The sequence below is a fragment of the Esox lucius genome, chromosome 1, assembly GCF_011004845.1.
Source record: "Esox lucius isolate fEsoLuc1 chromosome 1, fEsoLuc1.pri, whole genome shotgun sequence".
Classification (NCBI taxonomy): Eukaryota; Metazoa; Chordata; class Actinopteri; order Esociformes; family Esocidae; genus Esox; species Esox lucius.
Genome location: NC_047569.1, coordinates 33,325,177 through 33,467,498, shown reverse-complemented (window position 1 = coordinate 33,467,498; position 142,322 = coordinate 33,325,177). Strand labels below are relative to the sequence as shown.

At 43.3% G+C, this 142,322-nt stretch overlaps 2 protein-coding genes and 3 long non-coding RNA genes across 5 annotated transcripts; 1 reads left to right on the top strand and 4 right to left on the bottom strand.

Moving 5' to 3' along the window:
- Window positions 1–19,983: 19,983 nt before the first annotated feature.
- bmp16 (bone morphogenetic protein 16) lies at window positions 19,984–29,540 on the bottom strand. Its single transcript, XM_010872647.5, has 3 exons — window positions 28,639–29,540; window positions 23,298–23,635; window positions 19,984–22,806 (listed from the first exon to the last, which is right to left on the bottom strand). Exons 2-3 carry the CDS (start codon window positions 23,626–23,628, stop codon window positions 21,749–21,751), a joined length of 1,389 nt encoding a protein of 462 aa, XP_010870949.2. The 5' UTR covers window positions 23,629–23,635; window positions 28,639–29,540; the 3' UTR covers window positions 19,984–21,748.
- Window positions 29,541–48,582: 19,042 nt separating this feature from the next.
- On the bottom strand, window positions 48,583–49,712 carry gemin7 (gem (nuclear organelle) associated protein 7). The gene is given in 2 exon segments (NM_001310927.1): window positions 48,583–49,369; window positions 49,577–49,712. A coding segment is annotated over 1 exon segment (387 nt). The 5' UTR covers window positions 49,351–49,369; window positions 49,577–49,712; the 3' UTR covers window positions 48,583–48,963.
- Window positions 49,713–65,700: 15,988 nt separating this feature from the next.
- LOC105012069 lies at window positions 65,701–111,267 on the top strand. Its single transcript, XR_003781797.2, has 5 exons — window positions 65,701–65,746; window positions 79,082–79,243; window positions 109,432–109,572; window positions 109,782–109,874; window positions 110,139–111,267. It is a non-coding gene; the product is annotated as an uncharacterized LOC105012069 (long non-coding RNA).
- A 66-nt stretch (window positions 111,268–111,333) lies between these two features.
- LOC109615762 lies at window positions 111,334–115,322 on the bottom strand. Its single transcript, XR_002196760.3, has 4 exons — window positions 113,676–115,322; window positions 113,492–113,583; window positions 112,400–112,508; window positions 111,334–112,145 (listed from the first exon to the last, which is right to left on the bottom strand). It is a non-coding gene; the product is annotated as an uncharacterized LOC109615762 (long non-coding RNA).
- Window positions 115,323–117,815: 2,493 nt separating this feature from the next.
- On the bottom strand, window positions 117,816–119,529 carry LOC117593795. The gene is made up of 3 exons (XR_004575249.1): window positions 119,375–119,529; window positions 118,011–118,726; window positions 117,816–117,921 (listed from the first exon to the last, which is right to left on the bottom strand). It is a non-coding gene; the product is annotated as an uncharacterized LOC117593795 (long non-coding RNA).
- Between the last annotated feature and the right edge of the window lie 22,793 nt (window positions 119,530–142,322).

Here is a 142,322-nt window from a genome sequence, read left to right as displayed (position 1 = left end):
AAGGTGATTCATGGACCATTGGTGAATTTACGCAGTATTTACACTAAGATAATCGCGGCAAATAAGTCCATGTTCGAGAAAGCTTTAGATTCTCTACCCTACGGGCTGAATGCGGCCTATAACATGAGGCGAATTCCTCTACTCAGACGTCGCTAACGCTAGACATCCTCAGCGTCTACACCATACGTATGTAATAGCAATATTTCAGTCTATGACAGTAGATGCCTTGAATAATGCATGAGAAATCTGAGCAGGGGAACGCAAAAATAATGTGCTTTTAGCTCAACAATCTGTTATTTTTTTGGTTTTCTCTAAAGAAAACTTAGAGTGAAGCAGAAATTAACGTCCATACAGGCTGCACATGACTGAACTGATTGGTTTCGATGGCCTTTTAACAGGTAATTTTCTCAATCAGTTTCATACAACTGCAGTTTACTTCGTACTCTTATGTCCCTTTGTCTAAAGTCTATGGTAACCGAGAAGCGACGGTGAGAAGAACTAAAGACTAGGCGCTTGATTTAAATCTTCTAGCCCTGAAAGTAAACGCGAATGGACATTTCGTTAACTACTCAAACATTTATCAGTTTCGGCATCGAGGAGGCGAAGAGTACCGAAGATGAAACTGGAAAAACGTGTCCATCATTTGTAGGTTCCACTCAACACCATTTGTTCTATTTTGTTAACAGTGCAATGTAATATGCAGCCTATTGCAGAATGGCTAGGCTTAGGTAAGGACCATTATGATGTACAGGAACTACATTCAATTTTGAATTTTTAGTACCAGTTACAAGAAACGAAAGCTTTACAACAAGGTTGGGTACTAGGCTAAAATGTTCTCTTGTTTCTGGCCGACGAACTTGCTGAATGGACAGGATAAAACCGTAGCAATTAGACTATAACGCCACCTATCCGCCCTAAAATAAATGGCAAGTGTACTGTATTGTCATAAAAGCAATCCTTATACATTATCAGGTGTGTATTTTCTTTATCTTGATGTGTACACAATATCCAAGTACACAGGCAATTGAATGTCAAACATTTCCCGGATTTCTGATTTATTTTCAAATACAAATATCCGTAGTTTGGGATTTTGACCATACTGTTGGTCGAATGGTTGTGTGTTAACCACTCTTAAACAGTAGATGGCAGTATGTTCTTGAGCTGTGCTCCTGCTGGTTTAATGTCTAGTTTTTCAGAAGATATTGTATTTGGATTTCGCATGTTTCATAGAAATGAGATGAATACAACCGTCCAATCTTTGAATTGAATGAGTACATTTTTTTTTTTAAAGTAATTACATTTCTATTTATTTAATCCTACGCAATGGAATAAATCCCGACAGATAACCTTTGGAAAACGGCATTTTAATTAAGCAATTAACGGTGGAAATGCACTTAGCAATATGTTAAAGACACTATAAACACATACTCCACTCCTGGCTTTATTTACCACCCAGTCCATTTTCTGTGTACAAATTAAATACGGCCACCTTCATGTAACCTTCAATGGAATGTATTTCTGAAGTGCTCCAAGGTCACCCCTCAGAGCTTTATTGTGGTGATGACTCACATTCTTGGCTACCAACAAGAGGTACTGGACCCAACACACACAACAGTAATGGAAGGGGTTCTGCCATGTATTGTCTAATGTCTACCATGTGGGATGTAGAGAATTGGACACCCCCTTGTCTTTTTGCTGAATATCTACTGTAGATAGTTAATTCTTAAACAGAATACCAGAGCAGTGTTAATATTGTCATGGCCTTCTCAAATGGTCTGGCTGGTGTTGACCCACATTAGAAGTTCAGTGGATTTGTCTCCTGTGCATAAACACTGCCTGACATGCCGTGCGTGACCCCCTGCTTTTATAGGAGGACTGAAAACAGTAACCAGGCCGCTCTAATGTGTTTGGGATTCCAGATTAATGCTAAGAACAAGGATTTAATTTACAACTGGCGCCCTGAGACAGAACAAGACGGGAAACTGAGACCTCCCACTGGTGGACAAAGTAAATATTTTAACATCAAATTGGAAGCACTTGCAGAAGCATGTTTTCTGAAGTCATTTCTGGATTTTCTCTATTTCCTCTGCAATCATTAATGGGTTGCTTTGTCACTGCCAATCTCCTGGTTGCCAGTTTGAGGAAAACCAATTGTATACGCTGTGCGTTTCCCTTTCCCTGAAAGAAAAAAGGCAGAGGGAACAGAGAGAGTAAAAGAGAAAGACCGAAAGGAAGCGAGGCTGGTTTTGAGTAAAAGTTCAGATTCAATTTAAACACGGCATTGGGCCAATGGCTGCACCACGGGGAGACAATTTAAGAAATGACCTTCCCAGTGGTCGTCCTTGGCCATATAGGATCTTATTCAGTTCCACCTCTCATCCCTTTGGCCAGTGGGGGATAGGGGAGGACTCACCAGCTGTCAGAGACAGGCGGCAAACTACAGATGCTCCTGGACTTCCTGTTAGGTGAGTGAGTGTATGTAAAGTCAAGCCAGCAGTTGCGCTGTGCAAAGGTCCCAACACAATTTATTTGCACTCTGCAGAGAATAGATTGGCGTGTGGGACCAACTCGGTTTTCATGATGTTGGATGTCACAGACATTTTTCTTGTTTGTCTCCCACGAGAGCAGTCCTCAGGACAAGGATGGGAGGCTCTCTAGATGTTTTGGTAACAGTGGGATGGTCACCATAAGGCCTTTGTGGTGATGAATGAGCAGAGTCGGACGAGAGACTAGTTCAAAGGTTGCGGGCGATAGGCGACTTGTGAAAACCACATGAGGGTCATCATGTTCTGTCTGGAGGGCTTTCTGGAGAACTCCAAAGAGTAGGAGTTGATTACGCCAGCGCTCAAACTCTCACCAACAACTTATCCTGTGCTACCTGTGGTCTTTTGCCCTGAGGAAAACAATGACGTCAGCTTATTCAGGCACACCTGACATCCCAAACAGCCACGTGCCAGTCTTCAGTGTGTGGCTGTGGCTTAGACAGGTGCACTGCAGAGAGCAGTAGCATGATTTGCCTGAGTGCATAACTTCCATTGATGGCGGTCAGTCAGGTGGGGGCTCTCCGTCCCGGGTTGCTCGTAAATCCCAGAACGTGGGGACTAGGAGGACTGTGCTGTTACTTTGACTCATGCTTTTTTCCTCTCCTCTGCTTTATGGAGATGTCAGGCGAGGATCGGAGGAGGTCGCTCTGCGTCCCGGGGAAGGAATCAATCTCCGAAATAAACCAAATCCAAGAGTCAATCTCTGATCTGTTTCACACACGCTAGGAAGTGCTGCTGGCGGAATCAAGGGCCACCACATAGAGTCTTAAAAGGAATTACCCTCACATTAAATGAACAAGCCTTTAAAGGTTTTAGAGCCCTATTAGCAATGGCTTTCTTTATGGACCACATTTAAAAACCATGTTTCCCTCTTTTGCATATTTACAGACGATTATGATAAAAAAAATATATATATGGTAGCCATAACAACCAAACAGGGAGTGATCCTCACTTGTTTTTAATAATCTGTGGAAATCACTGTTACATTTTCCATAGACTGATGAGTCAGTAATAATACTAGCCTGAGTGGATAGACTATGGCATCCCACATTGGTATGTGTCTCTCTCAGAGTTGCTTGATCCTGTCAGGCCTTACTGGTCCCCATCTTACAAATCTCTGGGGTGTCCATATCCTGGTCCTGGTGCCCCAAATTGGGACACAGCACTGACACACTTCAATTAATCCTAATAATATTGAGCATTTCATTTGAGTGCTAGAGCAAAACAAAACTGTGCACTAGGACTGGAAATAGTGCCCCTTATAAGTGGTAACAGAGCTTCTCTGATCACTGCTAATGACTGATTTACCATGGCTTCTTTTCCTGCAAATGACTGGTTTACCATGGCTTCTTTCACTGCTAATGACTGGTTTACCATGGCTTCTTTCACTGCTAATGACTGGTTTACCATGGCTTCTTTCACTGCTAATGACATGGCTTCTTTCACTGCTAATGACTGGTTTACCATGGCTTCTTTCACCGCTAATGGCTGGTTTACCATGGCTTCTTTCACTGCTAATGACTGGTTTACCATGGCTTCTTTCACCGCTAATGGCTGGTTTACCATGGCTTCTTTCACTGCTAATGACTGGTTTACCATGGCTTCTTTCACTGATAATGACTGGTTTACCATGGCTTCTTTCACTGCTAATGACATGGCTTCTTTCACTGCTAATGACTGGTTTACCATGGCTTCTTTCACTGCTAATGACTAGTTTACCATGGCTTCTTTCACTGCTAATGACTGGTTTACCATGGCTTCTGTCACTGCTAATGACTGGCTTACCATGGCTTCTTTCACTGCTAATTTCTGGTTTACCATGGGTTCTGTCACTGCTAATGACTGGTTTACCATGGCTTCTTTCACTGCTAATGACTGGTTTACCATGGCTTCTGTCACTGCTAATGACTGGCTTACCATGGCTTCTTTCACTGCTAATGACTGGTTTACCATGGCTTCTTTCACTGCTAATTTCTGGTTTACCATGGCTTCTGTCACTGCTAATGACTGATTTACCATGGCTTCTGTCACTGCTAATGATGGGTTTACCATGGCTTCTGTCACTGCTAATGATGGGTTTACCATGGCTTCTGTCACTGCTAATGACTGGCTTTTGACACTTAGTGGAGCTGCAGCCCAAACCCATTGAACATGGTTGTATTGTTTTAATGTTCAAATCTTACCTAGACAACTACTTTGCATAAATACTCCTCACATTAAAAAAGAAACGACTTATAGATACTGTATATGCACAATATTTAAATCTAGCTTAATGTTCCCAACCAAATCAAATCAGTGTACTTCTTCCAAAAAAGATGGAGAATGGGTTACACAATTGATTCCTAAAAACTCACTGAGCCATGGGAAGTAACTTTAACTGCAGTCTTTAACTACACACAAACGCATACTAAATAATGCACTGTAAACTATCTACTGTAAACTGTCAAGAATAAACTCAGACCAATGTATGCACAACATGAATGCACAACCAGACTAAAATACACACCTATTTATACTTGCTATCACACACACATGCAATCACACACTTACTAATAAACACACACACACACAGTCACGTACGCTTGCACATAAACACACAGAAAATACAGACATGAATGCTAACACACTAGACACAGATCCTGGCTGTAAGACGTGAAGCGTTCTAGTTCCCAGGCCTTGATGTCAAGGCCAACTCCCTTTCACAGGGCTCCGGTCCCTCCAACGCACCACTGGGATGTTCAGCTCGAGAACCTGGAGAACCGTACAGAGTATGAATGAAAATGAAATACGGCGGAGGAATGAGAAACACAGAGGTTTGACATTATTTAAGGTGTTTTGCTAGTCTGGTGTCTCACGTCCTCGGCTTGGAGGACGGCTGCTGGCTCTGGCCGCGGCGTGTCGCTGCTCGGGACGCCGCACTGCTTCCTGAAGAACTTGGAAGGTCAGTTCTAATAGTGCAGAGGTCATTAACTCAGATTGTCTTGCGTGGTGCCACTCATGCAGAACTGCCATGAGTTTGTTTAGTGTTCCAAGCTGAAAAGACGAGCGGTCTTGTTCTGGAGAACGTGATATCTATATTTGTGTTCTGTCTCCAGAGCTGGTCTTTCCTGTGCAACCTATTTCTGGATCCTCTCTGTTTTTGGGGAGGCAGGAGAGAGGAAGCCCTGGTCGGGCACGTTAGCTTCAGGGACAGCCGGCGGTGACGCTTCCCCTCTTCTCGGGTCTTAAGCCAGGTCTGATGGCTACCACATGTCCTCCCGGTTTCACAATCAAAAGAGGTTTTCTCTTTAAACATTAGGGCGGGCCCTGGGAGATATAAAACCAGGCCAGGATTTGATCTGTCACTGAGCACCTGTGTGTGGGGAGTGACGAGGAGCAGGAAGAAAGCACTCCTGACTTCTAATGGTGTTCCACTGCCACGTCACCACGGGGAAAACAGGGTTAGTGAAAGACTGTGATATGCCATCCATCCATCAATTCAAAATGTATTTATTTCTTACATTAAGAGCAGGTGTAGATTAACAGTGAAATGCTTTTCAACAGAAATGTTATTGTTAAGTAAATACAAAAAAATAGTAACAAAAAGGCATACTGTATATACTCACAAAAAGTTAGGAGTAAACAAAACGGCCCAAAATTGTTTCTGCAGAAGCTCTACAGATGATCTACTATCAGTAGAATGTTAACTAACTATATACTAACTCCAATCTTAATGTTTATTCTAACAACAGCCAACAACAACTGCAGATAACTTAACTTTAGCAAACAACAACAAATGCAGAAAAAACCTCAGCCAACAACAACTGCAGATAACAGTAACCTTTTAATAAATATTTGGCATCCTTTTTATTTCTTATGGCTTTGGGGTAGAAGCTGCGCCAGGTCTCGTCAATCGACTTGAGACAATGCCATCTTTCACGTGGTAGAAAAGAGAACAGTCAATTGCTTGGGTGACTGGAGTCATTGATTATTTTATGGGGTTTCTCTGCTACCACTTGAAGTCTTGATCGGCACCCATTAGAGGATCTGGTGATCGAGGATGTTGTAGTGGCCATACTAAAGGTTTGATGCAGCCTGTGAGTGGTGCAGCTGTAGAACTTTCAACGTCTGAGAGCCGACACCGCATCTTTTCAGCCTCCTTAGGGAAATGAAAACCTGGCGTGCTTTCTTCACAACTGTCTAGTCAGTAGTGGGCCATTTATTGGTGCACATTGGAGATGTGGACACAGAGTAATTCCCCACCAGCTCCTCGTAAGCCCTGTTAATGTGGATGACGTACAGGAGGGGACATAGCAGGCACACCTGAAAACCCCTGTTTTGAGGTGGAGCATAGTGGTTGCATTGTTGCCCACACTCGCCACCTCGACGCCGCCCGTCATAAATCCCGGGACGCAGTTGCAGCGGGAGGTGTTCAACCTGGGGGCTTACGAATGTTAACCTGGATACAAGGTTCACTCTCAGGCCTGGTTTGATGTCACATGTCTCCCAAGTGAGCAAAGAAAGCATTCAGCCCTTCTTGTAGGCTCGCTGGGCAGCTATGCTGGGCAGCTAGTGGCTGGTTATCCCTTCGTAGTCTGTGATAGTTTACAAATCCTCCCGCGTCCGACCGGCGTAGTATGATGTGACCTTGGTCCCGTATTGAAGCTTTGCCTCTTCGACGGCTCAGGCGCGGGACGTCATAGCTGGTCTACCTGATGCGTGTCCGTATGGTCGCCACGGCGCTGACGTCCTCAGGGCTCATGCTGGTATAGACAGTGAGGGTTGTGGTGAACCGTCCACCCGGCCTCCCGTCCCTCCGTCCCTCCTGTGCTAAGACCTCTGTCCATTCCAAGCTTTTACTCCGCCATCTGTTTTCCCTCTCTAGACCTTCTTCATTTCTCTCTCTGTCCATAACTCTTTGCGTTTCTCTCTCACACCCCACGTCTATATCCTTCGTTTCTCAAGAGTGGAGATTTCTTTGTTGTCTCCTGCGCGCGCGCACACACACACACACATGCACACACACACACACACATACAAAATGTATATTCATTTCCGTCTGACTGTGATGTCCTCTGAAGGGTTTTCTCTTCCAAGCGTTCTCACTTCCCTGAAAATCATGTCTAGGGAGCCAGGATACGACCATTATGTCTTTTTGTATCCGATTCCCGTCTTAATCAATTTCTCTTTCCAACCGATTCCTGTCCCATTCCTTCTCTCTTTCCGTCTGATTCCCTTCCCAATTCCATTATTATTCAAAATAAAAAATCAGGGTCAGGGAAGTGAACTTTGAAATTCCCCATACATCCTGGTGAATGTTTTTTAAGTAGTAGTGACCTTGAGATTCTGTTATGGAATAGCTATTTTTCTAACCTCTTCCTTACATACACTATCCCCTTGTTCCCAGGTCATCTTATCTGGCTCACCTCTAATACACTAAACATATTAGTCTATTTCACAGCTGGAAGTTTCTGGGAATTTGTTAGATATGATTACTTAGACAGGAATCAAATAAAAGGGTCTAATGAAATTTGATTCAACCACAAACCACCCTTGTGCTGCCAATCACAATAATTCCGGATGTTTTTCTGCATTAAAACGTGGCCTGGCTCCAAAAGTAACATCCAAACTATGTTTTAAAATGTGTTTTCTTAAGTTTAGATTTATAATATTTTTATAAATTATGTGTGTCACTGGTTTGCACATTGACACCAGAAAGCTGGAATTGGAAGTAGATAGGAAATCTGAATATTACAGCTACATTTTTAACCCTCTTATTTTTCTGCCTTCCCCTATTTGGTCATACCCATTGTATCTACAGATCAGTCTTATTGCAACAACCTCTAGTGAATTTGGGAGAGTTGAACGTTGCAGCAGTGTTTCCTTAATGGCAGTCTTTGAGATCCAATTAAATTCTTCAGGGCAGTGCTTCCAACCAGGAAGTCATGTGGGTGAACGTGTGAGGGCTTGTGGGTGAACGTGTGAGGGTTTGTGGGTGAACTGTGTGAGGGCTTGTGGGTGAACGTGTGAGGGCTTGTGGGTGAACGTGTGAGGGTTTGTGAGTGAACGTGTGAGGGTTTGTGAGTGAACGTGTGAGGGCTTGTGGGTGAACGTGTGAGGGATTCTGGGTGAACTTGTGAGGGTTTCTGGGTGAACGTGTGAGATTCCCATCAAGAATATATTTGAGTTAATAAAATGTCCACATGCTTTCCAGCCTCTCGTCAGCCAACGGACATTCAAGGCCTACACACGGTTTGTCAGCTTGATGCTTAAGAAAACGCTCCACCTGGGACACCGTGACCACAAAGCTCCATTGAGGGTGAGCCCAGATTTTCACAGGTGGTCCAGAACAGGGGTTCACTAAGAAGGGAACGAGGAGGGAAATGGGGGACATACATGTCTGTGGAACTGATTTGGTTCTGTGCTCGACTGTTTCCATTCCCCATCTGCCTTCACATAAGAGAGGTTCTCTGCGCGTCGTATGCCTGCTCCTCTTCGGTTGTTCTCTTCCTCCTCTCCCTGTTGTCCCTATCCACATTCGCTTCTATACCCTCCTCCCTTTCCTGTCTGACTACACCTGGGGCATGTGTAGATCCCTCCCTGACAGTCAATTATCTAAAATAAACTGCAGGAGGCCCCCGCTGATGATACAGCCCAATGTCTTTTTCTTGTCTGCTTGTGTGTGATGGCGCAATTGTGTTTCTGATTGTGTGTGTGTGTGTGTGTGTTTGTGTGTATTTAAAAGAGATAGCCTAGAGTTCCAGGAAGGAAGATGCTCTAGTCTAGAATATTCTCCCAGGGTTGTTTTTGTCATTCTGGCTACGCACAGAATTCTTATTCATATTATTCTGGTGTTTGGCTCAGGCCAAAACAGGATGCTGGGACGAATGGCAGTGGTTGTTGTATGCACATTCACTGTTGGACTTTATGTTCTGACTGTCCATCTGGGGTTGTTGCCGGGTCGAGACAGTACTTCAGATGGTGTCGGTCCCAATACGAGCAGCCGTGAAAGTAACAGTGTATGTACGGGTCACCAGCATATCTATGAAATTGGTTTGGAATGCATCAGTACATGTGACTAGCATCTCAATTGGATGTCACTTGCTCAGAGTAATAGTTTAAACAGGGTGGGGGGTCGTTAGGAATGGTACAAATGGATGGGACTGTGTTCTGTTTATGGCCCCAGTTGCAATCAGCTAAAATATTGCAGCGAAATGCATGGTTCTTGGGCATCTCCTCTTAATTCATATTCTATCTTCAGCATGTCTTTGTGTACACATGTAGTAGCCTCGTGTTGATGACGAATCATCCTCCTTGGTTATGAGAGGTTGGAAAAAGCTTTTGAGGTTGGTTGTTTTGTTGTTTTCTTGCCATTGCTAACCACATTCTGGCCCTGTTTCACTCTGCAATGAAACATAACTCCAACACTTATTAAACGGAAACCGTGTAATACTGTTTTTGTCAATCGCGCGCCAGGTGCCTGTTATGTGAAACAAGAGCAATCTGGTCAAAGTGCTCTGTTATAACTCTCATTGTTAGTGGAGGTTTGTCCACAGCCAAGGAGCGTTTTTGGATGAAACGCAAGCTGAGGTTGTGGGGCTTCCTCCCAGTTAAGCACTGAATCATCCAGTTTTTTAGGTATATGGTGGCTAGTCTGCTACATATCAGGAAAGTGGAGACGCGTGGTTGATTAAGGTGACCCCATTTTTGTTCTGAAAATATCTATACTCTGTGGGATCAAATCAACATGAAAAAAGTTTATTTTCAAGAAGTATAATTAATTCTCCACATTTTCTTAGCTTACATCAAGTAGCACCTATATATGTTAGCCAATGCTTTATGAATCACTTTTGGCCATGGACATGTTTATCCACCAGCTAAAACTCCTCACCGATCAAACCTGACCTGAACAATGTGGGAGCAGGTATATACATCCATTCTACATTTTGATTCTGATTAGACTGAAGCGTCTGATTACTGAAATGTCCCTGTGTAACGCAATTAACTGTAATTGCTCCCGGGTTATTGATATAAATTAGGACGTGTTTCTTGGTTATACTTGCCTGGTAATATAACACAAAGCATTATTTGTGTCAATCATTCATGTCCTTGCTGCTGTCTCCTCATTCCGATGAGGAAGGGGACAGCAAGAGCAAAGGCTGTAAGTACGGCAGCCAGCAGACCGGAGACACAGGATGCTGCACATTTCCGAGAACTAGTTTGGCGTGGGGAGTTGGCCTGGGCAGCAGAGCTAGCTAGCACACCTCAGTTAGCATCGCGACTCCATTGACGATATACTACATTAGCGTTAGCTGTTAACGCCTGCGTTAGCTCTCCACCTCCCAGCAGAGTCTCAGCTCAGCGCCTCTGCCTCAGCCAGAGTAATTAAGCGCTGGCCGGCCCAACGCTGGTGATGAGAGGGAATACATCAGCCTCCCCGTTGCTTTGTCTTCAAGCTGTTCCCACCCTTTCTCCCTCAGAGCCGTAGCACACCGGCGCTGGGAACCAGGCCGTAATTAACGGGAAGGGAATGGGGCAGGCCTATTCCAAGCCTGGCCCACGCCTTCCCCAGGGCTGGCGTGAATGTTTCCCTTGGCACCCTTTCCCACCAGGATGGATGATTTTTTGGGGAGGGTGTTTAGTGAAATACATTAAAAACAAGTCTCTAGACCTCTGCCACTGCCCCCAAGGCAGGGGGGCACGTGTTGATGGTTTAAGACCCCATCAACACGTTCACCTGCGTTTGACCCACATGGTAGTATGAGCCAGGCACGTTTTCTTCTTCTTTAACAAGGTGGTGGTTACTGATGAGCGTGGTGTTTAGGAGGAATGATTGCCGGAGCAGATTGTTAGATCACGCTATCAGGCGTTAATTGTACCTACCATGAGTTTAGCCTGTATGGTAACCCGAGTAACTATAGAGCAATGTTCTCCCCCCTACACACGTATGTTATCCCAATGATACACCGTTAACACACACGCACCGTGGAGATGGATGAGTAGGGGAGGGGCCGAGTCAAAACAAACACCAAGAAACAGAGCAGAGAAACCATAGTGAAATGGGATGAGGTGGTGGAGAATGTAGGGAGGTAGGTCCAGGGAAGGGGGGAGGAAAGAGAATGTGAGATCGGGCCCAGATCTGTCGGGAAGCGGTAGCTTAGGCCGGACGAATTCACAGATGTTTTAAAGTGCTAATCTAATCTCTATGCCAGGCCTTTCCCCTCCACGCTCCCTTCCCTCAGTTTTTTTCTTCATTCTCGACTTTTTTTTTAAACTAGCAGGGCCGAAGCCCATAGTTAATGTTTCTCAGGAGCACCATGTACTGCACAGGAGATCCACTGTAGTTACTCATGCGCCTGTTATCGGCCCCTGTTTCTCAGGCTTAGTTTGTTAAACACATGTGCAAATGCAATGCGGGGAGATATGGCTGAAAAAAGGAGATCCTCACACATCCTCACACGGGCAAATACGAAATAAGTCAGGACGGAAGGGCTTGTTCTGTAATGTCACCCCCGGTGACCATTCATCACATTCAATGAACTCAAATGTTTTACTCAAGCAGTGGTTTTATTTTTTTTTTTGTGCTTTTCCTCGTCTTGCTTACCCAGATTTTGGTTATCAAAATGTTACAGTTATGCTCCCTGTGAAGAGCCTAGGGGATCTTACCATGCCGTAATAAAACATTAGATATGTTTTAGGACATACTATACTTTTTGACTGCTGACTTCCTCTTTTGTCCCGTCCCTCTCCCTCTCTTGTCTTGTCTCTCCATTCCTCCTCCTTCTTTCTCTTCTTCCCCACATCTCTCCCTTTCCTTGCTTCAACCTCTTGCCAAGAAGGAGGATAATCTGTGTAATACAGTAGCAACACTGAAATATAGTGACAGCTCCCTCCAACTCAACGGATGTACATGTTGAGATGGAAAACCTAACCCAGTGGTTTCATCCAGACCTGCTAGACAGGAAACAAGGAAGTGCTATCAGCACCGTTCACTAATGGAGCAATAATACTAACATATTAAGTGCCCTGCTATGCTGAAACGTGAGGCGTACGGTACTGCAGACAGACTTGATAAACACCACAATTACATCTATTAAATTCAGGCGTGGAAAAACAAGCACGTTCACTGAATGAATCAAAAGGAGCAGCTGAACACAGAGGCTTTGTTTGTTTGTGCTGTTGCTGGGCTCTGGCTGTTAGGAGGCCCGGTCTGGGTAGCACCACTGCCGGCCCCCCATCCCTGCACCCTGTCCACGTAGCACGTTGGATGTGAAAGTCATAAAATACATTCTATGATGATTCTATCCTGGCAACAACCCCCAAACACCCCTCCGAACCGCCACTACCCCTTGCTTCTGCCCCCCCCCCCCCACCTTTCCTCCCTGGGCTTCAGAACATCTGGAGAAGAGTGACATCCTCCAAGTAAACAGACCAACAGCTGTTCACCACCGGCTCCTCTTTCTTGCTCGCCTTTTCTGGCTCCTCTCTCTTGCTCTTTCTATCTCTGTCTTTCTGTATGCCTGTTTGTCTCTTTCACTCTCTGCCTTTGTTCAGCACCGCACGCTCTATGAATATTGTCACACCGGGAAGCTTATTGAGGCGTGTGTGTTTGTGCCATTGTTGGATTTGTTGGAAAGTCAAGTGATTTCGACGTGGGAAAACTGAATGGGGCGGATTGTTAAGTGATTCAGTAAGTTAAGATTCGGAGTGTCTCTGTGGTTCTTCTGAAGTATCGCAATTAGGGTTGAGAGGGTTAGAAGAGGTTCAGGTCATAAGGGGACTGTCCATTTGAGAGAGCAGGGTGTGGTCTAGAAGGGTTGAAAGAATGAGGGAGTACGGAGCTCTGGAGATTGAGGTGGTGACGGGATTGAAAACATTGCCTTGATCGTCAACAACTGGCTGATTATAGGCAACACTTTGAAACGCAGTGCCTCCCCCCCCCAATGATATATGTGCCCTTAAAGCCCACTCCAAGTGTTGAAAGCAAAGTGAAAACTGACAGGGGGAAAGGATAGATGGAGGGAGGAAAGCAGGCGGAGGGAAGGACGAATGCGATTTCCTGTCGAGCGTGGACAGCAACCGCTTCGTGATACACCTGTGAAAACATCATTTTTCATCCCAGGGCTGTGGTGGGATGAGAGGAGGGGATGGGACAAATGGAGAGGGAACCGGAGTATTATGGGCCTGAGGGTACGGTGGGGGTGGGGGGGTTGGGGTGGGGGGGTGGTCATGCTTCCTTGTTCCTAAGTTGTTATCCAGCCCTGCGTTACTCTAACGGAGACAGGCAGTGGTCCCGGGGAGAAACGGGAAACCATGATTGAAGCACGAACGGAGACCACCAGCTGGTCCTATCTCACACCCACGAAACAAAAATCCGTAACTCCTGTTCACCATCACCGAAATCCCGCCCAGTCCCCCGAACCAGCCCCACCGTCTCCCATACCAACCTCACCCCCACCTGTCCGCTTCTATGCCTGGGGTGACAGATTGCCCTCAGGTCAGCCTGGCTTCAGATGAACAGAGCCTGCCTTGTATTGTGGTCCGGAAGTCCAGGTGTCGTCATTAATTTCTCATCTATTTTTATGGACGGCTTTACTGTATGACACGGCTTTATCGTACTTGTGCAGAGGATCCATAATTGAAAACCTGCTGGGCGGGCGGATCTTTCAATCGCAGATGTAAATCCATATGTTTCCAGAACCCTTTGAACAGCCGTTCAGTGACATCTCAATGACCTTAAAGACAGGAAACATATACAACCATCAGCCATAACATTATGACCACCTGCCTAATATTGTGTAGGTCCCACTTTTGCTGCCAAAACAGCCCTGACCCGTGGAGGCAGGGACTCCACTAGACCTCTAAAGGTGTGCTGTGGTATCTGGCACCAAGACGTTAGCAGCAGATCCTAAACGTCCGGTAAGTTGCGAGGTGGGGCCTCCATGGATCAGACCTGTTTGTGCAGTACATCCTACAGATGCTCAATTGGATTGAGATTTGGGGAATTTGGAGGCCAAGTCAACAACTTGAACTCGTTGTTCTGTTCGTCCAACCATTCCTGAACCATGTTTGCTTTGTGGCAGGACACATTATCCTGCTGAAAGAGGCCAATGCCATCAGGGAATACCGTTGCCATGAAAGGGTGGTACAATGCTCAGGTAGGTGGGTCCTGCCACATGAATGGCAGGACCCAAGGTTTCCCAGCAGGACATTGCCCAAAGCCTCACACTGCCTCCGCCGGCTTGCCTTATTCCCATAGTGCATCCTGGTGCCATGTGTTCTCCAGGTAAGTGACGCACACACACTCGGCCATCCACGTGATGTAAAAGACAATGTGATTAATCAGACCAGGCCACCTTCTGCCATTGCTCCATGGTCCAGTTCTGATGCTCAAGTGCCCATTGTAGGCGCTTTTGGCAGTGGACTGGGGTCAGCATGGTCACCCTGACTGGTCTGCGGCTATACAGCCCCATACACAACAAACTGCGATGCACTGTGTGTTCTGACACCTTTCTATCAGTAGCAGCATTAACTTTTTCAGCAATTTGAGCTACAGTAGCTCGTCTGTTGAATCGGACCACATGGGCCAGCCTTCCCTGCCCACGTGAATCAATGAGCCTTGGCCGTCCATGACCCTGTCGCCAGTTCACTGCTTCTCCTTCCTTGGACCACTATTGAACACCCCTCAAGGGCTTCAGTTTTGGAGATGCTCTGACCCAGTCGTTTAGCTATCACAATTTGGGGCCTTGTATATTCTACCAGAAGATCTTAGATGTGCCCCAAAGGTATCCATTTTTAAATCCAGGTTAAAAACATTCATCTTTTCACATGCCTATGACTGAGCACTTAAAATTAACCGCACTGTTTAGCCTTACAGCTTTTATAGCTTCCTATGTTTTTATCCCATTTTTATTCTATTTATATTTCCTTATGCTATGTTTTATTATTATTATGATGTTGTTTTGATGTTTTCATTTCAGTATTTGTTTTTATGCTATTGTATTTTTATATTTTTTCTTTTTCTTTGTTAAGCACATTGCTTCTATGTATGAATTGTGCTATATAAATAAACGTGCTAGCTTGTCAAATTCGCTCAGATCCTTACGCTAGCTAATTTTTCCTGCTTATAACACATCAACTTTGAGGACAGAATGTTCACTTGCTGCCTAATATCTCCCACCCACTGACAGGTGCCATGATAACGAGATGACAAGTGTCATTCACTTCACCTGTCAGTGGTCATAATGTTATGGCTTATCAGTGTACATCACTTTGGAAAATGCAATGCTTCTGCCTCCACCACTAATATTGATCCCTACTTCAGAGTTTTAAACTGATTTGAAGCATGTTTCTGACTATTTTAAAGGGTTGGTATCATGACATTTTACTCTCCCAAGTAAGAACACGGTGTGCGGAAAGATATAACTTAGTTGTACTCACGAATAATCATAGTCATTTTGTGGGGATAAAAAATGTAATGCAATGATACACTGATTTTCATATATATGTATTTCATATCTCCAAGCAACATTAGCTTGATTGAGCTGGCTAATGTTAACCACTAGCCATAATTGTGCTGTTATGTTCCCATTGTCCTGTTCCCTCAACCAAATTGGATTTTGGAAAAATAATTAAGGGAAAACGTAATCATCACAGTATATCACCAAGTCAATTAATCTGCAGTGATATCTATCTGTCCAGTTAGGAAGCATAAGCGATTGTGAATCAGTGTCACCTGTTATGGTGCAAATGAAAGTGACAACAGGTGCACTGGACAAACCCCAAAACAACAAGACAACCCCCAAAACAGGAGGTGGTGCAGGTTTTGCAGGTGGTGGCCACAAACAATTGCTCTCCTTATCTTTCCTGAGTGATTCTTCTCTACTTTTTCATTTTGCTAGTGTCCTTGTCACTACTGGTAGCATGAGGCCGTACCTGCAGCCCATTCAGGTTGCACAGGAAGTCCAGCTCCTCCAGGATGGCACATCCATACATGTAATTGCAAGAAGGTTTGCTTTATTTTGTCTCCATGTACAGTCTCAAGATCATGGAGGAGATTCCAGGAGATGGGCCATTACACGAGGAGAGCTGGACAGGGCTGTAGAAATCCCATCCAGCTACATCCACCCAGCTACATTACTGGTATTTGATTTCCATTGACCGTTTTTACATCATTTTGTTCTCAATGAATTACATAATGTACAGTAAAGATTTTGATCTTAACAAGTTTTTTCAATTGCTAACACACTATAATGACATACACAGCACAATTATGTAAACGGGCACACAGAGAGCATAAGACACAACAGTCTGACATAAAGTCACATGTTTGCCATTTCAAAACACTGCCATTCAAAATGACACTACATGTGCCACCTCAGTGGTTAACTGTTACCACTTCAGTCAGGCAGTAAGCACTATGAACAGACCACAGGTGAGCACTTTTTTTACAACAATGGAAGACGTTGCAGAGAGAGGAACAGGAAGAGGGAGAGAAGGAGAAGAGGAGGAAGAGGGAGAGGTATATATGTTGCACTGACTTGTTTGGTGAAAAAAAAATTTTCAACAGCATGTTTGTGTATCTGCTAATATTTCTGTACATGTGAACAATCTGAAGAATTTTCTACAATTTGAATTATTTTAGTATTATGGCAAATCATACTAAAGATGAGAGTGCTTTTCATTATGCCCAACAGTGTGTAGTTGGTTAGACAAAAATCTGGTAATATGAATAGAAGTGTGTGCCATTTCATGCATGATTTTGATATTGTCATATGTAGTTTTGGTTGCAGTGCTTCATTTTGCAGGATATATGAGGTATTTTGCAGTTTGTGAATTGTGTTTTAGCAATTGGAAAAAACAGCAAGCGTGTGTATGTGCATCTGCAAGCATGTGTGTGCGTGTGCGTGTGCGTGTGTGTGTGCGTGTGAATGTGCTTCTGCAAGCGTGTGTGTGTGTGTGTGTGTGTGTGTGTATGTGCATCTGCAAGCGTTTGTGTGTGTGTTGAGGCAGATATGAATCCTGGGTGGGCCGTTCAGTAGACAGACAGGAGTACAGCGGGGCGGTGGTAGTGGGGGTTAATTCTGTGTGAGTGAGTGTAGAGAGAGAAGCCTGTCAGTCAGGAGGACACACCAGAGACGGGACCTGCTCTGCCAAGGGCTGACCCCGGCCCTCCCTGCCTGTATGGCTGGTCGACCTGGCAGGTTGCCGTAGAGCGTGTGAAGCCCGGTCCTTTGTGTTAAGCCTGGGTTCTTGGTGCTAAGCCCGGGTTCAACTTCGTTTCCAACTCCACATTCATACATGGACCTCTGGGCCTACAGTGCTTCTCTGGGTCCAATCCACTGGTACCTACAAATACCCCAACGGGGTGTAGAACATTCCAGTCTCAGGCAGACTCAGGCGTTGTCATGCGGACGTTCAGTTTGTTTCTATCTGAAACTGCACAAGGCCGACTGAAAGTGGTTCTAAAAATGTTTCCCCCTCAATGCATTTTCTGTGAGGCAGAAAAAGAGCTGTGTAATGTGAGAAATGCGTACCCTCCAATTCTAGCAACGACTCCAATGATCACGGATAAATCCAGGCACATGGTTGGAGGAGGGGGCTCTGTGGCTGTGGGTCGGGGGGGCGGGGACGCCCCCGTAGAGGGGGATTTTGGGCTGAGGGAAGGTGTCTCACAGGGTTGAATGGGTCAAGGCCACTGATGCCTCACGGAGCTTCACAACACCTGACAAGATAAGCCGGCCACATCCTGTCTCCACTCCCCCCTGCCTGGGTCCATCCACCTGATGGAGCCTGAAGCACAGGCCTAACACAGCTCCTGGGAAGGGGTGAGAGAGGGGTTACGGAAGTTTGGAGAAAAGTGGAAGGGCAAGGGGTGTGTTAAGGGGGAGGCAGGAGGCAATGGAGGTGCTGGGGGGTGAGTAGTGGTGGTCAGGGTTGAGGCAGGCGATAAGAGGCGCGAGGAAAGATGTGTGAATGATGGGTAGGAAAGGGAGGAAAGAGGGCTTTCAGCCCAGTGGGGAGTTAGGAGTTAAGGAGGATACAGGCCTTCTATGGGGCAAAGGTCATCCTGCTGCCGGTGGGATGGTTTTCACTACTTACCTAAAGACTCAAACAGGAATACTGTGCATTACAAGCACACACACACACACACACACACACACACACACACCCAAGAGCAGCAGGGGCAGTGTGCCGCTGCTGACAGCTGCTGAGAGCCGATACATAAGAGCAATCTGGACAGCTCCAGGTGTAGCCCGCCAAGTCTGCAGCTTGTCTAGCCTCCCACAGGAGGGAAGGAAAAGACACCGCTCCCCAGGACGGAGCAAGGCGGCCGTGGGCTTCAGACTCCTCACCTCCCAATCATCCGCAGGAGAGACGGGGGGGGGGGGGGGGGGGGGTGGGGGGTGGAATGGTCCTTTTCAACACACACAGCACACGGGAATGCTGGGTGGAGAAAGCTGTCGAGTTGGACTGACCCCCGGCGTTCACCTCGGGAGGAACGACCCGCGGTCAAGCACGCTGACAGCTGTGAGCGCCGAGGCGCGGTAGCTCTCTGCCGTAGCATCTGGCGATCAGAAATACATGTGGACTTTATCACGGTGCCAGGGGATTGAACTGATAAGGGGGTGCGGCGGCAGTTCTGGGTGTGACGGCTGAAGATCTGGATAATGTACCGCAGCCTTAACCTCCGGTCCTCTGTTCCATGTCCATCCCGGGCCACTGTCAGTGGAACTGTCAGGACCTCTAAGGCCTGGGTCTCAGCAAGGGAACACCAGCTCCCTCTTGTCCGTAACGGATAATGTCGTCTCATTGGTCAGTCTTAAAGAGCACCAATTGAGTGACAGGGAATCTGACCAGTGGGAACATTTGACACTTTTTTTTCCTTCTGGACTGGGCTTAGTCTGTGTCTGTGAAAAAAGCCCTTTATGTTTTATTGAACAGGAAAGTGGTGATAGATAGAACCCAGACTGCAGTAGGAAACATGTGCCCCTGAGACAGTAGGTTAGACAACAGGATCACCCTGGGCCACAGGATATATCTCTGTAATGTGGGAGCAATGAGTTTTGTGCATTTACATGCTTTAAATATGCTAAGAACATAGACTGGCTAATGGCAAACAAATCCTGAAGTAAAAGTGAAGCAATCATCTGCATGAGCAGAAAAGAAACATTAATGGATACATTTGTATGAATGTTGTTATGTTGTTGCATTTAAAATCAGAATTTTCTGTCGTCAGGTTTGTTTCCTTGATAGGTCAGTGGTTATTATGTGGAAGTATCGCAGAGCTCAGGGATGATGGATGAGTTGCCCACTAGGAAGTTTCTTCTTGTGTTCATTCAAGTGGACTTTCCATGTTATGCACGCAGGTTATTCTCAGAGCAATATGTCGTCAAACTAATGCCGGAGGAAGAAACAAGGAAGTGTGGTATATTAAAAAGACAATAATGTGAATGAGAGCTGTTGCTTGGTCTCTGTTTATTACACGTATCACCACTTCTTCAGACAATGTCAAACATTTTACACTGTTGTTTAAATGCTTCCATTTAAATAGAGGGAAAAGCAACACACTGGAACCATACTCAAAATGCTCAACTCATTAGAAAACACTCGCAAAGCCCTTGTCCAAAAGGCACTGGAAATCAACTGGTCTAACATTTTTTTTTAAATTGATTTGTTTTTAAACATGCACACTGCTAGATAAGACATTTTTGGCGATGACGTCGTAGTCTTGTTACAAGGTGCCATAGAGTATTATACACAGAGCCTCGGCATGCTGTGTTTCTGCAGCTGTGTCGTCACTCTGTCAGAATGTGTACGACACAACAGGTCTCAGAGATGAATGGTAAAGCAATGCAGAGTGTGGTGCACCATGCCAACGACATAAGAAAGGTCACGATAACTGTACCAAAGCTACAGGAAGGACGGCAGGCTTTAGGGGTACTATGGTGCTGTAGGCTTGGAGAGAGCAGATTCCTTAAATATTTCCAAGATTAAATACATCACGTGTGGGGTTGCCATTTAAATACATAATGTGACTTTTAAGTTAGATTCGCCATTTAATGGAAATACTTTGATAGCAACTGTATTCAGAATTTGTCCTCGTCTCCACAAAGGAAATGTACAAATAACTTTAAATAATATTGATAATCATACAAATGACAGTACATTCAAATGATAGCATAATAATTCCTCTGTATTATTTTTGTGGTTTTAAACATCTCGTAATGGGAAGCTTGATGTGGACAATCTGTCTGTCTGTCTGAAACACACAGTTTCATCTCAGTCTGCGGGTAGTGTCTGTGAAAATCTTTCTTGATAGAAGATCATTAGCTGTCCATGGGCTATATATGTTATATAGAGGATGGTGCCGCTGATACAAAGATTATATGTTTGTGCCACAAGACAGCTTGCCCTTTACTATCGGCCACGTTTGACATTATTGTCCGTTGTACAGACGGTATGCCCTGACACAGACCCCTTCACGACATGCCAGTCTCGCTGGTCATCCGGTCCACAGACTGAAGGCATCTCCTTCGCAGATTATTGCTGGAATGAGCAGGCGAGCGCCACATCGAGCACGGAGAGACACACGGACACGGACACGTTACGGACACGTAGGGGGCTGGTGGGTGAACACTGAACAAGCACAGGACTGTCAGCGAGCGCAGTGCTATAGGTGAGGTGGGGCTAATGGGAGGAGCTGGGGCGAATGGGAGGAGCTGGGGCGAATGGGAGGAGCTGGAGCGAATGGGAGGAGTCTCTTCTCCAGCAGGCTCTCTTCTACTGGCAGAAGCATCTTCTAGCACACCCACTGGGATGAGGAAGACTTATTTTTTCTCTCTTCTCGCTCGCTCGCTCACTCCCCGTCTCTCTCTCTCTCTCTCCTTTTGGTCTCTCCTTTTGGTCTCCTCTCACTATGCGGCAGCTCTCAGCAGACTGTGCGGTCTTACCTGCATGTCCTCACTTATATCCACCACTGACAGCAGTGGTCCTCCAAAACCATGGATGTCCTAAGCAGCACTTGGTCCTGCTGCATGATTCCTTCCTCCCTCAGCCGTCCCTCCCGTCCTCCCTCTCTCTCTCTCGCTACTGGCCTCCATCAATGTCCAACTGCCCATACATCACACGGTGTTTAGACTCTGCTCATGCCCTCTTTCCCTCCCTCCCTCATCCATCTTTCCTTCCGTCCCTCTCTCTCCTCCCTCCCTCTCTTTTGTGTCCAGCTACCGGCAACCACAGCCCTCCACCACCATGTCCTGGTAGTTTTTCAGCACCACTCGGTCCTGTGGGTCCAGATAGAGCATGGCAATGGGACTGAGGGCGGTGGGGACGCAGCAGGCCCGCGGCACTGCTCCGTTCACCGAGTTCACCAGCGTCTGCACCATGGCGTGGCTGGACGAGTTCATGTGGTCAGCCAGCGGGAAACGGCACTCCCCCAGGCAGAAGAAGGCGTCGTAGCCGCTGGGCGCCACGATCCACTTGTTCCAGCCCACGTCTTTGAAATCCACGTAGAGAGGGTGGCGACGGCAGCGAGCGCGAGACAAGCGCTTCAGCTTCGCTGCGCGGCCGCCGTTGCGCTTCACTCGGCCACGCTCGTTCCAGCTGCCGCCCCAGCTGCTGGCCCTCCGGTTCCTGTCCGTGTCTCTGGCTCTGCCACGGTCCCTGCCGTTGGCCTTCCCTCTGGGCGCCTTCCTCCCGCTCAACCTCTGAGCAGAGCGAGAGGTTTTCTGGCCATTGGCGGCGAGTGGCTCCCCACGCCCGTCATGGCTGTAAGTCACCAGTAGGGGTCTCTCTCGTGCCCAGCTGTGCTCGTCCTGACCCAGAGACCTGCGTACCCTCAGATGCCCCTTCCTCTGCTCAGTCTCCCCAGTGGAGAGTGGTGCAGCGCCATGGCCAGGGCGGGTGAGGAGGGTGGTGTTACCCGCAGGGGTCACCTCCAGCAGGAAGGCCAGGCTGTCAGTCCGAGCGTGGGCCCCTCGGAAAAGCTCGGCGCTGAGGCTGAAGGCCTCCCAGGACCCGGCTGGCTTGGTGCTGGGGCCCCCGGGGAGGATTCTTGACACCAGCAGAGTGGGCTCTGAGTCCCCAGGGCCTCTGGAGAGGAACAGACTAACCCTGTGAGAGCCGGGGCCCAGAGAGGCACTGCCAGCCCGAAGGAAACGTATCTCTGCTGACACCACATGCTCATCATGGGGTATAGAGGACACGTTGAAGGAGATGAGGACCCTGTGGTTGTTGGTGGAGGTCTGCCTCTTTTCAAAGGGATGTGAGGGATCGGTAGACTCTATGAGAGAGAGAAAGTGAGAGAGAGGGTAAGACGGTTCTAAGAATAACATTCAACTGTAAAACAAAAAATGAAGATCTAAAACAAAAATCATATCCTCCGCAATGTCTCAGAGGCCCACAATGTAATCTCCCAATGTCAAATACAAGGTGCAACCCTCAACCTGGAATGTCCGACACATTCTGTGCCTTAAACAGTTAGATAAGATTTCATACCCAACATTCTAGCATCCAAAAAGAACCTCCACTTACTGTTGGTTAGCCTGTGGGTGTTATCAGATGGACAAAAGATGGTCTGGACCTGTACCCTCCTAACTGGTAGGTTGGAGAGTCAATACACAGAGACACTAGGTGTCACCGTGCTGCTGTCCTTGACACCACCTGACCAGGACGCAACCTGCAACTGGAACTACGTTCCAAAATTCTAGACCAGGGCCACGACTCTGAATAGGCTTTGTGTGTGTGAACCCAGACCCGGTTGTCAGATGTTACCTGTGTGGTGAAAGCTGCGCACGGTGTTGGCCTCCCGGACATGCTGGCTGGGGTAGCTGAAGTGTGGGTCCTGGACCAGGTGGTACTGCTGGGAGTGGAAGCGGTAGAGGTCTAGTAGGTACTGGGGGATGTGAGCCCCAGGCTGTGGGTTGGGCCGGGACTGCAGGCCCAGGCGGCTCAGCAGCAGATTCTGGATGGTCTGGGCCAGGCTTGGCTCCGTGGGGGACAACGACGGCACGCGGCCATCGGGCTCGGCGGCTTGGCCCTGGCGACCAGACGAAGCTTGAGGTAGCAGCAGGACCATCAGGACCAGGAGGTTAGCAGGGAACATGGTGGAGCTGTGGAGGAGGAAAGTAGGGAGGAGTAAATACAGGATTTCTTCCAGGAGGGAGAGGAGACCCAATGGTGTGATGTTTCCACCAATGCTCTTCGAAAGGGAACTCTACTGTTTTGACCATGACCCGAGACTGTACACTCTATATTGTTTACAAATGTAATACAATATGATATAATATAGCATGTAGTTCTGTTGGTTTGTGGTTGTTGAACTAAGCTTATTTATAAGTTTAGCTTATCACCTTACCCAGAGTAACCATCACTGGTCTATTACATTCATATACACTTCGTGATATCACAAAATAGGCAATAAGGTCCACCATATCTTATCAAGCTGAGATAACGCACATTTTTCTTATTATCATTTTCACAATGTCAGAGTGTTATTCATACTGTAGTACAATCAAACAAAACAAACAAATCTAATGTTTTGACTGCACTAAAATTATCTTACAGTACCAGTCAAAAGTTTGGACACACATTTGGTAGTAGTGTAAATAATATTAAACAAGTTCAAAGGTTTATTTGTCATTTACAATAACAAGTTATGGCAATGAAATGCTTGGGAACTTGAACAAAAAATGCAAATGTAGCAAAATTACACAGTAGTAACAACAATAAAACAATATATCCACAGTTGGTTAGGAGCATGAAAAATGGCAGCGATCCTCAATGGCGCCATCTTTATCTAGAGACAACAACCAATGCATCAGTTAGCATGTCATTCCCACAAATACTAATACTACAGGTTCTCCTCCTCCAGTCCCACTAATACTACAGGTTCTCCTCCTTCAGTCCCACATATACTACAGGTTCTCCTCCTCCCGTCTTACTAATATTGCAGGTTCTCCTCCTCCAGTCCCACTAATACAACAGGTTCTCTTCCCTCAGTCCCACTAATACTTATACTACAGGTTCTCCTCCTCCAGTCCCCTGGGTACTAACTCCTTGCCAGGTTATTATGCAGTGTTTCTGGCTTGATGTCAAGACACATCCCGCTGGAGTCCAAGTGAAGTTGTTTGCAGGATACACATGGCTGTAAAAATACCACCACTGTGTGTTCCTTATTGTTAATTTATTGCTATGTGTTGCCAAGGTCCCATCTCCTAGGAAACTCAAGCACAGGGGGATAGGAGTTATAAAGCAGAGGCTGTATCTGAGTTGTGTGGGACACATGGTGTGTGTGTGGTTTAGTGTGTGGTTGAAGGTAAATTTAGTATAACTACAGCAGGCGCTTAAATCATCAATTAACTAAAGCTTGTTGTCTTTAATAATGGAGACACATGATGCAGACAACTAATATAGCTATTGTAATGTGTGTCTCAACTGTACTGTATATCTCTATTTTAACCGTATATCTCTACTGTATATTATATAATTATTCCTCATATCATATCCACAGTTTCTCTAATGAATTGACCTACACAGTTGATTCAAACACCTATTTGGGATCGTGTTTGTAGACTTCCCTGTCAGCTGTGCGGGACAATTCCCACAAGCTGGAAGTCATACAAGTGACACTCCAGCTAGACGGGAAAATACCCCCATGTCTCTGTACAAGTGTTAATGACTGAGCCGCTAATTAGAACCTCAATGGCCTGGACACTGCCCTTTGGGGTCAGGAGGTCAGGGGTCAGGGAAGAGGTGTCTGGACATAGAAGCCTCTCTATACTAGGCTTGTAGTGGCCAAAATACGTCTTTGGCATGGAAATCACCATTTAAAGTGATTTCTACATTTTAATGTAATCAACTTGGTTTGTCTTTCAACTTCATTGGCAAATCCTTACTGATGACACGGTTGTGTCAAACCAGGTCATCAGGAAGATTTCTTTATAATTCAGTAAAGTGAGTAAACGTAAGGATCAAAATCAGCGTTTTTCTTTGAAAGAAAAACTGATGCAGAAGTAGATCTCAACACCCTTTTCTTGTTCATGGACTTAGAGTGAGGCGCACTCGTAATCTGCACTAATCTCTCCCTCCATGTCTCAATCTCTGCAGTGCACTGGCCTAGGAATCGATAAAGTCCTCCTGAGATAACAGAGGCGTTTATGACCCAATAAACACATAGCGACGCCATAATGACAGCAAATCGGGCCATATTATCAGAGTGAGCTAAACAGAGAGGTCAGAGTGTGTGTGTGTGTGCGTGTATGTGTGCGGGTGTGTGTGTACGTGTGTGTATCAAGTAAGAGTCTGGGAAAATGTTGTGAGCGTGGGACTCTGTTGGCTACCCATTAACTCTGGCTGCCCCACCCAATGTAATGTCCCTCTCCACCCCATGCCTCCACCTGAGGCAATGCTGCAGAGGACAATTAGAGATTAGAGAGCCACAACTGGACAGCCTCTCCCAGGGCCTCCTATGGATAGTAAAGAAGATTAACAACAGCCTGACCCTGCTTTCCCGGGGGTGGGGGCTCAGGACACCCCGCCCTCTACCTACATCCAGAGCACATCCAACTTCCTGTGTTTCTGTGCATAATGTCAGCTGAGAGAAAAGGCTGCAAATTTTATTTGGCCCCCTTTATCTCCCATCCTCATTTCAAACAGCCCCCCCCCCCCCCCCCCCCCCCCCCCTCTATTCGTCCAGGACAGTGTCATTTCTGCAACTGGCTGCCAGACTAATCAAGCCTTCCGGGTGTAGAGACAGTTGAGGGGAGGGGTGAGGTGACGGTGGTGCTGTCAGGCTTATTAGATGGTGTCTGACCTGTAGCGGGCGGTAGCGTGACCCCCACGCACGCACAGCTGAGGGATGTCGCCACGGTAATCAGGCAAGGGCGGCTGGCTAACTGGCCCTCTGAACTCACAGATCAAAACAAAGCAACAAACCATCTGTCTGTCTCACTCCCTTTCCCCTCTTAGTCCTTCAAGCGTCCCCCTCCTCGCCCTCACGCCCCATTCTACCTGTCCCCGCTTTTCCCACTCTGTTATCTCATGTCCATTTCCATATCAACCCACCTGCACCAGTGTTCCCTCTCTCTCCATTCTTCTCTCGTGCCCGACCACTATATTTCCCCTCCCGTCTGTCTCATCCACTCCCCCCCCCCATCTTGGTCCTGTTCCCAAGCCGGTTGAATGGTGTTTTTGCGGAAAGACTGCCGCCGGGTGTTAGTGGTGCGAGGGGGCTCAGTGTCACCGCCGGCTGATTTATCCGCGGTGGCCGTCTTTACGGCTGGTCCCTCCACTTTCCCTTCCTGTTGTTCTTCCGTTTCTTTTCACAGATTCCTTTTTCCTCCCTCCCTCTTGTCCTCAACCCTCCCCCCCAATACAAATACACAACGCGCGTATACTTTCTCCTTACATTAGAGCATGTCCTGGAAATCATATACTCAAACATCCACGAATACACACACACACACACACACACACACATACACAGACATTCACACAAGCTCACAAAACACATCCCAATGATATTTTCTTTCTCTCCCGACTTGCTGAAACCTACTCTGAGACGGACTCGGAGCCCCTTAGAACCTGGCTCATTGAGCCCACACCTCTCTGTGTGCATCCCACTCCGAAGCTCTCCGGTTACCACCGTGTTCCCTCCCCGCTTAACGTGTGAGGCCGTTGAACCCAGGAAGTAGACGCTGACGGGAGTGAAAGAGTGAACGTGTCTGTAATCACTCCGTTTTCCCGAAGCATGACAGATGAAACCATTAGAATAATATTCCAGGTAGCCTGGTCTGGTTTTATTGCAGCGTGTATTAGCACAGCACTGTAATTCATCCCAGCTGGGCCCATTAGGAGGCTAATGACACCGGCAGCCCAGACTTCAGCCCGTCGCCCTCCTCCCTCCGCAGACCGTTATGGTAATTACAACCCACAATGCTTAGCTCCATATGTAAGGACCATGCAAACCACCTGGCAGAATGAGCGCAAACATGCACAAAGAAATATAGAAGTGAGTGTAGAAGTGAATTTGGATGTGTGTGTGTGTGTTATCTTTCAATGCATAATGAGATGGACAAAAGCCAATTGAGTTTTTTTGTGCAAAGAGACATACATGGATGCACATGCACACATGCCTTCCCAAACATCACATGCGCACACACACACACACACCACACACACACACCACACACACACACCACAGACACACACGGGGTCTCATGCCAGTCTTGAGCAAAGAGCAGACAGATCCCCAAGGAGGAGTGGAATAACCCAGACACTATACAGCCACGGGGGGAACCAACACTCTCCCAGCTGGGCCAGAACATCGGCTACAGATACCCTTGTAAAGACATTAGCCAGGCGTACAACGTACAACCCAGGTAGTGATGGCCGCTGGAGTTTAATCAGCGCGCTTCAGAACTCGGCATCACTCTGTCAAATTCACCTCCAATGAGTTCAGCCAGAGATGATGCGAGGCTGCTTTCGCACACGCAGGTTCTGAGCCGTTTCCCCCCCAATAATGAGGCACCAATCACGTCTGATCTCTTTCAGGCCGGACCTGATCTCTCAGGTGGGACACCCACGTCTCACGCAGCGTCACGTTCAGACGGTCCCTGGTGGGATAATGGCACACCGCGGGGGGCGGGGGGGGGTGCGCTCGCTTAGGCACTGAAGAAGCATTGGCGGAGCCAGTGACATGAAGCACACGTGACTTTAGACGGCTCAGATGTTAGGAAACACACGTTCTGTCGGTGCTTAACTGAGGTGGTGACGACAAAAACAGAAGTGCTTTACACGGAAGCTGTGTTCACCATTAACACTAAGGGATGATTCATGCCTTGCCTCTCCTAGAGAAGTCAGTCACAGTGTGTCTTCTAAACACATATAATAGTCTGATTATTCTTGGACCCCTCGCCTACAACCGCTTGATTGAGAGAAACATAGTATGACAGCATATGCGTATTTGTGTGAGTGTGTGTGCGTGCTCGCATGTGTGCGTGTCCAGAGTGGCTAATGGCTTGAACAGTGAAATTGCCTTTGCCAGACAGAGTTGGCTTGGCATGTACATGTCTGTGAGTGCGTAAGTGTCTGTGAGTGTGTTTTTGGTACTCACGTCCAGGCGTGGTAGGAGGTGATCAGAGTCCATGGTTTATCCTTGAGCTCCAGTGTTACGAACCCTCGTCTCTCACGCTCCCTCTCCGTCAGACATGAATTGACAAAGTAGACTCTTTTATCTCTCTCTCTCCTTCTCCCCCTCTCCCCCTGTCCTCTCCCTCTCTCTCTCTCTCTCACTCAGGATAGCCTCCTTTGTACGTGGGCTGTGGGTGAGGATGCTTTAACCTCCATGGTTCTGTCCCTACACTGCTGGGCCCCCCCCCCCCGCGCTCACCCTCTCATCCTGTTGTCAGTTTCAGATAAGCTCCCACTTAAAAAATATCTACCGGCTTCCCCCTGCCTGCCTGCCTGACCTCTTCAAACAGCCAACTCCCTCTCTGTCGCTTCAGCGTCCCCGTCCTGCACAGACACACAGTGAAATGGACAGCAGTATGTTGACTGTATGAACCTGCAGAAGAAGAATTAGGCTGGAGAGTTCTCAGTAACCGGCAAATAATTCCCTCTTGTCCCCAGCTTCCTAAATGTGTCTCTCTCCCTTCCTCTCTTTCTCTGTTTCTCCTTCTCTTTTTGTCTCTCCTCCCCTTTTTCCTCTCTCTCTCTCTCTCTCACTCTCTCTCTCTCATGCTATACAGAGAGTTCAGCTGGTAAACTCAGTTTAACTCTAATGGACTTTCCTGGCCATTTACATCCTCCCTTGTTGTGATGTCACAAAGTCAGACCACCCCCACTACCAAACACACACACACACACACCCACACACACAGATAACATCACGGTGGAGCGACTGATTATATTCCATATTACTTTTACAAACTCACCCAATGATTTTCATTGACACCACTGTAATTATCAACTAACATGCTGACAGATTGCTCCCGATTACGACCAAACCTACGATGTTAGCAGATCACGGTATGAATGGATGACTCAGATGGGAGGATGAAGTCACCACAATTTAAGGATTTGATTGGATGGATTCAGATGGAAAAAAAAAGGGGTACACTCTATTTCTCCACCGCGCTGTTCAAGCAAGGTGCAACTGTCCTTCCAGTGGCAGCCATCCAATTGGTATTCATCAGACGGGGCTATGAGGAAACGTCTCTTTAAGATGCACCGTCTCACATATTAGATTTCATCTGGAGGATCACTTGCTTTCACGTCCCCCCCCCCAACCCCAAACCCCAAAGTCCCCCCCCCCAAAACCCTCTCAAACACGCACACACAACTACTCAGTTCACCAAATCTGATGAAACAATCCGGGCCACAGAAACATACACAAGCACACCTTGATGTGGGTATGTTTCTATAATAGCATCAGTCTTGGCATCTCTGGGGTCAGACAACACCAGTTTTCTAACTGAACACTAGGCCTGGAACACAGCAAGTATTTAGTTGAGAACCTGAACATAATCCACGGATCCCTTAATTGGTTTTAGTTCTTACTAAAAACAATTATAACCGTTTTAGTCTGACCTTGTAGGTGCAACGGTGTAACCAGTGAGTAGGTTACCTCATGTGTAAAAAGTGGTATGCCCGCTGGCTTAGAGAGTGTGCCCCTTCCTCCTGAGTAGCTTCTCCCAGCTTTCACTATCACTAAGGTCTTTCTCAGTCACACCGATGAAAAGTGAGCTCTGTTCTGCAGCCCATGAGGGGACACTCCTGGCTGAGGGGAGAGTTGTGCAGTTCCTCAGTCTGCTTCATATGGTCACATCAGCCAGTGGGTAGGCAAGCGTATGGACCGCTCCACACCGGAGCAGCGCTAACTAGACTTCTGCCTCCAGGTTTCCCATCCTCTGGAAAAGACGTCCGCTGTCCCCACCTCCCCCTCCAACATTCCGACGGGGGTGGAGGAACTTCTAAAGCAATACCTTAGTGCTCCATTAACCAGCCGACCGGAGTCTTCCCACCTCCATCCTCCGCTGTGTCCCTCTATCCTGTATGACTGAAGAGACGCTGGGAAAGATTAGAGTCCTCTGCCCCCGTCAACAGTCACATGATCAACTCATTTAAACGGCCAAGCTTCTCCCACAACACCTAACTAGGGACCTCACCTGTCCCAGACATGTCTCCACCAGTAACAAACTGGCCGAGGTTCAGGTGTGCAGCGGGTCCTTTGGACATGGGGACGTGCTGCTCTTTCAACGGGCCAGGTCCCGCTGTCAATTATTTGTTTACAAAATGGGACTTTTTAGCTGCGAGTAGATGTCAAATGTCTGATCACACGACTGCGGTTTTCCCTTAAACAGTCCTGTCTCAGCCCTTAGTTTTTACGCTGAAATAGTCTATGATTAGGTGCAGTCTGAGGATTACGCGATGCGCTGGGCGGACTGTACTGTAGCCCAAACTGTCACTGTAAGCTACTACTCCACCCTCAGGACGTAGAATCAGTGTCGCCAGACCACTCCGTCTGAGTTCCTAGTCTTTACGCTGCAATAGTTTGTGAGCCACGGGCCAGAATTCTATGTTGAGGTATTGTTTTTCATCTATGTGGTGCTACAGCTAATATGTCTGTTGTCCCCTTGGATCTTTGGAGGATCCTTAGGCCTTGGACCATGCCTTGGGACTTCCTGGCCTGACTCCCAGGTGATCTTGCCCAAAGTCACCATCTCTGCCCACAGCCCGCCTGGTCGTCCCTGTCCTTGTCCACCCGGGTGTGCAGCTGATCTAAAGCCACTGGACACTGCCTAAAGACATATTGACTCGCAGGTTATCTGAACAAACATATGACCCAAAAAAGTATAACGTATAACTTATAATCTTACCCGTTAAAGCAAGAAGAGGACTGGCCACCACTCAGTCTGTCTCCTCTCCTGGGCTTTGACCCCACTAGCCACTGTACATCAACTCTTGTTGTTGCTTGCTTTTTGGGGTTTAGGGTGGGTTTCTGTATAAGCACTTTTTGTGACAACTGCTGATGTAAAAATTGCTTCATATGTATATGGGATTGTGCTATATGTAGAATTATCATGGCACAAGTTAGTGTTCACCACACACACACACACACGCACACATGCACACACACACACACACGATGGCCTAATTCAATTGCAGGGAAGATGAACTTGAACACCGTTGAGTCATCTCTGTGGCAGTTACAGCAGGAGAACAGCACAGCATGGGCGTGAAAGGAAAAGCAGGCAGCGCGTCGGGGAGAGCAGTAAAGATGTATAGATTATGCTGTATATCGAGTGATCCTTGGCCTCTGCCGTAACGCGAACAGTTGAACTAGATCAGCTCAGCCTAAGCATAAATGCTTCTCAGACGATAGTGGGAGAATTTTACGAGCCATTTTATATTTGCAATAAAACCTCCAAGCAGGTGGTCCAACCCCCACGTATCATCCATGCCCAACTAAACATGTTTGCTCTGGTAACATCCTCATTAAATTTATTTGGAACCGAACACACACACAGTGCGTGACAAACACTCTTTGACGTCACAGTAAACTAATATGATAGCTCATGGTGTCCTCCGAACTGGTGCTTCCCCGCTGGTTTTCCCTCAAGACCCAAACCGAACCAGGACGACTTACTCACAACCCAATATCCGCATTGCAGTTTTGTCGGTTGCCTTAATGCTACCTGAAGCAACGCTACCTTTACATTAAATTGAGCATATATATTAGACTAGGGAACATTCGCTGCCTTTTCATTTAATATTCTTTTTAATATAATGCTTTTCATTGAATGTAAAGTTTGTTGACCAGGACAACATCACCTGAATGACCTGGCTAATCTACCCAAAAATACTGTAACTGTGAACTGGTTTCAGAGAATGTTATGTAAAAGTCTACGTTTATTTCTACTCACTTTTCACCGGGCAGCTGCTTAATTAAAACCTACTATGACGCTAATAAGGCCTAGTGGTGCATCATTATTGATGGACTAATGTTGCCTGTGTAGAACATAGATATGTGAATTGTACTACTCAGTCTTAGGTGTCCACGTTGCACAGCTGGCTTTTGGGCAACGGTTAGGAAGCTTGTGGGAGGACCATCATCTGTGTTGGAAAGGCAGCGGTCCTCGATTTAAAGCCAGACAAAGAGGAAGTGGCACTCGATATGTGTTGTGCTAACACCTAAACGTTCCATGAAAAAGTGTCGTTTTAAATATTATTGTCTTGGCAGCACCAAAAGCTTAATGCAATGTATTTTTTTTTAAATAAATTCAGAATCAAATAACATCATCCATAGTTAATTATTCAAATTAAACACATTTGAAACTGCGTGCAGTTGCTACTAGAGGGCTGAGAACTGGGATACTGGGTTTGCCTTCTGGCTGATTGATTGACACTGAAAAGGGGAGGATGATTTGTGGAGTTCTGTGTGATGGGAAGGACAGTTTGATCTTGATGTCAGAGAGTGGAGTGCGGAGGGATGAGAGATGAGGAGGAACACAGAGAAAGACTTTCATTAACAGCTCCCAGAAAGGAACACGTATACCAGAAATCACACACACAACACTCTATATGTACACACACACACACACATACATAGACAAGGAGCGGACGTTTTGTATTCCCTGGCGAGAAATTCCAAAGTACATTTTGGTAGAGATAAGATTCCATTCTCCTGAGCTCACTGTTGTGGAGACCCCCCCAACCCCCCCCCACACACACTCACACACACACACACACACATTCAAACTCACTGGCAGATTCTGAAAGGCAGTAGGTTTCCTGTCAGTGTGCCCGATCAACTGATACCTTTTCAGGAAATGCACCACAACCTGTACCAACACTTCCCTTCAGGTTACATGATGAAACTGACGTTTATTTTGTCCCTCTCTCACACACACCCCCACACACACACACACACAGACGGGCCAACATCCCAACCCTCCCTTCCCCAAGGCAAACATTCCACAGCAAATGTTGAAGACAAGGTCGCTGAACGGGTAAACGTGGACCAGGGTGTGTGTTGAAGAGTGTGTATGTGTACTGTTTGCTCTTGTTATCAAGACAATTCTTATATAAATCAATGTGTATGAGCGAAGAGATAATCACTTCTGTACATCTCTATTTCTCTCTCTCCATTTCTGAGTATCTCTTTCTGATATCTAACCCAGCACTAACCTCACTGTGAAGCACCTCCCCAACAGCACATCTCAGCTGCCTAGAGCCTGCCAGGCCATTGTACCATTAATTTCATCAAACTGCCTACGCATTTTTTTTAAATCACTTTTAATGTGTAACATACTTTCATAAACAACAGGTGTAGACTAAAAGTGAATTCTGATTCTCCAACAGGACCGGTTTTCTCCTCGCCCTCCGCTGTCACCATTTAGTGGTACGCTTGTCATCATCCCCAACGACCTACAAACCTGACACGACATCTGATATGGGAGCTGACCGAATCAGAGCATTTATTCTGTGATGTCCTAAATGTCCAATTAAGTACAAAGACAATACAAATGTTAGAGAAAAATATACAATAAGATATACAATGAATTCCCGTGGCACCGGATTAGAACGTGCTGTAGATGTTTCTGTACCCACAACCACCGCTCTGCAATGACTCACTGCTCCACAGACATCCAGCGTGGTCTGTGGGAAACCAAGGCTACGTCAGCCCTCGTTGTCCTCCATGTCCGTGGTCAACACAGTCATGAACGCAACTCTCCCGTTTGTTTATCAGAATGGGGAACAGCAAGCAGACTAGCCATAGAAATAACGGTCATTAACAGAGCTGACGGGATGAGGACGTGTTTCCATTTCTCTGTTTGGGTTAAGGGAAACGTCTCTGTTCGTGGTCGTGTGTATGTGAGCTTCTCTGTGTTTTTGGGTGCGTGTGTGTGTGTGTAAGCATGTGTTGAATGTATGTTTAGGTGTGTACGTGTTATAATAACAGGAAGCTGGTCCTGTGTGTTGATATAAATCTGTCTGGGTGACCGGCCATATGAAATAAATAAATAAGAACCCACAACCTAAAGCAGTGGAATCTCTTTTTTTTTTTTTTTTTTTAACAAAAAATAACTATAACCCAAACAGGAACACCTGCAACTCGCCCCCGAGGCAGGCCCGTTGTCACGACAACCACTCGCATTGTGTGTAAACAGTTTACAGTAGAACAGGATTGAAACAGGGGAGATGTGGAGGATTGAGATAAAAACACACACAGACAGAAAGAGAGAGAGAGAGAGAGAGAGAGAGAGAGAGAGAGAGAGAGGGAGAGGGAGAGGGAGAGTGAGTGAGAGTGTGTAGCAGGGGCACAGGTTGAACACTGGTTGGGAGGAGGAGTGGTGGGTGAATCAGGTCTGGTGGTAGAGAATGGAAAATGATCAGTTAAAAAGGCTGTGTGCCTGGGTGTCATGGATGTAGCACAAAATTCTGGGCCCTGTACATAGGCAGTCTCTGAGGGCCCCTCCCCACTTTATTCAAGATTCAAACATTTTCGAGGGCCCCTCTACACATTAGGGCCCTATATACTTGGTACCCCTTTTCCCCCCAGTCCAACGCCCCTGCTGGGTGTTAAAAGGGCTGTGTGCCTGGGTGTTAAAAGGGCTGTGTGCCTGGGTGTTAAAAGGGCTGTGTGCCTGGGTGTTAAAAGGGCTGTGTGCCTGGGTGTTAAAAGGGCTGTGTGCCTGGGTGTTAAAAGGGCTGTGTGCCTGGGTGTTAGAAGGGCTGTGTGCCTGGGTGCTAAAAGGGCTGTGTGCCTGGGTGTTAAAAGGGCTGTGTGCCTGGGTGTTAGAAGGGCTGTGTGCCTGGGTGTTAAAAGGGCTGTGTGCCTGGGTGTTAAAAGGGCTGTGTGCCTGGGTGTTAAAAGGGCTGAACAGTGTTGACCTGCATCTCTAGTGACCTGCTGCTCCTCTAGTGACCAGAATACACAAGTGCTGGTCTGGTTGCAGCGAGACTTGTGTATTCTGGTCACTAGAGGAGCAGCAGGTCACTAGAGATGCAGGTCAACACTGTTCAGACACTCCTTTCTTTACCAATCAACAGTTTACCTTACACAGTATTGGGAGAGAGTTCCTTTCTTCATGGTGATTGGTGCAGACTCACAAGTCTGTTTTGCCACATCAGAGAGGCTGTGGGGTCAGAGAGGCTGTAAGGGTCAGAGTGGCTGTAAGGGTCAGAGAGGCTGTAAGGGTCAGAGTGGCTGTGGGGTCAGAGTGGCTGTGGGGTCAGAGAGGCTGTAAGGGTCAGAGAGGCTGTAAGGGTCAGAGAGGCTGTGAGTTCAGAGAGGCTGTGAGGTCAGAGAGGCTGTAAGGGTCAGAGTGGCTGTGGGGTCAGAGAGGCTGTGGGGTCAGAGTGGCTGTGAGGTCAGAGAGGCTGTAAGGGTCAGAGTGGCTGTGGGGTCAGAGTGGCTGTGGGGTCAGAGAGGCTGTAAGGGTCAGAGAGACTGTGGGGTCAGAGTGGCTATAAGGGTCAGAGTGGCTGTAAGGGTCAGAGTGGCTGTAAGGTCAGAGAGACTGTGGGGTCAGAGAGACTGTGGGGTCAGAGAGGCTGTGGGGTCAGAGTGGCTGTAAGGGTCAGACAAGCTGTGAGGTCAGAGAGGCTGTAAGGGTCAGAGTGGCTGTGGGGTCAGAGTGTCTGTGGGGTCAGAGTGACTGTGGGGTCAGAGTGGCTGTGAGGTCAGAGAGGCTGTAAGGGTCAGAGAGGCTGTAAGAGTCAGAGAGGCTGTGGGGTCAGAGTGACTATAAGGGTTAGAGTGGCTGTAAGGGTCAGAGTGGCTGTGGGGTCAGAGAGGCTGTGGGGTCAGAGTGGCTGTAAGGGTCAGACAAGCTGTGAGGTCAGAGAGGCTGTAAGGGTCAGAGTGGCTGTGGGGTCAGAGTGGCTGTGGGGTCAGAGTGGCTGTGGGGTCAGAGAGGCTGTGGGGTCAGAGAGGCTGTGGGGTCAGTTAGACAGCCAGTTGATAAAAGTGCCCTTCAGAAAGAAATAGTATTTCTCTACCAGACCATGAAACTAAAGCTTCCTGTGATACAACATCCAAGCTCAACTCACAGGAAGAAGGGCCCACCATGTATCAGTGTGTACAGGTGTATATCCAGTGTGTGTCTATTTTGTACATGCAATTTCACTCACAGGCCTAACTCCATATGTGCAGGTTTCATAGGAGTGCAGCTCTCACAGATTTTTCTCGGTGTGGCCTCAACTTCTAAAACAAAATGCACACAGACCAAACTTAACAACCAAAAGCAAACTATTTAGGAAAATAATGAAAAGCAACACTGCCATCTACATCATGCCACCAAAACCATGGCTGGCCTTAATCTAGAGGTCACAGGGTCACCTCACAACTCTGAAATGGAACTAGAGGAGCCCCAGGCTAGGACAGGGCCACACACTGCCTTCACACTGAGGTCCTCTCAGATGGCGCAGTGGTCTAGGGTTCTTTGTGTAACACCATGCTGACCATCACAGACTAGGTTTGAGCCATTGCTCAGCCACTAGCAGATGAGTTTGGCCAGCATCCTCAACTGGGATTTTCTGGTTTTATAATCAGGTGAGGTCATCAGGTGAGTGGGTGTGCCCTCATTCACATTGACCCATTTCATTTCCTGGCTGGAAGATCTGTGTGGGGAAAAAAAAGCTCAATGACTTTCTGCCGGTGTCTTGGGTTGGGAGGGGAGTGGGGGGGTTCGCTATGGTCTACAACTCTTCTGAATACCTTAGAAGCAATGACACAGGACTGTGGATACAAATGGATGAATCAAAATTAGGATACAGAGAGTGTCGGGCAGCGGGGGGGGGGGGGCTAGGGTGGAGGAAGATGTCCTCCACTAGTTATCTAGGCTCAGTGTTTACTCAGATTCCAGCTCTAAGATAACATCTGTAAATAAGCAGCCAGAGAGACGTGCTCTGGGTCCCATCCGAAAAGGACCCCTCCCCAACAATGACAAACACACATACATATACACAACCCCCCCCCCCCCCACCTGCCTCCCTGCTATCCGATGGGCAACTAGCTTTGAGGTTGTGGTGAGAGGAGGCCCTGGGGTGGGGGTAAGATGGGAGCACTTCCTGTCAGTACGTAGCCCAGACCAAGGAACTGTGTAGGCCAGAATAAGACTGGATAGAGGAAGATTTGATCTGAGAAATGCCCTCATTCTTATGAACTTGTCCCATCCATAATAGAACTTTCCAATAAAATTAATTTTATAAAAGCCCCCATTTTCACATTCACATATTATGCAAATATCCCCAAAAACTAAGAACAAGCAGCATGACAATTAACACTTCGATATTTGTGTTTTTAAGGCAATTAACAGAGTTCCAAAGAGGCCAAATAGTTCGTACCCGAACTGCAGATGCACAGGTCAAAAAAGCTGCACTTATCAGGATAGTTGTTCAATGCCCTGAAAGCACAGCCTCTGTGGCAGGGCTGCCATCTAGAAACCACTGAATCCAAGGCCAGCGCATAAAAATGCATAACTTGGCATAAGGAGCACAAAACCTGGACACCTTAGCAACAGGGAAAAAAGTTACAAGGTCTAAGGTGTCATATTTCACCCTGTTTCCTACACCCGGATGGGTTTACATTTGGAGAAAGCCAATGGATACCTTGAGCCCTCACTATCTACTGCCACGTAATAGGCAGCCATACTGTGGGAGTATATAACAATATCTATATTCATGATTATTTTGATATTAATGACGATATATTTATTTGTATATCTAGGTCGTCATTTTTATCTTAAAATGTACTTCACAGAAACCATTAATTTTATATATACTGATATTGTTTATTTTTGTTTTGGACAGATGGCCTCACGTGTTCATGCTGTCAGGGTACAAACAATTTTCTGATGAGAAAAGTCCTTGTCTGTAGTACTTTTCGGCATATCTTGAAGACATTTCTTTCCTGCTTTAGTTGCATGTTACAGAAGTGCTAGGTCCCCACTCTGTGACAATATCTTTGTAGAAACTCCAATACCTGCGATGGTAAACTCCTTCACTAGTAGCCCTTGTGGAAACCACATTACATACAATATCTCACAAAAGTGAGTACACCCCTCAAATCTTTGATTATATCTTTTCATGTGACAACACTGAAGATATGACACATTGCTAGAATGTAAAGTAGTGAGTGTACAGCTGGTATAACAGTGTACATTTGCTGTCCCCTCAAAATAACTCAACACAGCCCTCAATGTCCAAACCGCTGGCAACAAAACTGTGTACATCCCTATGTGAAAATGGTCATACATTTCCTGTAGTTCTTGACCAGGTTTGCACACACTGCAGCAGGGATTTTGGCCCACTCCTCCATATAGACCTTCTCCAGATCCTTCAGGTTTCGGGGCTGTCGCAGGACAATACAGACCTTCAGCTCCCCCTCCAAAGATTTTCTGTTGGGTTCAGGTCTGGAGACTGGCTAGGATGGGATGGTGTTCTTAGAGTTGTACTCATCCTTTTTCCTCCAAACACAGCGAGTGGAGTTCAGACCCAAAAGCTCTATTTTTGTCTCATCAGACCACATGACCTTCTCCCATTCCTCCTCTGGATCATCCAGATGGTCATTGGCAAACTCACGCAGGACATGCGCTGGCTTGAGCAGGGGGACCTTGCGTGCGCTGCAGGATTTTAATCCATGACGGCTTAGTGTGTTACTAATGGTTTTCTTTGAGACTGTGGTCCCAGCTCTCTTCAGGTCATTGACCAGGTCCTGCCGTGTAGTTCTGGGCTGATCCCTCACCTTCCTCATGATCATTGATGCCCCACAAGATGAGATCTTGCATGGAGCCCCAGACCTAGGGAGATTGACCGTCATCTTGAACTTCCATTTTCTAATAACTGCGCCAACAGCTGTTGCCTTCTCACCAAGCTGCTTGCCTATTGTCCTGTAGCCCATCCCAGCCTTGTGCAGGTCTACAACTTTATCCCTGATTTCCTTACACAGCTCTCTGTTCTTGGCCATTGTGGAGAGGTTGGTGTCTGTTTGATTGTGTGGACAGGTGTCTTTTATACAGGTAACGGGTTCAAACAGGTGCAGTTAATGGGTATGTACTTATTGCCCTTTAGTTTTCCGCTCAGATGTTTCAAAATTGAACAATGCAAGAACACTTACTGGATGAAGCTTGCGAAAGCTTTTCATATTAGGTATGCACAAAGCAAAAATAGGATCAGGGCAAAATCAAAGATTACATGAATTATAAAAAATCTTGAAAGTGATATTTGTCACATTATCGCTCAGCCCTATTTGATATTTGTTTTGTGGGTTTCCTGTAATTTTGTCCACCAAGTGTTTTGGTGAATAGTGTAGTTAAATGCTGATTTCCTTTACAGTATTTTTTTAAAACGAGTGTACAACCATGCACAGAATAGATCCTAGTCACAGTTATGTTTCTTAGAGCTTGCATCTCTGTTTTGTTACAGTGTATTAGAAAATATTTTTCACAATCCACTTCTATGTCTAAAGCGCCATCTTCCAGGGTAGGTCATTTTGGGGCAATGCCGTATTTCAGCAAAATGTACCGCCTTGAGTGGCATGCATTGAAATGAAGTGAAAATGGACATTGTGTTTCCAAATGACATCCCCAGAACATACAGTAAGGTCCCAAAACAAAACTTTGAGGAATACTAAAATGTACCTTTGACTTCATAATGACCAAGTGGTTTTGTCATTTGCCCTTCAATGTTTTAACTCCCCATCAAACATCTAATCCCAGCCTCTCAATCTCACTCCATCTGTTCTCGTCCCTCTCTCCTCTCCCCTCCCCTCACTCCTCCTCTCTCCTCTTCCCTCACTCCTCCTCCCACTCTCCATCTCTGTTTCTCCCTGCGACAGAGTGATGAGGCAGCAGAGAGCAGACAATGTCGGGCTACCCTGGTAATTTTGGAGGGGACGGAAGTAACCGCTGTGTCCCCCCCTCCAGTCCAGACTGATGATTCACCGGCCTGCGTGATGAAGGTGGGTGACCCCAATTTGAGAGAGGGAGGAGAAGGAGAACGAGAAGAGGGGGAAGAGGAGGTGGAGACGGCAATGCCTACGTCAGTTGCTCACTAATAGGCACATGTCCTTGTCCCTGACACAAGTAAATCAAGCCTCACAGAGAAAAGGAAGGAGAAAGAAAGGGAGGGAGGAGGAGAAGAGGGACTGAACAAGACAGAGATTGAGATTGCAGTCTGGTCTGGGGAGGGGGCCGGTGGGCGAGTGCGTGTGTGAGTTAAATTATAAGCAATTAGGTCTGCCTCCTAGCCCACCATGAAAAGACATTTTTGATGATGTGAAAGAAGAGAAGAAAAAAATTGATGAGTACAGGAAGGAAAGGGAAAATAACTCTGTAGAGTATGGACTGGGGGATGAAGGTATATAACTCCACTGTAGAGTATGGACTGGGGGATGAAGGTATATAACTCCACTGTAGAGTATGGACTGGAGGATGAAAATATATAACTCCAATGTAGAGTATGGACTGGGGGATGAAGGTATATAACTCCACTGTAGAGTATGGACAGGTGGATGAAGGTATATAACCCCACTGTAGAGTATGGACTGGGGGATGAAGGTATATAACACCACTGTAGAATATGGACTGGGGGATGAAGGTATATAACTCCACTGTAGAGTATGGACTGGGGGATGAAGGTATATAACACCACTGTAGAATATGGACTGGGGGATGAAGGTATATAACTCCACTGTAGAGTATGGACTGGTGGATAAGGGGAAATGGCAACAGTAGTGTATAAATGGTGCTTTTAAGAGATTTAGTTTCTGAAAAATCTCCTGAGGGTGACTGGGAGATGAGGCGAATAAGAGGACATAACATTACAGTAGTGTCTGAATGATGGTAAATAACTACACTAGAGTAAGAAAAACTGGGGGATGAGGGGAAATAACTTGGGTAGTGTAGGAAGGAATGGGGGTGAGGGGGAGGAGCTGAGGAAGGGGGAAGGACTAAGTGCAGAGAGTGATCATCCCTTCCGTTCCTGTGGGAAACATCTGAAGGGAGGGGCACTGTTCCAATTACAGACATGGTTAACCCTAAAAAGAATGAGATTCTGCCCCCTGATTAAATAGCTTTATGAGACTGCCGCTTCGCAGTGCCAGGGCAGTTTCTCCCACAAACGACCAACTGCCTCACACCTCGGTTACAAAAACCTGATATCTTTTAAGGGCATGAAAGAATGTCTACGGCATCCCTGCTCATCGAACAGGAATGTTATTCAACATAACACAATGTTGAAAAACAAAAAGCTTGGCCTGGTGGGGTCAGGACTGGGTCCTTACCCACACAGTTCTCCAACAGGAAACCGCTTCTCAGATATTGCTTGTCTACTTCCTGTTTTTGTCTAATTAAAGGATTATTGCAGTGGTATCCTAACAGTCTGGAATGGCCTGTTTACACTGTTAGACCTGTTGCTCCCTGCAATGAGCTTTCCATTACTCTGAGGTAGGTCATGGAACGTCTCAACATCACTGTAAATATGACACACATGACCTTTCCTTTGCCTTTTAAAGATGTGTAGCTGCAACCAACATCGGATGCCTGATTTTAAGACGCGCAGGACTGGATAGAGCCACCGACATTCTTCTTATTCATAAACTTAAAATGACAGCGTGGCCTTCCTGCCCGGCTACCATTGGCTGGAGAGTGAACATCATAGTTTTTGAAGCAAACCGTCAATGAGGAAAAGTCAGGAACTCTGTTGGCGGGATGTCAGTGCCAGAGACAGTCATTAGCAGCATCTTCCTGTGTTTAGCCCAGTGGGATTGGGAGTGGGCAACTTAGTGCCAGCTAGGCTTTGATGTAGATAAACGAAGATAACTTTAATCTCACACTAATTAGTAAACCTCTTTCTTCGTGTTTTCCTGTCTAGACTGAGTACATCTGACCCCCCCCCTCCCGTCGTTCTCCCTTTAGGTAACACAGGAAGCGGTTCTCAGTCTTTACCATCACGTGTTGGATAGCACAGACAGTCAGCAACTGATGAGATCAAAGAGACTAGACAGTAAAGATCTTATGATTCAGTTCAAATAGGTAAGAAGTATTATATCCCACAGTGCATTGCAAACCCACACAGATACTACTAATCGACTGAATATCTCCGGTGAGATGTTGACATCAGGTACATAGAGAATCCTCCACACAGATATGGGTGCACCACTGCACAGCATATCCTGTAGTATCGTACGAATGAGCAGATTTGAGGCCCCCTGGCCCAGACCGCTACTTTCCTGGGTCTCTCTACTGGCACGGTCCCACGTCTGGGTCTTTATCTCGCTGGCCACTTGAGCCGGGGAGTGCCTGGCCCTCACAACAACTGGAGCCTCTCCAACATTCCCCCACCAGCCGGCCAAACAAAGCCGGGGCCCGTCGCCCGCCCGTGACTCAGTCCTCCCTCTGTGCTCCGCCGAGCATCACAATGGGGACATTCCAGTCAACACCACCCCCCCCCCCAGGAGCCACCTTCTCCCGCAAGGAGGGACCACGCGGCGGGTCGGACGGAGGGCGCTGGCAGGTTTTTTCGTAGCTGCTGCTGTTGACAGGAGCGCACAGAGAACTTAATGAAATCATAAACACACATGTAGACATCTCCATCTATTCCAGTCAGGCATCCGCCAGTTAGAGAGCAGAATCCTCCCTTGTGGGCGAGTAGCTAGGCCTAGGTAGCATTTAGCCAAGCACGTTCACCCCCTTAAATCCCCCGCTACACTACATGGTGTTGTGTGCAGTCTACGTACATAATTATGAGTGATTGGAGGTGATGACTGCTCACACTAGCAGTATGTAGATATGGTTGTCCTTGACTGGCCTCAACAATGTTCCTATGGACAACAACATTGCAGGATAGCCAGGTTGAATTTTGTCTGGGTTTATAATGTCTATAGCCTGGTAGGAGCCTTATTCACATTCACAAGAAGTATTTTCTAAATGGGGCGGTAGTTTTTACCAATTCTTGGATGCTCACTAACTACCTGGTCTTTTCGCTGTTTTTGATGGTTTCTCGTTATCTGATGAATGTTCACCTACTTGAACTGAATCATAAAATACCATTTCTCTTGCTTTGACCCTTTCAGTTGCTGACTGACTGTGCTAACCCAGTAAACAATACAGAGGAGACCTGGACACCGCTCTGAAACCGGGATGTTGTGGTTTGCTTACAATCAGGAAATGTAGATAGCCCATTTCTGACCAATGGATTGCAGAAACTCATATTAGCGGCGAGTGAGGAAACTCCAAATGTTGATGGCATATATGGCATGTGTATACAATGTTAACAGATATATACAAGTAAACAGGGCAGCTGCGTCATTTCCCTTTAAGACCAACGACAACTTAACAACACAACAGCATCAATGTAACACTGTTCGCCAGGTTTGGAGAGTGAGCAACTACAAGAATATTAACACTAAAAACAAGTCAGCACATCTAAAACATGTCTTCACGGTTAAAAGGCCGACATTGGGTTCATGTGACAGACAGGAGTTATAAGACACAGGGTTATGTGACACTAATCATTGATGTCCATGCAATTCTAATCCTTACTTATTAAACATGCGCTACCAAGTGTGCAGACACCATGCAAAATACACTTAACATTGACTGACAGTTTGTGAGCTGGACAAACACATTTTGTGAAACACGTCAAATCGCACTGCTTTTTTTATAAGGAAATAGTCAGCCTGGCGGATTTTTGTACTGGCTTTGTGCACCTGAAGGGTTTGGCCAGAACCCAGTGCCAGTAGCGTGGAACTTAGCTGTTTGAAGTTCCACTGACTCTTCAATTGGCTTTGCAAATTCCTCATTCAACGTCCAACTCATGTACAGCAAACAATGTTCAGATGCAGACTAAGTAGGGCTCCAACATGCCAAAGCTGAGGCACACCAAGTGACAATAATAGGCACACATGCCTTGTTATTGTGTTTAACCAGTATCCAGCCATATTTTAAACCTGGCCCACAACAGCAGCCGCGGCTCTCCAAAACCAACACCAAAAGGTCTGTGAAGCCATTATGAGGCATTCCTGAAATGGAAACTCAGCCAGTACATTCCCAAGAAGTAACTGGCCAAGCGTTTTATTGGGAGAATGTTTGGACAGGGTGTGATTAAAGTGGATGTGGCCATGTATTTTTGTAAGTTATCACAGACACTTGACAGGAAGTGAGAGAGGGCCACAAACAGGAAGGAGCGGAATGTGCTTCCTGTTGGCTGATGGTGTTAGACTGGACAGAGTCCCTGTACCATCATGACAGCCCCCCCAGCACACACATTTATGTTTTTCCACTGAAATCAGGGAGTAGCAGACGGCCAGGAAAGGGACATTTCCCAGTAAATAACATTGAGACAGTGTGCCCCATATGCGACGAATGAGGGGGAGCACCAAAATTCAATCCACGGCACAAAAGAAGTGATTACGGTAAGTGCCCAATCACGCACTCCTGGCTCGCAGGAGAAAGTAAACATACTTCACAAACAGCCGCGGCACAGCAGTAACATCCAACTCGGCAATCGATAACACTGCGCCGCGGCAGGATTTAACATTCAGGCCGCCTTTGCGTCGGGCTCAGCCCGGACATGAACGGCGAGGATGGGAGGGAGCAAAGCATCACCGCCGTTGCCTGGGAACATGACATTAACATTGCTCGTCCTTGAGGGGCTTCCTGATTGAATCACAAGGCCCCGATGACGTCACAGGGTTTCACTCATACTTCAGAGGGGCCGGCTATGACTCATCCTCTCATTGATGATTGTCTCCCACAAAGTGGCCCGAGATAATTCGGGCACAACAGAGGGACGGGCCGCGCTGCAAACCGACCACACAACGCCAGCCCAATAAAATGATTTATTGGAGATGCATACAAACACACCTTTTAGGGAGATTAAATATTACTGATGTCTCACCGTAATAAGGGCATTTTGCGGGGATGACAAATCCGGAACACTATTGATCACTTAACCGTTTCAATAGACAAGCCAAGGTGGCGTTGTGACTCCACACAAAGAAAGTTAGTGAAGAACGGCACTCTTAAACCCAGGTAGGTGACCGCAACAAAAACGCAGGACCTGCATACCATCTGCAGATTACCGCTGGATTTGTGAACATGCTACAAACGGGTCAATACACTATGTTAAATTAACTGTGGCTGCAATGAAGGGAAAAACAACACCAGAATGAAATGTGCAGACCAGCGATCCTACACAGTTAGTGTCAAACCAGATAGTTGCTAAACCTTTAGACACCACAGGAAGCATTTTATTCACATAAAGCTTTGAAGATCAACTTTTTATTATGACTGTTCATCAGATGTTGATGCGGTCCCTATTACACACGTTTGTAAGCAACCAATATGAACCGCATCAACATCCCAGTTACATTTTCGTCAAACCAAGCTTTGAATGTTTCTTCGAATAACAAATCCTAAGAAATAATTCTCATCCCACACTCCAAAAAAGTAGGACAACCAAATGCCACGGTATGTCTCATTTCTGTAGCCCAGTTCAAACATTTAAAGCTTTTCTACTGTCCCACATTGTTGGGTAAGTATTTTGTTAGAAACCAGAAAAAACATGAGTAGTCTTCTCCACGTCCAGGGTCCATTTGCTGTAGTAAACAAGGAAATTAAATGCTTCATTGAGATGTACATAACGATTTATACGTGGATAGCTAGCCTAATTTGTCATAACATTTTCCAAAGACTTCTGGTCAATATTATTATTCAGGAAACGTTTGGTGCCAATTAGCACAAATGTAGCCCAGGCTGTACAGGAGACTTATGAACATATTGATGATTTACAGAGATAAGTTAGCAGCGATCAATAATCAATATGCATTGCAAAGGCCCCAACATCATTCGCACTATGAATGAGTAAAGGTGGAATTTGAGCTTAAGTGCTCTACAGGCACATCTCATCTCAGGTAAAAAGTACCACCTCGTAAACCAATCATCGGATTAGAAGACAATAAGAGTGACAACTACTTCCAGCATATTAAAACAGAGAAAGCAGTGTCTCCTTCCCCAAACAACCTGATGCACCCCTGAACCTCATATTTATTGGGATGGCTTATTATTTGTCTGAGAAAAGGTGAAGTGAAGTGTTTTTGAAGTGGCTTGGTATTTTTGATGGGGTTATCATGTGACAGGAGTGCATATTCAACTACATTTGCAGCTGAAAAAAAATCTTAATTCTTTCCATTGAATGCAGTTGCGATCAACCAGGTCTACTATTTCCTCTTCTGAATTGACTCAGAAAATCAGAAGTTACTTGTCAACTATGCTGACCAGCACAATACTGGCAGGAAGGCCACATGTCAGGATCTAATCAAAAGAAAATAAATGTACACTGATGTTTCACTGCAGGGGGACCTGTGAACACATGTAATTTAGTGCAAACAACAGGCTTCAGAGAGGTCTACTAATACCTTCACGGACACTATTCATTTTAACGCATAGGGCCTCAATCAGGGGTAGACGCATTCGGTCCTGAAGGGCCAAAACTTCTGTTTTTGTTTCTACCTGCCAGTTAAAAACACTAACTGTATCTACGGTATACGTTCTAGGTCGTAGGATCTGCAATGTGACTGACCGCACAGATAGCCGTTTAGTGGAACAATAATAACAGTGTGCCCAGATGCTTTAGAGCGCTTCAACCATTCTGTTTTAGTGTCCCCCACAGGTCTGGATCCAGATATGGCAATGCCGATGCACTGTTGCGATGAGACCTGGGATGCTCGCTTGGAGCGCGGCCCTCTGAACTGGTCCTGAGGACAGCGTGTGGCAGTTTCTGAGACTGGAAGGGACGTGGGGCCCAGCAACAGCTTAGCCCTGCCCGTGAAAATATTCACAGGAGTTAGTCCAGGAGGAAAGGAAAGGATGTTTTGAGCCTTCTGAAAATCCCCCCCAGGTCTACATGACAAAAAAAATCAAATTAAAGGCAAGCAAATACATTAATTTACAAGCAGAACAACTAAATGTCAACAATTAGGTTCATTGTTACACAAACAGCAACAGATCTGGTAAAACAGCAAGACAAAACACATTGTCCTGTAATCAAGGAATAATGCCAAGACTCAGGTTCCCAAATGATTCCATTCAAATTCCACCTGCAGACATTTCCTCCTCTCTTTCCTGATGAAATGGACGGGATCGCTGAGAATCGGTTGGTAGACAAGGCCCCTGACATTTCAGAAGTTAAAGTGCTGACATCTCCCTCTGGTGGAGTTGCACCGAACTGGAGATTATAAAACATTAACAGACATATATGACATAAATCTCTAACCCCTGGCTGGATAGGTGGAATAAGATAAAACATGGCTAACTCTGGCTACAATAAACAGGATACAATGCAGTACATTTAGTGTCAGCGAGCACAACATTCTACCTCAGAGGAAGGCACTTCTAGCCTAACTGACACCAGCCTCAAAGTCCTTCTGACCTCCCTTCACCGTGAGACACGTCAGCCAGGCTAAGGCTGCAGCTCACCCCCTCACCATGGCAACTGTTACATAAAGAAAATACTGAAACAAACATTGGGTCACAGCAGCAATGCCAAATTCATGAAGTGAAAATGCAAGATGATGTTGACAAATGTTCCTTTGGCCCCGACCTGATTTTGACCCCGGACATCCTGACCTGACCCAAACTGAATGTAAACATAGAGGTGCGGGATTGTGTACATGATAACAAGGTTTGCAGAGCTGATATAAAGGTGTCGTTATACATTTCCGTGTAAACACGTGGGTGTTGTGTACAGAGCTCATATTGGGTTGGTTTACAGAAAGAAATCTTAAAAAGAATGGCTCCTTGTAAAGTGTTGTTGTGGATGACGTGTCACATGTTTTTCCTGAAAGCTGGTAGTGTGTTTAGGTGAAGAGGTTCATCAATCATGTTGTGGCACACAACAGACTTCTAAAGCATAGGCTGCTTCTTCCAAGCCCCCCCCAAATGCTTCGCAGGGATCTTGCAACAAAAAAAGGCCACACTTAAACCACTAGACTCAAAAATGAATAGGTTATATTATATCTCAGTACATTACACTTCACGAATTGTGTTTAATGAGAGAAAGTTTAATTTTTGTGTTCATGCTGCATTCAACATGAGTAGCAGCGAGCGGAAAACTATGTACAACTTTGTGATGCAGCACACACTTAATCTAACATGCTCCCCAAGAGTGACAAAGATGCACACTTCGGCAGAGAGCCAGAGTAATGGAGTCTTAGGCACAGACACTCTCAACATTCGCCATTTATCCCCTTTGGAGGTCTACAAAAAGAACACTTATCCTCAACTCCTCTAAATGCACTGGGAAAGTGAAGAAAAAAATTAGAATGATCACAATTCAAATAACAGTTCAAACCTAAATATTTTTTTTCTGATAGTGACATCAAGTGCATATCTATTTATCTGTTCAATGGCAAGTTGGTTGAAGGTAGCGTTCAAAGATCAAATGAGTATAAAATAACATCCTGGCATCTGAGCAGAGCTTCTTTCTGCACTCCGATGGGCGTCTGTAGGTCAGAAACTTGGAAGTTTAGTACGTCAATATCCGATGCTCCAAATACTGCATTTACCTTTACTCTCTCGTACATGTAGAATTGCACCTGCTTATTGGTCATGGCTATGAGCGTTCTCAGAAAACTTTCTCTCAGCATCGACCGTGCACACTGTTCTTCTCCAATCTGGACAGAATCAGTCTCTGTGTCTGTCGACGATGAAATTGTAGTTGAACATAGCGCGATGAAACGGGGTGAGTTCGGGTCAAATCCACGGCTATTTGGATCAGGTCCTCTCGGCAGACGTAACACTGACATGGGAGTTCGCATTTCGACAGTTTTTCGCTCTCTGCAACCAAAAAATGTTTACATGATGACACTGATGTTTACATGATGTACACACAGAACTAGAACTGAAAGATAACTACGGCACTTAGCTACCAACTCGTAGCTAACCCAACATGTTCGCAGCTAAATCTATGTACAACGCAGTAAAGCAAGCATTTTTCCTACAAACGGTTAAAAATCCCACAGCCATTTGTTTTTCAAAACTTACCAAATCAATTTAATCAGATTATCTTGGCAAAAAATGATAGCGTCGAAGTAGGTGACTTGGCTAAAGCAATCTTGTTTTCCCTCTGTGGAATGTAACCGGAAAATAAATGTATTTCCTCTTTGCTTCCCCGGTCCACGACACAATCTTGTCCGCTGATGCCACCTAGCGAATTAATGAGGGAACACTCACAAACTTTTGCAACCTACTGTACCGGTAGCAACCGGTAGGTACCTGAAGGGGGAACCTTCTTCTTCTTCTTCTTCTTCTTCTTCTTCTTCTTCTGTTATTTCTTCTTCTTCCTATATTTCTTACGGCGGTTGGCATCCACAATGAATGGTGCATTACCATTTACTGCCCTGGAATGTGGGCAAGAGAGGACAGACAAACGCAGAATAAACATTGTTGAATAGAATATGAGGAAAAAAGAGAGGAAAAAAAATCCACAGAGGTTTTTCAGTAACAGTCCATAGCAGATCCCTGCCCTGACTATAGAGGAGCATGAGCAGAAATACACTTTGGCCCAAAACAGAAATTATTATAGGGCTTCTACTGTGTAATCTTGGAACAACAAAAACCTTTTTTGTCCAGGACTAGGCTTAATCTTTGCTACATACTAAATGCATGCCATAATTATTAATGTATTTGGCCTGTTCTGCTGTTACTTGCTTGATAAGTAAAAATAACTTAAGAGAGGACAGTTTAATTTAAGTGTCTTTAACAATCTTTAAATTCTGTGTTGTGAACGTTAGAGACAGGATTCTACAGAGTGCCCCTTTAATACCTACATTACTCAGGGAGAGCCAGGAGACCTATTTTATAAATCAGCAGGACGCTCAGCAACCAGGAACGCTGTTATGCTACCTTAGAGAAAGAGGCCCTATCCATTAAATGGTATACGTTCTAGGTCGTAGGATCTGCAATGTGACTGACCGCACAGATAGCCGTTTAGTGGAACAATAATAACAGTGTGCCCAGATGCTTTAGAGCGCTTCAACCATTCTGTTTTAGTGTCCCCCACAGGTCTGGATCCAGATATGGCAATGCCGATGCACTGATGCGATGAGACCTGGGATGCTCGCTTGGAGCGCGGCCCTCTGAACTGGTCCTGAGGACAGCGTGTGGCAGTTTCTGAGACTGGAAGGGACGTGGGGCCCGGCAACAGCTTAGCCCTGCCCGTGACGTGAAGATAAAACATTATGAGGCAGACACATAGGAATAACCTTGTCCTCTATAAAGAAGGTGCACCGGCACAGGCTGAAGAGAATGCCAACGGGTCCTCGTGCCTCCAACGAATTCTCCCCACCAAGTTATAGTTACAGTGAGTATTGTAAGCCTCTTACATTTTGTAAGAGCCTCCTGCCAAGTTACATAGAGACATTTTATTTTTATAACAAAGGTTTTGGGCTCCAGAGCATTACTGGGATTTTAAAGGACTGTCCATTTTTTATGTCATAAAGACCCTCCTGAATCTGTATATTTAATAAGATAAAAGCACAGCTGTACTGCGTGTCTAATTTATTGTCCACCCATCCCATGCCAGGAAACAGTACTAAATCCATCACAACATATACCACCACCACCGCACATATATTCTGGTCTCAGCCTTTCTGTTCATATTTCAGTATGTTGCGTAATCAGTGACGTTACCAAGAGTCCCATGACAAGTACCGGTTCCAGCTGTATGAGTAACATCTCATTAATCGAGGAAGAGATGTAATCCTCCCGTCTATGGTCGCACATGTTTCCACTGTTTTCCTGAGCACCTCCTACTTCCTTTGGCTACTAAAAATCACTTATCCTATTGTCCTCCTGAAGAAAGGAAAACAGGTCAGAATACATGACATGGAAACGTTTTTCAACATACGTAATAGCGTGAGCCGGAGATGACCAATCCAGGGCCGGCCCAGTCCTCTTTGCAACTCTGCTTGAAAATAGTATAATTTCATCCGTGTGATATCTAAGCGTCAACCATGGCACTTGCAAAAGTTACCTTGCCACACCGACAGAGGATCTACCGACGCAGAAAAATATAAACGTAAACTTGCTACTTGTCCGTTGTATAACCCAACAACAGATGTGCTTCCCTAAATGCTGCCTGGGTTTAAACAAACATCTTATGTTTTCAGAAAGAGAAAAGCTCAACATAATAGGGACATAATATCCCCATTAATAATATTATATTATTTCCTTAAATATAATTGGGTGCAGCTCAGCTCCAGAATATCATAGAGAAGGATCAAAATATCTCTTATTCATCGGAGTCAAGCCTTTCGCAGGCATTTTAGAGCTTGTTAGATATCCCTTTTGCCCGTTTAAAAGGGAGTGTGACATCATCATGCAAATCAAGGCCTGGTTTTAACCAAACACACCAAGCCCCTTCCAGGCACAGAGGTGTTTTATCAGTGCGTCAGAAAATATTGGAATATTTGGCTATACCGACATCTGTGGACAGCATAATTGTGTCTGCCAAACATGTAGGCGTACCACTTATTTCTTTTAATAGATATACACTCATGGCCAAAAGTGTTGGCACCCCTGAAATTTGTCCTGAAAATCAAGTATTTCATTAACACATGTTTTCCTATATACATGTTTATTCCCTTTGTGTGTATTGGCCAGAATTTTGTCCAGCCCATTTTTGGGGTTTTGTGTGCAATTATGTCCTATTTGCTTTTTTCCTTATTTTTTGGTTTTGTTCCAATACACACAAAGAGAATAAACATGTGTATAGCAAAACATGTGTTAATGCAATACTTTTCTGTGAGAAATACTTGATTTTCTGGACAAATTTCAGGGGTGCCAACACTTTTGGCCATGACAGTATGCTCCAATTATATATGTAATGATATGATTATGCCCATAACAAATTTTGGTGCATGGTGCACTTATGGGAGGTCCCAATTAGGATGCAAAAGGAATTTTTGCCTTAATCCCTGTATCGGAGAGTTACAATGTTGCAATTACTTTGCAGCCAACTACCTATAGTAGGAAACCAAATTTCTTATTAAAATTAGGCCGTCTGTTATCCACATGGCACGATCCTGTAATTGTTACAGTTACAGTAAAAATAGCGCTATTATATAACATATTTAACGTGTATTTTAATATTCCTGTAGAACTGTGAAAAACTGAGATCATTTGAGTTTTAGAAGTGCTTTCATAAATGCATGTCTGGCCTCGTTTCGCTGGAGCAGTGTAAAATTTGGCTTGATGTCAATGACCGAGCCTTGCCAAATGTAGTTTATTTACATATCAAATTTGATTGTCCAACATCTGTTTCAGCATGTTTTCATTTAGTCTGTGTCTAGAGTCGCTTCTAGCTACCAAGGATAGTGGGAGTGAACTACAGAAGTGCGAATGGGATAAGGGCGGGAACTGCAGCAACGCTAGCTGGTCGCTGGGATGCCGCCAACCGCCGCGGATCAGCCAATTTTCAAGCTGGACAGAGACAGACAATTGTCAAAATGCCGCCTCAAATTCAAGCACCGCCCTAAGCGGCTACCTGACTTTGCTTAATGGGAGCCAAGGCAGCAGCTGACTCGGCGGCGGAAGCGGAGTTGTTATGGCATAGCAGTCCAGCACCTCTTGCTGCCATTTGAAGCATTTTGGGACGTTATTCATATCAACTGTCTTCGGGAAGTGTGTGGTCTCAGTTGGACATCATTCTCCATCCTCATTTTCACTCGCAATAATGTCCTGGCACAATGTTGTGTTTGTTTATTTCTAGTAATATCCCATGTTTTTCATAACTTTAAGTTGTGATGATTTTATTCAGTATTGCCAATACAGTGTTGCAATATTATTTTTTTTTATCTATTCAATTTATCTGTTCCGCATCTGGAACAGATACTGCAATACATCCGGCACAGATGTAGCGCAGATACCATTTTGTTATCTGGGAGGGCCGGTCCCGGGATTAACCATAACATTTGTCACAATACTTCCCAAACCATCATGGGAAGCAACATCAAGGACGAAGCTGCCTCCACAGTTTTGATTTACTGTACATTGAACTTTAGCCCAGTTTCTGAGCTGATGTACTGAATGACTCACTGAAGGAGACCTAGTGTGCGGTCATTCAACAGCCTGCATGTTCTCTGACTCCGTGGGAGAGGCATTCAAAAGTCTCTGCAACTTTTCCTCATCCTGCTGTGTCTCAATCTGACAAATAGTCCATTCAAATCAGCTCCTGAAGAGCATCTTGCTCATGTGCAGCTATTTCTTGGTCTGTCAAAGTAGTGCAGCAGCGGCCTGCTAACAAGCTAGGAGTTAGGTACGAAACAGAGTATAAGTGCAGAGACCAACAGATTAGTGTCATAACAATTGTTCTGATCATACATTATTGCTTTCACCCCTTTATACCCCTCCTTGTCAGCCCCCAAAAATATTATCTTGAATGCTATAAGATGCATACAAACACAAGTCGTCATACTAATCGGAACCCAAGATAGAACCCTACATTGTCATGGCAACTGTGACAACTGCGACCTCTGCTGGTTCACCTCCCCCTGCAGTGGGCGGGCCCCAGCGGTCGACGTCACCGGCCTTCTGACACCACCGTCTCATCATACATTTCACCTGTGTCTCGTTTAGTGCACCTGTTCCTCATCATCGCTGTTTCCCCCGGTATATATGTTCCCTCTGCTCCCCCTGTCTTTGTGTGTGATTGTCTCTGACGACTAAAGAGCTGTGCGACGCTTCGTCACCTGTATATACATATCTTGTATTGGTTCGTGAGGATACCATTAAAAAGATCCTTCCACCACGCCTTCTCCTGCTCCTCCTTGTCCAAACCCCGAAGCCGTGACAGAATCACACACCAAGACGACAAACAAGGATATGGAGCAACAAGGAGCCACAGGCGAGACCGGTGTTGCGGAGGTGGTAAAAGTACATTCAACCTTACTGGCCAGCCTAGGCGCCGCGATGGACACTGTGTTGAAAGCGGTGCAGCGCCTAGAGCTGAGCCAGTGGAACCCCGCAGCACCGGCCGTCTCTCCACCTCCCCAAGCCGCATCGCCCAGCATGGGAGCGATGCCCATTCCGCTGCCCAGGGCCTATGACGGGGCGGCGGACCGCTGCCAGGGTTTCCTGCTACAACTGGACATCGCGCTCCAGGCGATGCATCCTGCGCCGACCGAAGCCCAGAAGATCTCTTCACTCGTCTCCTGCCTGTCTGGGAAAGCCCTGGAGTGGGCCACCGCCGTTTGGAACATCGAGCAGCCCACCCAGGGCAGCTACGCCGAGTTCACCCGCCGCTTCCGAGTCGTGTTTGACCATCCTCACGAAGGGAGAGAGGCGGGTGAACGACTGTTCCACTTACGGCAGGAGACGAGATCGGCGCAGGAGTTCGCTCTGGAGTTCCGGACCCTGGCAGCGGGATCGGGGTGGAACGAGCGGGCTCAGATCGACCACTACCGGTGTAGCCTTCGCGAGGACGTCCGGAGGGAGCTGGCTTGTCGAGACGTGTCCCTCTCCTTTGACCAACTGGCGGACATGTCCATCCGTCTCGACAACCTGCTAGCTGCCCGAGGACGTCCCGGAAGAGGCCCGCCCGTTCCACCCTGCCAACCAGACGCCGCCGTCCCCATGGACCTGGGGACGGCTGCGCTGTCGGGCAGGTGTAGGGGAGGAGAGGTGCGGAGTGCCTCCAAGAGGAAACAAGGCCGTACAACCACGCCGCACCGCACCTCCCTCCCCGAGTCAAGAGGTGACAGGCAGGGCACTTCCGCATCACCCCAGGTAGCACATGCACATTCACCACTAACCTCTTCCCTCTCCATGTGCACTGTCCCTGTTAGGTTCCCCGGCTTTCCGCGGCTCTCCCGGTGTAAGGCGCTGGTAGACTCAGGCGCAGCCGGAAATTTCATGGATAAGTCTTTTGCCCTGCGGTCACGCATACCCCTCCAGGCCCTCGACACCCCCCCTGCCCGTGAGAGCTCTAGACAGCCGGCCACTAGGGTCAGGTCTGGTCACGAGTTGCACTGTTCCCCTCCTCCTGGTTACCGACAACCGACACAGTGAAACCATATCCTTTCACATAATCGACTCACCCACATTCCCAATAGTTTTAGGTTTCCCCTGGTTATCCCTACACGACCCCGTCATCTCCTGGTCTAGTCGACGTCTGTCGGGGTGGTCGCGGAAGTGCCAGGGTAGGTGTTTGGGTGTTTCCGTTGGCTCGACCTCGGTGGAGAGTCCAGACAGTGCGCCCGCCGTGCCCATTCCCCCCGAATACAGGGACTTGGCTACGGTTTTCTCCAAAGCCAAGGCTGCTGTGTTGCCACCACACCGGCTGGGGGATTGTGCGATAGACCTCGTTGACGGAGCCGCACTCCCGAAGGGTCACGTGTATCCACTGTCTCGCACCGAAACGGAGACTATGAACGCCTACGTTACGGAAGCGTTGGAACAGGGATACATTAGGCCCTCCAAGTCACAGGTCTCCTCGAGTTTCTTTTTTGTGAAAAAGAAGGACGGTGGTTTGCGCCCGTGCATCGATTACCGGGCGCTGAACAAGATCACCATTCCGTTCCGCTACCCTCTCCCTTTGATCTCTGCGGAGGTGGAGAGGATGCACGGGGCCCGCTTTTTCACTAAATTAGACCTCAGGAGTGCCTATAACCTGGTGCGTATCCGGGAAGGAGACGAGTGGAAAACCGCTTTTAGTACCACATCTGGCCATTACGAGTATTTAGTGATGCCGTACGGGTTGATGAATGCTCCTTCAGTCTTCCAGTCCTTCGTCAACGACGTATTCCGGGACTTGTTGTGCGAAGGAGTGGTAGTGTATATTGATGACATCTTGATATTCACTGCTACCCGCGCCAAACATGTCTCGTTAGTGCGCAGAGTGCTGGCTCGACTGCTGGAGCATGACCTGTACGTGAAAGCCGAGAAGTGTCTGTTTTTCCAGTCGTCTGTGTCCTTCCTGGGATATCGCTTTTCCAGCACAGGTGTGGCTATGGAGGAGCCTCACATTGACGCCGTGCGTAATTGGCCGACCCCAACCACGGTCAAGGACGTGCAACGTTTCTTAGGCTTCTCTAATTACTACAGGAGGTTTATCCGGGGCTTTAGCCAGGTCGCGGCTCCGATCACCTCCCTTCTGAAGGGGGGGGCGACCCGGTTGAGGTGGACCGTGGACGCGGAGCGGGCGTTTTGTGGAACTGAAACACCGTTTCACCACCGCTCCGGTCCTGGCCCATCCCGACCCGTCGCTCCAGTTCATCGTGGAGGTGGACGCGTCCGATTGTGGGCTCGGTGCCATCCTCTCCCAGCGGACGGGGTGTCGTAACACGCTCCGTCCCTGTGCCTTCTTCTCCCAGAAGCTCAGTGCGGCGGAGCGGAACTACGACATCGGTGATCGTGAGCTGCTGGCCGTGGTTCGAGCTCTGTCGGCGTGGAGGCACTGGTTAGAGGGGGCTAAACACCCTTTCCTCGTCTGGACTGACCACCGGAACCTGGAGTACATGCGGGCAGCGAGGAGGCTGACCCCTCGCCAGGCAAGGTGGGCTATGTTCTTCACCCGGTTTGTGTTTACTCTCACTTACAGGCCGGGGAGTAAGAACGTCGGGGCTGACGCGCTGTCCCGCCAGCATGACACGGAGGAGAGGCCTGTGGATGATGCTCCCGTGCTCCCGGAGTCATGCATCGTGGCACCGGTGGTATGGGAACTGGACGCGGACATCGCCCGAGCGCAGCGCGACGAGCCCTCTCCGCCCACATGCCCTGAGGGCCGTACGTATGTGCCGGCGTCTGTCCGTGACCGCCTCATCTACTGGGCGCATACATCTCCCTCCTCCGGTCATCCTGGCATCGGGCCAACAGTGCGCGCCCTGGCCGGTAAGTACTGGTGGCCCACTTTAGCCAAGGACGTGAGGGTATACGTCTCTTCCTGCTCGGTGTGCGCCCAGAGTAAGGCACCCCGGCACCTACCTGTGGGCAAGTTGCACCCCTTGCCCATTCCACAACGACCATGGTCCCACCTTTCTGTTGATTTTTTGACTGATCTCCCCCCTTCCCAGGGCCATACCACCATCCTGGTCGTTGTGGATCGGTTCTCGAAGTCCTGCCGCCTCTTGCCCCTGCCCGGCCTTCCTACTGCCCTACAGACCGCGGAGGCCCTGTTTACACACGTCTTCCGGCACTATGGGGTGCCCGAGGACATCGTGTCTGACCGGGGTCCCCAATTCACGTCTAGGGTGTGGAAGGCATTTATGCAGCACCTGGGGATCTCGGTCAGCCTGACCTCGGGCTACCATCCCCAGTCCAACGGGCAGGTGGAACGGGTCAATCAAGAAGTGGGTAGGTTCCTCCGGTCCTACTGCCAGGACCGGCCGGGGGAGTGGGCAGAGTTTCTGCCGTGGGCGGAATACGCACTGAATTCTCTGCACCACTCCTCCACGGGAGTGACGCCTTTCCAGTGCGTCCTGGGCTACCAGCCGGTCCTGGCGCCGTGGACGCCGAGCCAGACCGGTACCCCTGCGGTGGACGACTGGTTCCGGCGGGCAGCGGGCACATGGGAGGCAGTACAATCCCGCCTCCGGCTCGCTGTCCGCCGTCAAAAGACCTCTGCAGACCGCCACCGCGGGGAGGCCCCGGTGTATCGGCCGGGCGACCGGGTCTGGCTCTCGTCCAGGGACCTGCCCCTCCGCCTGCCCTGCCGGAAGCTGGCCCCGCGGTTTGTGGGGCCTTTTAAAGTCCTGAGGAGAGTCAACGAGGTAACATATCGGTTGCGCCTTCCCGCCGACTACCGTATTAACCCCTCGTTTCATGTGTCTCTCCTCAGGCCGGTGGTGGATGGTCCCCTCCAGGGGTGTGAGGTGCGGGAGGTGCCCCCTCCCCCTCTGGACATCGAGGGGGCCCCGGCGTACTCTGTCCGCTCCATCGTCGACTCGAGGCGCCGGGCGGGGGGCCTCCAGTACCTCGTGGAGTGGGAGGGGTACGGCCCGGAGGAGCGGAGCTGGGTTCCGGTGAAGGACGTCCTGGCTCCCGTCCTTGTCCGCGACTTCCATCAGCGTCGGCCGGACCGCCCTGCTCCGCGCCCCCCGGGTCGGCCCCGAGGCCGGCGTCGTCGCGCGGCTGGGGCCGCGCGTCAGGGGGGGGGTACTGTGACAACTGCGACCTCTGCTGGTTCACCTCCCCCTGCAGTGGGCGGGCCCCAGCGGTCGACGTCACCGGCCTTCTGACACCACCGTCTCATCATACATTTCACCTGTGTCTCGTTTAGTGCACCTGTTCCTCATCATCGCTGTTTCCCCCGGTATATATGTTCCCTCTGCTCCCCCTGTCTTTGTGTGTGATTGTCTCTGACGACTAAAGAGCTGTGCGACGCTTCGTCACCTGTATATACATATCTTGTATTGGTTCGTGAGGATACCATTAAAAAGATCCTTCCACCACGCCTTCTCCTGCTCCTCCTTGTCCAAACCCCGAAGCCGTGACAGCAACCATAGTTCTAGGTCATAGTTAACAGACCTCCTGATCAGAGCTACCCCTAGTCTCCTATCCATTGCAACCATGAACAGTCTAAAGAAAATTCAGGCCTAGTCTAAAACAGTTAATTTGTTACGGTTAATTTGCGGAATAAATAAATAAGGATATGGTAATAAATTAATCCTTTACAGTCCCATAAATGATTTAATGAGCTAAACACAACAGTCTCCATTTTGAAATTCAAACCTGTTCTCTCTTTTAAATGCCAACATCACTGCAGTAATAATATTACAGTGGCAATTATCAGTTAGGGATGTAGAATTCTTATGACTAACTAGATTCATTTTTAGAGAAAGGAAAAAAGGAGAAACCTCTCTTTGCCTCCTCTCCCAACTGTCATTTGGAAGATGAGGGACAGCAAAGGAGATCTAGTCTTTCAATGACCAAGATCAGCGAGAAGAACCACAAAGGGGTTGTTACCCGGTCTGTTGTTTTTATATTGACCGTTTTTCATAGTTCATTTTTTAATTTAAGGTGACTGAGAAATTATGCTTTGAATGTACTGTAAATTAATTTCAGCACACACATTTGTTAAAGCTAGAAGCCATGACATTGAAGAGGACACAGAAGTTCTCGATATGGACGTACTGTGTTTGTAATCCTTTTGACACACTTACGCAACTCCATGACAGACTTTTGCCTCATTTTACTAGGACTGTATGCTTTTTTATAACATTCATAATATTTACTGTCTTTTCAAATTTTGTGGACAAACTTATTTCATAATAGTGTGTTCATACTTAGTTGTAAAACATGTAGAGTTTCACTATTAGTTTATAGCAGTTATATCGCAGCACACAACATTGCACTTTCCCCCCATTTGTATGAATACAAACTGTTTTGATAACTTTTTTTTGGTTTGCTTTGATAAATGTGATGATATCACATGATGTTGTCCAGACTGCCTTCCAAGTCCCTTGTCCTGTGCCAAGTGTGGCGCAGCAGGGCATTCCCTTTTCATGCTCCACAATAGGGATGCCACGGTGAAAAGCGTCCTAGAGCCACTCCTTACCACTGCATCACATTCCCCGATGGCAGCCATGCCCTCAAGCAACTTGGTAACTTTCTACTGTTTTTAGAGATCACAAATTTATATTCCGTATCATTTTTATATTCTTACATGATTAGAAATTGTTGTCAAACTTTTCCTATGAAATCTGATGTTTTTATTTGGTGTTCACAACCACAAATTATGTTTTGTTTTAAAGAAAACAACAGGCCGGATGGTACATATTTTTTGCACTATTTGGCCGTGCAGAGTGGTGAACCCCTCTCCATCCTCACTTCTGACAGTTTTTAAAAGATTTTTTGAGAGACTCCCAAAACAAGTCTGGCATATTTTGCTGGCCAGTGGGTGGAAAGAAGGGCTGTGTTGCCTTTGGCTTTGTCATTTTCCCTGCAACTGTTTTCTGTGTGGGCCCACCCCACAGAAATCTTTGATTTTTAGAAGCCCAGAGATCGAGAACCGGATTAAAGTTCAGCACTCTTTATGAAAGGTTCCCAAAAAACAGACCGTGTGGGTTCCTTTCAGGGTATATGACTTTGACTGGCAACTCTGGTAAACGATTGTAAGGGACTTCACAGAAATCTGTACTTTGATTCCAATTCGCTAAGATTAATTGTAAGTGGCACTGTGACATGCTCAGTGCTAGATACAGATGAGGCACACAATGGGGGTGTGTGGGCACAGGTGGTATGGGTGATTGTAATGGCAACCCCTCCTGGAGACACTGAATGCCATTGTTCCTCAGACACTGTATGCTGTGAGGTAACAACTTGTACACAGTAATGCCCTAAGTTGTTTAGTCTTTAAAAATAATCTTATCCTCTATCATCATAGCTCAGGTGAATGCAATCCTTGTGTTTGTGCCTGCTTTGACTTTGAGCCAATTTCATCACTATCAAGACGGAACCACTCGTTCTTGCTACGAGACGTCTCTCCCTTGCTTGTTGGCAACTTTCTGTTTTACATACTTCTGTTGCACTTTTGCCTAAATGTCTGGATGCAGTTCATGCATATGAGGTGCTGGCTGTCTTCTCAGCTTTTCAGCCAAAAGAGAGTGGTCAATCTTTTCATTTGACATTTTAGTGGTGAATGTTTTTGTTGTTGAGCACTGTCTAAGATTAGGTCAGAGTGAGTGTTGCAAAACACCTGGCATTTCAGAGACAGATCGTGTCAAAACAACGTCAACGTTTGTCAGATGCCAAACACAACTGAAATAGGCACCTGGGCTAGATAAAAGAAGTCTCAGTTTGCGGTCCAGACAAAGAACCTATCTATCTGAACCTTGATTTAGATTGAGGGGAAGATTGAGCAACTTTGTACACTTGCTGGGTTAATATCGGCCACAATTTAATGCAAACCGTAGTCTCATTTATGCATATATATAATTTTTACATACATAATTATGGGAGGTCACACCAGCAAAGTAACAAGTCACAATGAAGTCTACCAAAGGTATAACCAATGATGAATCCAAGAGCACAATGGTGCACAGAGTAAAAAGATTTAAGAACAATGTCCAGTGCACATTTGTAAATAATATCTCCAAATATTACTAAGCACAGGAAAACACAATCTGCTTCCTATTATAAGTTCAGAGGGGAAATTGCATAGAAAATAATGTGATCAAGCGACATCAGTGTTAACAGATTGACCAAAGGTATTTAGAGAAATTAGAAAAGGTCCTACTATCAACTACTGTGGAATACCTTTATGCAGAGTGAATACTGAATTCATTACAGGGCCCTGTGATATGTCACTAAGATCATTTTTAAACCAAATACAGACATTAGTATCCAAACCTATGGATGAATACTTGGAAAGTAAGAGCTTTGGGATAAGACAGCAATGAACAACTCAAATATATATTTTTTTTAAGAAACTTGGTTTACATTCATGAACTGTAGATCACTATCAACCTGTGATTCTTATCCAGATGTTCAGTGGAGCAACTCTTATGAAGTAACACAAAGCCTGTTTATTCAGAGAACGATGTCAGTCCGTTGCCAAAACAGTGTTGTCATCAATCATCCGGTGCCACTCAAAACAAAAATGGCATGCATAGGCAGAGCTCATCATATTATGGTCGTGGCTAGTAGAAATACAGTCAGTCATGTCAAACTTACTTAGGACTCGAGAACTGACTAGGTAACTACTGTTGTAATTAGTTGTTATTGTTGGTATTATTATTATTTTTAGGGGTTCTCCGATTGGAGAAACCCTATTATTATTGTTGGTATTATTATTAGGGGTTCTCCGGTAGGATTTACTCTATAGTCAATTTCCTGACGCTAGGCCATACTTCTGAACAGGGTTGATAATGAAACTAGTTTTTATGTCAGAAGTCGACTGAACTATGACTTCACAAAGTTAGCCTTTTAACTCTAATAACCACTATAAAAATTACCTTAAAATTACCAGGAATCCGGTTGGCCTTACTGTTGGTGTACCGGTGTCTTATATGTGCCTCCCCATAGGGTTTTAAGGAATAAGAGATATATTACAAGATAGTGGACAAAATGGCTGACCAGTGTGAAAAATATGGAGGCATACACTTCATGTGTGCATTACATTATGACACAATGACAATACAGACCAGGAATATTATTCATACAGACACCCAACCCAATTCCTCCACAAGGGGAACTCCTTAATACATTTTTCTGCAATGATGCCATTTCCACTCCAATTGACCTAGAATGCTGATTCTTTCTTTACATGCCTCATTTGCCAGGAGGTACCCCACTGCAGGAACCTATCATGTCCGCCATCTTCAATATTCTGTACAGTGAAAGTTTAATGAAACCTATGAAAATGTAGTTAAAATCAACAATATCTCTGATTGACCTGGCAATCGCCATACATCAAGTTCAAGTTCATTTATTTATATAGCACATTTAGATTGCCGCTAGACAGACCAAAGTGCTTTACAGAACAAGCATATAAAAATAAAAGCAGCAGAACAACCCATTAACACATAGAGAACATCTAAGCTAAGATTAACTTTAAAACAAAGACACAAATGTAAAATAGTAAAAACAGCCCTAGAAAAGTAATCAATATGCTAACGAGAACAGGTATGTTTTAACCAAAGACTTAAAAGCAGAGAGGTTGGGAGCCGTTCTGATCTCTAGAGGCACAGACGAGGCCCTGCAACCGCAAAAGCACACTCCCCTCTACGCTGTAGTCTGACACGAGGGACTACCAGCAACGCCTGGTCATGGGATCTGAGACTTCTGGACGGAATGTACGGATGAGTAAGTTCAGAGAGATAAACCGGAGCTATGTTGTGTAAAGATTTGTGGAAAAATAGGAGGATTTTTAAATCTATTCTCTGCCGAACTGGTAGCCAGTGTAAAGATCTGAGGATAGGAGAGATATGATCATATATCCGACAATTTAGGATTAGTCTGGCCGCAGCATTTTGGACTAACTGAAGAATCTGAGAATTTGAGAATCTGATATACCGCAATATAGTGAGTTGCAATAATCCAGCCGACACGCGATGAAAGCATGAACTGCCATTTCCAGAGTTATTGGAGTGAGAAAGCCTTTGATTTTAGATAGAGAGAGAAAATGTTCGCTTGATTGGAATGTAAATTTGAGTGTCGTCCGCATAAAAGTGAAATGATACACAGTGTTTCCTAAAAATTGCGCCCAGCGGTCGCATGTAGAGAGAAAATAGAGAGGTTGCCAAAATGGAGCCCTGTGGAAGACCACAGCTCAGAGGTGCCATGGAGCAGGAGAAGTTGCCCATCTTTACTAAAAACTTTCTGTCAGAAAGGTAAGACTGGAACCATGACAAAACAGAGCCTTTTATGCCCACCCACGTCTCCAGTCTAGCTAACAGAGTAGGGTGGTCAACAGTGTCAAAAGCTTCTGAAAGATCTAAGAGAACTAGAACCACAGTGTCTCCAGAGTCAGTAGAGATATAAATGTCGTTTAGCACTCGCATGAGAGCGGACTCAGTGCTGTGGGCAGTCCTAAACCCAGATTGAAAAACCTCATATATACAGTTATTTGACAAAAAGTGTTGGAGTTGATCCAACACGAGTTTCTCCAATAACTTGGAAATTAAAGGTAAGACAGAGATTGGCCGGTCATTTTTTAAAACAGAAGGATCCAGTGAAGGCTTATTGAGCAGTGACCATAGCCACTTTAAAATTGGCCGGAACAGAGCCTGTGTTTAAACACTTGTTAATAAAAGATACCATAACTGGACCCACCGAGTTGATGATTTATTTTAAAAATCTCAGCTGAATGATATAATTTGGGCAAAATTAAGGTTTGAGCTTGGCACTCACATCCTTCAGTGTTAATTGAATCAAAAGCCTCCCAAACACAGGAGGTAAGCGAACACAATAGGGGGGAGAGTTAATTTAGGGCAAATACTAAGCCTTAATTTAGTGATAAAAAATCTCTGGAAGTCTTCACATAGAGCATCTGAGGCAACTGACAATTTAACAGATGGATTTAAAACAGATTGAATGACAGAAAACAAGACATTAGGGTTAGAGTGATTGGACTCAATTAAGTTTGAGAAGTATACGGCTTTAGCTGATTTAGCAGCGTTCTGGTATGCTATAAGAGAGACTTTGAACATGTGGAAGGAGACAGTTAACCTGTCCCGTTTCCATTTGCGTTTGGCCTTTCTACAAATTTGTCTTTGATGACGAGTGTCAGAATTTACCAAATATCTGTTTTTGGTTTGGGTTTGTGAGGCTTAAGAGGAGCAGTCACATTTGCTACTTTAAGCCAAGCAGATGCTAATCTGCATCCAAGTCAGATAATGGTTGGTCCAAGTGCAAGTGAGAGCATAGTTCAGCAAAGCACAAATCGAAGTTTATGCTGAACTGTGGAGAATAGAACCGTGACATAACAGGTGTGATAGGGGGTTGAGAAAGCTCCAGAAGAGACAGTGAGAATAAAATAGGCTTGTGATCAGAGAGAAGAAAATCTGAGAATACGATATCAGTGACATCAATCCCGTAAGATAACACAAGGTCCAATGTGTGGCCCTGAATGTGAGTAGAGTTTTTGACCCACTGCAGTAAATTAAAAGCATCCATTAAGTCAAGAAACTCCTGCGACAGAAAATTTGAATGACAGCAGACATAAATATTAAAATCGCCCACCAAAAGAAAGCGATCATAGTTTGTGGCAATGTTGCCAATGAACTCAGTAAATTGCTGTATAAAATCCTTAATGGAGTGTGGAGGGCGGTATATCACCCCTATACAGATGGGACCATTCCAATCTAGGTTGTGGAATCTGAGCATTAACAATTACAATATGAATGTACATTTCATTGGAAGTGCATGTGCCTAGATAATGAGAACAACAGAAACCTCTCTGTTTATCTCTCTGTAGGAATGTTTACGATGGTCATATGGCATGGGGGTTGACTTCTAAAGACATGGTCTTAGTAAGAAACGCCCTTAATGTATAGGCTAGCTGGTAACCAACATTACAGTGAGAAGATAATGGAACGTTCACCGTATGACATCTGTGCTGTAATTTTCCAATAAACGTGAGCGAACTTCTCCCTCGATTTGATAGGGGTTCTACATTATTTGACCACTATACGAAACCGCCGATTTCTAACAAGGTGGAGAAGCTGAGTTTCAAAGCTGGGAAAGGCCGTTGCAGGAACCAGCCGGCAGCGTGAGGTGAGAGAGTTATTTAAAATAGTTATAATCCCACCCCCGCGTCCACTAGGACGAGGAGAGTTAAAAAATGTACAGTTTGCTGGAACCAGTTCTGAGAAGGGAGTTAAATCACCGACCTTTATCCATGATTCTGTGATGAACATAAAATCCAAGTTGTGTGAGGAGTAGAAGTTGTTTAATAAAAAGGTCTTATTCACCACAGAGCGGACATTTATTAGCGCCGGGAGCGGAGGGCAACACTGCGGAGATCAACCCGAGTGACATGACTCAGATGTAAAGGGAAAATAGGACGAAGACATCGATAAACCGCGTCCCGCGAGTGCCATGCTGCAGATCTGCGTCCAAGCGAAATGTCAGCTTGTAAATAAGCTTTCAGTTTCGTGATGTAACCTCCGTGGCTTCCTCGTTTCCTCCTTCGCTTTCTCCGCACGGTGTTTAGTGGCCACCGGCAGACATCGTGCAGGAAGATGGTTCGGGGAGGCTCGTACGGTTTGTGAAGGGGGCATTCCACGTCCACGGTGGGAAAGTCCGTGAGTGAATCCACAACAGAGATGCGGATGTCTAGGGGAGCCGCGTACAGCAGGTAAACGACACATCAGACAGACAAGAAAACACGAGAGCAGCAGACGGTAAACCAAACACACAGGCGCCATCTTGTCAGACTCCATGGATGGAAGGTTTATATCATACATGTGTCCCCATCGGGTGTTAAAAGCAAAGAGATGTATTACAATCATTCAATCAAATGTATTTATAAAACCCTTTTTACAACAGCAGTTGTCACAAAGTGCTTTACAGAGACACCCGGACTTAAACCCCAAGGAGCAAACAACAGTAGTGTTGAATTTCAGTGGCTAGGAAATACTCCCGAAGAAGGCTGAATTTTAGGAAGAAACCTAGAGAGGACCCAGGCTCAGAGGGGTGACCACTCCTCTTCTGGCTGTGCCGGGTGAGATATTAATAGTCCAATTGGAATAATAAATACATTTCTCTGGGCAAAATCCAGAGTCTATTTGAATTTAGACTAGGTCAGAAGTATGACCAGGTGGACAAGGACAGGGACAGCAACGGGCCCCCCAAACCAGGTAATCCGCAGGTGTGGACCAGGACCTCATCTCCTTCTAAAATTTAAAACTGGAGGAAACTGAGAAAAGTTAGTAGTACATCCCTCATATCCCCCAGCACAATAATATAGCAGCGTAACACCTTGGAACTGAGACGGGGGGGGTCCGGTGACACTGTGGCCCTACCCGGGGGAGGCCCCGGACAGGGCCCAACAGGCAGGAAATCAATCCAACCACATTGCCAGGCATCAACCAAAGGGACACCCACCAACCGCAACCCCCCTGAATGAGGGCCGAGTATTGCTAGCGGCGTACAGCCCAATTGCACAAGTGCGCAACAGAGAGTCAACAACAAGCCAGTGACTCTTCCCCCGAAAGGCATTGGAGGGAGGGCATCCCAGTGGCGACGAGAGCCCACCTGGCAAGACAGCAAGGGTGGACAGTATCAAGCCTACTGGTCACCTTCACGCCCCCGGGCCAGGCTACACCTAATTATAAACCGTGCTGTAGAGATGAGTTTTTAGTAGACACTTGAATGTTTGCACTGAGTTTGCATTTCTAACCTTAATTGGCAGATCATTCCACAGGAGTGGAGCTCTATGAGAAAAGGCCCTGCCGCCAACTGTTTGTTTAGAAATTCTAGGTACAATTAAAAGGCCTGCATCTTGCGATCTAAAGTTACGTGTAGGTATGTATGGCTGGATCATTTCAGCCAGGTAAGTAGGAGCAAGTCCATGTATTGATTTATAGGTTAAGAGTAAAACCTTAAAATCAGCCCTAACCCTAACAGGCAGCCAATGTAAGGACGCCAGGACAGGAGTAATGTGTTCAAATTTTTTTTGTTCTAGTTAGGATTCTAGCAGCCGTGTGCAGCACTAATTGAAGTTTATTTATTAATTTGTCTGGATAACCAGAGAGAAGAGCATTGCAGTAATCTAATCTAGAAGTAACGAAAGCGTGGATTAATTTTTCTGCATCAGTTTTTGATAGAAAGTTTCTAATTTTTGCGATGTTTCGAAGATGAAAATAAGCAACTCTTGAGACATATTTTATATGTTCCTCAAAGGAGAGGTCAGGGTCAAGGGTAACGCCAAGGTTTTTTACAGTTTTTTGGGATACGACCATGCAGCCGTCGAGGTTCACAGTGAGATCTGCTAGCAACGCTCTTTGTTTTTTGGGTCCTAAAAGGAGCATTTCTGTTTTATTTGAGTTTAAGAGCAAGAAATTCTCTGTCATCCACTTCCTAATATCTGAAACGCATGCTTCCAAAATAGCTAATTTAGGGGCTTCTCCATGCTTCATTGAAATATATAACTGTGTGTCATCAGCATAACAGTGAAAGTTAATATTGTGATTTCGGATTACATCGCCCAGAGGGAGCATGTATAGTGAGAACAATAATGGGCCCAGAACCGAGCCTTGAGGAACTCCAAAGCATACCTTTGACTTGTCAGAGGATATGCCATCCACACTAACGAACTGATATCTTTCAGATAAATAAGATTTAAACCAGGCTAGAACATGTCCACGTAGCCCATTATTGGTTTCCAGTCTCTCTAAGAGAAGGGAGTGATCAATAGTGTCAAAAGCAGCACTAAGATCAAGAAGCAACAGGACGGATGCGGAACCTTTGTCTGAGGCCATTAGAAGGTCATTTGTTACCTTCACGAGTGCAGTCTCAGTACTATGATGGGATCTATAACCGGACTGGAATATTTCATAAATGTTTTTTGTCTTTAGGAAGGCATTCAGTTTTTGGGAAACACATTTTTGTAAGATTTTTGAGAGGAACGGGAGGTTCGATATTGGCCTATAATTGTATAATATGTCGGGATCTAGATTCGATTTTTTTAGAAGAGGCTTAATTTCCGCAGTTTTTAGTGAGTTTGGTACGCATCCGGAGGAAAGGGAGCAATTTATTATGTTCAGCATTGGCTGACCTAGCACAGGAAATAACTCCTTAAGTAATTTTGTAGGAATCGGGTCTAGCTGAGAGTTTGTGGGTTTAGAACTCATTACAAATTTTGTAAATGTGTCGAGCGATACGGTATCAAAAATTCAAGTGTCCCCATTGACACCTGGTCAGGGAGGTTCAGGAAATGTTTTGGACAACTGAGATTTTGAGGACCATAACTATTTAGGGAGTCAGTTATTTGTTTTCTAATGGTGACGATCTTTTCATCAAAGTAGTTCATGTATTCATTACAACTAAAGTGAAGACCCACTTCACTTGCTAAGCTTTGCTTTTTTGTTAACTTTGCAACTGTATCAAAGAGAAATTTTGGATTGTTTTTGTTCGCCTCAATCAGGTTGGAGAAATAAGCTGATCGAGCAGACGTGAGTGATTTTCGGTATTGTACTGTACTGTCTATCCAGGCTAGTCTAAATACTTCCAACTAGTCTAAATACTTCCAGTCTTCAATTGTCCAATTTTGGTGAGCTCGTGCAAATTGTAGCCTCTTTTTCCTATTTGTAGTGGAGATGAGTGGTTCAGGAGATTGTCTTGACCAGGACCACACCAATAAATGCATTGAAGCAACTGCCATGTGATTGGTTGATTAGATAATTGCATTAATGAGAAATTGAACAGGTGTTCCTAATAATCCTTTAGGGTGTTAAGACCATTTTGCTATCATGTTAACCCTCCATGGCCATGTCTGTGTCTATGCCTTTAGAAAGTGGACTGTAGATCAACAAGATATCTGACTGACCTGGCCAGCAGCATACGTGTCTTAAACGTCTTCCTTATCGGGTGTTAAAAGTTAGAGGCTTTAACATGTGCTTTGCTGCTTCAGGTGTTCTCAGGCATTGTAGAGCTCTGACATACAGGTCCTGGTCATAAAATTAGAATATCATCAAAAAGTTGATTTATTTCAGTAATTAAATTCAAAAAGTGAAATTTGTATAATGTATACATTCATTCCACACCGACTGATATATTTCAAGTGTTTATTTCTTTTGATTTTGATGATTATAACGAACAACTAATGGAAACCCCAAATTCAGTATCTCAGAAAATTTGAATATTGTGAAAAGGTTCAATATTGAAGACACCTAGTGCCACACTCTAATCAGCTAATTAACCCAAAACACCTGCAAAGGCCTTTAAATGGTCTCTAAATGGTCAGTCTAGTTCTGTAGGCAACACAAACATGGGGAAGACTGCTAACATGACAGCTGTCAAAAATGTGGGGGAGATTCACAAAGAGTGGACTGCAGCTGGAGTCAGTGCTTCAAGAACCACCACGCACAGACGTATGCAAGACATAGGTTTCAGCTGTCGCATTCCTTGTGTCAAGCCACTCTTGAACAAGACACAGAGTCAGAAGCGTCTCGCTTACCTCGTGTTATACAGTGGGGAGAACAAGTATTTGATACACTGCCGATTTTACAGGATTTCCTACTTACAAAGCATGTAGAGGTCTGTCCTAGGTACCATAGGTACATAGGTACACTTCAACTGTGAGAGACGGAATCTAAAACAAAAATACAGAAAATCACATTGTATGATTTTTTTTATAATTAATTTGCATTTTATTGCATGACATAAGTATTTGATCACCTACCAACCAGTAAGAATTCCGGCTCTCACAGACCTGTTAGTTTTTCTTTAACAAGCCTTCCTGTTCTCCACTCATTGTATTCATGTATTAACTGCACCTGTTTGAACTCGTTACCTGTATAAAAGACACCTGTCCACTCTCTCAATCAAACAGACTCCAACCTCTCCACAATGGCCAAGACTTAAGAGCTGTGTAAGGACATCAGGGATAAAATTGTAGACCTGCACAAGGCTGGGATGGGCTACAGGACAATAGGCAAGCAGCTTGGTGAGAAGGCAACAACTGTTGGCACAATTATTAGAAAATGGAAGAAGTTCAAGATGACGGTCAATCTCCCTAGGTCTGGGGCTCCATGCAAGATCTCACCTCGTGAGGCATCAATGATCATGAGGAAGGTGAGGGATCAACCCAGAACTGGTCAATGACCTGAAGAGAGCTGGGACCACAGTCTCAAAGAAAACCATTAGTAACACACTACGCCGTCATGGATTAAAATCCTGCAGCGCACACAAGGTCCCCCTGCTCAAGCCAGCACATGTCCAGGCCCGTCTGAAGTTTGCCAATGACCATCTGGATGATCCAGAGGAGGAATGGGAGAAGGTCATGTGGTCTGATGAGACAAAAATAGAGCTTTTTGGTCTAAATTCCACTCGTCATGTTTGGAGGAAGAAGAAGGACAACCCCAAGAACACCATCCCAATCGTGAAGCATGGAGGTGGAAACATCATTCTTTGGGGATGCTTTTTTGCAATATTCAATATTGAAGACACCTAGTGCCACACTCTAATCAGCTAATTAACCCAAAACACCTGCAAAGGCCTTTAAATGGGCTCTCAGTCTAGTTCTGTAGGCAACACAATAATGGGGAAGACTGCTGACCTGACAGTTGTCCAAATACCACCATTGACACCATGCACACGGAGGGCAAGACACAAAAGGTCATAGCTAAAGAGGCTGGCTATTCACAGAGCTCTGTGTCCAAGCACATTATTAGAGAGGCGAAGGGACGGAAAAGATGTGGTAGAAATAAAGTGTTCAAGCATCCATTGGTTATCATTGGCTGCTGAAGACACTAACTTTGAGCTAAGAGTGAAGGTGTACAATCACAGTTTATTTATTATATTTGTGTTTAGAAAATCCTTTGACTACTGCAGATTTAGCATATGTGTGATACACACAAAGTATATATACAATTGTGTTTTTTTCCCTTTTCTCAATATGTAAATTGTCGAGGTAAATAATTACACTATTTTCTTTATTCAATGTTGAAACGCAAATTAACGAATGTATATTTACATTTATAGGGACAAAAAAAATTGACTTTTATTTTGACATTCTGGCTGTAGAGTCGCGAACGGAACATTGAACTGCGCATGCTCTCTCATATCTGCAGGGGAGCTGTGAAAGTGCAGACGCAACTCTCGTTTCTTTTCTTTGAATCCTGTTTTACAGGTAAAAACATGGACATACAAAAGAGAAACATTTAAATATACCAACGCAATTGCACTGTAACCATGTTTAGTGAATGTAAAGTGTTAAATGTGTTTTACTTGGTGACGTTTTGTTTGTTCTGATGTATGCCCACTTTAACATGGGGAAAAAAGTTTAAGTTATGCTCCAGTGGTCATTATACTTAACTAATGTTGCATTAATAGTTGTTTGGTCATAAAGTTTGTTTGCTCATGTTAATGAGTCAATAGCGTTAAGTGTATCTTTGAAATTCACTCTGTGATCACGTTTGTCACGCTTACCAGTCACGTGACCAGGCACTGAAGGAAGCATAGAAAGCCACTGAATCTCTGTATCCATCATAATCCATTCCTGTGGAGGTAAAAGAGTACATATGAAACTAATTCCTACTAAATCTCATTGTGTTAATGAATATTGGTATTACTGGTTATAAAAAAATATAAGATTTAAAAGTTAAATGTTAACTAAAGATGGTAAATTGAAGAAATGAGACGGAGTGACAGAAAGTGATTTATTTTGGTGTTGGTGACAAAAGTGATGTAGTGAGACCGATAAAATAATGTGAAATAATTGCTTTAAAAGCAATTGTTGTGTTAAAATTGAGTTTTTGGGCATTAAATAAAGATATCTGCAGAGGAGCTGTGAAAGAGCAGACGCAACTCTCGTTTCTTTTCTTTGAATCCTGTTTTACAGATAACTGTAATCTGTCAGCTGGGTCTCCTGAGCCGGGGCCTGCAACATATGCGCAAAAAGCTTTGGATTTCATGATTTTTATATACAACAATGTCAATACCCTTTTTGAGATTGCCATTTATTATTCAACAATGTTTTGAAGCAATTAAAAACATGAATAAAACAAATAGGCCTAACAGAAAAGGCTAACCCATCCTTGGATTTGGGTTATGTTCAGATAAACCGACAGATTATGTAAGATGGAGGACTATTGGATTGATTGGAATGAATCGCTGACAGACCTTTAGCTTGTCATGTAGCCCAATCATATGAACTGTAATGGATTAACCTACCCAACCCTGGTGGTACGCTGTTGAATGTTTTTGGGGGATTATGGTTGTTTTTGGGTGCCAACCACAGAAAGGAAGACCATTCTTTTCGGTGTGCATTGCTACTTCGAGTTGTGTCAAGTATTGCGGAGCTCTGACTTATGGTGCATTCACACTATTTGCGATGGGAGCGATGGCTCAATTCATTTCAGTGAAGGGAAGCGTGGCGAGCGAGTGGCTTGCGGGGCGATGTGTTGGTCGAGGCTAAGAAAAAGTTCAGATTTTCCAACTTTATGCAAATCACCCGCGCCTATTGCTGGTTTTAAATACATTTTCTGAATTAAAACTCAGGTACATATATATAATAAAAGTTTTAAATTGTCTTTACAATGTAACATGTTCTATCTGAATGTTATAGCCAGTGAAATGTGCAACCTTTCACGGAGCAACTTGAATTGCAATATTACCATTTTAGGACATGTCATCTCTGGTGTTGCATGAGGGTTCAGAAAGTTATTTATTAATGAATCATTGCCAAGTAAAACATATTTTTTCCACTTATAGAATTTTAACTGACCTGACTACAGATACTCATCAGGAAAGCCCAGTTGAGAACTTTCGTCTCTAAAGACCCTTGGGGCTGGGGATGTAAACTCTTCATGCAGAATCTGAATTATCTACTTAACAAAAAAGTGTGAAATAACTGAAAACATGTCTTATATTTTAGATTCCTCAAAGAAGCCACCTTTTGCTTTTTTGATAGCGCTGCAAACCCTTGGTGTTCTCTCAATGAGCTTCATGAGGTAGTCACCTGAAATGGTTTTCACTTCACAGGTGTGCCTTGTCAGGGTTAATTAGGGGAATTTCTTCCCTTTTTAATGGGGTTGGGACCATCAGTTGTGTTGTGCAGAAGTCAGGTTGATACACAGCCGACAGCCCTATTGGACAACTTAGAATTCATATTATGGCAAGAACCAATCAGCTAAGTAAAGAGAGTGGCCATCATTACTTTAACAAATGAAGGTCTGTCAGTCCGGAAAATTGCGAACACTTGTGTTTGTCCCCAAGTGCAGTCACAAAAACCATCAAGCGCTACAACGAAACTGGCTCACATGAGGACCGCCCCAGGAAAGGAAGACCAAGAGTCCCCTCTGCTGCTGAGGTTAAGTTCATCCGAGTCACCAGCCTCAGAAATCGCAGGATAACAGCAGCTCAGATTAGAGACCAGCTGAATGCCACACAGAGTTCTAGCAGCCGACACATCTCTAGAACAACTATTAAGAGGAGACTGCGCAAATCAGGCCTTCATGGTCAAGTAGCTGCTAGGAAACCACTGCTAAGGAGAGGCAATAAGCAGAAGAGATTTGTTTGGTCCAAGAAACAAAAGGAATGGACATTAGACCAGTGGAAATCTGTGCTTTGGTCTGATGAGTCGAAATTTGAGATTTTTGGTTCCAAACGCCGTGTCTTTGTGTGACGGAGAAAAGGTGAACGGATGGATTCTACATGCCTGGTTCCCACCGTGAAGCATGGAGGAGGAGGTGTGATGGTGTGGGGGTGCTTTGCTGGTGACACTGTTGGGGATTTATTCAAAATTGAAGGCATACTGAACCAGCATGGCTACCACAGCATCCTGCAGCGACATGCCATCCCCACCGGTTTGCGTTTAGTTGGACCATCATTTATTCTTCAACAGGACAATGAACCCAAACACACCTCCAGGCTGTGTAAGGGCTATTTGACCAAGAAGGAGAGTGATGGAGTGCTGCGCCAGATGACCTGGCCTCCACAGTCTCTGGACCTGAACCCAATCGAGATGGTTTGGAGTAAGCTGGACCGCAGAGTGAAGGCAAAAGGGCCAACAAGTGCTAAGCATCTCTGGGAACTCCTTCAAGACTGTTGGAAAACCATTTCAGGGGACTACCTCTATCAAGAGAATGTCAAGAGTGTGCAAAGCAGTAATCAGAACAAAGAGTGGAAACTGAGTTCACGTGTTCATTCATAGTTTTGATGCCTTCAGTTAGAATCTACAATGTAAATAGTCATGAAAATAAAGGAAACTCATTGAATGAGAAGGTGTGTCCAAACTTTTGGCCTGTACTGTAGATCAAATAAGTTTTGATGTCAACACTTCTTTGGATTTATATCCCGTTACCCTGGCAGTTACTCTAGTATTTTATTTCCTAACCAAGTATTTCATAGCACTAATATGTACAGTGGATATAAAAAGTCTACACACACCTGTTAAAATGCCAGGTTCTTGTGATGTAAAAGAATGAGAAAAAGAGAAATGTCAGAACTTTTTCCACATATAATGTGACCCATAATGTGAACAATTCAATTGAAAAATAAACGGAAATCTTCGAGAAAAATAAATAATAATAAATACAATAACCTGGTTTCATAAGTGGGCACACCCTCTTATAAGTGGGGATATGACTGTGTTCAGAATTTACAAATCTCATTCAAACTCATGTTAAAATGAAGTCATTACACACCTACCATCATTTCAAGTGACTGATTAATCACAAATAAAGTTCAGATGTTCTAGGAGGATTTTCCTGATATTTTCTTAGTTGCATCTCAGAGCAAAAGCCATGGTCCGCAGAGAGCTTCCAAAGCTCCAAAATATCAGACAGGAGAAGGGTACAAAATAATTTCTAAAGCATTATATATACCGTGGAACACAGTTAAGACAGTCATCATCAAGTGGAGAAAATAGGGCACAACAGAGACATTACCAAGAACTGGACTTCCCTCCAAAATTTATGAAAAGATTAGAAGAAAACTGGTCAGGGAGGTTTCCAAGAGGCCTATGGCAATATTAAAGGAACTGCAGGAATTTCTGGGAAGTACTGGCTGTGTGCTACTTGTGACAACAATCTCCCGTATTCTTCATATGAATGGGCTATGGGGTAGGATGGCAAGAAAAGCATCCATGCAAAAACAAACATCAAGTCTCCCAAAAGCACATGGGACAATGTGTTATGGTCAGAGGAAACCAAGGTTGAACATTTTGGCCATTATTCCAAAAGGTATGTTTGGCGCAAAAACAACACTGCACATCACCCGAAGAACACCATACCCACGTTGAAACATGGTGGTGGTGGCATCATGCTTTGGGGATGTTTTTCTTCAGCTGGAACCAGGGCCATCATCCCTTGTATTATGAGCTCATAATCAGTCCGCCAGACTCGCCTTGAAATAGAATCGGAATCTTTGCTAAACCCCGCCCCCTTGGTTACTATAGCCACAACTGTATAGTATTCTAATATATTTGCCTCTGTACAAGCCACACACAACACATCAATCATTTCAGAATAAGTTTAGCACCGAAACAGAAAGGATGCATTCAGTAGACTGCAACATGTTATTGCAAAACCAGTAGTAATATCATGTTCATTAACCTACCAGCTGCCGTTAACGTTCATTAAATGTTAAGTAAACGTTACATTATCTTGAATGCAGCCTACGTTTGGGTGAATATTTTGTATGCACTATTTAAATAATATACATACAATCACGATTCCAAAAAAGTTGGGACACTGTACAAATTGTGAGTAAAAAAGGAATAATTTACAAATCTCATAATCTTATATTCAATTCACAATAGAATATAGATAACATATTGAATGTTGAAAGTGAGACATTTTTAATGTCATGCCAAATATTGGCTCATTTTGGATTTTATGAGAGCTACACATTCCCAAAAAGTTGGGAGAGGTAGCAATAAGAGGGCGTAAAAGTTAAATGTACAGATAAGGAACAGCTGGAGGACCGATTTGCAGCTTATTATGTCAAGAGGATTACCAATTCCCCCAATGCTGCGGCGAAAAATAGTGGAGCAATATCAGAAAGGAGTTTCTCAGAGAAAAGTTGCGTTTGAAGTTATCATCATCTACAGTGCATAATATCATCCAAAGATTCAGAGAATCTGGAACAATCTCTGTGCGTAAGGCTGGAAAACCATACTGGATGCCCGTGAGCTTCGGGCCCTCAGACGGCACTGCATCACATACAGGAATGATACTGTAATGGAAATCACAACATGGGCTCAGGAATACTTCCAGAAAAAATTGTCGGTGAACACAATCCACCGTGCCATTCGCCGTTGTCGGCTAAAACTCTATAGGTCAAAAAAGAAGCTGTATCTAAACAGGATCCAAGGATAATTTAAAATGGACTGTTGGCAAAATGGAAAAGTGTTCTGTGGTCAGACAAATCAAAATTTGAAGTTCATTTTGGAAAACTGGGACGCCATGTCATCCAGACTAAAGAGGACAAGGACAACCCAAGTTGTTATCAGCGCTCAGTTCAGAAGCCTGCATCTCTGATGGTATGGGGTTGCATGAGTAACGCAGGTTTAAGCACAATTAATACCATATAGGATCAGATGTATACTTCCTATGCCAGTTGTTATTTTTTAGTTTTGTTGTGAAATGAGGTTACAGTAGTAAAATAAAAGAGGAGACCTGTTTTGGTGCTTTTTTGAGGCTATGGATTTTTAAGCTTTATTCAGGTTAGAAGAGGCTGAACGAAGTTTCGTTTCAATTCACTTGCTATGGAGATGTGCTAGCGTTCCAGCTCAGTCAGCGTTCTTTTGCCGTTTTTGAGGCTAGGGTGAATGTTTATGCGTTCTATTGTCCTGCCTAATACTAAAAAGGAACACGTCGCTAACTAGCTTAGCCGATAGCCGGCCGGCACACCACAGAAAACTACTTACCCTCGTAGTTGGGCAGATAACTCAAAACGTAGAGTTTGAATCCCTTGTTCCGCTTGCTTATTGGAGCAGGGGACCAGGCATCAACAATTCGATGGACATCAGTAATGCTTATTTTAGGCAGGTCTTGGAGACATCTACTAAAAATTGAAATCTGGCCAAATCTTTTTTCGAAGACCACTTGTTCTGGGCTGCTTATGTTCTCGGTTTGCGTGCACAATGCAGCCTGGTTAAATGGAACGGCTAAATGGAACGGCTTGAGCCTTAAGTGGAAGTTGGCGTTCATTCTAACTGGGCTTTTTCAATTGAGTGCTAATTTCATTAGCGGCGTTGAAGTAATATCCCCAAGATTCTCTAGGGAGGTGCAGAGCTTGTTGTTGAAGGTCAACTATTTTCAAGCCAAGCATTAAAACTGGGAGAAAATCAGTTGTGTCTGTGGGCATCTTAGATGCTGCTATCAGAGAGGCTATATGGAATATGTTTGATGGTCTGGACTGTGTTTCATTCACCTACACTGCTTACTTAAATGGGACAAAATATTCTATAGGAATGGTGCTCTCAGTTGGACAGACAAGTGGACTGCCAGTGGATGGAAATCTGTATAGTGGATGGATGCATATCATTCATGGAAATATTCACAGTAGCCTTCCTGGAGCATTTCAGCTGTTACCAGCTCGCCAAACGGGACCCTACAGTAACTGTGCTTGTTGATCCTGACAGTCTGAATGACCACATGCCCCTTGCTGCATATATCTTGTTGAAGGAAAGCTTCTCATCACCCCTATGTCAAGGATGGAACTTTGATGGTCATCTCAAAGGGTGTGAAGAGTGAAATACTGGACATACTAGCTGATACATCCAAAATCACTGGTTATCCAAGTAAAGACCACTATGAAAATGTAGCTAAAGTTCTTGTTGCAAAGCACCCATGTCTCATGGAGCCAGGTTCAAGTAAAGGATGGTATTGCTGGGTATTCAGCTTGAGATTCAAGATGGGCAATTTCCGTCAGAGGATGATGGCACATGGATGCCCTGAAGTTCTTGTAAATAAAAGAAAAAGAGGGAAACAGAGGGAAACAGCAAGACAGTCAAGAAGTCAAAAAAGGGAGAGATCCACTACTTGCCAGAGTTACGTGAGGGACAAACTACTGTCAAATCAGAAAAGGATTGTGAGTTATGCTTCTGGAAGTGCGGAAGAGAGATCCAGATCTACAGCTCCTGGATGTTTGCAACATTCTCACAGCGAAGACTAAAGATCATTGGTGATAAAACACTCATCTCTGCAGTCAAAGACAGATGGCCTGCATTATTTAGTGAGAGACAGGTAGTCCTTTTCCAATTGAGTACAGTATGGAAAGCCTGTACTTTGTTACTTTAGCATTGATGTTGTCAAAAGCATGTACTGTTGCAATCATATTTGTGATTTCTTTGTGTTTCTACCCCTACAGCTCTTTGCCACTCTCATTTTCCCTCACTGAAGCCCTTTTTTCTGTTGTTTTGTTATCTGTCTGTTTCAGCTGAGTGCAGAGTTCAAAAGGATTGTCACCAAAGACCTGATGGAGCCTTTTCTGGATGGACTAGATGCCATGATGCCAAGGCTTTTGGAGCTGTACAAAGCGGCTGTTGCATTGAGCAGGAGGTTGACCTTGAGCAGTGTTCTGCAGTGTCTTCAAAAGGAGGTACCTACTGTATTTAAAAAAAAAAAAACATTCCTATCAATGTCTAGTTAAGGTTGGGTTCTAGCTTAATATTACATCCAATTACATTTGTGTACAAGCCACTAACCAAAACAGAAGAACAGCTGCCCTGCTTGGTCCTCCCTGCTATCTTTCAGAGGATTCCTCCAAAATAATGTGTGATGTGAGTGACATTGTATTTATGCATTTCGCAGTATACAGTTAAATGAAGTATACTTCAATTTGAAATGCAATTATGGTGAAAGCTACACACATTTTCACTGAAACACAGTAAGATATCACGACTGTGATGTACCCTACACCCTAAGATTTGCAAACACCATACAATCCAGACATTGACAGGGTTTCCACAGCCCTTTGAAAAGTCTCAAATCTGAAAGTCTTAAAGTGTTTTTACACTTGGTCCCCATCAGCCTTCCAAACTAACTCAGATTGATTGGTCTTCATTCTTTGGTCATATGTGAACGCTCCAAATGAACTCAGACCCTCCTGAAACGAGCCATACTCAGAGCTCCTCAAGAGGAGCTGAATAAGGTTTGCTTAATCTGTGCATCGTGAACATAAAGTATTCCAGGTTTACAACGCCCTTTGCGATGTTGAAACAAAGGCAATCTTCAAGTTGAGTGAACTTGCATTTTCAAGGCAGCAGGTGAACTTGCATTTCCAGGTTAAACTAACATGAAATGTTTTACAGTGCAGTTACATCTTGGATGGGGCTTGTGACATGGTTGTCAGTGGTATTTGGTAAATGGGGTGGTTTCCTGTTTAAACTCCTTGCTCCTATCGTTGCGTGTGTGTTGATCTTTCGTTACCTTGTATATTTGTTCCGTCGCTGTGTCTCTGTGCCTTGCTGTTCGTGTCTGTCAGGACTGCGTCCCCATTCACATCAACCGTGCCCATATGATGATTGTAGGTGGTGTTCTCTAGGGGGGTGTCGGTTGCATGGTGGCCTATAGTGTCCTTCCTTCTGTTTGTGGATTATGCCCCCGCCGAGGTTGCTTATTATGTGGTGACTGCCCTGCTCTCAACTGTTCTCACTGATCTCAACTGTTCTCACTGTTCTCAACTGTTCTCAACTGTTCTCACTGTTCTCAACTGTTCTCAACTGTTCTCAACTGTTCTCAACTGTTCTCAACTGTTCTCAACTGTTCTCACTCTTCTCAACTGTTCTCACTCTTCTCAACTGTTCTCAACTGTTCTCCCTCTTCTCAACTGTTCTCACTCTTCTCAACTGTTCTCAACTGTTCTCACTCTTCTCAACTGTTCTCAACTGTTTCCAACCTGATCATTCTGTATTATTTTTTGTGTAACTTTCTTATCTTTTGGGAATATGTTTATTGTACCTTTCCTGCACATTCGGTGTGAGTTATATTTATTTTTCTTGTGTTGTGTTATCAATATGTCTTTTTTTTTATATTGACAAGAGGGGAGTGTGGAATCTGAGCATCAATAATAAAGTATTAACATGGTATTACAACTTTATGAATGTATTCTTCATTGAAAGTTAAATGTGCTTTGATAACAAGAACAATAGAAATATCTGTGTATATCTGTGTATATCTGTGTATATCTGTGTATAGATTCTTTCTCTTTGAAAGAATCTATACACTTCAGGAATGCAAACTTCAGGAATGTGGAATGTTTACACTGACCCTCTGGAATGGGGCTTATTGTGGGAACAAGAAGCTGTACTTGTCATGGTGCGGTGAGCAGCAGCGCCACCGTGCCATATTTCCACAAGTTCCCATATTCTCACGAACACATCCCGGACTGTCACATGTTTCCCATCTTCCACACCAGGTCCCAATCTAGCTCGTTTGTATGTGTATATATGTTTCCCCTCTGCTCCCCACATTGTGGATCATTGTTGCTGTCGCTGTCATTGTTGCTGTTTGTTAGTTAATCGGTGAGTGTTGTTTAATGTACTGTTTGAATGTTTATTGCTAAGACGCATGTTGCGCACTTTTATTTCATTCAGTCATTAGTATTGTTTTCCGTTCGTGTTTGGTTTGTTTGTTGAGTATTAAACCCACAAACGAGATTACTGCCTGCGCCTGGTTCCTAACCAACACTACACCACGACAAGTGTTACAGTACTAGGCAGAAACACCCTTTCATGCATAGGCTAAATAGAAACTATCTTTACAGTAAGAAGATAATGGAACGTTCATGGAACCTCATCTGTGCTACAAAACTGAGCAAACCTCTCCCTCGATTTGAAATGGGTTCTACGTTATTTGATCACTATACACGATAGCTGTTTTCTAACACTAGTGACTCTTTTTTCCAAACAAAATGAAAACCATGATGGAGAATGGTTTGCCTTTGAGGGCATGTAGCAGCCAATAATGTAATAACTCCCATTAATGTAATAACTCACCAACTGACCCCTAAATCACAGTCCGAACTCTGAGAAAACACACCACTCTAAATTCAGTCTTAGAACGGTAGGCCTTATGTGGGTATCCAGGGTGTCTGCTGAAAGCTGGGAGTCTTGTCTTTCCAGCGGTGCCTTCCAATCTTAGGTGTGACTCACTAGCATAGAAATCTACCATGTTGTTATTACACATAACCTATTACACGATTAATTGGGATCATTGTGTGTACATTATACCTCTAAATCATTAAAATAGTAGATCAGGGTTTTGTTCCACCAGGTCCTTCTGTAACCTATCGTACTCCTGCTAATTATAATAGAAAGGGACGCGATCATTCTGTAACCTATCGTACCCCTGCTGTAATGAATGGTGGTGTTGCGAGAGCAAGGAACCAGGTGCAGGTAGGAGTAGTCGGTGTTGAATCTTTAATAAACCAAACAAACACAGAGCACAAAAACACAATGAAAGAAAAAGGCTGACTAAAGCAGCAAAACGAAATGTAGCAACCGGTATAAGAACTTACATTTAACAGCAACACACGACAACATCAATGATCCACACTGTGGGGAGCAGAGGGAAAACATTTAAACACAGACAAACCATATGAATTGGGTCCTTGTGTGAATGATTGAAGACGTGACGGAACAAGTCCGGGATGTGTTCATATATGTTGGGAAACTGAAGGTTCACGTAACGGTGGCGCTGCTGCTCATCTTACCGTAACAGTAGCCCCCCCCCCCCCAGCCGGGAGAGCCAACGGTGCGGCGGCATCCGGGAGAGCAGACGCAGGGGCCGGGCCGGTGGAACTAAACCAGACTGGGTCATTACGACAAAAACAGTCTCCTGGCTTGCTCGCCAATGAAAATTTTAGAAACTACTCAATGAGTCATCTTATCATGCATTAATCCTATCACCCAAACAGATACCGCAAGTGCTTCAGTTTATCATAGACCTGTAACTCCTACTCCACCTCATTCTTCTACAGTGGTGTGAAAAAATCTTTGCACCCTTCCTGATTTCTTTTTTTTTTGGCATGTTTTTCACACCTAAATGTATCAGATCATCAAAAAATATATACATTAGTCAATGATAACACAAAATGCAGTTTTGAAATGAAGGTTGTTATTATTAAGGGAAAACTAAATCCAAACCTAGGCCTCACTTGCCTCAGTTAACGTCAATGTTCATGACTCAACCATAAGGAAGAGACTGGGCAAAAACAGCCTGCATGGCAGAGTTCCAAGACGAAAACCACAGCTGAGCAGAAATAGCATTAAGGCTAGTCTAACTTTTGCCAGTAAATATCTTGATGATCCCCAAGACTTTTGGGAAAATACTATGTGGACTGACGAGACAAAGGCTTAACTTTTTGGAATCTGTGTGTCACATTACATTTATTAATATAGCACATTTAAACTGCCGCTAGACAGACCAAAGTGCTTTACAGAACAAGCATATAAAAATAAAAACAGCAGAACAACCCAAAAACACATAGAGAACATCTAAGCTAAGATTAACTTTAAAACAAAGACACAAATGTAAAATAGTAAAATCAGCCCAAGAAAAGTAATCAATATGCTAACGAGAACAGGTATGTTTTAACCAAAGACTTAAAAGCAGAGAGGTTGGGACCCGTTCTGATCTCTATAGGCAGGGTGTTCCACAGATGAGGCCCTGCCACCGCAAAAGCATGCTCTCCTCTACGCTTTAGTCTGACACGAGGGACTACCAGCAACGCCTGGTCATGGGATCTGAGACTTCTGGACGGAATGTACGGATGAATAAGTTCAGAGAGATAAACCGGAGCTATGTTGTGTAAAGATTTGTAGACAACGAGGAGGATTTTTAAATCTATTCTCTGCCGAACTGATAGCCAGTGTAAAGATCTGAGGATAGGAGCGATATGATCATATTTGCGACAATTAAGGATGAGTCTGGCCGCAGCATTTTGGACTAACTGAAGACGGGAGATTTGAGAATCTGAAATACCGCGAATATAGTGAGTTGCAATAATCCAGCCGACACGTGATGAAAGCATTACATCTGGCATAAAAGTAACACAACATTTCAGAAAAAAATACATCATACCAACAGTAAAATGTGGTGGTAGTGTGATGGTCTGGGCCTGTTCTGCTGCTCCAGGACCTGGAAGATTTGCTGTGATAAATGGAACCATGAAGTTCTGCAGCAGGACAATGATCCAAAACACACCAGCAAGTCAACCTCTGAATGGCTGAAAACCCCCAAAATGAAGACTTTGGAGTGGCCTAGTCAAAGTCCTGACCTGAATCCTATTGAGATGTGGCATGATCTTAAAAAGGCAGTTCATGCTCGAAAACCCACCAATGTGGCTGAATTACAACAATTCTGCAAAGATGAGTGGGCCAAAATTCCTCAACAGCGTTGTAAAAGACTCATTACAAGTTATCACAAACGCTTGATTGCAGTTGTTCCTGCTAAGGGTGGTCCAACCAGTTATTAGGTTGTATGGGGCAATCACTTTTTCACACAGGGGCACATGGGTTTGGATTTTGTTTTCCCTTAATAATAACATCCTTCATTTCAAAACTGCATTTTGTGTTTACCTGTGTTATCATTGACTTATATTTAAATTTGTTTGATGATCTGAAACATTTAAGTGTGACAAACGTGCAAAAAAAAAAAGAAATCAGGAAGGGTGCAAACACTTTTTCATGCCACTGTATATTTTAGTTAACGAAGTTCTTCACCATTTTTCACCCTATCAAACTCATGTCATGTGGACACCCCTCTCTCAACACTGACGGGAGAAATACATTGTTACTCCAAGATCAAAGTTTGTTTTATGTCATGTCCTCAAATAATCAAACCTAAAAGCATTTGAGGACTTGGGTTTAACATTAGGTCTGCATGTCTAGATTTGTAAACACTTACAGAAAACCCTTCCTAATTAGTTGAAACCTGTTTATAATGCAGCATTTTAAATCACAGAAGTCAAATAAAATCAAAACATCCAGCTTGTTGTCAATATAGCCTACCATTACTATGTTTAATTATTCATACATTTTTCTTATAGAGAACAAAGAATATTTAGCCTAAATTGGGAAAAACCGTTTTACAAATGTCATCATGTATGTAGCACACATTCTCTTTCTCTCTTTTTATCATTGAAGTCTTTAACTTGTAAATCACCACACATCCAGACATACAAACAAATAGCACAAATAAGCAGCCTTGCAGTTGGTTGTTAGTTTTGTTAAGCAGGCAATTTGCAACATTTGGACATAACACAAACACAACATTTAAATGTACATACACAAAGACAATACATTTAACATTGGCCAGTTGATTCTAACTTAAAGCGAGTCTTGGTCGTGTTTCATAATTTAGATGAGCTCATAATTTAGAATTTGCCAGTCCTGCAATTTCATGTACACGGAGTTCTCCAATTGGAATGGGAAAGCAACCCTAGATGACCGTCATCTCAAATAGTGCACTATTTCCTTCAGACTAAAATCTTCATTTATAACTGTCACACATTCAGGTATTAGCACACAGCGAAATCTTAGCAAGGTAAAACTATTAACAATTTTGTGCCTTCTGCCTTTAAACTATTTGAATATTGTATAGTACCAGAATGGGAATGACCCATAACCAATGCAGCTTGATTGATAAACATAACCCAGTCCTATTTTGGCTTCACCTCAACAGAGAATGTAAATGCATTGTATACATATATTCAGTTAATTTGGGTGAGTGCCTAGTGCTTGGCACAGATCTTTTTTCAGTTAATTTGTTTATGTGTGTCCCTTGATCAGATATGACGAATTCCTGGTACACCAAACCTTGGCATGATCTCTTTCATTAAAAATGTCACAACAGTCTTTGCATCATTGTTTCATTTAGGAAAAGCTTCCACCCAACTTGGAAATATGTCTATTATTACCAAGCAATAGAGTTTGTCTCCAGCCCTCTGTCATTTTACCTTGTTTTACAGGGCCTGTTTTCTGTATGTTGCGTACATTAGATTGGGTATTCCTTTCAGATTCTTGAAATGCTTTTTTCTGGAGCAAACCAAAGTCTGCCTATATTAGCTATAATTCCCCCTGTTCCTGTGTGGCACACTCTATGAGCCACTCGGAAAGACTGGGCGAGAAGGGAAACTGGTGCAACGGGTTTACCGGACAGGTGTCTAAAGATCCCGTCGGTACCAGTCAGACGGGTACCAGGAGAGTTAAGCGTATGGACCTGGTACCACTTCTACCCTGTTAAATGTTTTGTTCAATTAAATGGTCTAGACAAGAGTTCCAAGAGTCTCAGTTCCAAGGTGTTCCGCTGCTATATTATTGTGCTGGGGGATATGAGGAATGTACTACTAACTTTTCTCGGTCTCCAGTTTTAAATTTTAGGAGGAGATGAGGTCCTGGTCCACACCTGCGGATTACCTGGTTTGGGGGGCCTGTTGCTGTCCCTGTCCTTGTCCACCTGGTCATACTTCTGACCTAGTCTAAAATCAAATAGACTCTGGATTTAGCCCAGAGAAATGTATTTATTATTCCAATTGGACTCTTAATATCTCACCCGGCACAGCCAGAAGAGAACTGGTCACCCCTCTGAGCCTGGGTCCTCTCTAGGTTTCTTCCTAAAATTCGACCTTCTTAGGGAGTTTTTCCTAGCCACTGAAATTCAACACTACGGTTGTTTGCTCCTTGGGGTTTAAGGCCGGGTGTCTCTGTAAAGCACTTTGTGACAACTGCTGTTGTAAAAAGGGCTTTATAAATAAATGTGATTGATTGATTGATTGATTTGAAGAGAGCTAGTGACAAAGACTGTATAGGCTGGGTCTAGTTGTGATAACGTTAGCATAGTAAGTTTTATCTTATTATTCTGTCAAACAAATGTTAAGTAGTCAAATAAGTTTCTTATCAATAATACTCAAAATAAATTATTAAGTTCTAAATTATATCACTTATTAAAAAAGATCTAGATCTCTATAATAAAGTAACGGACAATAACTGTTCAAATAACCACAAATAACTCCAAATAGGAAAAATAATTGTTACTCCAATTACAACAACTTTGGTATCTGCCTGTTGCTACTGTTTTCTAACAAAACACAGATAATTGAAATAAAACACAAGTACAGTGGTGTATTTGCAATGGTTTCACACATGGATTTCCCCATGACAGTTATGTAAGTTCTTCACTAATACACACACAATCCTAAGCCTCACTGTATTGAGTACACACACATTTTTACTCACTCATTCAACACCCATTCAAATCCAGCAATTCATACTTCTGTTAACAGTGTAGAGATTTTTAGCCCCTCACCTAAAGCTTGGGTATCTTCACCTAAAGCATCTTGGATATAACAGATTTGAATTATTTTAATTTTCAATAATTTAGTAGCAGCCTTGCCTTTGCACATAGGGGTTCATAAACCACTGCTAATGCAACCCATCAAGGGGAGTAATGTGACCTAAAAGGGTCTGCATCACACACCTATCTTATCGCAACCGTCAGTTGATGACCAGTCGGTTCCCTCACGTATAAGTTGTTGGGAGTCTCTAATTAGTTTCCAACCTGGTAACTTAGCTGCTCCGAGACACTTCTATCTATATGATATTACTGTGGAATTCTGAAGTTATTGATCCTGCAAATTCCCCTTCAAAATGTTCAGTTCATCCTTATGGAGCGACCCATGATAAAATATGAAAGCTTGGGAGTTGAGACTATTGATTTGGATATGTCAACTAGCGGCTAAACCTACAGGAGTAGCTGAAATAGGTTGCCTGTATGTTAGGACTAAGATTCAGGATCAGGATTGGTTAGGATTGGTCAGGTTTTTGAGCAGCTTTTTGAAAGAAGCTAGATCTGGAGAAAGAAGCAACAGTAAGGGAAAGTGTTATGGAATGGAAGTCTGACATTTAATAAATAAAACCTAAACACACAGTGAGAGACAGTGGGGCAAAAAGGTATTTAGTCAGCCACCAATTGTGCTAGTTCTCCCACTTAAAAAGATGAGAGAGGCCTGTAATTTTCATCATAGGTACACCTCAACTATGAGAGACAAAATGAGAAGAAAAAAAATCCAGAAAATCACACTGTAGGATTTTTAATGAATTTATTGGTAAATTCCTCTGTAAAATAAGTATTTGGTGACCTACAAACAAGCAACATTTCTGGCTCTCACAGACCTGTAACTTCTTCTTTAAGAGGCTCCTCTGTCCTCCACTCGTTACCTGTATTAATGGCACCTGTTTGAACTTGTTATCAGTATAAAAGACACCTGTCCACAACCTCAAACAGTCACACTCTAAACTCCACTATGGATAATCTCCCTCGATTCCGGAGCTCCACGCAAGATCTCACACCGTGGGGTCAAAATGATCACAAGCAAAAATCCCAGAACCACACGGGGGGACCTAGTGAATGACCTGCAGAGAGCTGGGACCAAAGTAACAAAGGCTACCATCAGTAACACACTACGACACCAGGGACTCAAATCCTGCAGTGCCAGACGTATCCCCCTGCTTAAGCCAGTACATGTCCAGGCCCATCTGAGGTTTGCTAGAGAGCATTTGGATGGTCCAGAAGAGGATTGGGAAAATGTCATATGGTTAGATGAAACCAAAATAGAACTTTTTGGTAAAAGCTCAACTCGTCGTGTTTGGAGGAGAAAGAATGCTGAGTTGCATCAAAAGAACGCCATACCTACTGTGAAGCATGGGGGTGGAAACATCATGCTTTGGGGCTGTTTCTCTGCAAAGGGACCAGGACGACTGATCCGTGTAAAGGAAAGAAAGAATTTTGAGTGAAAACCTCCTTCCATCAGCAAGGGCATTGAAGATGAAACGTGGCTGTGACTTTCAGCATGACAATGATCCCAAACACACCGCCCGGGCAATGAAGGAGTGGCTTCGTAAGAAGCATTTCAAGGTCCTGGAGTGGCCTAGCCAGTCACCAGATCTCAACCCCATAGAAAATCTTTGGAGGGAGTTAAAAGTCTGTGTTGCCCAGCGACAGCCCCAAAACATCACTGCTCTAGAGGAGATCTGCATGGAGGAATGGGCCAAAATACCAGCAACTGTGTGTGAAAACCTTGTGAAGACTTACAGAAAACGTTTGACCTATGTCATTGCCAACAAAGGGTATTTAACAAAGTATTGATATTAACTTTTGATATTGACCAAATACTTATTTTCCACCATAATTTACCAATAAATTCATTAAAAATCCTACAATGTGATTTTCTGGATTTTGTTTCCTAATTTTGTCTCTCATAGTTGAAGTGTACCTATGATGAAAAGTACAAGCCTCTTATATATTATATTATATTACATTATCGGCTCCAATTATTACAATTATAATTATTTTTCATTAACCCAGCCAATAATGTAATGGCAAGTCAATAATGTAATAACATATTTTATTATGGGCAAAAAGTTATGTTATTTGTTTATGTTATTGGTTCAGAAATGTCATTACATTATAGATTTTTATTACATTAAGAATGGAAAATGTATTACGTTACTGGCAGTTATTACAAGAATGGAAGTTATTACAATATTTTAATAACTTCCATTATATGCTACAGGGCATATATAGGAAATGGTACCACTTTCCATTTATTGCCAGTTCTTCTTTGAACACAGGTGGCAATCTGAGCGAACAAGAGCATGTTGTCCTTGAAAATCACTGCATGTCATCTCAGCACAACTGACAACCGCAGCTAGCTCCATGGGAACCTCAACTGCTTTCTGTAAGGTCAGATTGTCAGAAAATATCCATTATATACAGTGGATAAAAAAAGTCTACACACTTTTACTTGCCCCCACATGTCATTGCATGTCTTACTGCATGTCGATGGAAGAGAGTCAAAAAGACTAATACTTTAAAATGTCTACACACTCCTGTTAAGGTTCTTGTGATGTAAAAGAATGAGACAAAGATAAATCATGTCAGAACTTTTTCCACTGTTAATGTGACCTATAATGTGAACAATTCAATTGAAAAACAAACGGAAATCTTCAAGGGGGATAAATGAAAAATAGAAACCTTACAGTAACCTGGTTTCATAAGTGTGCAGACCCTCTTATGTTGTTCAGAATTTACCAATCTCATTCAAACTCATGTTAAATTGAAATAATTACACACCTACCATCATTTAAAGTGACTCTGATTAATCACAAATAAAGTTCAGCTATTCTAGTAGGATTTTCCTGACATTTTCTTAGTTGCATCTCAGAGCAAAAGCCATGGTCCGCAGAGAGCTTCCAAAGCATCAGAGGGATCTCATTGTTTAAAGATATCAGTCAGGTGAAGGGTACAAAATAATTTCCAAAACATTAGATATACCATGGAACACAGTAAAGACAGTCATCATCAAGTGGAGAAAATATGGCACAACAGAGACATTACCAACAACTGGACGTCCCTCCAAAATTGATGACAAGTCGAGAAGAAAACGGGTCAAGGTCGCTTCCAAGAGGCCTACAGCAACATTAAAGGAACTGCAGGAATTTCTGGCAAGTACAGGCTGTGTACTACATGTGACAACAATCTCCCGTATTCTTCATATGAATGGGCTATGGGGTAGGGTGGCAAGATGGAAGCCTTTTCTTACAAATAAAAACAACCACGCCCGGCTGAAGTTTGCAAAAACTAAAATCAAGTCCCCCAAAAGCATGTGGGAAAATGTGTTATGGTCTGATGAAACCAAGGTTGAACTTTTTGGCTATAATTCCAAAAGGTATGTTTGGTGTAAAAACAACACTACACATCACCCAAAGAACACCATACCCACGGTGAAGCATGGTGGTGGCAGTTTTTCTTTAGCTGGAACTGGGGCCTTAGTCAGGGTGGAGGGAATTATGAACAATTCCAAACACCAGGCAATTTTAGCACAAAACCTTCAGGCGTCCATTAGAAAGATGAAAATGAAGAGGAAGTTCACCTTTCAGCACGACAACGACCCAAAGCACACATCCAAATCCACAAAAGTATGGCTTCACCAGAAGAAGATTAACGTTTTGGAATGGCCCAGCCAGAGCCCAGACCTGAATCCAGTTGAACATCTGTGGGGAGATCTGAAGAGGGCTGTGCACAGGAGATGTCCTCACAATCTGACAGATTTGGAGCGCTTTTGCAAAAAACAAATCCCCTCAAAATTTCAGTTTGTTTTTCAATTGAATTGTTCACATTATATTCTGACATGATTTATCTTTGTCTCATTCTTTTACATCACAAGAACCTGGCACTTTGACAGGAGTGTCTAGACTTAAATCCACTGTATCCGGAGTATTAGTGTAATGATTTTTTGACAAAGGGCCTCTCTTCCATCGACATGCAGTAAGACATGCAATGACAGATGGGGGCAAGTGAAATCCCTCTGTCATGTCCTGGTTGCTAAAATTAATTTAACTAAATGTTTGTTAAAGTGAGAAAACAAGAACAAAATACTGTATAACCTTTTTATTAATATCCCAAAACCATATGTGAGCTTGTTAACCAAAAGTAAACGAATGATGAATGCATTATAATGGGAGAGTTGGTTTGACTGACAACTGTCATTGCTGTAAATCAGCTAACATCCATAAGATTGGAGCTAATTATGGATATCTGTGAATGTGAGTGAGGCTTTTAAATCAGATACTTCCTTTGTATTTCTATTTATTTGTATGTAAATCATAAATACATTACATTGAATTTAAACATCTAACTAAGGGAAGCCCAGCATTAGTGTATAACAAATGGAAACAGGAATGTCTAACATTCAAGTGATTTGTGTTTCTAGCCTGAACCCTTTTCTAGATGTACCTCAAAAGTTATAGTATGAATCAAAAATTGTATTCACACTTTTAATGTTACTTTAGTGATGTTAACTGTAAATCTAATGTGGTGTGAACACACTGTATGTCTGACTCATCACATATTGTGATGTCTTACTTTTTTCCCAGGACTGCTACCACAGGAGTCCTGGGGCCAGTACCTTGCAGGTGGTGTACACATGAGGGAGCGGCATGTGTGGGCAATTTGATCGTGCCTCTACAGTAGTTGTCAACATCACTGCGTTTACTTTCTTTAGTTTGTGGGAATATTAGCCTAACCTTTGCAACTGGGTCTTGCATCATTTCAAATCCCCCTGAGGTTCTGTATAATGATCGGACACACTAATGACATTGCAATAGAGGCAGTCGCTCAGGCTTGTCGTTTTAATAATACTTGACATATTACATCATTTTAAAAGACGTATTTGCTTTTGTTTTTTTCTCCCCATAAAAAACCCCTACCCTTCCTCTGGTCCCTTTTTTCTTTCCACCTCACTCCAAGAATGTTCCATCCACCCACACACCCCAACATGCGACTGCAGAGAACCAGCTAGAGCACTGAGAATTCCTGATTAGACATTTCAGACCGTACATGACTGTGGGAAGCCAGCTGGACGCTCCGGGTTAGGTGGGGCGTACAAGGAATGGTGTAAATTGTCGGGCCAAGGAGGAGTGGCAGGCGTCTCCAGTCTTTAGGACCATTCCTAAAATGCTTTCCGTATGGGGATTTATTTTTTTAACTAACATGGGCTGTAATTCTAAGACCACTGTCCCTGTGCTTGGTGGTCATCGTCTGCTTGGGCCAGCAGGGAGCCATAGCCCCATATTTTGGGCTGTTGGAACTTGTGTTCTTGTGTTATTCATTATATTGGCAATATGACTAGACTTTGCATTTGCCCACAATGATCTGTCATGCTTAACATCTATATAACAATGTTATATTCATATAATTCGAGTCTCGGCATAGGACTCAGTTAAGTCTATAGAGACGGTCTATAGGCCTCCCATGCCAGACTGGGACACTAATCAATCAATCTATCAATCAATCAAATGTATTTATAAAGCCCTTTTACAACAGTAGTTATCACAAAGTGCTTTTTACAGAGACACCCGGCCTTAAACCCCAATGAGCAAAAAACAGTAGTGTTGAATTTCAGTGGCTAGAAAAAAATCCCTAAGAAGGCCGGATTTTAGGAAGAAACCTAGAGAGGACCTAGGCTCAGAGGGGTGACCAGTCCTCTTCTGGCTGTGCCGGGTGAGATATTAGGAGTCCAATTGGAATAATGAATGAATTCATCTGGGCTAAATCCAGAGTCTGTTTAAGTTTAGACTAGGTCAGAAGTATGACCAGATGGACAAGGACAGGGACAGCAACAGGCCCCCCAAACCAGGTACTCTGCAGGAGCATTCAAGCAATTTTTATTTTGTGTCTGTATTATCAATGTCACTGCATTACATCAGGTAAAGCATTGCAATTCTAGAACCTTCCTTGCATCATTTTGAATCCCCCCTTTATATTTGCAGTTGCTTTGTATGGGTGGAACTGTGAACACCCAAACCTCCACCCTTTTTGGACCCACCGTTCTGTAATTCCCCAACTAACTGTCCCAACACTCCCCTCCCAAAAACAACAATGTATGACGTACAACAATAGCCTACTACTTTAAAAGCAAATACAGTTGTAAATGTTTGCAATACTATGTGATCATACTGTGTGATCATAATGTTCAATATGAGTAAAAAAGGTGTTAATGTTTTGGCTCTGAACTCTAGCTCTTTGGAAATTAAATAATATAAAGTGGTGGGGTGAAGTTACAGAAAGTTAGCTTTCATTTTTAGGTAGCACCTGAATTTCCCCTAGGGGATTTATTAAGTGATTCTATTCCATGAAGTCCATCGCCATTCAGGGGCAGAGTCACTGGCTTCCTGTTGGTTCTCAATTGCGGCCCTTGAGCAATGGGAATGAACTCTGTGGGCGATACTGGCCCTCCTTCAGGGTGGTTGTGGTTAGTTGGTGTCTTCCTGGATTGACTTCCTGCCTGTTGGGCCTTGTTTGACCCCCCGTTCCTCTGGTGCTCCAGGCCCAGCGCAAGCCTTACTTATAAACAACTTGAATGCTGATAAGAACAAGAAACCTCAATAAATACACAGACACACACACACACACACACACATGGAAGTGGGCACACATGCATTGCAATTTTAAAAGCATTAGAGGAGGACCTTGATTAAGTTAGGGAAAGGGCAAAAAAATTCAGTTTCCGCCTAAAAATATGTACCCAAATCTAAATGCTTGTAGCTCATAACCTGAATGTAGTAGAAACATATTTCTGGTTCCATTTGAAAGGAGAAACTCTGTAGTTTGTAGGGATTATAAATTAATGCAGGAAAATATACCACAATAGATTAGGCAGAAGATAAAACAAACCAAAAAGGTGTGTTTTGTAAAATTGTGTAAAGCAAGGCCAAAGTGCCCTTTACAGATTGGCCACTTTTTGCCAAATTGGACACTTGGGACACATTATGAATTTTCAAGTTCATACCTACACAGAACATACAACAGTGCAAATGTGATTAAAATAGGTTTATACACTCTCAGGAATGTTATACATTATGGAAAATGTGCTTCCCTTCAAAAAGGTACTAACAGGAGGCGGATCCAATGATCTAACATCATATCTGGTGTTTGCATCATATGTGGTGATCTAACATCTTATTTGGTGTTTGCATCATATGTGGTGATCTAACATCTTATTTGGTGTTTGCATCATATGTGGTGATCTAACATCTTATTTGGTGTTTGCATCATATGTGTTGATCTAACATCTTATTTGGTGTTTGCATCATATGTGGTGATCTAACATCTTATTTGGTGTTTGCATCATATGTGGTGATCTAACATCTTATTTGGTGTTTGCATCATATGTGTTGATCTAACATCTTATTTGGTGTTTGCATCATATGTGGTGATCTAACATCTTATTTGGTGTTTGCATCATATGTGGTGATCTAACATCTTAATAATAATGTGTACATTCTTTGTGTATAGTCTCTGGCCATTAATTTCCTGGCTACATCTGAAGATATTGAGGTAGCGTGCTACCTTTTACCTTTAATTTCTGTCACAGTAACATTTTGAGGAAAAAGATGAATGATGATCATCATTTTCACTGACAGGACAGTAGACTACTATGTTCCAATTTGGCACCAAATGAGTAGTGAGCACACACGCACACAGAGAAGTTGTATCACTCCTGGCCAGGTCTTCAGCTAACAAAGGTGACTCTGTACACCATTTATCCAAGCCCAAGGTAGATATGTTTTTCAGTACATACCACAAATATTTTTTCATAAATGGCCCTGCCTTCGTCACCCCACAAATTCTTTCAACCAGGAAATAATAACAGCCCTGCCAGAACTTTCGTGTCACTTAGAAATTTCCTTGTTTTCTATGAAAACATACATGAAATGGGTCTGAATAGGAAAAACAGCATAATGAATAATGAATGTAGTCGTTGACAAGGTTAGAAATTATGTTTGATTGAAATAATAATTGTGTCCTTCCAACGTGGCTTTCATCAAACAATCCTCCATTTACAGATCTTTGACATTCTAGTTGTCAATTTGTTCAGGTAATCTGAAGAGAGAAGAAGATTGCAGATAAAACGTTGTGGATCGAGTGGCCCATGGTGGTGGTGGGGTTAAGGTATGTGCAGGTGTGTGTTATGAACAACAAACACAGGTGCATTTTATTGTTGATATTTTGAATGCACAGAGATACCGTGATGAGATCCTGAGGCCCATTGTTGTGCCATTCATCCACAACCATCATCTCATGTTGCAGCATGATAATGCACACCCCAATGTTACAAGGATCTGTAAACAATTCCTGGAAGCTGAAAACATCCCAGTTCTTGCATGGCCATTATACTCACCATTGAGCATGTTTGGGATACTCTGGATCGGCGTATACGATAGCGTGTTCCAGATCTTGCCAATATCCAGCTACTTCGCACAGCCATTGAAGAGGAGTGGACCAACATTCCACAGGCCACAATCAACAACCTGATCAACTCTATGCGAAGGAGATGTGTTGCACTGCATGAGGCAAATGGTGGCCACACCAGATACTGACTGGTTTTCTGACCCCCCTTGGACCCCTCCGGACCCCCCAATACTGTAAAACTGCACATTTTAGAATGGCCTTTTATTGTGACCAGCTTAAGGCACACCCGTGCACTATTCACGCTGTCTAATCAGCATCTTGATATGCCACACCTGTGAGGTGGGTGGATTATCTCGACAAAGGAGAAGTGCTCACTAACACACATTTAGACAGATTTGTGAACAATATTTGAGAGAAATAGGCCTTTTGTGTACATAGAGAAAGTCTTAGATCTTTGAGTTCAGCTCATGATAAATGGGGGCAAAAACAAAAGTGTTCCATTTATAATTTTGTTCAGTGTAATGTAGGTCACTAATACAGCTCCAGAATTATTTTTATCAGTTTTGAAATTACTCAGAATGATTCAGGGGAATCTTGCTTAGAAACAGTATATGTACTGTTTGTAGATGTTCATGTACTGCAAGCTAGAGTTGACGGAAGTATTTTGGCTACATAGTACAGCGGTTTTTGGCCTTTTGTTGGTGTCGGATGGATGAGGACAGATTGGACTTTAATTTCTTTCTTTAGATAGAATTGAAGTCATATTAGATAAGTGTCCAACAAAATATGAGACTGGTGTACCTTTAGCTATCCTTGACCAAAAATAACCTTATTTTGATAGATTTCACACCTGTTGTTACTCAAAAAACACAAGATGAAAATAAGTTTTGGGAAGTATGCCCAGACCTCCCAAAACGGGGCTTAGCCCCACCCATCCATGATTTTGTAGTGACGTCCCTGTCGTCACCTACACTCACCTAAAGGATTATTAGGAACACCATACTAATACTGTGTTTGACCCCCTTTCGCCTTCAGAACTGCCTTTATTCTCTGTGGCATTGATTTAACAAGGTGCTGAAAGCATTCTTTAGAAATGTTGGGCCATATTGATAGGATAGCATCTTGCAGTTGATGGAGATTTGTGGGAAGAGATCTGGTGACTGTTGGGTTGAGATCTGGTGACTGTGGGGGCCATTTCAGTACAGTGAACTCATTGTCATGTTCAAGAAACCAATTTGAAATGATTTGAGCTTTGTGACATGGTGCATTATCCTGCTGGAAGTAGCCATCAGAGGATGGGTACATGGTGGTAATAAAGGGATGGACATGGTCAGAAGCAATGCTCAGGTAGGCCATGGCATTTAAACGATGCCCAATTGGCACTAAGGGGCCTAAAGTGTGCCAAGAAAACATCCCCGACACCATTACACCACCACCATCAGCCCGCACAGTGGTAACAAGGCATGATGGATCCATGTTCTCATTCTGTTTACGCCAAATTCTGACTCTACCATCTAAATGTCTCAATAGAAATCGAGACTCATCAGACCAGGCAACATTCTTCCAGTCTTCAACGGTCCAATTTTGGTGAGCACGTGCAAATTGTAGCCTCTTTTTCCTATTTGTAGTGGAGATGAGTGGTACCCGGTGGGGTCTTCTGCTGTTGTAGCCCATCCGCCTCAAGGTTGTGTGTGTTGTGGCTTCACAAATGCTTTGCAGCATACCTCGGTTGTAACGAGTGGTTACTTCAGTCAAAGTTGCTCTTCTATCAGCTTGAATCAGTCGGCCCATTCTCCTCTGACCTCTAGCATCAACAAAGCATTTTTGCACCACAGGACTGCCGCATACTGGATGTTTTTCCCTTTTCACACCATTCTTTGTAAACCCTAGAAATGATTGTGCGTGAAAATCCCAGTAACTGAGCAGATTGTGAAATACTCAGACCAGCCCGTCTGGCACCAACAACCATGCCACACTCAAAATGGCTTAAATCACCTTTCTTTCCCATTCTGACATTCAGTTTGGAGTTCAGGAGATTGTCTTGACCTGGACCACACCCCTAAATGCATTGAAGCAACTGCCATGTGATTGGTTGATTAGATAATTGCATTAATGAGAAATTGAACAGGTGTTCCTAATAATCCTTTAGGTGAGTGTATATTGATAGTTATTGTATCAATGTAATTCACAAATGAAAGAAAAACTAATGTTTTTGTGCCATGTAATGAAATAGCTTGTGCATGGAAAATTCATCTTCAGTCAATTGCTCAATTCTTATGACTATTCATAAGAGGTTAGTAGATACTAGTAAACCTATTACTGGCTAATAAGCTGTTAAAACGGCCAGTGGCAAAAGCCATACAATTCATAGACGCTATTTATGGTGGAGGTAAACTTAGTAAGAAATGTAGTCAGTTTAACACAATGCTCAATGGCGCCTAGCGACTGGTCACCCAAGTAGCGCCGTGACGTAGTGGTTTAAGACAGTGCCTCTCATGTGGCAAGACCCAAGATTGAATTTTATGGCAGCAATATTTATTAATTTTAATTACGGGCTAGCTGAACTAGGCTTGCCTGTTTCCTTTTCGGGTTTATTGAATATAGGGTTTAAATGATTTGCACATCACTGCATTTGTAATGGTCCCTTCTGTGTGTCCTTGTCTTATCCTTGTATGGTCTTTCCTGTTCTTGTTTCAGTTAATTGGTATATTCAGTTCACCTGTGTTTAGCCCCCACCTGTTTCTGTTCTCCACGTTTCTCAGAGTAATTAGTTCAGCCCTTTTCTCCTTGTCATTGTTGGTCATTGTGTGTGTGTATGTACACCTGTCATGTTTGTGTGCTCCTGTGCTCCAGAACCACGGACCCATTGAACTTTGGGACTTATTGTAGTGCCCGGCACTCCGTTTAGTTTTCTTTATTTTTGTTTAATAAAAGAGGGAAACCCTGGAGCTTCTATGCTTGCCTCCGTCTCCATATCTTCAATCGTGACAGCATTCTGTTTTCGTTTGCATTTTACGCAGCGTTCCAACTTTTAAAATGTTTAACTGAGCAAACAAAACAGTTGATATGATATTACCCTGTACATAAAGGCTGTGAACGAGTTGCCTACTGTAAGTGTAGGCTTCACACCACATCTGTACTGGGTATTAATGATAACTATTAATGCACACCACTTGATAGAATATTTGTATATTTTTGCTTGGTACGCTTTCCAATGAGGTTTAAGCTGAAATGATCGTTAGAATGAAGTTATTCTTAACACAATAGCATTAAATTCATACTCAACAGCCTATGTGTTTTAGGGAGTAGATTCTAATTAATTAACAGTGAGTAATGGGTACATTTCAGAGATATAGCCCATGTGTAGTCTATAATGTTTTGTTTTTTTTAAATCACATATTTTGATAGCATATTAGGCCTACGTGTTCTTACATCTCAATCTAATTACAAATAACAAAGAGTCCATGATAACCTTGAGTTTCCTTGGTAACCCCAAGTTTAATCTGAGAAGGTTAAACTCCCTTCATACAGTACAGCCCTCTAGGCCCAGATCACTGGCACTGTGTCAATTGCCAGTTTCTCGCCACCACTACAATGCCAAATAGTCATTCATGTAACCAAAAAGGTAAAATTCTAATGCAAGACATGCTCAGAACATATATCCGATTGAAACAAACTACAGACCAAGGAATAACTGTCAGCTTTCTCCATGGCTAAGCAATTGTTCCTGTGTTTGGTTTTGTCTCCCATTTGCTAAACACAAAGGCCACAATCTTGTCATCACTGATTGTTAAATTTGGCTACAAAGTTTCACTTACACAAACATGCTGAAATTAATGTGATTGGTTGACTCACGGGAGAAGGTGGGCATTTGAATCTTAATGAATTCTCTAAGTAGACATTTGACTAAGGTTTGTGCATACTCTGAACTATAACCCTAACCCTTGTCCTAATTGAATTGTCCTATCAGAATAAAAATTTTAAATTAGTCATTTCAGAGTATGTTCTGATTTCTCCATGGACCCAACCAATAAATGTCACCACTCAGAGGAAGTCTGCTGGCAAACATATTTGAGTTAGCTTAACTCCAATAACCCGTACAGTATAATAAAGTATACAGACATTAAGTCCCCTACAATATCATACATATCTTTACATCACAATTCTACTCAAATGTCACAACTCTTAATTAGATCAACATTGCTTCAGGGAATGGGGTTTCCAGAGAGATTGCACTGACAAGGGGTTAATATAATTAAGATAATTGTGTTGGGCATTTAATTTGCTCAAATATGTCTTGGAGGCAGACTTACTTGAATGGCAGAAATGAATGTGATTGGTTGAGTGGAGGTGGAAAATTCCACCGGTCAGCCATAACATTATGACCATTGACAGGTGAAGTGAATAACACTGATAATCCCGTCATCATGGCACCAGTCATTGGGTGGGATATATTAGGCAGCAAGTGAACATTCTGTCCGCATAGTTGATGTGTTTAGAAGCAGGAAAAATGGGCAAGCGTAAGGATCTATACGACTTTGACAAGGGCCAACTTGTGATGGCTAGATGACTGTGTCAGAGCATCTCAGAAAATGCAGCCTTTGTGGGGTGTTCCCGGTCTGCAGTGGTCAGTATTTATAAAAAATTGTCCAAGAAAGGAAAAGTGGTGAACTGGCAACAGGGTCATGGGCAGCCAAAGGCTCATGGATGCACATGAGGATTGACGTGTGGTCCGATCCAACAGACGAGCTACTGAGTAATTCTAAAACTGTCAATCAAACCGTAACACCTGCCTCGCTTCCCCACCTGCACCAACGCTTGGCGTCGCCAGTCTACTAGGTGACACCGGCCTAGTCCCATCTCCGTACAGTATTGTTTTATAAAACATGCTCTTGTTTTAGAGTTAGTGGAGTGCATAGACCTGGCAGGGATCTCCCCACAAGTTCTAAAAAAAAATTCAAAAAAATACCTCACATTCAATGTCACCTCCAGGGCTTCGTAGAAATAAGCTTTGTCATAGAGTTACAATTCTAGAGAAGAGTCATATTCCAGCCAAACAGGGCAACTGTGCACGGGTGCATTCGGCACTCATGAAATCTTAGTTAGTTGCTGCTACAGGCCTCCAGGTGCTGATGTCCTATACTTTAATGGAATTTCTGAAATATTACACAGCCCAACAGATGAGAACAATGATCCTGTTTTTACCAACATCTCTGAACAATGACTGTATCAGGGCACAAGGTGGCAGTAATCATTACCAGGTTGCAAAACTAAATACCAGAAGTAGGGTTATCTAGAACTTTCACTGTGAGGATCTGGGCCTGTTTTCACCCACCTGGTATTGGATTTTGTCCTCTTTTGATCCACGAACAAAATCATAAAAAAAGAAGATGGGGTAACTTTCTTTATTAGAAGTCCAATATTTTGATCTTCTTTAGGTCTTACATGTTCTCCAATAATTACAAAGTTAACACAGTCTTTTATGCCAGAATGCGGTCTGTGATCATAGCCAACCATTACACAGTTTATTATAAGAAAGGTTTATCCTACATAATTCCCTTGTATGGTATGTTGCAACCTCCCCTATGCTCCAGGGTCTATTTATAGAGTCTTATGACAGTCTCATGGCCAGTTCCTATCAGGGTGCATAGACAGGATGTATCGACAAGAGGTATGGACAGGAGGTATGGACAGGATGTATGGACAGGGTGTATGGACAAGAGGTATGGACAGGATGTATGAGACCCATCAGTAATGGGGCATCACATGTCCTACCTGGTGTCCTTTGTACAGCTGTCAGTCAGTACTATCATGCATCGTGTCAAGCTTAACTTGAATGTCTTTTCATGCCCATAATCTCACTTGAGTATAAATAAGAGTGGAACTAACTGTGAGGTCCAGAGTTGAATACAGCTGGTTAATGGAAACGTTAGCAATGTTTCCATAATATGGGTATATTAATATGGGTACATTAATTGATATTAGGTAATGTAGAAGTTAATATTAACAAGCAGTAATTAACAAAGGTAGTTATATATGTTTCAATTAGTGTAAATGTATAAGTTAAAGTTAATTAATAGTTATTAAATGCCTTCATGTCATAAATTTGTTTTGCTTTCAGACATACACTAACGTTCAAAAGTTTGGGGCCACTTAGAAATGTCCTTGTTTTTGAGAGAAAAGCAAATTTTATGTCAGTTAAAATAACATAACATTTATCAGAAATGCACTTTTCCAACATTGTTAATGTTGTAAATTATTGTTGCTGGACACAGCTGATTTTCAATAGAATATCTACATAGGCCCATTATCAGCAACCATCACACTTGTGTTCCAATGGAACATTGTATTTGCTAATAATGTTTATTATTTTAAACAGCTAACTGATCATTAGAGAAAAAAAATGCGATTGTTAGCACAGTTGAAAACTGTCGTGTTAATTTAAGAAGCAATAAAACTGTCCAACTGACTGGTTGAGTGTCATCTGCTTTTGTGGGTTCGATTACAGGCTCAAAATGGACAGAAACAAAGAACATTCTTCATTTCAACAAATTAAGGCAATTCCATGCGAGAAATTGCCAAGAAACTCAAGATCTTGTAAAACAATGTGTACTACTCCCTTCACAGAACAGTGCAAACTGGGCCTAACCAGGATAGAAAGAGGAGTGGGAGGCCCCGGTGCACAACTGAGTAAGAGGACAAATACATTAGAATGTCCAGTTTGAGAAACAGACGCCTCACAGGTCCTAAACTGGCAGCTTCATTAAATAGTACCTGAAAAAACACCAGACTCAATGTCAACAGTGAACAGGCAACTCCAGGATGCTGGCCTTCTAGGCAGAGTCCTTCCTCTGTCCAGTGTCTGTGTTCTTCTGCCCATCGTATTCTTTTCATTTTATTGGCTAGTCCGAGGTATGGCTTTTCATTTGCAACTCTGCCTGACCTCAAGGGGCGTGTGGTTTTGAGGCAAGCGAGAATAAGGATGTAGAAAGAGATGGGCGTACAAGATAGAAAGGGGTTGGGATAGAAAAAGAACGAGAGAGCCAGCGAGAGAAAAGAGTGAGGATAAGAAAGAGAGGCAGGGAGAAGGAAGCATGAATAGAGAGAAGGAAAAGTGATGGCAAGATGACAGAGAACAAGATCAAGGGGAAAAGAGAGTATACTGAAAATGTGGGTGGTTCAAAACAGAGTAGTGGGATTGAGAGGGCTACTGAAAGAGAGAAAAGGAAAGTGAGGATTGAGAGAAGCATTCAGAATTGGATTCAACCCTTCTTTTTAAGCAGCAGCTTTTCTTCAATCGTCATCATTTTAATGGTGGTGGTGATGGTCTCATCTGCTTCTGCATCCTCCCGGCTATGATGAACAGCTTCTGCATCCTCCCGGCTATGATGAACAGCTTCTCCCAGTTCTTCTGTGTATGTGCATTAGCCTGATTCGCAAACATAATAAAATGTGTCTTCACATAACCCTCCGGCAAGATCTGCTCTCTCTCTCTCTCGCACGCTTGTATTTACCTTTCTTTTTCTCTTTTCCTTTACTATTCTTCCTCTCCCTTGAAAAAAACTATGACGAAGACCTAGATTCAGTTGAGGATTTATTTGTTTCGGAGTCCACTGCAGAGATACTTATGCGTTTATAGTGCCTCTCAAAAGTATTTACCCCTCTTGGACTTTTCCAAATTGTGTTTTGTTATAACATGAAATCAGAATGGATTAAATTAGGAATATTTGACCGAATTCAGCAAATTGTTCTAAATTGGTAAAACAAATCTAAAACGGAAAATAACGGATTGCTCACCCTTTGCTTTGACAAAAACTGAGTGTCTGGGTATTAAGGAGTGCAACAACCATCTCTATATTGGCAAGACATTGCGCAGTAATTGGAGAGAACAGGGTAACTTGAGCATGTGGGAAAGTTGAGCCACCCTGAGCCACCCCTCGTTTCTAGGCAACCATAGACCAAATTGGGACCAGAAATTTTTGAAGAGTCATCCATTTTACTCACATTGTGCAAGAGGCACATAGAATAAGTGTTCCAGTTCCAAGTGATTTTTTTATGTTTGAGGAGTGTCTTGAATTCTTGTGTCTGAACAATTACAGACAGGTTTGAAGAAATCTCACATATGTGTTATTGCTTTAGGAAGTTATAATATGAGGCTATATTGTTAGCATGACTTTTCCTCTAAACTGCTCATTGATACAAGTTTGTTAAAATGGTGGCGATGGGGTAATTTGAGCCAAAAGTGTTAGGGTAAGATGAACCATTGACCTCCATCAACCCATGACGTGTCATGATTGCTCATCAGCAGTTACAGACACAAAGGAACCACCTACCACTCTGCCTGAACCATTAAACAGAATCATGAATCCTGAACACTCGTTCGTAAGTGATGCAAATGGTTCTCCTGCTCATTTGGGGTATGTGTCTCCAGGAGACATCCCTTCCTTAAGCCACAGCAACTAAACCTAGAATGAAAAGGAAGAAAGTGAAAGCAAAAATCTTTGCTGACACACCAGAGAAGCTGGAGCCAAAATAAATCAAAACCAATAAGAAAGCTGTAGCTCAGAGGAATTTGACAAATATTTTGCTTATCAACCCCTCTGACTATGATAGTTCAGAAGATAACCTGAGTGAGGATGATGGTGACAAGAGTCTGTCTGTTGGTAACTTATGTATATTACTGCCATAGCTATAATGTTCAGTAATACTACCTAGATTGCTGCTAGTTTACAGTACTCTTTTATAAACTGCTGCTAGTGTACAGTGTTATGTTTATTGTTGCTTTATTTTTGTTTGTCTAGCTATATTTTTGCTTATATATTCTTCATAACTCACACTACGTGGTTGTCAGGTGCCATGTAACAACAATGTCAGTGTGTAGGATAACTGTGGGAATTTACTTTTTACTATAAAGTGTTGGTATACTTTTTAATATTGAGTGTTGTGTGCTGAAACATCGTACCCATAACATATGCCTTACTTTAGCTTGTGCTTAAGCTGAAACTAAATTGAAAGCAGTGGAAAATAACAGACAGGCTGTGGTTACACTTGGGCGCAGATGGTATTAAACGGTCTAGTATATTAAGGGTGTTATGTTCTTTCAATGTATGAGGAACTGATCGGGCCTGAATTAAGTTAACAAGAACAGAAACTTCACTTTCTGAGTATAGGGGTGTAAGGGGTGATAATCTTCAAGTAAACAGACTCGTCGGACACGCCGGACAGATGGAACGCGCCTAGAGGCTGGGACCAGCCTGTGCCCCAGCTATAGGCTGAACAAGTCTAAACCGCGTTCAGCCCCATTCTGATAGGCCTGCAGTGAGCAGGAACTACCACTGTCAGAATGTATATAAGAAAATGTCTGTCAACAATATCAGGTTCTCTGCTGACCCTGCGTGGTGTTGTAGTGAACCCATGTACATGAAGACTGCATTTATTACACTTATTAAAGACTTCGTAAAATAGCATTTGTCTCTAGGTCATATTTTATCCTTCAACGCCAGATTTGAATCACGCCCTAACATAACGCTGTGTTGTTCAGTGCATTTAACATTAACCTTAAATTGAACTCACGGTGACCATTGCAGATTAAAACAAATACTATAAAAACATTGAATTGGTGAATAAGGTTGATGTGCAAAGTTTGAGGCAAAGTCATGATGATGGACTCATACCTAGCCGTTTGACGCGTACCGTCACACCTGTGTGATCAGGCTGGAGTGGTCCCTGAAGCGCCCGATCATGGTGTGATTAGAACGTCTTGTTTAGAACGCACCATTAGCATGCCAAGCAAAAAGTAACATAACAATGGCTGGTAAAACCGCCCTATTATTTACTCACATTTAGCTCAAACAGTGTTTATGACTTTATTTCCTGATTGTAATTGTTTCAAGACCACACTATGATATTGACCAGGTAGAAGGCATTCAAATCGGGACAAGAAGTGTTACTTACATACCAACAGACAGCCAACACTAATACACAAAATCAAATTATATTAGCGACTACCACCATCAAAACCATTGCAAAAACTTTCTAGAAGTTACGTTACCAGTTGTATGCATTTTATATGGTTTATTCATTTTCACTGCACTGAATTACTGGTCACGATTTGTTAGCTAGCGGGTAGCTGACGTTTGCTAGCGGTTAGCTGACGTTTTCTAGCTAGCTACAGTTATAAATCAACCAACTTTTGCAGCTCTTAGAATTTGATTCAACGAGAGAAGCTTGCAATGCAATGCATGTAGTGTTCCTTACCTAGCAAGGTGACTGTTCAAATGCTGGCATGAGTTCAAAAGCTGGAGAGAGTACTGAAGTCACGCGCAGAAAAACTCACGCTGGGGGGTCGGTAAGGAATATTTGAAACTCACGCGTGAAAAGGCTAGAGGTCAATGTTCCCTCTAAACTGCACGCTTGCGCAATCGCGCACCGCTCGCAAATAGACTCTGTGGACCAGCATAGTGGCGAACTTCCGCTTTTGTCTAGAAGTCGACATTGCAGTTTCAGGTTTACTTACTAATACTCATCCGCATTAGTAAACACCTAAACTCACAACAAGATGAGTGATGCTGTTGTACGGAAAAAAAAGAAATATAATGTACGTGACTCATTTAAGTTTCAAGGTACAAGTGGGGCATCATTTTAATCAGGAAGAATGTCCTCTTTTTAATAAAATATGGCTTGTGCCATTCAATGACTTCAAACGCTAGACTAGAAATAGTCAGACAAGGCAATTTTTTATAAACTTCCACGTAACGCAGGTTTAACGCAGGTTCGTTGTGAAATGAGGTTACAGTATTAAAATAAAAGAGGAGACCTGTTTTGGTGCTTTTTTGAGGCTATGGAATTTCAAGCTTAATTCAGGTTAGAAGAGGCTGAACGAAGGTTAGTTTCAATTCACGTTTTTGAGGCTAGGGTGGATTTTTATGCGTTCTATTGTCCTGCCTAATACTACACTAAAAAGGAACACGACGCTAACTAGCCGGCCGGCACACCACAGTTAACTATTTACCCTCGTAGTTGTTCAGATAACTCGATACGTAGAGTTTGAATCCCTTGTTCCGCTTGCTTGTTGGAGCAGGGGACCAGGCATCAACAATTCGATGGACATCACTAATACTTCTTTTAGGCAGGTCTTGGAGACATCTACTAAAAACTGACCCATTACGTATGGACACAAAATAATAACAGCAACGATTAACAAGTGTGGGGAGCAGAGGAGACTCATTTCAACACCTACTGATGGAATGATTGGGACCTGGTGGGAGTGATTGAAGACGTGACAAAACAAGTCAGTGTTTGTGGAGTGACGGGAACTGGGGGTGCACGGCATGGTGGCGCTGATCCTCACGGTCCCGTGACAACAACGAAATGCAGTTAGTATCTAACCAGAAGTGCAAATAGAGGGAATAAAATGTACAAGTATTTACAAGTATTGTATTGTATGTATTGTATGTACATTCACCTAAAGGATTATTAGGAACACCTGTTCAATTTCTCATTAATGCAATTATCTAAATCAACCAATCACATGGCAGTTGGTTCAATGCATTTAGGGGTGTGGTCCTTGTCAAGACAATCTCCTGAACTCCATACTGAATGTCAGAATGGGACAGAATGGTGATTTAAGCAATTTTGAGTGTGGCATGGTTGTTGGTGCCAGACGGGCTGGTCTGAGTATTTCACAATCTGCTCAGTTACTGGGATTTTCCCGCACAACCATTTCTAGGGTTTACAAAGAATGGTGTGAAAAGGGAAAAACATCCAGTATGCGGCAGTCCTGTGGGCGAAAATGCCTTGTTGATGCTAGAGGTCAGAGGAGAATGGGCCGACTGATTCAAGCTGATAGAAGAGTTACTTTGACTGAAATAACCACTCGTTACCAACGAGGTATGCAACAAAGCATTTGTGAAGCCACAACACGCACAACCTTGAGGCGGATGGGCTACAACAGCAGAAGACCCCACCGGGTTCAACTCATCTCCACTACAAATAGGAAAAAGAGGCTACAATTTGCACGAGCTCACCAAAATTGGACAGTTGAAGACTGGAAGAATGTTGCCTGGTCTGATGAGTCTCGATTTCTGTTGAGACATTCAGATGTTAGTCAGAATTTGGCGTAAACAGAATAAGAACATGGATCCATCATGACTGTGCAGGCTGGAGGTGGTGGTATAATGGTGTGGGGGATGTTTTCTTGGCACACTTTAGGCCCCTTAGTGCCAATTGGGCATCGTTCAAATGCCACGGCCTACCTGAGCATTGTTTCTGACCATCTCCATCCCTTTATGACCACCATGTACCCATCCTCTGATGGCTACTTCCAGCAGGATAATGCAGGATAATGTCACAAAGATCGAATCATTTCAAATTGGTTTCTTGAACATGACAATGAGTTCACTGTACTGAAATAGCCACCAGATCTCAACCCAATAGAGCATCTTTGGGATGTGGTCGAATGGGAGCTTCGTGCCCTGGATGTGCATCCCACAAATCTCCATCAACTGCAAGATGCTATCCTATCAATATTGGCCAACATTTCTAAAGAATGCTTTCAGCACCTTGTTGAATCAATGCCACGTAGAATTAAGGCAGTTCTGAAGGCGAAAGGGGGTCAAACACAGTATTAGTATGGTGTTCCTAATAATCCTTTAGGTGAGTGTATTATATATATATAGTCAATGATTATTAAGTTGCTTTGTTTATGCCCGAGTAAGGCTTGATGGCTTTTACTTGTGATTTGATTCTATATGTTAAAGTTTTTTGTTATCTTGACAGTCAAGCATTAATAATGAAACCACATTTTTGGTTTTTTTCTTATTAGGCTGGTTAACTATCAGTGAACCCACCAAGGCCATATCTGTGTGCTGACAGTTTTCTCTGTATTCATGAAATGAAGAGCCCCTTACTTCTCAGCATGGACATCAGAAAAAGTCCTGCTGAACAGGACATGGCCCTAATCTCCTTCTACAAGCTAACTAATGTGGAATGGGGACGGCCTCTGAATTGCAAACTTGAAGGTAGCTCCAATTACAAGTTACAGTGGTCAAAAAATAAAGATTTTACTAAATGTATAATGCCTGTATTGAGAACTACGGTTTCCAGTCTATGACAGTAAGAGCAATATTAACCTGCATGTCTTTCTACTGTGGATGGAAGCCTATTACTTTTTATAGTAATACTTATTTCATGTTTTTAATGTCTTCAACAGCAAACTCAAATGTTACACAGCTTTTGAAGAAGAGCCTGGCCATTTAGTCCCCTCAACCTCTCACTTTCTTGTGGAAAGTGATAGGTTCATGGTGGCGGGGAGAATGGTAGGCCACTCCTTTCTTAATGGAGGACCATGCCTGTTGGGAATTAGCCCTGCTGTTGTTCAAGTCCTGCTTGGTGGGAGTCCTGAAACTGCAACTGTTACACTAGAGGACTGTCCAGACCTGGACATCAGGGAAACAATCGATCTTGTATGTTTGATTTGAAAAAGGTTTTTTCTTTCACTAAGATATTATGTACAATTATTGTGCATCCATTATCCTTATTGAGTGACGTTAATATATGGCTAACTTAAGCTTTATAAATCAAGAGGGAGTGAACAAGATTTTTAATACTTAGTTTTGTAATACTGTAAATGTAGTAGTATATAAAAATCTTGATATATTAGCTGCTAAAATGCCAGTAATCTGTAAATAAAATGGCTTTTTGAGAAGCTATTGATCAATGCTATGAGTGAAGTTTTGGTTATAAATGCACATTGCTAAGTTTCTAAAAAATTTGTCTGACAAAATTAAATTGTTGCACTTATTTCTGATTAATTTATTCTCAAGGTAATTTTTATTCCCCATTTATTTTCCTAGAAACAGAAGATGGTGGGTGGTCTTTAATACTGCAAATGCAAGGAATTTTATCAGTATGCAGGAGAACAGTATTATTTCCTCATTCACCAGTGGATTGAAGCATAATAAATGTATTCAAATAGAAGCCTTTAACTAAGGAATGTTACGTGTTCTATCCTCTCTGTCTTATTACTATTAACAGGTAATAGGAAGTGTCACAGGGCAAATTAAGCAGCTGAGACGAGGTCTTAAAGAAACCCCAATGTGGACACTGGTGACCCAAAGACCTGACACAGTGGCCTTGCTTTTTCCGAAAGAGGGAGCAGGACATTTCTGCCCTGAGGTTAATTTTAATTACTCTGATCTTGTGATGTTATTTTCCTAGTAAATATTATGGTTCATACCTGGTCAGCATGTAGAGCTGTCTGTTTTCAATCTTATTTGTTTTCCTACATACATAGCCCACAACTTATATTTGATTAAAAAAATGATATGCGATTTTAAGATAGAAAAATGACATAAGTCTTTTTCATGCTATTTTTTTCAATGCAGGTACTTCCACATGGCCTCGTGAGGATAGTGACGATTTTTCAGTTGACACCAAATGCCGCATACCAGGCTATCTTCGACAGTTCATTGCTAATGGTAGGTGTACAGAGACACTTGGAAGTGCTTTTTAAATATTATTTGGTTACCTGTTAATGTAGTATAAAAGCTGTATAGCTATTTAAATATTCAGCGTGAACTTCACACATGAGCTGGAATCAGCAACATAACATTTATTTATTCAAGAAAAAGTAGTCATGTTGCGGTTTTCAACTCAAGAGACGAGTCCAACCAGTTGGCCATTTATCCTGATGACTAATAAAGTCAAAAAATATTTTTAATTCCTTTTAATCTACTCCATAGCAACACCAACTGAACTGACCGAACTGGTCAAATTCTGGACCGGACGGAAGATTCTACCACCGAGTCTCTCTGTAGAAGAGGTCGAGGGCAGATACCCCACAGCCTCCACTTGCTTTGAGACCTTGCGCATCCCAGGGCATTACAAGGATTACACATCTTTTAAATGTGACATCCTGGCCTGTATTGACAGTTGCCTTATAGGATTTGGTCTTGTGTGAGTGACATTTGGCTTGTATTTACCCTTGTAAGACAATATTTGATGTTAAAATGTTTTTAAGCTTGTTAGTTGTTCTGTTAAAAGACCTGTTGTAAACTCTCACGCTCAAAGAAAACATTCAGGAAGTTGTTAATGTATACTGAATATATTTTCACACTGTTACTGAGAGTACTTTGCAGTAACCTTTGGCAATAAATGGTCAGTTCATTGAGGTAAACTTCTCTGACTCTGAACTCCTGTGAAGCCCTCGTATAACCACTGAAAAGCAATATTTTGCCCCCCCAATATCCATCTCAGGTTTGGGAATAAACCTCAATGTTCAAAATAATTCATAGCTTTTTCCTGGTTCATGATGCTTTCACACGGTGTAAAGGGGGCCGGATAGCGAAAGAGAAGTGCAATAAAAATGAGAAAAGGTTATTAAACGATAACAACACTTGTTTTTCTCACCTTCCAGGCAGCCATTGATTTTTCTTTGACAATTTAGTACACTATAAACTTCAGACCTAACCTGTTTGAGTTAAGTAATCAATCATAAAATGGCTAGACTGTTAAGCAGTTGATATACCTTTTCATTCATGTTATTTTAATAGGTTTACGTAACTTGTCATAAATGGAATTATTTGGTGATTATCTAGGCGTAGATCTTTTTGAAACAGATCACCCTACTTAAACCAGTGAGAAGAAAAATGTGATAACCAAAATTGTTTTACCCGTGTCAGAAAATGTTTTTCATGTAGAATAAAATGTCTTTAAAGAAGTTATAATTGTTGACAAATAAATGAATACACTTATGGTCCTTATAACTGCATCCGTAATAAATTGTTTATATGCTGATTATACACGATAAATAGGGGGACTTAAGTGTTACTGAGAAAATTGTAACAATTAGGGTCATCTGTCAATCTCAGCTTTCCCAGTAAAATTTGGTATATGTATATATCTTAAGTTTTTTTTGCAGTTTAACATGTTCGTTGTAAACCATCTCTGCATTGATAACATTGAAGCAGGAGTTAAGTGAACTATAAGGGGGTGAAAGCTCTTTTTGTAACGTTCCTTGTGTTACATTAAGTAAATCAAAGGTGTTTAAAGTGAAATTAACTGGACTGGTTTAATTTTTGTAATATTACTATGCTGCACCTTCCTCTTTTTTTCTCTCTTGCCAAAGCAATAACAATAATACAGTTCAGATTATGCAAAACATTATTCATTGTCTCTCTAAACTCAGTCAATCTGATCAGTTATTTCACAGACCAAGAAACTGCTCACAAAATTGAACAGCAGCAATGTAAGTATCGCAGCCAAAGGACTGGGATGCAGTTCATGGGTTAACTGCAGCTCTTGGGTTAACTGCATCTCTTAAAGCTGTCATTAGTCAGGGGGCATGCTGTGTCTGGAACAATGATGCTCGACTAGTCATCAAATGGAAGTCTGCGGTTTTCCCACTCAATGTAAAGAATATCCATGCCCTACAAATGGAGCATTTTGAGTTGTATGCAGTAAAAGTAGGCACACTTTCAAATACTACAGAATGTGCTCTTGGCTTCTAGGTCCTGGAATTGTGTAATGTGTACGACCCAGCTCCCACAGCTGGTTAGGGGCTTTCTGTTCTCAGCGGATGATTGTCCCAACCATTGCGAAAAGTATCTAGGTCATCCTGCAGGTGTGGGAGAAACACGAAGTGACAGCAGAAGCCCTCTTCTTCCAAGGAGTGGAGAACATCATAGTAGATGCATGTTACAGCTACCCACAGGTCTCTCCACAGCCGCTCAATCCTGGAAGATTTTAATCTACAAAAATAATAAATTTAACATGTCCAACTGATTTCATCATTAAAACCAAGTCTTTGAATTTCTTCTTTATTTTGTGTTTATGCATAACCAACTATATTTGGAATTAGATCTTGTTATATACTATACTGCATGTCATTACAACTTTGCAAATTACAGTACTCCTGCTAGCAGTTGTATGTTAACATACTACCACTACATGGCATCAGTAAGGTGGCAGCTTTAATTAGCAATATCTATACTATCGAACAAACCTTTGGTTGTGAACACTTCCCGGATATGAAGCTGCTCTTTCCAGTGCCACAGACTGTAAACATGAAGCGTGCAACGTCGACATTTTCCACTCCCCGATCAGCACGAACCCTAAAGTAGACACACAACACTTTCAAAGATCACATTCTGGTAAAGTTTATTGGTTTACTTATTTACACAGTGCAAAGGAAGTGGTTGAAAATTCTGAAAATTTATATATATTTTGGTTTTGCAAATTATACTTGTGTGGGGTGGTGTGGTGTTGGGCACTGTATTGTACTCAGGGGTGGAAGAAGTATTCAATTACTGTGATACTGATGTAGTTAACGTATTGCAGTAAAAGTAGTAGTTTGCTCCCTTTGACTGATATATTATTATATATGACATCATTACATTTTGAGTAGTGAAGCATCAGTGTTAGAGCAGCATGTTACTGTTCCAGCTCCACCTCCAGTAGCTACTTTACACTACTTTATATACAGTAAGCTAGTTCAGTCCAGTGTTTCCCAACCTGGTGCTGCCCCCCACCCCCAAAGGGTCAGCAGATAAATACACAAAATGTGTTTTCAGTTTTTTCTTTTTTTCTCTAAACTTCTCACATGGTGAGATTTCAATAAATGTTCAAATTATCAAATATTTCAGCAAAAATCTAAGATTAGAGGAACAAAAAGTTTGGAAACCACTGGTTTCATTTTTAACAATGTGTTGTATTTTAAAAGCTTGTTATATTATCCATTGTGTCAAAGGAACTAAAGCTGTCAGATAAATGTAGTGGAGTACAAAGTACAATATTTCCTCTGAGATGTAGTGGAGTGGAAGTACTCAACTACTGTACGGTACAAGCGCCTCAAATTTGTTCAGAGTTTGACGCTAAAGGGCTGTTTTCACATTCATCTGCTGACAGTGGAAAGTTTGAGTTTGTTGAAAATCTAATTTTAATTAATATTATTCAAAGTAAAGTATTTTATATACTTATTAAAACCTGTCTGAAGGTGATCTTTAAGTACATTACTTGAGTAAATGTTCTTAGTTACTTTCCGCCACTGCTTGTACTGTTGTAGAGTAAAAACTCCCAGTTTAAAATATGCATTTACCTGAGAGGAAAACCAAACTTCTCAACAGATTCTAGGAAGAAAGCCAGGGTGGTTGATGCAAGATTGTTGGAGGCTGCACCAAGATACATTATCTGCAGCACAAATGCAATTACACGTCTATGAGACACTCAAGTATTTAATGATTACAGAAATGTGTACTCTAAGTCCAAACAACTGTGCTTACCTTACAGAAAATACCGTCAATACCACCAAAGACAACAATGTTGTAGCTGAAAGAGAAAAAAATAATTAGTCAGCTGTATATAACATACTGCAAGTAAGAAAAAAAGTGTTCTACAGACAGTTTCTAAATGTAATAGACTAGGTGTATACCATTTTAAGAGGTTGGCTGTGATGGTGCATATACAGTAACAAGAAGCAGTATAAAAAATACCACATACTTTACAAACACACTGAATGTATGCATTTTGTCAAAAAGATTGCTTAAGAATTTACCAAATCAATTTATGGTTTGTATCTGTGCATCAAAGACTGGGGTCCTGGAACCGAGTCGGTCCGTCAATACATCCTACGTGAACCACCCGGCTTGTGACACCAGTGGTGTCAACACAGTGCATGGAGGCTCTGACATGGTTATGCTGCACCCTCAGTCCTCTGGCTTGCAGAAGGGCCTTCATCATTCAATATCCAGAGTGAGGCTGCCTCGACTTAAACTCTCTCACACACTGATCTAACGCTTCATCTGTCATAGTGCTGTATAATACCTTAACTGAGAGATCAGACTCAGCCATGATGTGCGCCTAGACATCCCCAAAAGTTTAGCTATACATGGAACAGACAGATTAAGTTCCAGAAGTTTGCTAAGGCACCCTGGGGATATGACCATTCGTCGTCGCCCAGCTGGTCCTTGCTCAAACTGCACAACTACAATGTGTTGCTCCCTTTTGTCTTTTTCCAAATTGATAAGACTGTGTAGCTGTGTCAGTGAATCTAAAATAACTGGATACAGCATTTAAAAACACAAGTTCTTGTGTGCAAGTGAACTCTAAAAAGTCCAGATCCAGAGGCATGCGTCCCAGAATATGCTCCAACCGAGAGCGAAGTCTTTCTAAAAGTTGATTAAGCAGTTCCTAGGAGAAAAACTAAATCACTGTGTGAGCACATTATATGGAAAAAATAAAGATAAGCATGATATTCTTAAATTAAACATGTTATTTTTTTTATAGTTTCAAGTGAGTTAACATCTCATGAATATCTGAGTGAGTTTTCAGAGTTGAGCTTATTTATTTTCATATGAAAAATGATAATTTATGAATGTCCTCTGTAGTGGACATCAGGACTTTCCCCCGGAAAACAGCCTCTGTCCCGCGAGTGAGGGAGTCAGACAGCGTCCAGTTTAATGATGGCGATTATGTAATTTAGCGCGAAAACGTAATTTTGCAAACGGCAGTGTGAATGGGGCTACTAACTTACGAGCAACCACGACCCAAGCTGTTGCCAGTTAACACTATAATGCAATAATTTGCGCCTTCTTTTAATGTTTTGGGTAAAGTGAAACAGCTAGTAACTTAATAGGCAGCTGTTAAACAAACTGTCAGTCAGATATTTCTTGCAGCCACATCATAAACCATGCTAATATAAAGTTAGCTAATAGCTAAGATAACGCTAGCTAGCTAACATAACCCTGACGAATAGCTAACACATGTTTAACGAACGCCATATCACTAAAAGTTCCCCGTAGACATTGTTCAATAAATTATGTTAATGTGCAACGTGTCCGGTAAATATTACTGACTTTTACGAACAAAAAGGTAAATAAAAAGTACACTCACCGAAGCACCATTATTTGTGTTCTGAGCCATGCCGAGCTCACCTGAACTTCACCGCCTTCCTGTTTCGGCATCACATGACCAATGGAGCGTAACTTGATTGGCTAGATGTTGGATGATTTGATACAGGGATCGATTGCTTCTTTTTGGTTACCCGGATGTTGACTGACAATTTTTACACTGAATTTTTCAATAGGGTCTAACTGCAGCTTGCAGCAGTCACTCATGCCGCACCCCCTGCTCAGGCCGCGCCCCCTGCTCACGCCGCGCCCCCTGCTCAGGCCGCGCCCCCTGCTCAGGCCGCGCCCCCTGCTCAGGCCGCGCCCCCTGCTCACGCCGCACCCCCTGCTCAGGCCGCGCCCCCTGCTCACGCCGCGCCCCCTGCTCAGGCCGCGCCCCCTGCTCACGCCAGGCCCGTTTTCTTTGCCTTCAAAATAAAAGCCCCCTTCTTCTTTTGGCTGTACAAAAAATGTATTTATAACTGTACAAAAAATGTATTTATAATTGTGTTTTTCTAAATTCTATTTTTCTAAATAAATGCCTGTTCTTTATAGTTTGGGATGGAACTACAGAATGCAATTAAAAAAACAATCATTTCATGTTGTATGGGATTACTTTTTGTATTTGCTAATGTATAATAAATTGAACTGCAAACAAAACTATTTATTTAGAAGTAAGCAAAAACACACGACAATGTAACAATTCAACAATCTAATTATTCTTGGTCTTAATAAGTGGATGTAAGTTATGTACTATGTGACAGTACTATCACATAGTGGGCTGGTCACAAGAGGACTAGAAGGCTCTCTCTGGGTCGAAGCACTGAAAGAAAAATCCTCTACTGCAGTTTACATGTGATTCCAAAGGACTTTATGCTGATCAGTATCTGTACGTAGATGTAGGCCCTTTAATCCTGTGGGTATGGAAATGTCAGACTGTCTGTATTATTATATTAACAAATGATAAATGTACAGCACTGGGTAGAAATCATATTGGTGCAATGCATTCAATAAACCGGATCACCAGTTGTACACACGATCTCCCCAGTGTTCAGAAATGGACTCAATATTCAGAGGATTTGAATTTTATTACACATTGAACAGGATGTTATTAAAACCAAAAAAGCATAAAGTAGACTCTCAATAGATGTTAGTTTTAACATTTTTAAAATTATACAAAAAGTTCACCCAAAGGTTGTTTAAACATATGACATCTCTTTTTTGTCATAACCAATTAATTAACAGTCTGTAATAACACTGGAGAATTCAAAACGGGGGCCTGCAGCTTGAAAAACACCCAGCTGGCTCAGGGTTGTCTGCCAACAGTTAGTATACGTGTCCGTTCTCACTGAAAGAGAAAATAAGTAAATAAATGTAGCAAATACATACTCAATTATTTTTCCCCCAGACCCCTTTGTTACACACAAACACCTTATTTTTACCTATTGCATTTGGCGGCAAAAGTGATCGCAGTAACCTGGATGTGGGTCTTCTGAGTAAACTGCTTCAAGTACACACCTTTGTCCTGTTCTAACATATCCCGTAAAAGAAAAAGAAAAAACAGAATGATGATTATACTGACCAGTGACCACTAGACTCAGGATGTGGTCTAAGCGTAGTTATGACATCAATACTGAGTATAATGACATAGATTCAAATCCATCCAGTGTTAAGATGTTTACCAGGTGTGCAGTTTTTGAAAAGCATTCCACATTCACGACAGGTGTCCACAGAGTACATGGTGTAGAATTATTTTCTTTAGGACTCTGCTCCATGTAGCGACACCTGTGAAAAACAAATTATCAAAAGTGAACATTTCCATAAGGTTAGTGAAAACACACGTGAGGTACTCAAGTATTGTATACCACAGCACCCTTTATTTAAACACTTACTGTCAAGCCAATGAAAATGTGCCCGTCTCCTGAAGGAGTCAGTGGACACACAAGAGCCAATCTTAAGTATGCCTTATCTCCTTCCTGTAGTACCACTTCATTTAGGATTACAGAAAGCACACATGTTGGTAACTGTAAAATACAGGTCAGGCAAAATCAAGCATAGTAAAGACAACACACTGACTACACTATTGCCTGCAACAATCATAGCATAGCAGAAATATGAAAATTAACAATTATTGGTGAGAACATCTATCATAACGCATTGCCCTGATATTGATATGACTGTACTAAGGGATGTATAAGCATGAGACTCTTGCAGTGACAGGGCAATTATTGTGCATAAGGTGCACTATAGTGTGTGTCATGGTGGTAGTGCAAATAAGTCCAATAGTGCAAGGATAAAGGGAGGTGTTGTGCCATGTTTATTGGCTAATATAGCCAGTAAAAAGTGTAAGCAGTAAGTAAACATTACCTCCAATATGATGCACCTGTCATCCTTTTCTAATCGAAACCATTTGAGGAAAATTATATTATATAAAAAAAAAGAAAATTATATTATAAAAAAAACGTAAGGTTGTTTTTATGAATTAATCAAGACCGGATAAGGCCACTGGGTGTCCTCTGCCATCATCATGCTCACCTCATGTTCCCTCTTGCTGACCTTTGGGACCCTGTATATCGGCTGCAGTGAACCTTGGAGCAATGCTCTGGCCTCATTAGTCCAGTATGCAAACCTCTGTCCATGGCTTTTGAGTAAGATATTAGTAAAATAATAAAAAAGTAAACTAATGTAGAAGCAATGTATTGTAGGAAGTAACATTTAGAGTTGTCTTACCCGTCAGTCTGGAACCGTTCCATTAGACTAATGCACCACCATTTTCGGATGCGTGCCATGTCCCTCTAAAAGAAATAGAATATTTAAGTTGAGGAGGAATGTTCATGTTCAGTCACAAATCACTATTTGTCTGCAAACCATTGGCATGTCAATTACAGCAGAGTACAAAAAGTTATAGAGCCATGTTAAATAGTCCCACAAACAGTTCTTTGATGTGTGGTTAATACTGTAGTGCAAAGTACTTTATAGATCATGCTTAGTTAGACTTCTGGAAATTGTAAACAATTAACCAAAGTCAATGTCATGTTAGGGTGGATTTAAGTTCCTCTTATACTTGCTCCTATGTGAGAAGAACAATAATGAACCAAAATGGAGCCTCTGTGCTCAGGCTGAGTGCATACTGTAAAGTGTAAAAGGCAAAGATCTGTGAGGTTATATCATTTTCAGATAATAAAAAAAAACCAAAAACCTTTAATCAGAGACTAAAAAGCAATTTACCATCAATATTAAGATGCCACAAGAATTTACAGTAGTTTGATGAGGGAAACCCTGCAACAATTGGGCAAAGTGTTAAATAAGCAATATAAAAGTTTTTGGGTCAAATCAGAAATATAGACATGTGCATCCAGGTACATAAGTTGTTGGAGAGATGCACCTCAATGTCTTTGCCAAATTTAGTTGTCCACTGGCCCAGAGCAATGTGATGAGCTAAGTCACTGTCAAAATCAATCAAAATTACAAATTACACACCTTATACTTGTAATAGTATCAAAAAACTGAAGACAATTCATATTACTCGATTCCCTTATATTCAAAATACCACTGTATGCTATTGAAATAGAAGAGTTACAATAGCCACCCACAGGGCTTAAACAAAATAAACTAACTTATATAGCCATTGAACGAGGCTAAACTTTAAGACAGCCTTTGAACAAGGCTTTACTTTCATGCTTATGGAATCCAAATACAAAATCATAGTACCCTGTTGCAGACCTGTTGGTTGTGAATTTTGTTATTGGCCAAATCTGGACAATCTGTACCTGCATTTTTGGAGTACTATGAATTAACAGAACAGGGCTTATTTTTGTCATGTTACGAAACCTAAAGATGGTATGGTAACAACGGTTGCCAAAGCCAAAAATATCATGCGAAGTACCTCACTCAAACTAACACACACACTACGCTAGCATACATGTGCATACACATAGGTATTTTAAGCTAACGTTAGCATACTTCTAAAACACCCTTTTAACTATAAGCAATCGTCAACCTGAAATCAATAGCTATCGGTAGTAGCCTAATATAAATTTTAAACAAACCGTAACGGGCTAAATAACTCCATATTGCTATTATCAGTAACTTACCAGGTGCTTCCCGGGAGTTGTTGCCGCCATGACTCAATATGGCAATATGGTCCATCTGCGTCTTGTAAACAAACCGTACATGTCTGAAAGTCGGAAGTTGCGTGCCAGCGGGGGCGCGGCGTGAGCGGGCGCGGCGTGAGCAGGGGGACTGGCGTGAGCGACAACTGCAAGCTGCAGTTGGACCCTTCTCGAATTTTTTGAGACACAGAATTGTTTTACACTGAATTTTTTTAGACATATAATTTTTTTACACTGAATCTTTTGACATGTGAAATTTTTATACACTGAATTTTTTGAGACAGAATTTTTTTACACTGAATCTTTTGAGAAAAAAAATGTCATAGGCAAAAAAGGTTCAGTGCTAGAAATTCGATGGCTTTTAAAATTCTGTCTGATTTAGATGCAAAATAAAATTCAGTGTTAAAAATAAGATGAAAAAAATTCAGTGCTAAAAGTTCAAATTCAAAATCCGATGGGACAGATTTACTTCCATATGACGGCCCTGTTATTTTATGGGGTTTTCAAGGCCTGCGCCACCAATATTTTACATGGTTTGTTGGGTGAATTCTTGAATGATAAGAAATAACAGTGGCGGATCAAAGAAGATCTGCCTAAAGAATTAGCATAGTGGGATGGCCAGGTTGTGTTATACAAGATGGTACTCTATAAAATTGAGTGTCTGATGTTGGAAAGGCAGTTGTTCTGCAGTCTATTTTGGATTCACAAGTTCCTTATTTTTTGTCTGGAAATCTGAAATGTTTTCCATGACACTCTGAATCATAGTTCTAAGCTGAAATATTTCCTGACTCGGCATAAAACCTTAATGTAGAGAATTCATCCCACTTGTAGCTGTTGTAAAGTTGCAACAATTGTCAAGGGCAACTTTTGTCACTATGAAGATTGAATCAGCGAGCAGGTACACTCATACACACCCACTGTGGATTGCCTCGCACTAAAATGCTACACAGCTACATTGGATGACACAGCTCTATTACAATAGTCTAGACGAGAATGGGGGTCTGATCTTACCGTGAGTCATTGAGGCTTTTTCACAAAAGCTTCTGGTGGTCCTCTACTCTAACCATTCCAAAAGTTACACTCCTCTCCCTGTGCTATTCCATTTTGCTCCTCATTCTTTCATTCTTTCACTGGCCGGTTACCAGACTACCATGATGCATTAATGACAGGACTGAGTTCCCCACATCCTTTTTGGCCCTGCAGTGGTCCAGCTCCACAGACAGTAACCAGCCAAAGTAAAACGCAAGTCAGCCGTTTTTCCAGAACTGGGCCATATGCAGTCTAGTCACAGTCAATTAATTCTACTGCTTAGAACCTAGGTTTGGATGACTAGCAATAATCTGTTCTAATTTAGCATCAGAGGTGCTATATCACTTTAAAACCAGATGTCAGCCATAAGGAAGCCTCATTTGGGCCAGCAAATTCACTGAGAACTTTTCATTAGGCCCTGAAGGGATTCATACACAATTGAAAAACATTGCTGCAAAAGACATGGAAATTGAGATTCCTGAAGTAAAATGTCCATTGTTTTGAGCCATAGATGTCAGGATAGTGAAACAATTCGTATGTCCATGTAGTGGCAATCAGTTGTAATGTGAATTTTCTGTTTCCATTTATGTCATTTAGCAGACATTCTTATCCTGAGTGACTTACAATAAGAGCATTCCTCTTAAGGTGTCTTGGAAAACCAACATCTGGCAATCATAATTAGTACACTTTCCTTCATCGACGCAAGCAGTTTATTTATATGGCGCAATTCATACATGTTTTACAAAGAAAAAGAAACCAGGCAAGCCTAGTTCAGTCGGCCTGCAATAAAGAATATTGATCGAGGCTGCACTCTGGAGAATCGAACCCCGGTCACCCACAAGAAAGGATTTGTGGTTAACCAATACACCAACGAACTGCACTCATTTCAAGGATTAGTACAGCCTCTCATTAACATTCACTCATTAACACTATGCCAAGTTTGAATATTTTGTAAGACACCATTAACTACCGTTAAACTGAGTAATGTTTCTTATTAAGTTTACCTCCACCACAAATAGCATCTATGAACATTATGGCTTTTGTCACAGGCCGTTTTAACAGCTTATTAGCCATTCATGAATGACATTGATACAATAACTGCTGTATCAATATAGGTGACGATAACTGACTTTTTCGTCAGGTGAAAAGGCGAGAGAATCATGTAGCCAGCGAGGTGTTTGTCTATCCTGAACCAATCCTGAGACATAATTCAAAAATTCACCAGAAATATTCGCAATATAGTAAACAATTTCATTTTAGGCTTCCCATAACATATCTACTCAAGGTTGTAGCCAGCGAGGTTTTTGTCTATCCTGAACAAATCCTCTTTTGACACTGTCCGTTTTAACAGCTAATTAGCCATTTGTGAATGACATAGATACAGTATCTATCAATAGAGGTGACTATAACTAGTGATGGCCATTCGAGGCTTCATTAGCATATTAATGCCATAGCTATTTTTTTTGGCAGATAATCAATCTATAGACTCTCCTGAACATTTCCTACAATACATTCACTGCAGCATATAGAAAATATGTATTTCATATCCATTGTTACACTGTGGAAAAAGAGGGTGTGGAAAATATAGTGTTGATAGATGTAGCACACCATTCCCTATGATTAGACAGGTTTGTCTTACTCTACATAATCTCCTGAACAAGACGCTGATGTAAAGAAAGCTAGCGAAGAGATAACCCCATTAGCCTCATTGGATTGCAAGTACAAATAGTTTTTGCAAATCTAATGCATAATGTTTGGGTAAAAATTCTGTAAACAAACAGGAACCAATCCACAAACACAGGTGGCTATCCACAAATATGATATGTTCCACAAACTCAAATGTCACTCACACATACCTCTTTACCTAATGAAAATAGTTTGCATATTGTGAATTACGATTGTTAATCGCGTTTCATATTTACAGATTGTCAAGTATTTGTGAATTTTAAACAAGTTTCTTTGAAAATTCTGAATTACATTTGTGGACTGCGTTTCCTATTTACAGATCACGATGTATTTGTTTGTAGAATTTGTGCAATTGTTGATTTTCTGTAGTATAAAACATTGTAAAACGTGAGTAAAAATTTTACAAACAAATAGGAACCAATCCACAAATATAATGTGATCCTCAAGTAGTGAATTTACTGTTCAAAGTTGCTACGAATAATGGCAAATAATTTTTAATGTATTCAAATCCCTGCTTTGAGGTACAAGTAGAAAGGAGTTTATTTACGGGTAGTGAAATATATTTATGCATTGTGTTTTGTATTTGTTTGTGGCGGTAGGCAGGCACAGACAGACAGACAGACAGACAGACGAGCGGTACAAACCAGAACTGAAGAGCAGCAACACAGACAGCTAACTCAAAGCAATGACCAAAAAACTGAAAGGCAAACAGAACAACTTAAATAGGGACCCAAATCAGAGCCAACAAGCTGCAGCTGTCTCTAGGTGGGGAGAACAGAAACGGTACCACAGAGGCATCTGGAAGTTATCACAGCACCACAGGAACTCACCACAAAGGCTTCCTCACCGCTTCACACTTCAAAGGCCTTCCCACCGCCTAAGACAACATTACTTTTCATCTCCATCCCATTAACCACTCCTGAACACAAAATGCTCTGCTCCATCCATACTTCATTCCCCTCTATGAACCTTATCCGGGACACATAAAATTCTTATCAGGGGGCATTAAATTCATGATTCCCACCACAATCGCAACATTTCCAACGTTCTTTTTTAATCGTTAAACTGAATTTCAGCAATATCAGTATGACAGAGTATACAAAATCATTGCTTCATTTTTTATTGATGTTGACATTCGTCCCCCCTTTCAGGCCTGTACTGCCAATTGCACCAGTTTCCATTTAAATGTACCCCTCCACATCATAGCCTTGTGTCAGTATTTATTGAGTGTGTTTATTGTTATCCCCTCTTCTTATCTGTTCGCATTTACATTTTAAACAGGAAAGAAGATCATATAAATGTGAGCACATTTCTGCCTGACGCACCTCCCAAGGTGCCATTGTGCCTGATGCAGCGTCATCACCGGGAGCCACTCTTCACTGATGTTTTGCTCCTTTAATCCTGGAACATCTCGAGGCGCTGGAGCAGCAGCAGAGACATCTCCCTACCGCCCCCTGCAGCCAGCCCTAGTATCCTTGTTTTCCCCATACCTTTCTTCTTAGCCAGAGCCAGAAGCTCCCTTGTTCTACCTCTTTCACCAGGTCTTTGAGAGTCTACTTTAATTTGGACCCTGTGATCCCAAGAGACTTCAAGAACCGCTGGGTGGATGTTCCAGTGTAGCCTCTGCACCCAACTCTGCACCCACTCCTGCTTGTGAGCACTCTGTCAGCTCTGCGTTCTTCTCCTTCTTCCTCTCGAAGGCTGCCTCCATTCGTTCTTCCCGTGGGACAGTCAATTTGGCCATTACCACTGTCCTGGTAAGTGAGGACCAGAGCTCGATATCTGGCTGTAGGGAGGTTGAGGGGGTCTTTTGAGGGAACTTCCACTGGCGGTCAAGGTCCACTCTCATGCACCACTCACCTCTGGGTGACAGGAGGGATCACTCTGGGTGCTGCACCTCTGGGCCTCACCCCCATGCCTGACAAACTGGATCTGCTGCTGTGATGTTACCGGGCTGGCTCCGTTTGCTTCCAGCCTGTGTGCTTCAAGGTTTTCGGCTCGATAATGGCGCCATCCATATCGACTCTGCGACCAGCACTGTCCTGTGACCAACAGGGCCATAACATGGGCCGATATGTGGAGGATGCCCCAGGGAAGTACGAGCTTCCTTATTAGGATCACATATGATACCCTTCCCGGTCTCCAGAACCTACACCTCTGGTACGGCGCAGAGGAGACCAATTGGGGGTGTGATGTTGAACTGAGAGGATGGGTGGGGAACACCCATCCTGGTGATCCGAGGGGGCTCTCCTTTGGGTTATCACTGAGCTGGTCTTTGATGTATTCTTCCAGCTCCTGCTCGGTGATCTTTAGTGTCCCAGTCTTCTTCTCCTCCAGCAGGCCTTGGGCATACTTGAATGGGTCCCGGAAGAAGCTCGCCCTTGCTTTCTCCCTGCTGCTTCTGCGTTTCCTTATCCTTTCAGCTCGCCTTATCCTTTCAGTCTTACTTTGATCTAATCCCAGAGGTTTTTTAAGCCCTCCTTTTCCTGGTTCTTGGCAGAGAGGGATGTCCCTCTCCCGTTGTATTTTGAATGATCTTCCTCTGTTGCATCTCTCCCTTTGCCTTCCTTACAGATCATGTAACTGAGGATATTTTGGGCAGAGACTCTGCTATCATAGCCTTTAGGGGTTGCTGGTTGCACCATTGAGGTTTTTTGGAAAGGAAAGAAAAAGAAATTCCAGAGCTGTATCTTGTACAATTCATACATAGAAGCAATTCAATGATGAAATAGAATTAAAACATCCAGATTTTTACAATTATCTAACCCACCTGAATCCAGGGGGACTGTACATGAACTTCAACACCCCGGTATCTTAATCCTCGCATTCCAGCGCTAGAATGAACCAGTCAGTTCCTTTGTAAGATAATCTTTGCATCAATATCTTACTTGGCTCTCTCCAGGGGGACATTTATGCCATGTCTGTACATTTTATATTCATCCTCAGTAAATTGCAGTTCCCATAACTGTTTACTGAACCACCCCAGCTCATGCGTAAACGCTTAGATAAACCTGTCAGACCTTTTGTGAGAAAATACCCTACATTGATGTCTAAAACAGCAGCACAAGAACTTGTATTATCCGTCATTGGCAAATTGTTACATTTACACAGAGGTTATTCCTCTGACAGCACCAGAACTTGCATTACAGAAAAACGATTGCTAAAACATAACAGCCTAGAAATAGAATAACAACGAAATAATAAAACATTAAATCAAAGAGAGAAATATAAAATACATACTCAAATGTTTAAAACATAGAATAAGAAAATAGAAACAGAATAAAAATGGGATAAAAACATAGGAAGCTATAAAAGCTGTGTAAACCTAGGTCACTGTAGAAAGCATGTACTGGGCGGTAACAGGCAAGCAGTGACACAGAAAACAGAGTGTTAAAAAATTTGTTTCATTAAATAGCGATTAGCTAGGTTAATAAAACAAGATTCTGAATACCTGTACGTGGACAAAAACAGTGACAATCATTCATACAGCCACCCCACGTATATAGTCAGCGCCACACAACTGACATCTTTGACATCTCAGCAATTCAACAGGAACCCCAGCTTGGGAACTCAGACCGGGTCCAACCCAGCCCATTTGCTTAACCTTTCACACACACTCCTGTCTAAACTCAAACCATTCACCTATAATCGCCACATGTCAAACAGTGAAATGTTTTTCCTCTGACCAAAACGAAAGTGGCTAAATCACGTCATCCGTGCCAGCCCAAACTGTTCCCACCAATACCGTTTACACTACATCAGGTCCACCCACTTGGCTACAGCTCCAAGCATTTCATTGCTGTAACTTGTTTTTGCAAATGACAAGCTTTTGAACTATAGCTGTAAGGCTAAACAGTCATAGGCACGTGCAAAGAGAAGTGGTTTTAACCTGGATTAAAAAATGTATACGATTAGGGCACGTCTAAGATCTTCTGGTAGGTTTTTCCAGTTGTGTACAGCATAACTGCTAAACACAGCTTGACCATGTTTAGTTTGGACTCTGGGGTTAAGAGGCCATTACAGTAGTCAACCCTACTAAAGATAAAAGGATGAGGTTCTCTTGGTCTTTTTTGGACACCAAGATTCTGGCTATATTTTTAAGATGATAGAATGCTGTTTTTTGTGACCGTTTTAATATGACTTTCTCCGGAGATTGTCTCAAAAAAGGAGGAGGAGATAGGATCACTTCGGCATGATGCTAGGCTGCCAGCCATTACCAGCTACAGGCTATCATACTGTATGTTCTAGCACTACAAAGGTGCAAATAGCCTTTTTTTCATTAGAAGTTAAGGTACTTTTTAATTGTCCTTGCCAGTATTTCTAGTTGAAACCTGCATTTCAGAAAACACACTCAACAGCAACACGGTCTGTGTCACCTGTAAAGCATAAGCACTAGATGCCTAACTAACAGTCCATGACATTCAAAGTAATGGCATTTGCATGTTTTATAACAGCATACCTTTTCATTTTGGAAAATGTATAAAGACTACTACTTATTACTGCTATTGAAGCATTTTTAGCAGGTCAAAAGACCAACAAGAGTGCCATCAACCCTTTACAGAAATCTTTTTAACATTTTGTTCAATTGCAGCTGGATTGGCCATGCTAAGAAAAACGATGACTCATACTGAGCGGAGCTTAATCACTATTGGATAATTTGAGATAGCCATCTAATGGTTTCAGTTAGTCAGGAGTGGCGCTTGCACATGTGGAGGTTAGGAAGTAACAGTACTTATCGGTTTACATGTCTTATCTGTTTACGTCTTCCATCTACTGACGATAGTGCTAAAAGTCTTCACCATGATAACCCCACTATTTATGTTTGGTAAGTGGGCATCACTCACAAAAAGTTTTTCTAATTTGTTTTGGACATCCTTTACATTTCTTTGTTCAATTTGTGCAATGTGGTTGTCTCTACCCTGCTACAGTGAATCTGGTACGTAGAAAGTATTTTCACCATATATTTTAGCATGAATTAGCATGTTACGGTTATTCCGATGGTGATGTTCAGCTGTCTATGACTCATTGCCTCTTAATTTGAGTGTAAAAATACTGTTGTAATTGGGGCTCCTGTTATTCCTTATCAGTGGTTTGGAATTTCCGCTTCATGAATTGTGCGCCTAAAAATAGTCCCAGCATAGTTTTGTTTATATGGGAATAACTTTTGATTTGCTGGAATTAGTTATGTAAAGATTTGTTGGACACACTTATGTTGAGCCTTATATGTCTGGTTTGTTTGTGAACATCAGTGGATGTATTGAGCAAGGTATCAGTTGTATACAGTGAGGGATTTTTTTGTTCTCATCCCCTGCTGATTTTGTACGTTTGCCCACTGACAAAGAAATTATCGGTCTGTAATTTTAACAGTAGGTTTATTTGTGCAGAGAGACAGAATAACAACAAAGAAATCCAGAAAAACACATCAAAAATGTTATCAATTGAGCATTATAATGACTGAAATAAGTATTCGACCACTCTGCAAAACATGGCAGATGTGCATGATATATTGACAGGTGTGTATGGACTATGGATGGAAGGGAAGATGGGTTCCCGAGTTGAGCAGCCTTACAGCCTGTGGAAAGAAGCTGTCCCGTAGCCTGTTTGTTTTGGACTGAATGCTCCTGTACCTTTTGCCTGACGGCAGCTTGGATAAACAGTCCGTGGCATGGGTGGCTGGGATCTGTAATGATCCGTTTGCTCCTCCTCCACTTCTCTGTTTAAACATATTGCAGGGTCAGACCTTGTGATGCACTCAGAGCTGAAGGGAGATGTTCTGTTGGGGGAAAAAATGTGTGTAACAAATCTTGTGTTGGAGGAGTTGCTGCTACCGGATGTAGAGAACAGTCCATGTGGATGGTGAGACTATCACTAAAGAAAGAACTGTACAAGGGAACAGGTGCCATTTTTACATTGGGTTATTTCGTTTTTTTGTAAATTAGTAGGAAGGTTGACACATCCTTGCTCTGTGCAGACAAATTATGCTCAGAACAGGTTCAGCGAGTTTGGTTAACTCAATATTGTTTAGCAAAACAATTAAACTCAGAATATAAAATAAAAGGACTCCTTTTTTTGACTTCTACTTATTAACCTAATGCTGGTACTGACCAACTCAAAATGTTTACTTCACTATAACTTAAACATTACCACGACTTCACTCAATCCATTTTTGGAAACCGATTACCTCAATTATTGTTTTGTACAACTTAAAACTCATCAGAATGTACCTCATTTTTAGCACGCACCAGAGGTGGGACCAAGTCATTGTTTAACAAATCACAAGTAAGTTAGTCTTAACATTCAAGTCCCAAGTCAAGTCCCAAGTCAAGACTGGCAAGTCCAAGTCAAGTCATTCATACAATAAAGTGTGTTTGTACTTTTAAATAAAAAATCTTGCCACGTATCCCCTGGGGACTCCCGACATGCCACTAGGGCTATGGGTACCACGCTTGGGAAACACTGGCTTAAAAAATACAAACATGTTCTTGACTCAAACCCAAATCCAATATTCCCGTTATGTGTGTGAGGCTATACAATTAGCAAGAAAATAATGGGACAATGGAGCCACACTTTAAAGATGATATGCAAGAAAAGCCTTGTGGACATAAGAACATTAGTGTGCTATTACAAAAAAAAAGGGTTCATATTCCACAATGTTTTAAGCATTCCCCATTATCTGGGATAAAGTGAAAGCCCATCAGGACTTATTGTAAATCAGAAGTCAAGTGGAGCAGCTGATTTAACTCAAGATGGTGCCGCAGATGGCCACCTCAGTGAGTTGGTGCACAATTTTGTTTGTTAAATCAGTGTTCTGTGACAATGCTCTGATCGTTTTCTCAAGAGAGGAGCTCAAACACATCAGGGAAACAACTCATATTGATTTATTTACGGATCTTCTCGTAACATCCATTGAATTAATGGACATTCTGGTCAAAGTTACATCTGCATTTGTCAAGCAGCGAAACACTCTCGGCAAGGTAAGTGCTGTGGGTCACTGAAACGCTCAAAGCGAAGTGGACTACGAACTCTGCTACCTGGAATATTCCTCACCAATGTGCGATCACTCAGCAATAAACTGGACGAACTTCACTTGTTGCGAAAAAACAGAGATCTCTCCTTTTCTTCCGCCTTGTGTTTTACAGAAACATGGCTGTGTGGATCTACACCGGACACCGGACCGATCAAATTCTCTAGATGGAAGAGTCACACTCGGACTCCTTATTTATTGTTCTTGGAGACTTAAACAATGGTAACTTTAGCCAGAAACTGCCAAAAAACATTTTATTAAAATCCTGACCAGAGGGGCAAACACTTTGGATCACTGCTACACTACAATCAACAATGCCTATGGTTATAAGTTCTGCAGGCTTTGTCTCAGTGCAAACTCCCATGAACCCTCCAACACCCCGTAGAGGGTATAGAGCTGGTCCAGTGTTCCACGGCCTGGACGTTAACCACACTGTTCCTCCTGAATCCGAGGTTCTACTATCTTCCATATTCTCCTCTCCAGAACCCTGGCATAGACTTTCCCGGTGTAGATGTAGTGATTGTATGAGTTAGTGAACTGTTATAAGCTGTTGTAACCAATGTAGATGTATTGATTGTATAAGTTAGTGAACTGTTATAAGCTGTTGTAACCAATGAAACAAAATATTAAATGTTTGTAATATGAACTGAAACTGAAGGAGCAAGTAGGAGAATAGGAAACCCTGTTTAAGCAGTTTCCAAGGAGAGAAAGATTTAGTATGTCAGTTTTGTGAGAAACAGGTCACAGGTCAGAGACACACACACATAGTCGGACAGACAAGACAGAAACCAAAAGGGGGGCAAGGGGATACTTGCAGTTATCCTATAAGGAATAGAACTGGGATTGGGCCAATGGCACACACTTTGTAAGTTAACGCCTCTATCTTTTTGGGCGTAGTAGAAGTATAAAAATGATCTGTTGAATGTTGATCCTTAGACATTGTGCGGCGACACGTGTCTCCAGAAGCTTCTGTAATAAATGGACATATGATACGGTAATTGACCTGACTCCTGGTGTTTTATTCTCCTTTCCAACAAACCAACTCGCGGAAGTGTTAGACTTCAACACCGGGGAGGCTGAGAAGTGGGATCCCCCTATAGTTGGAACACACCCTCCGGTCCACCTTTATAAAAAGAGGGACCACCACCCCGGTCTGCCATCCCAGAGGCACTGTCCCCGAACGCCACGCAATGTTGCACAGGCGTGTCAACCAAGACAGCCCCACAACATCCAGAGACTTGAGGTACTCAGGGCGGATCTCATCCACCCCCGGTGCCTTGCCACCTAGGAGTTTCTTAACCACCTCTGTGACTTTAGCCTGGGTTATGGACGAGTCCACCTCTGAGCCCTCATCCTCTGCTTCCTCAATGGAAGACATGACGGCGGGATTGAGGAGATCCTCAAAGTACTCCTTCCACCGCCTGACGACATCCCCAGTTGAGGTCAACAGCTGCCCACCTCTACTGTAAACAGCGTTGGTAGGGCACTGTTTCCCTCTCCTGAGGCGCCGGATGGTTTGCCAGAATCTATTTGAGGCCAGCCGATAGTCCTTCTCCATGACAAACTGTGACTAGCACAGAAGTCCAATAACTGAACACCACTCGGGTTCAGATCAGGGGGGCCGTTCCTCCCAATCACGCCCCTCCAGGTGTCACTGTCGTTGCCCACGTGGGCGTTGAAGTCCCCCAGTAGAACGATAGAGTCCCCAGTCGAAGCACTTTCCAGCACCCCTCCCAGAGACTCCAAGAAGGTTGGGTACTCTGCACTGCCGTTCGGCCCGTAGGCACAAACAGTGAGAGACCTACCCCCGACCCGTAGGCGCAGGGAAACGACCCTCTCGTTCACCGGGGTAAACTCCAACACATGGCGGCAGAGCTGGGGAGCTATAAGCAAACCCACACCAGCCCGCCGCCTCTCATCATGGGCAACTCCAGAGTGGTGAAGAGTCCATCCTCTCTCAAGGAGTGTGGTTCCAGAGCCCAAGCCGTGCGTAGAGGTGATGCCGACTACCTCTAGTCAGAACCTTTCAACCTCACGCACGATCTCAGGCTCCTTCCCCGCCAGCGAGGTGACGTTCCACGTCCCTAGAGCTAGTTTCCATGTCCAGGGATCGGGTTGTCTAGGCCCCCGCCTTCTACTGCCGCCCGATCCTCTCCGCACCGGCCACTTATGGTCCCTCCTGTGGGTGGTGAGCCCACGGGAAGGCAGCCCCACGTCGCTCCTTCGGGCTGAGCCCGGCCGGGCCCCATGGGGAAAGGCCCGGCCACCAGGCGCTCGCGTACGAGCCCCAACCCCCGGGCCTGGCTCCAGGGTGGGGCCCCGGCTGCGCCATCCCGGGCGACGTCACAGAACTCAATATTTTGCTCATCATTAAGGGGGTTTTGAACCGCTCTTAGTCTGACCCGTCGCCTAGGACCTGTTTGCCTTGGGAGACCCTACCAGGGGCACATAGCCCCAGACCACATAGCTCCTAGGGTCACTCAGGTACTCAAACCCCTCCACCACATTAAGGTGGCAGTTCATGGAGGGGATAAAATAAATAAATAATTAAAATTATTTATGTCATTATTGATATTGTATTTATAAAATGAATTAGAAATACAATATAAATAATTACATAAATAATAAGTCATCAATAAAATAAGTTATAGTATAAATAAACAGTATTACAGAAACCTTAGTGCAATATGCATAATGTAGCATTGTTCTAGAGCCTTACTTGCCTTGTCTTTCTTATTTTGATTTTTTTCACGATTGATTTAGACTGTTGAAATTGTCGTGCTGACAAATTCTCCCGTCTTTGTGTTTCAGAAACATGAAACAGATTATTTGATACAGCCCTTTGAGAACAAAATCTGTTCTTACCTTATCAGTTAAAACAGAGGTCCGGTTAGTAGGGTCTATTGGTGCAATCTTTTTGTAGATGTCTGAGGCTGCATTCCTGGGCTGTGTTGAGGTAGATGGGACAGGGGCACTTAGAAAGCTCAGATGGTGCACTTCCACACCGTCATTATACTGTAGAGTCCATGCTGACCTCCTGTATCACAGTCTGGTACACTGTAGCCTGCCCTTGCCTTGACAGTTTATGGGTGATTGGCTGCAATCGGCTGTCTCTATAAGACCTACAAACCTCCGGAATGCGGAGGTGAGTGGCCAAAATTGGGGCTGATCCCGCTCACCCTGCAAATGGACTATTCAGATCTCTCCCCTCTGGCAGAAGGTTGAGGTCTATCAGGACCAAATTCTCTTGCCACAAGAAAACATTTCCAGAGCAGGATGCACCGCCGGAACTGGTGGAGGCTCCGCCCCCGGAGCAGGTAGTAGCGCTTGGACTGGTGGAGGCTCCGCCCCCGGAGCAGGGAGGGACACTGGAGCAGAGGGAGGCTCCATCCCTGAGGCAGGACAGGGCGCCAGAGCAGAGAGAGGAGGTGGTGACAGCAGAGGTTCAGATCTGCAGCTCGGCATCCCACACCTCCAGTGGCGACACTGGGGGTTCCGGGCTTGAGAATGGCACCAGGGGCTCTGGGCTGGGGATTGGTGCAGGAGCCCTGGTGCGAGGTGCCAACACTGGAGGTACTGGACTGGGAACTGGTGGGCAGGAACGGGAGGCCCATCTAGCCATCACCTCCCACACCATAGCCCCCCCCAAAAACACCAAGTGGTTCTTCTGGGCTTGTCCATGGGGTTGCCAACATGGTTGCCACTCTGGATCCTGGATGGGATCCAGAGCTAGGACCCAGCTGTGCTTGGTCCTTGGTCGGTGGATCATTCTGTTACGTTTGAGATGAGGCAGAACATGTGGAGTGGAGCAAAAATACATCCTTTAATGTTCTTCTTGTCAAACTTCACAGAAGCAAAAGAAACTAAAGGAAAGCCACCAACCAAAACTGAGGCACATAGCACAAACAATGATCCACAAAACGTGGAGAAACAACTGAACTTAAATAGTGTCCCTGATTAGCGGCAACACAGCGCGGCTGCCTCTAATTGGGGACATCCAAAACTCAATCGTAGAGTCATCCCCATGGTCCCATCCTGCCTGTGGCCCCAAGGAGCACAGAGACGCCTAGAGGCACCCCAGCCAGGACCTGACAAAAACAATTGATCAAAAGATAAGATTTGTCCAGCCGTAACTACTTTGCAAGAGAAGCACTACCAAAGATGTACAGTAAAGGCTGAAAAAAAACTATAAGACCGGCTTGCAAAAGTGACACACGACACACTGACAGATCGCGCACCGCTCGCACATTCTCAGTGCACAAGAAAATCTATGCAGCACATAGACCCAGTGACAGGTGTCCAGCCAATGATACGATACGGTTCACTTACGCTACGCAGCCAATCATAGCATTGACAGTGCTTGTGTATGTGCCCTGCCTATACGCGCCGTGGCACCGTGCAGGTTAGCTAGCTAACAACAGTGCGGCAGAGATAAGAGACGGCGACGCAAATTCAAACCCCTTATCATGGTGAAAAATAAGGTACAATTTAAGTCAGATTTGTGCATATTCTAGTGACATTCATTAAGATTTTTTATTTATGGATATTAATCATTAAATGCTGTTACTACTAGATAATTGATGGGAATGATAATAAAAACAGTATAATTAGATATTTTACAGACAAAGAGTTACAGGAATTTCACAAGCTACAGCACACATGTCATTGTGCAAAATGTGAATGGCCAAAGCAGGACTCTCACATATAACATACTACACATCTCATGAACAACAAGATTTTTGTCTTTTTCATTTTAAGTGGGCCAGAGCGGGTAGCTCAGCGGTTGAGTGGTAAACCCTCGAAAATATTAAATTTAAACTAATGGAAAGTGCTGCTGTAATTTGATTCTTTTAATAAGCCATGTAACTTCTATGATGTTGAACAGGTGTGATACTGGTGTGTGGCCACAGCGTGCACAACTGATGTTGCTCACAGTGATCCTCAGTGTGCTCAGGGAGCTTGGGAGTATGACACATGAAAAATTAGAGGGAACATTGTTTAGAAAGTGCGTGTGTCTAAACAAGCTAGTTTCCCCAAGACCACACTGCAAGCATATGGCTGAACCTTTGCAGAATGCCCTCACAAGCTCAAATTTCTATGAAAGGGGACTGAAAGTGGGTTGCAATTTCCTCCCCCGGATAGGGTCACAGCGTAACTGGACCCCCCCGTCTCAGCCCCAAGGTCTAACGCTGTATATTACTGTGCTGGGGGAGTAGGGTCAGTTCTCCTTCTCCACTAGAAATCCTTTTAGCTCTAAGGAATGCGTTTTCTAAACTTTCCCTGTCTCCTGTCCTGTTTAAACTAAGGAGGACATGAGGTCCTGGACAACACCTCCGGAGTACCAGGCATGAAAGACCTGTTGCTGTCCCTGTCCAAAGTCCTCCTGATTGTGTTGCAGGTCAAGATGATACCCAACAATTTCAGCTGCTTTCAGCTGCTGTGTTATTTTCTTTTTACTTTAATACAGTGTTTCTCAACCCTGTTCCTGGACGCCCCCCTGCCCTGCATGTTTTAAATCTCTCCCTGCCCTAACATACCTGATGTAGCACATGAAGGACTTGATAATGAGCTGATCATTTGAATCAGGTGTGACAGAGCAGGGAGATATCTAAAACATGCAGGGCAGGGGGCATTCAGGAGCATGTTATTTTATCACTTCATAGGCTCAGGAACACTTCCAAAATCTGTGGTCTATGAACACAGTACATTGCTGCATCCACAAATGCAAGTTAAAACTCTACCATGCAAAAAAGAAAATATAAATAAACAAGATCCAGACACGCCAACAACTTCTCTGGGCCAAGCTCATATAACTTTAGACTGAGTCGAAGTGGAAAACTGTCCTGTGGTCTGACGAATCAAAATTGGAGATTATTTTTGGGAATCATGGATGCAGTGTCCTCCGTGTCAAAGTGGAGAGGGACCGTCCGGCTTCTTATCAGCACAGTTTAAAAGCCGGCATCCGTGATGGTATGGTTTTGGAGCAACATATGCTGCCATCCAGACAATATATTTTTTAGTGAAGGCCTTGCTTATTTCAGCAAGACAATGCTTATTAACCACATTTTGCACGTATTTCAACAGCATGGCTCTGTAGTAAAAAGGGTGGGGGCTCTTTTACTACAGAGGGGCTAAAATGGCTTGCCTGCAGTCCAGACCAGTCACCCATTAAAATGCCTTTGGCACATTATGAAACAAAAAACAGGACAAAGGAGACCCCGAACTGTTGAACAGCTGAAATCCCTTATCAAGCAACAATGGGAACACATTTCAAAACTACAGCAATCGGTCTCCTCAGTTCCCAAATGCTTACAGAGTATTGTTAAAAGAAGAGGTGATGCAACGCAGTGGTAAACATGCCCCTGTCCCAACTGTTTTGAAACAAGTTGCTGGCATCAAATTCAAAATGGGCATTTATTTTTCCCAAAACAATAACATTTCTCAGTTTCAACATTTGATGTTTTCTTCGTACTATTTTACGGTTGTGCTTATAATTTGCATACCCTGGCAGAAATTATGAAATATTGGCATTCATTTTGAACATATGACTAATCATGCAAAAAACTGTCTTATTGATGAATAGTGATCATATTATTTATCATCACATCGTTGTTTGGCTCACCCAAATGGCCCTTATCAAAAGTTTACTTACACTTGAATGTTTGGCCTAGTTACAGGGGTCAGTTAATCTTTTTCTTTGTTGCCACTTTTTGACCTACAGCTGAATTTGAATCCCATAAGAAATAAAAAACGTGTTTTGCCTGCTCACCAGTGGTGTCGTTAGGCTCTATCTTTTATGAATAACCCTGGATCTATTCACCTAGAATACCAATCGTGCATTATGACAATGTAGATGTGTAGGCCGCTAGAATGTACATAAAAATGTTCCTCCAGCATGTACATTCAAAACCCTGTATTTTCTATCCCGGGGGGTGGGGGGGCTAAGCCCTGATGATCCTATAGCAACTCTTCTGCTGCTCACTTATGTTGTCTTTACAAATGGTACAAATATTATCAATTCTCCAAGGGCATGTACATTTGAGCACAACTGTATATGATAAAAAGACATAAAAAACATGACAGTCTCACATTCCAAATAACCATAAGCCATGTCAGCCTTATTCTACTCCATGGCATGTGAAAGAGAAACCTATATTCAATAAAAATATTACAATGACATATCAAATGTTGAAACTGAGAAATGTTACTGTAAAAAACTGTAAAAAAAATAAAAGATATATGCCCACTCTGAATTTGATCGCAGCAACACATTTCAAATAAGTTGGGACAGGGGCAACAAAAGACAGAAAATGCTGTATAATGCAAAAGTGACATGATCGGGTATTGAAAGATAATTCCAGAGAGCAGGGGTGGACTGAAACAATCATTCAGGCCAGGATCAGAATTTGACATCCCAGGCCACCATGTTCACGTCAAAGATAAAACTGGACTCGGCCTCTCTAATAGCATAAAGGGTGTGCTGCAACCACTGAAGGTGGGAGAAAAGCTGATCGATCAGACTTACGATGGTGCGGCTGTAATGAGTGGAAACGTCAGAGGGGTACAGACGCTAATGAAAGAGACATACCCACATGCCCAGTTTGTTCACTGCTATGCTCACCAGCTGAACCTGACCTTGCAGCAACTTTGTTCAACAAGGATAAGCACCCAGAAGGTGTTTTTTTTTTTTAGATTTAACTTTTGCCACGGTGTTGCGGCACTTGTTGAGGCAACACAGACGCATTCCAAGGCCAGCCGCTGTACGATGGAACTTAAAAAGTAGAACTGTCAATGCAGTTTGGGAAAACCGCGCTGCGCTGCTCCTGTGTAAGGAGGACCTACGCACACAACCAGGATGGGATGAGGCCACCATAAGTGAGGCATTCGGCCTGTCAAAAAAACGAGCCTTTGTACAGCTGCTGGACAATTATCATAACAACACCTATGACAATATCCGAGTCAGAGAGGAGCTTTTCCACCTTGAAGAGGGTAAAAACCTTAGCTTGCAATACCATGGGACAGCCGCGACTCAACACATTGCCATGTTGTCTATCGAAAGCCATATTACATTTTTGTTCTGGATCAATTGGTATGGATGGTGACGAGTGTCAGTGTGTCCATGCTTATCTATTAAGGTTGTTGTCATAGAATGGATCTGTATCCCTAAAAAGTTGTCTTTCCGCTTCATTGTGGCCTTCAGTGGTTTTGAGATCATTGCTTTTCAGGTATGACCCTGTAGGCACATTGGTTCTGAGCTTGGTTGCATTCCTAATTTAGGTTTGTAAATGTGACAGTGGTAATTTTACATGTGTGTGAGAGAGGAGAGCAATTACACAAGAAGGTCTCTCTCTCTCCAGTATGTGTACTACAACACCTGGAAGAAGCAAGCCGCTCTGTCATTAAAAGTATTTTGTGGAGCCACGCTGTTTGTTGATGTGTTAGCTTTACTGGTATGTATCCTATATTTTGAAATGGTTTGAGCCCCACCAATTTTTTACATATTAAAAACGCAACTGTTAACAAATATTTAACTTTTGTTCAAGAGTATATAAGGCCTATTGTAGCCATAAGACTTAGATCAACCCATCCTGCAGTTAGTGTATCTTCTGATTCTGAAATGCAATTCACTTGCTCCCTAGCATTTTAATAAATCGACATAACCAACTGCTATTTACGTTTGAAGACTTCTGAATCAAGTTTCAACTATCAAGTGAGGTGAGATCTGCGGTAACCGGAATCATCAGTCAGCTACATGACCTGCAACATAAGGACTTTGGACCGGGACATCTTTGAGTAATTAGGGCCCGTTAGTTCTTAGGTGCAGTCCAAGGGCTCACGTCCTCCTACATTGAATAGAACAGTACAGGGCAGTTTGTGGGTGCATTCCTTGGATTCACAAAGGTGACTCACTGTACTCCCACAGCAAAAGTATATGGCGCAGTAACACATCACGGTCTGAGACAGTGAGGTCCAAACACACTGTGGCCTATGTTAGAAATCAGCCGTTTCGTATAGTGGTTAAAAATAATGATACCTGGTTGTCAAGGAAGAGAGTAATTCAATTATTTATGGCAGCATTAGATGGTCCGTAACCTCATGAACAAGACTTTGTCTTCCTTACACAACCTCAATCTCATCTCACTCAATCTCTTCTCACTGTAATGTTGGTTACAAGCTGATATATAAGACAGTAACCACCATGCCAAATGGTCAATATAAACATTCCTGTGGTTATCAGAGCGCAACCTACAGAGAGAATCTAAACAGAGAGGTTTCTGTTGTTCTCATTATCTAGGCACATTCACTTCCAATGAAACGTACATTTACATTGTAATTATTAATGCTCAGATTCCACACCTTCCACACAGGCAAATTACGTCTCCTATAAAAAAGAGGGAGTTATTACCAATCCAAGTGCATTTTCCACTGTCTGAATGGTAGCGGAAACTGCAAATGGTAGGAATGAACAAGAATAACATCATAAATGTTTGTGGCATCGCCTGCATGCATCCATTTTGAGTCTAATGTTAGTCAATGTATGTTGAAATTAACATTACACATATTTACAAAAAATTAAGTTTATGACCTGTCTTTACAATCCTATGTGCCGGAGTAAACTGTCATAAACAGAGTTTGGGATGGAAGATGACTCTGCTTTAAAAAATCCAGGATTCCGGGCAGTCACTTTAAGCAGCTGATGCTGGAATGGTTTGTCTTGGAAAAAGAATGAGACACAAATTAGATACTCATTGATACGCAGATGGGATTATTGTACAATGGGATCCTTTGAGATTGCAAGATTGCTGGATATTTTTGTCGGAGGTAGAGCTTGTAGGTGTGGCTGAAATTTTGTGGTACTTTACTGAGTGCATACCAGTCTCTCATCTATGAATGATAATGCTAAAAGACTTCACCATGATAACCCCGTTATTCTTGTTTGGTAAGTGGGCATCACTATGTAATGTGTTTCTAATTTGTTTTAGATATCCTTTTTAAAAAGTCTTTGTTTAACTTGTGCAGTTTGGTTGTCTCGACCCCGCTACAGTGAAGCCGGTAAGTAGAATGTATTATCACCACTTGCCACATCTTTTAGTGTGAATGTATTACAGTGATTCAGATGATGTACTGCTCTCTTTGACTGTGTTGTAATGCAGGCTGCTGTTATTCCTTTTCTGTGGTTAGCAATTTGCCCTTTATGTATCATGTGCCTACGTAAAAAGATAAACCCAGCATAGTTTTGCTTGAATTGGAAAAACTTTCAATTTGGTGGAATTAGTTATGGTATCTGAAAATAGTAAAGCATTTGTTATGGACATTTTGAACTAAGGTGCATTTGAGAAATTCAGTTTTGTCTGACAGAATAGTTTCAACTTGCTATACTGCTGTGCTGGAGATTTTATATTTAAGCTAATTTTGTATTTGAATGTGTTCGATCTTTTTTGAGTCACTGGGGATGCCATATCTGCGTTCAAACCACATCTACATATTTTGAGGTTTCCTAAGTTTTGCTTTGTGCTATATTTGGTGCTTGTATCACAAAGAGGCACTATTGAGTCGACATTCCCACTAATATACAAATGACAGATTGTTTTTCATTTGTAAGCATTAACGCTGGAATATTATTAACTAGATTTTTGTTAGTAATTTGTTGCTTGACACATTTTTATAATTGATTGGCTGTTTAGGTTTTCCATTTCTGCAATACTTTCTGAATGACTCAATACCTTAGTTACAGTTTTTCACAGTTATAATGTATTACACAGGACATTTTCAAGTTCAAATACCACACTCAGATGAACGGCAAGACAATCAAAACATTTCTCAAAATGCTCGGTCTACACTGGTTACTTTGTTGGCCAATACAATACATTTGTGACTGCAGAGTGCTGAGAGCAGCCTACTCTAGTTTCCATCCCTCATTTTGATCAGAATATTTAGGAGCTACATATCTGTAGAACAAATATGATAATATTTTCACTCACAGTTGCTCTCAGTAAGAATGTCACCTAAATTACTTAAACATATGTGCAGATGGTCTGTATTCCATAGGTGTTGATTCATTCATTCTTGTCCTGGGGACTGTGTTTGATTCATTCTTGTCCTGGGGACTGTGTTTGATTCATTCTTGTCCTGGGGACTGCATTTGATTCATTCTTGTCCTGGGGACTGCGTTTGATTCATTCTTGTCCTGGGGACTGCGTTTGATTCATTCTTGTCCTGGGGACTGCGTTTGATTCATTCTTGTCCTGGGGACTGCGTTTGATTCATTCTTGTCCTGGGGACTGCGTTTGATTCATTCTTGTCCTGGGGACTGCGTTTGATTCATTCTTGTCCTGGGGACTGCGTTTGATTCATTCTGTGTGTGCGCACACACACACACCACACACACACACACCACACACACACACACACACACACACGCCTAACGAGAACTACATGTTCTCTATTTTGGAACCCTAAATCTAACATTGACCTTACCTTAACCTGTATAACCCACAGTTGATGTAAGGTTTTCAGAACCCGGACCCGAAAGCAGACTAAGCAGTGTAGTCAAAAAACTTCTTTAATAAAGAAATGCAAAATACTAACAAGAAACAACAATTGATAAATTTCTGTAACAGTTACCAATCCATTCCCAAGGAATTCCATGTGCATTATTTTGCTGTCTGGCAATTTACATTGGACAGGTCATCCCACAGAACTTAGGACACAAGCTGACTGTAAGTGGCTGACAGAAGTAAGAACTGGACAAGAAAGCAACCAGAGTCACAGGGTACCTAACACATGATCTGACAGTGAACAAACAGAAAATACTTAAAAAGGTGAATGGAATGAACAATTAACACAGGTGGAGGCAATAAACCCGAGGTGTCAAACTGGTCCCACGGAGAGCCGAGTGTCTGCAGGTTTTCGCTCTCACCTTGTATTGATCGATTAATTAGGTCACTAATTGGTTAGTTTCTACCCACACCTGGTTGTTTAGGTCTGAACTGGGAACCAATTTAAAGGGAAAAACCTGCAGACACTCGGGCCTCCATGGAACTGGTTTGACACCCCTGGAATAAACTAAACAAGTAACAAGAGATACACCAGAAGCAGACAGAGGACCTCTACTGGGTGAAGCCAGAATTACATGACAACAAAAACCTTATTAGACAGTTACATTATGCCTAAACGTAACCTGTTACTGCTGTAGACTAAATTACATTAGGTTTTTGTGTACCCTGTCAGAAATGACAAGGTACACATTCCGAAATGCTCTGTGGGGCAACATTTCAAAGTGTTTTTACAGATTCCTGGACTGAACCTCACAGAGCAACCAACAATGAAGTGGATGCACAGTGGCTAGGAAAATCTCCCTAGTAGTTTGAAACTTAGGAAGAAACCTAAAGAGGAACCAGGCTCTGAAGGGTGGCCAGTTCTCTTCTGGCTGTGCTGGGTGAAGATGATAAGAGTACAATATTATAAATATTAATAAATGCATGTGTGCTGTGTCCAGAGTCTATAAACAGAATCCAAGTCAGATGCATGACCATGTGAACAAGGACAGGGAAAACCAAATGTGGTGAGAGCAGTGGAAGCCAGAATTTTTATGCAACGACTTGATCTGCAACACTACCAGGAGGACCTAGGACAGGGACATCAATGACTAATTTGAGCCTGGCAGTTCTGAGGGCTCCTATCCTCCCACGTTTGAACTGAACAAGACACAAGGAAAGTCAGAGAGCAAACTTTTTGGATTCCCAGAGGTGGCTCACCCTACTCCACTGGCACAATTATATAGCAGTGTATAAACCTTGGGTCTGAGACAGTGGGGTCAAAACACACTATCCGAAAGGCAAATTATGCCTGTGCCTCTGATAAAAGAGGGGGGGGGTTCTGTGATTGCAATTCCATCAATTTGAACTCTTTAGGAAGTAGGTAAAGAGACAAAATTATTTTGGCACAATTAGCAGTTTATTTGCATATAGAGAGACACACACAGATACAAGGTCAGTGGGATCTCTGAGGTAACTAAAGAATCATCAATACTTATACAATTAAGGGGTGGTGGTAAGAATCTGCATATTCATCTAGTAAAGACAACATTACGTTCCTTATCCCTTCTTGCCCCATGTCTTGTGTTTACCCATTCTGTCCCTAGTGTTTCCCCAAATGGGCAAATTGCCCCTACGTCTACCAAGAGGCTAC

What these genes read in the sequence shown, in the direction of transcription:
- bmp16 (XM_010872647.5), bottom strand. Translation starts at nt 23,628, where the DNA reads ATGTTCCCTGCTAACCTCCTGGTCCTGATGGTCCTGCTGCTACCTCAA. An exon ending in GCGCAGCTTTCACCACACAG is followed by an intron (nt 22,807 to 23,297) that starts GTAACATCTGAC and finishes TCTCTCTCATAG; the next exon opens with AGTCTACCGATCCCTCACAT.